Source organism: Bos grunniens, chromosome 3 (assembly GCF_055505025.1).
Source record: "Bos grunniens cultivar Pamir isolate PY7600 chromosome 3, Bosgru_T2T1.0, whole genome shotgun sequence".
Lineage (NCBI taxonomy): Eukaryota > Metazoa > Chordata > Mammalia > Artiodactyla > Bovidae > Bos > Bos grunniens.
Window position 1 is genome coordinate 11,075,214 of NC_141167.1, and position 143,470 is coordinate 11,218,683.

General features: G+C 45.5%; 3 protein-coding genes and 1 pseudogene across 16 annotated transcripts; 3 read left to right on the forward strand and 1 right to left on the reverse strand.

Moving 5' to 3' along the window:
- Positions 1-13,687: 13,687 nt before the first annotated feature.
- KIAA0319L (KIAA0319 like) lies at positions 13,688-110,962 on the reverse strand. Of its 6 annotated transcripts, none has more exons than XM_086378837.1 (21): positions 110,830-110,956; positions 107,692-107,858; positions 73,825-74,336; positions 53,710-53,953; positions 51,124-51,225; positions 47,325-47,422; positions 43,993-44,080; positions 42,255-42,347; positions 40,358-40,490; positions 37,090-37,318; positions 35,269-35,392; positions 34,396-34,528; positions 32,434-32,582; positions 31,215-31,366; positions 30,720-30,858; positions 29,052-29,211; positions 23,649-23,791; positions 22,692-22,814; positions 21,915-22,005; positions 20,757-20,848; positions 13,688-14,937 (listed from the first exon to the last, which is right to left on the reverse strand). In XM_086378837.1, the coding sequence occupies exons 2-21, from the start codon at positions 107,828-107,830 to the stop codon at positions 14,750-14,752; spliced, it is 3,132 nt and encodes a 1,043-aa protein (XP_086234963.1). In that variant the 5' UTR covers positions 107,831-107,858; positions 110,830-110,956; the 3' UTR covers positions 13,688-14,749. The 6 variants fall into 6 exon arrangements, 4 of the variants coding, with proteins under 4 accessions (XP_086234963.1, XP_086234952.1, XP_086234992.1 ...); XM_086378826.1 differs by lacking the exon at positions 110,830-110,956 and adding an exon at positions 110,497-110,705; XR_015155722.1 differs by lacking the exon at positions 29,052-29,211.
- Positions 103,859-104,368, forward strand: LOC147374976 (thioredoxin, mitochondrial pseudogene; annotated as a pseudogene).
- Positions 110,963-111,060: 98 nt separating the features above from the next.
- On the forward strand, positions 111,061-119,879 carry NCDN (neurochondrin). 9 transcript variants are annotated; one of them, XM_086378890.1, is made up of 8 exons: positions 111,061-111,164; positions 111,422-111,489; positions 112,334-112,504; positions 113,604-114,572; positions 115,618-115,859; positions 116,403-116,627; positions 117,006-117,148; positions 118,358-119,879. In XM_086378890.1, exons 2-8 carry the CDS (start codon positions 111,457-111,459, stop codon positions 118,792-118,794), a joined length of 2,220 nt encoding a protein of 739 aa, XP_086235016.1. In that variant the 5' UTR covers positions 111,061-111,164; positions 111,422-111,456; the 3' UTR covers positions 118,795-119,879. The 9 variants fall into 9 exon arrangements, with proteins under 9 accessions (XP_086235016.1, XP_086235037.1, XP_086235059.1 ...); XM_086378911.1 differs by having other exon boundaries at positions 112,364-112,504; XM_086378933.1 differs by having other exon boundaries at positions 111,061-112,239; positions 112,364-112,504.
- A 7,091-nt stretch (positions 119,880-126,970) lies between these two features.
- On the forward strand, positions 126,971-143,014 carry TFAP2E (transcription factor AP-2 epsilon). The gene is made up of 7 exons (XM_086379010.1): positions 126,971-127,012; positions 127,313-127,789; positions 128,347-128,398; positions 137,545-137,767; positions 139,285-139,403; positions 139,935-140,076; positions 141,839-143,014. Exons 1-7 carry the CDS (start codon positions 126,986-126,988, stop codon positions 142,119-142,121), a joined length of 1,323 nt encoding a protein of 440 aa, XP_086235136.1. The 5' UTR covers positions 126,971-126,985; the 3' UTR covers positions 142,122-143,014.
- The last annotated feature ends 456 nt before the right edge of the window (positions 143,015-143,470 follow it).

Here is a 143,470-nt window from a genome sequence, read left to right on the forward strand (position 1 = left end):
TCATAGATGAGGAGCCCCAAAGGGTAAGCAAATACATGAAGAGGTGTTCAAACTCATCAGTAATCAATGGATTTTTTTGTTTAAAGAACTATCACTTTACATCTAAGACTTGCCAAAATTAAAAGGAAAAAAAAGGATAATGTCAACTGGTGCTGGTGATATAGGGATATTAAAACCCTTATATATTGCAAGAATAATTGTAGAACTGTATCCCCATTCTGGAGTCAATCTTGGACGTTAAGTTAAAGAAGTTTGGTAGATTTTACAAAGAAGTTTACCCTTTCCTCTTGTTAAATAAATGATTATTATTAAATGTGTTTGTTTTTCATTATTTATGTCCATGCAATTTTTATCTTTATTCATTTGCCAAAATACCTTGATGGATTTTTCTAATGTTGAACCATCATCCCTGCACTCCTTGGTGAAATCCTAATGTGATTTATATGCAGGATTAGATATATAACCTTAGCAAGGTAAAGATAATACCTTCCATTCCTAGTTTGCCCTGAATTTTTCTTTAAATTTTAAATGTGTTGAGCTTACCAAAGGCCTTTTTTTTTCTTTCTGCATTTAAAAAATAACACTCATCTTACTTTTCTGTCTTCATTAATGTTGTGAAGAACATTGAATGCTTCTTAAATTCCTTGGATAAACTCTTGTTATGTTTACATATTTTGGCTAACTAATATCTTATTCAGTTCTGTTTTTACATCAATAGTCACAAGTGACTATATTTTTTCTCTCTGAATTATCTTTGACTATGTTTCTCTTTGATTTCTCATCTGATTTTGGAATCACTGTTAGAAAAAGAAATAAGCAAGTTTTATTTTTCCAGTGTGCAGAACAACTTATATAGAACTTATATTCTTGAGAGTGTAGTCAAACCATAAAAATTTTTTCTACTTTTTGGCCATGCCATGTGACATGCGGGATTTTAGTTCCTCAACCACAGGTGGAACCTGCACCCTCAGCAGTGGAGGGGCAATGTATTAACCAGTGGACCACCAGGGATGTCCATATAACATTTTAATTGTTTTTTAAATTCCTCTAAAGCGATTTTGATTTAATGCCATTTTGGTTTATTTAATGCTCATTCATCTACTCAGGTTTTTATGTCATCAATTTGGATATTTTGGTAATTTTCTTAGTTTGATCTATATGTTCAGGTTTATTAGCATATGTTTCATAATTCCTTCTTCCATTCTATATTTGTTATTGTTTGCATTTTCTCTTTTTCCTGATATGCCTTCTTTTTAACAATTTTTATTGGAGCTGATTTACAATATTGTTTTAGTTCCTGCTGTACAGGGAGGTGAATCATATAGAGCTACTTGTTTTAGATTCTTTTCCCATGGATGCTCCCACGTACAGAGTATTAAGTAGAATTCCCTGGACTATACCCTAGGTCCGTACTAGTTTTCTATTTTACATAGTATGTGTATGTCACTCCCAATCTCCCAATCTATCCTTCCCCCCCTGTAACCATAGATTGTGTTACACACCAGTGCCTCTGCTTCTGTTTTGTGAATAAGTTCATTTGTACCATTTTTAAGGATTCCATGTATAAGTGATATATTTGTCTTTGTCTGACTTACATCACTCAGTATGACAGTCTCTAGATCTGTTCGTGTAATAGTGATGTTGAGCATCTTATGCTTTTTAAACATCTGTATATCTGCTTCAAAGCAGCGTGTATTTAGATCTTCCACCCATTTTTTGACTGGGTTTTTGTTTTTTGTTACTGAGCCGCATGAGCTGTTTGTATACTTTGGAGACTGATCCCTTGTTGGAGAAAATGCAAGCATTTTCTCCCATTCTATGGGCTATTTTTTGGTTTTATGTATGATTTCCTTTGCTGTGCAAAGCTTTTAAGTTTAGTTATGTCCAATTTGTTTTAGTTTTTATTTTCATTAATGAGATGAATCAAAAAAAATCTTGCTTCAGTTTATGCCAGTGTTCTGCCTGTGTTCCTCTAAGAGGTTTATAGTATTCAGCCTTACACTTAGTCTTTAATCCATTTTGAGTTTGTTTTTGTCTACAGTGTTAGGGAGTGTTCTAATTTCATTCTTTTACAAGTGGCTGTCCAGTTTTCCCAGCGCCATTTGTTGAAGACTGCCTTTTCTCCGTTGTATATTCTTGTTTCCTTTGTCATAGATTAGACCATAGGTGTGGGGGTTTATCTCTGGCCTTTCTACCCTGTTCCATTGATCTGTATTTGTCTTATGTCAGTACCATGCTGTCTGATTACTGTAGCTTTGTAGTGTAGTCTGAAGTCAGGGAGCCTGATTCCTCCAGGCCCACTTTTCTTTCTCAAGATGGCTTTGGCTATTTCAGGTCTTTTGTGTTTCTGTACAAACTGTAAAATTGTTTGTTCTAATTCTGTGGAAAATGTCAATTTGACATTGAATCTGTAGATTGCTTTGGGTAGTACAGTCGTTTTGATGATACTGGTTCTTCCAATCTAAGAACATGGGATATCTCTCCAACCGTTTGTGTCATCTTTGATTTCTTTCATCAGTATCATAGTTTTTTGAATACATGTTTCCCTCCTCAGGAGGGTTTATTCCTAGGTATTTATTCTTTTTGATGCAGTGGTAAATGAGATTGTTTCATTAATTTCTATTTCTCATTTTTTATTGTGTGTAGTAATGCAAGAGATTTCTGTGCATTAATTTTATTTCTGTGTACTAATAAGTTGTAAAGTTTGCAACTTTACCAAAATCATATGTTTAGGATTTTCTATGTATAGTCTCATGTCATCTGCAAATAGTGAAAGTTTTTACTTTTCACTTTGGATTCCTTTTATTTCTGTTTCAGTTGCCTTGCTAGAACTTGCAAAACTATGTTGAATAAAAGTGGTGAGAGGAGACATCTTTGTCTTGTTCCTGATCTTAGAGGAAATGCTTTCAGTTTTTCACTGTTGAAAAACGGTTTGACAAACTACGTGCTCTGGGTTTGTCCTATGTGACCTTAATTATGTTGAGTTATGTTCTCTTTATGCCTTATTTCTGGAGGGTTTTTATCATAAATCGATATTGACTTTTATCAGAAACCTTTTCTGCAACTCGAGATGATCATATGGTTTTTATTCTTCAGTTTGTTACTGTGGTGTATCACATTATTTGTGGATACTGAAACACCTTTGCATCTTTGGGATAAATCCCACTTGGTCATGGTATATAATCCTTTTAATGTATTGTTGGATTTGGTTTGCTAGTATTTTGTTGAAGATTTTTGTATCTGTGTTCATCAGTGATAATGGCCTGTAATTTTCTTATTTTGTGCTATCTTTGTCTGGTTTTGCTACCAGGGTGATGGTAGCCTCACAGAATGAATTTGGGCGTGTTCCCTCCTCTGCAGTTCTTTGGAAGAGTTTCAGAAGGACAGGTGTTAACTCTTCTGTAAATGATAGAGGGCCTTCCTGGTGGTCCAGTGGCTAAGACTCCATTAACTCCCAGTGCGGGGGACTCAGGTTAGATCCCTGGTCTGAGAACTAGATCCCACATGCCACAACTCAGTGTTTTGTAGAATTTGCCCGTGAAGCCATCGGGTCCCGAATTTTTGTTTGTTGGAAGCTATTTTAATCAGTTTAGATTTCAGTACTTATTGGTCTGTTTATATATTTTATTTCTTGTTTAGTCTTGGAAGATAGTACCTTTCTATGAATTTGTCCCCCTAGAAGAAATGGACAGATTCATAGGCATATAATTGCTTGCAGTAGCTCTTATGATCCTTTATACTTGTGTGGTGTCAGTTGTAACTTCTTTTTCATTTCTAATTTTATTGACTTTGAACCCTCTCCCTTTTTTTCTTGATGAGTCTGGCTAAAAGTTTATCAATTTTGTTTACCTTTTTAAAGAACCAACTTTTCATTGATCTTTTCTGTTGCTTTCTTCATCTCTTATTTCTGCTCTGATCTTTATGATTTCTTTCCTTCTACTAATTTGGGTTCGTTTGTTCTACTCTTTCCAGTTGCTTTAGGTGTAAGGTTATGTTCTTTGAGATTTTTCTTGTATCCTGAAGTAAGGTTGTATTGCTATAAACTTCTTTCTTACAACTGCTTTTGCTGTGTCCCATAGGTTTCCGAACATCATGTTTTCGTTGTCACTTTGTCTCCATGTATTTTTTTAAATTTCTTTGGTGACGCTTTAGTTTCTTAATAACATATTGTTTTCTCTATGTATTTGTGTTACAGGTTTCTTCCCAGTAATTTATTTGTAATCTTTTAGCTTTGTGGTTGGAAAAGATGCTTGATATGACTTCAGTTTTCTTAGATTTACCAAGGTTTAATTTGTGGCTAATATATGGTATATCCTGGAGAATGTTCCAACGTGCCCTTGAGAAGAAAGTATATTCTGCTGCCTTCAGATGGAGTGTTCTAAAAATATCAATTAAGTTCATCTGGTCTAATGTGTCATTTTAGGCCTGTGTTTCCTTATTTTCTATATGGATGACCTGTCCATTGGTACAAGTGTTAAAGTTGCTGTTGATTTTAATGTTTTGTCTCATAATGAGTATTGCTTACTCCAGTTTTGTTTTGGTTTCTATTTTCATGGAATACCTTTTTCTATCCCCTCACTTTCAGTTTGTATGTGTCCCTAGCTCTGAAGTGGGTCTCTTGTAGACAGCATATATATGGGTCTTATTTTTGTATATATTCAGCCAGTCTGTATATTTTGGTTGGAACATTTAATCCATTTACATTTAAGGTCATTATTGATATGCATGTTCCTATTGACATTTTCTTAATGGCCTGGGATTTGTTTTTGTAGGTCTTTTTTCTTCTGTCTTCTTTTCTTGTGATTTGAACGACTACCTTTAGCACTGTGTGTGTATGGTAGTTTTTTGGTCTGCCGTTCCCACGAGGTTTTGATATAGCAGTCTGTATATATACAAAGTTGTTTTAAGTTGGTGGTCTCTTTGTTGCCTAGAGAAGTTCCTTCGGTGTTTGTTGTAAAGTGGGTTTGCTGGTGCTGGATTCTCTTAGCTTTTGCTGTTCTTAAAGCTTTTGACTTCTCCATCGAATCTGAATGAGAGCCCTGCTGGGTAGAGTATTCTTGGTTGTAGGTTTTCCCCTTCATCACTTTAAATATATCATGCCATTCTCTCTTGGCCTGTAGAGTTTCTGCTGAAAAATCAGCTGATAACATTATGGAGACTCCCTTGTATGTTATTTGTTGTTTTTGATCAGACTTATCTTAAAAATCTTTCCAAGAACTATCACTTGGTTTTGTCAGTCTTCTCTTTTCCATCTCTGATTTTATAACTATTTTTCCTCTCCCGTTTTTTTCCCTTGCTGTTTTTTCTTTTTTCTGTTGCTTTAGTCCTAAATTTTTGGGTTTTAAAGAGACTTCATATTGAGTCCTTCATATTTTTTACTCATTTATGTGTATCAGTAGTCTCATATATTCCTATTTTATTAAGTTATAATTTGATACTCAAAATTCCTTAGGTTTAATCAGTAGAAACAATACACGCTTATATAGCCATATATAACAATTTATCATCTATCTATCTCTCTTAACTTGTGAGTTCATATCAATTCTTCCAATTTGAGTTCAATACCTCGGGGTTCTTTCCGCCTCCTTTTTCACACTCATAAACCTTTTAAGAGTTACTCAAACTAAAACATGCTTATTTTCTCCTTGGTTTCTTTAACTGTCATCTACATCTTCTAATAAGATGTAGTCTTTGCAACTCTACCATGTTGATATTTTTTAGAATTTTGGCTCTGGATTGTTAATATACTTCATTGTTTTCTTTTCCTTCTCCTTCCTCTCTTTTCCCATCATCTCGATCTTCTTCAACTTGTGTTATGTCCCAATAAACCCAGTAAGTTGAAAATATTTTAAGTCAAGAAAGCATTTATCATGCCTAACCTCAACATCATAGCTTAGCGATTCTACCTTAAAGGTGCCCAGAACACTTAAATTAGCCTGCAGTAACTGGGCAATACCACTTTCTTTTGTTTAGTTGCTAAGTCATGTCTGACTTTTTGCTACCCCGTGGACGGTAGCCTGCCAGGCTCCTCTGTCCATGGGATTTCCCAGGCAAGAATATTGGAGTGAGTTGCCATTTCCTTCCCCAGGGAATCTTTCTGACCCAGGGATTGAACTCTTTTCTCCTGCATTGCTGGTAGATTCTTTGCTGCTTTGCCACTGGGGGTTGTACACAAAGCCTATTCTATAATAAAGTGTTGACTATCTCATTTAATTTACTGAATATTGTACTGAAAGTGAGAAACAGATGGGCTGTATAGATATAGAATAGTTATAATGTATCGGTTGTTTCCCCTTCTGATGTGGCAACTGGGAGCTGTGGCTGCTGCCACTGCCCAGCATCGCAAGCAGGTGTCCTGCATATTGCTCGCCCAGGAGAGATTAAAATCCAAAATTCCAGTGACTTCCTTGGTGGTCCACTGGCTAGGATTTCACCTTCCAAAGTAGGGGGCACAGGATCAATCCCTGGTCAGGGAGGTAAGACCCCACATACTTTGTGGCCAAAAAACCAAAACATAAAACAAGTAATATGGTAACAGAGTCTAAAGACTTCAAAAATTGTCCACATTTTTTTAAATCTTCAAAATAATTTTTTAAAAAAATACAAAATTTGATAGTTTCTACTGAATCTGAATCATTTTTACATCATCATAAAGTTGAAAAATCTCAAACCGTTTTAAGTTGGAACCCATCTGTACAAATTGTGCCAAATAATTTATTTGCTCACTCTTACTTCCTATATCTTTCCATGTCTAAATTTACTTTTCCTATTTTGTAGAATTTTTTAAATCGTTTACTTTTGGGTCTTTGCTGTGCAAGGGCTTTCTCTAGCTGTGGCGACTGGCGGTTCCTCTTCATCGCAGTGTGCGGCTTCTCACTGCAGACCATGGGCTCTGGGCGCACGGGCTTCCGTGGTTATGGTGCATAGGCTTAGTTGCTTTGTGCCATGTGGGCTCTTCCAGGCAGATTCTTGACCACTGGGCCACCAGGGAAGTCTTTTTCATATTTAACCACTTCTTCTAAGTACATTTTAAGTGGCCACCTCATGCAAAGAGTTGACTCATTGGAAAAGACTCTGATGCTGGGAGGGATTGGGGGCAGGAGGGAAAGGGGACGACAGAGGATGAGATGGCTGGATGGCATCACCGACTCGATGGACGTGAGTCTGAATGAACTCCAGGAGTTGGTGATGGACAGGGAGGCGTGGTGTGCTGCGATTCATGGGGTCGCAAAGAGTCGGACACGACTGAGCGACTGAACTGAACTGAACTGAACTGATTGGAAAAAAAAATTTGAAGCCTTGTATCCCTGAGAATATTTTTTTTTCTACTTTCATGTTTAAGTTTGTCTTGCTATAAATTCTGAGTTCAACTACATTCTTTTCCTTCAGCATTTTGGAAACATGATGTCTTTTTTTCACCTGAGGATGCTGATAAGAAACCTGATGTCAATCTGTTTCTTGTTCTTTTGTCATTGATCTGCTATTTCTCTCTGGGAGCTTTCAGGATTTTCCATTTTCTTAGATGCTCTCAATTCTCTTACTACAATGTTTATGCTATGTTTTTCTTATTCATCCATAAGTTCCTTTATCTTTAATTCTCATCAACCTATTATTATTTCTTCAAATACTTCCTCGTCTTCTCGGACTCCCATTCATTCTGATGTCGGCACTTCTTCTGTGCCACTGTGCTGCTGTGTGTCCATCTGCTCTAACCCTCCCTGCTTCCTTCTGGTAGAGGCCCGTGATGACACTCCAGCTAACGGGTCTTAACCTCTATGTGTCTATCACATTCATTATATTTTAATATTTCCACTTGGTTCTTGTTCCTGCTTCATATTGCTAGTATTTCCCTGTATATTGACTTTGCTTTATTTTCAATTCTTGGTTAGGCAGTATATGAAGTTTGCTGTCTATGGGGGCCAGGGTTTGGTTATTTTTGGCCTGTGAGCTCATGTCCCTTCACAGCACTAGCTCTTCTGCCTGGGAGTATTTCCGGGGGAAAGGGCAAGGCCAATTCTGTCCCTTCCAATTTCGAAGGGAAGGTAATGGCCTCTGGGTACCTCACGGTCACTGTCCACCCCTCCACCAGCAACTGTTTTAAGATTCCTTTCGGAGCCTTGGGAAGAAGCAGCAATTCCTAATTGTCATTTCCCAATGCTGGGGCTTTGGAGGGAAAAAAGTTTTAATCCCAAGAGCAGCTGCCTAGCCCACTCTACCTCTGGCAGAGCTTTTGTGCTGACTCAACAGTGTGCCTCTTACACCAGTGACTTGGCTGCGTCTCGGGTTCACCAAGAGTAGACATCTCACTGATGTCCCACATCCTTTTACAGTTTCTGATGACCTTCAGTGTCCTAGGGGTTCTCACAGGATTTGGGGAGATTTCTTGGTTTGGTTTTTGGTGGTGGTCCCTCAGATTTATGCTCCTTTCTAATGTGTACAGTTTTTACCTCATTGTCTTCATTTGAATCAAAGCCCCCGGTATTATTTTTGCTGACATTAATTTTCAATCTTTGTGTGAATCCACCTGCAATGTGGGAGACCTGGGTTTGATACCTGGGTTGGGAAGATCCCCTAGAGAAGAGAAAGGCTACCCACTCCAGTCTTCTGGCCTGGAGAACTCCATGGACTGTATAGTCCATGGGGTCGCAAAGAGCTGGAAACGACTTAAGCGACTTTCACGCTGTATTTTAGGAGTCTTTTGTGAATGTAGTTTCACAGTTTTATCCAATCTGTTAGCTTTTGTTTGGAGGTGGTAGTGGTGGTTCCTTTAACATCCAATCTGACTTCTGTGTATTAAATGATCAGATCTTTAATGCTGCGGTCTTGCCTCTATTCTTGCTTTCTGCTTGGTTGACTGAAGTGTGGCTTTTTTTTTTTCTTTCCTCTTGTTTGTTGCTAAGTCGCTTCAGTCGTGTCCGACTCTGTGTGACCCCAGAGACGGCAGCCCACCAGGCTCCACCGTCCCTGGGATTCTCCAGGCAAGAACACTGGAGTGGGGTGCCATTGCCTTCTTCATTCCTCTTGTTTAGATGTTGCATATTCTAGTTCTGAATTCTTAGTGGCTTTCTCAGTATTTTTAACATGAACAGCTGACAAACTCTAAAGTTAATTGGCATTTTTACTGTCCTTCTATGAAAGGACCTTAGATTACTTTCAATTACCACCCTACCCCTATCTTAAATGTCATTCACTGTTCAGTATTTTAAGTCCATATTTTTATTTTTCCCCCAAGTAACACTACCTGAGAGCTTACTAGGCCAGATTCCCTTGGAGTGCCAGCTCAGCTCAGCAGTGACTAAATCCTCCTCCCCTCTTCAGCTGGCATTTTCTTTGAGAAGCCACCCCTTCCACATCCCTGGCTCGGTCAGCCTGTGCTAATTTCTGTGTTCATCACAGGTACACTTTCGAGGGCATACCAGCCACTGTGCTAGGAGCTAGAGGTGTGGTGCGTAAAATGGCACAGGTGCTTCTGGAGTGCTGAAGTGGACACTGCCTTTCCAAATAAGAATATGGTACTTAATAGTTCCAAAGAGAACCATGTTTAACAGTGATTCCTGCTTTTGATAGACATAGCCTGGGGTTTTGGAGCTGCAGTAGGGATAGAGTGGTGGTGTGATTTCTCCGTGGCTGCCCGTCGTTGGCGTTAGTCACTGATGAGCACGTGCAGATCATGGACTCTCTGCCTGAGGCGCAGGTGATGGAGACTTGTGTTCTGTCTCCGTGTAACAGAATCAGCACGAGAAGAGTGTTATAAAACATAAGACGGCCCCACAGCTCGTGAACTTCTAAGCGAGTAGGAATGCTGTGAAGTGTAAGAGGTACGTGGGTCCCTGTAGGCCCAGATGTAACCCCAGGTTTTAGAGGGAGAGAGATGCTTGGCTGCTTGGACCTACTTGAAGGCTGGAGGGCACTGCCTGGGGAAAAGCTTAAACTGCTCTAATGGGATGGCACTTTAATCTGCTTTCATGCTTTAATTTCTGTAGCCAACGAATAAATGCCAAGAAAATCATGTGACTCAGATATTCCCATGATTTGATTCCCCGTTTTGGGCCCTACAGTTTGAACTGGGAGCCCAGGTCTGATTCCAAGTATATGCTGACGTTGTTTTTCTTACAGGTATTGGACTCCTTCAGAGATTCAGGGTGTGAGTGGTTACCTGCAGATTACAAAGATAACAACTTTCCTCCATGTGGCCATATTTCCAGTCGAATAGTAAAATGCTGTAGTCATTTTCAGCACAAAGTCTGAATTAAATACTTTTTGCACTGGATTTGTCCTGGCTTTTCCTTTTTTTGATCACAGAAATAAGTGTTTGAGAATCTCTTCCATTTTCTGGTCTACAAGATATGGTAACAACTGAGATACCTCTTGTCAACAGTCAAGTTGGAAGTTCCCCCACATACAGATCCAGAAGGTTAGGTTTCAGACTGCTACTGATTATTCCTCTCCATGCCCCTCAATTCCCAGACTACACACTATAGGAAATCGTACCTCTGACTCTGGATTCCGAAGCATGTTGCCGTATCCTAAGGGAGGACCTGAAGTATTAGCGTCTGCTCTTCAGCAAACAAGCTAACAAAACCCAGAGCATGTGACCTGGAACTGTACGGCCAAGACCGCGGCGGGCCTTAGCTCTCTCCAGCCACCCCTCCTGCAGCCCACACGGCTGCCGCGGAGCCTCGGGCTGAGGCTCCTTTGTCAACCCTGGGGGCTTACTCAAGCCCAGGGAGGCCTGTCACAGAGGAGAGCCCAGGCCCACAATCTTAACACCAGCCATCACTTAAAAAAAAATGCTTTGGCTAGCACAATACAGTTCATTTCTCTCAACACCACCCAATGTCCACTCTGGTAGAGCAGCTATCTGCTAGACAATGGTTCAGGAAGCGGCTGCCTCCACCTTGGATGTCTCTACATGGCTATAGAGTCCCCCGAGGGCTCCTGCGTCCGGCCGGTAGGTGGAGGAAGGGCGTGAGGGTCACAAAGAAGTTTCTAACGGGTCAGGGTGGAAGACGGAACCTCTCTTCTGCCCACGTTGTGCAGAAGGCTGGAGGCGTAGTGAGCTTTGTGCCACAGAAACGGACTCTGGTTTGGGAAACTGCTGACCTCTGCCACACGCCACTGCAAGGGCTTCTCCCTGAGGTGATGAAGAGGAACTGGGTGTCTGGGTATTTTCCTTGTCACCAAATCCAACTGGTCTGCAAAGCTTTTAGAGCTGCGCTGCTAAGGGCTGTCTGCCCCCTCGTCAAGGGTATGGTATGGATGCACAAATTATCTGAGGAATTAATAAAAGACCAATTAAATCACAGAAGCTTGTGAGGTGTGGGTTCTAGGCATCGGTGTGTTTGAGAAGTTGCCCAGGTTATTCTAATGTGCAGAGCCAGTGAGAACCACTCGTGTCGATACACAGGAATGTGACTGTTAGACGTGTGGGTTGAGGGGGACCTAGAGTGTAGCTTGGAAGGTTAGACTAGGGCACAGCCGTAACTTGCCAGCCAGAGTTTCGTATCTGTGCTGACAAATGGATAGAAGGCTGGCCTCCCCAGGAAAGGTAACTTTAGTTTTCTTCCTTGTGACCAAAAAGGCCTGATCAATTAACCTCCAGTGTCAAACCTGACAACTCAGAGAGCTCCCCAGGATGGAGGGGGGTGGGGCTTTACCGGTTTGGCAGCACTTGGACACAGAGGCTCACACCCCATCTGGGCCTTTGTGGGAGGCCTGAGCGTGGACAGCCCCAGCTCTGGTACTGAGATACTGGGTATTAAGTAGCCACCATCAGCACCAACCACAGACTGGGGGCTGACGTAGGTGAAAGCGGTTACAGTGGTGGCATGGGTTTGACCAGAGGCTAAACAGGGACCCTTGAACCGCAACACAAATTCCACCGAGGAGTCACGGGCCTGAGCCAGGCTCCCCAAACCCTCCTTCCCAAGGACTCATGGCTCTTGATGGCATACAACTTCTTTCCAGACCTATCTGTCTTCAGAGAGCAACTCTTGGTGTGTGTGACCACCTGTTCTGGCTCCTTTCACTGAGCAGATGGGCTGAAGGGAAGCTGGAAGAACCGGAGTCTCCCCACTTTCCTCCCATAGAAGGCCGGCCAGCGCCACAGCCTTCCAGCCCAGCAGGGTTTTCCTCAGTGTCGCTTCCTAGTGACTAAGGATTCTCTCCACACACAGCACCTGCAGGCTTTGAGAAACGCGAGGATGCCCTCTGCTGGCCTCCCTTCTGGCCATTCTAAATAGAAAATGTAAGATGAAGGTCTTTGAGGGTGGAGGAGTATTTAGTTTGGTCAAGGCAGGGGCTACCAGGCTCCTGAAATTCAGTTATTTCAGAAGGGTTTCTTTGGGGTGACAGGTTATGTGGAAGTAGCCTCGCTCTCCCTAAGCCAGCCCGAGGATTTCTGCCTCTTTCTTGAGTCAGGCAAGAACAGGGGCATGGCAATCTTCTCAATGCAAGACCCCAAGCCAGGGAAGCAGCACGGGTTTCTGAGTTTTGTTCCCTTTTTTGGTAGGAGTAGGGAATGATAAATTGTTATATTCATCTCTGAAACAGAGATAAAAATATATCCTTCAATGAGCCATGGGTGAAATAAATAAGACGTAGCAAGGAGGCCCAAAGAAAACCAGAAAAAGCCAGTAAGTTTTCAAGTCCTGTAGCTCTTTGGTGAATCCCTCAAAGCTCTTTTAATACAACATCCTCAGCAAGTCCTGACCGCCTGCCCACCAGCGGCTCCTGTAGTCGGCTCTGCACATCCCAGCCCCAGCGCCCCCCGCAGATTCAAGCACCCACTCCTCCGGGCTTCCTTCACCCTAGCTCAAGACGGGTCAGCTGCCGCCCCCTCTTCCCGCCAGAGTGTGAGATTCTAGACCAGTGGTTCTCAAAGTGTGGTCCCCAGACGAGCAGTGGAGCACTCTGGGATCACATTAGAAAGGCAGATTCTCATTTCCCCTCAATCCCACTCAGTCAGAAATGCGGTGGTGGGGCCCAGCCGCCCGTGTTGTAAGGGTGATTCTGCTCTAGACCAAGCACAGCCTCCGCTGGGCTTCAGCTCCAATTCATTCACGGACAGTGTGTGGGCTGAGTTATTTCTCAGATGCCTCGTTTCTGCTTCTGTAGAAACAGAATCAGTATCCTCAGCAGGGGTCACCAATACCCTCACCTGTGCACAGGGCCTTGGGGAGATAAAGAGTTCCCTGGTCCTTCTCTCTCCTCCCTTTCCTGGAGTCCGAGACTGGACAGCAGCCTCCGTCCACCTGCCGAGCTCACCAAGCAGTCCCTCCAGCTCGGCACTGTCCTGGGGGCTGGGGCCAAGCCCTACTACTTTGGAAATCCAAGCGGAAGACCAGGGCCCCTGAAGGCCCACCTCGGTGTCGGGACCCTGTGTGTCCCCAGCTGGTCCACGGAGTGGAGACAGGGGCAGGAGCGTGTGGGGGTTGTGTGCGTGTACGTATCAATCCCGTGTTCACAAAAGGCTGAAGAAACAACAGACAACTCCCGTCCTGAAAGACAAAAGGAGCAGCTGGCCCGCAGGGGCCAGGCCGCCACTGAGGGAGAAGCCTGGCACTGCCGGCCACGTGCAGATGCCACGCCCTGACTGGCCCGGTGGGGGCGTCACAGGGACGCACGGGGCTGGGCCCCGAGCGCGGGCCAGCCCCGAGCACAGAGCGGCACACCCAGCAGGCAGGCACGCAACTGAACAGCAGGTTTAATCATCTCACGACAGACGGTAGGGCAGTAGTATAAACCAGAAGTTTCCTTTTAAAAAGCCATGTCCCCAAAGCTCCCACTCCTCAATACCCAGACGTCACAGCGGAGGGACCGGTTCCTCACGGCTGAGGAACAGGGCCAGAGGGATTCAGAGTCTGTTCCACCAAGCTCAAAGTCTTTCCAGGTCAAGGTTGCCTTGTGAGTAGCCAAGAGCCCTAGGAGGTGCTGATGCACACGCACTCTAACACATACACACCCCCACACATGCAGGGACAGAGAGAAGACACTCGGACAGACAGGCACGGAGGAGGCCGTGCTGGGGCAGCCACACACGTGTGCTCTCAGACCACACAGTCCAGTCTGTCTGTGGCTGTCTCCTCGGCACAGGGAGCACGGAGGAAGCAGTCAGGGTGGCCAGGAGGAAGGAGGGTGGCAGCCTGGGCCCCTCTCCTTTCCGGAAGCAGCCACCCCTCCCCTACTTGGCAGACTGTTTCTGCACTACCAGCTCACCGTCGGGGGTGAGGAGGGGCGCCACGTCCTCTGGGCCGAGAGAGAGGGCACGCTCCACCCCAAAGCAGAGAACAAGGAACATGCCCACAGGCAGGCTTCTGCGGCCAGGAGCTGGCGGTGCTTGTTTTTGTTCCCAGGGGTGGGGGACGCAGTCAGGCCTCGCTGTGCAGGTGCCCCGGCGGCAGCAGTCCTGCCAACAAGGAGCTGGAGAGGAAGCCAGGAGCTGGCAGTGTCCACCCTTGGAACAGGAGAGGGGTGCAAAAAAAAGGAGGCCCTGAGGTGAGGACATTTTGAGGGACCTACCAGACGGGTTTAAAGAGGAAACCTCTTCGTTCACAGCTTCATTCAGGGGTTCCTGGAGAATGTCTCTGGATTCAAGTACCAGCGGCTCTGGTTGTGGGTTTGGGGATGGAGTGGCCAGCAGAGGCTGGGAGAACAGCTGCCCTCCGATGCGGGAGGTAGGAGAAGCAGCCTGGCGATGCTCTGGACCCTGGCACTGCCAATCCCCACCCTGAGGAGACAGACCAGGCGGCTACAAGATCTCCTCGCGGGGGCTCCGGGCCTTCAGTGGGGTCTGCCCATTGGGCACAGAGCCGTTCTGACCGTGCAGGAGCTTGCCCTTCTCTCGGTCTGGCCACGTGAAGATGGCATCGTCACTGTCCAGCTCGGACTCCGAGTGCATCAGGCTGCTGCTCAGCGCTGGGCCTTTCTGTTTGACGCCTGCGAGGGAGTCAAGGATATGGGCGTCAGGAGCCGGGAGCTGCACCCTGCACCCCCCATCCCAGCCCGAAGAGGAGCAGAGCGACAGGGACGGTCACAGTCCTCTCCTGTGGGCAGGAGGCTACCCGAGTCCTCCCAGGCCTGGCTAGACGGAGCAGGGAAGCCTCAGGGAGTACTCTGCAGACCCACAGATCGGCGTCCACTGCAGATTCTCTGCCTCCAGCATCTATTAGCTTCGGTTAGTCCACCCAACGACATGCTCTTTTCTCTCTCCTAAATGTGGGGTGTTTCATCACGTCCCTTCACGCACAGGGCAGAGTTCTGTGGGAGGCAGGCAAACAAGGAACAGGCACTGATACTCTAGAGACTGAGCTTCTTCGCGGACCCTGGCTCAGCGTGGATGGACAGCACCTGCAAAGCTGCTGGCGCTGAGGACACCACCGTGCTCTGCGCAGACGTTTACTCTGGCTTCGCTGAGTGGCAACAAGCGGTGGGAGAGCAGGCGTGTGGCTTGGAGAGGCCTCTCCAAGCAGGGACTGGAGGAGGGACTATCCCAAGGCATCAGTTGGTCAGAGCACACAAATAAGGACCCGTAAGAAACACCTGAGGTCAGAAAAGATGCCTGAGCTTCTATAAGTCACTGCAGTTACGTTCTCTACTCGTCCTTAAGGCTGCAGAGGCCAGACCATACCACAAGGTCGGGTAATAACTTCAGGGCGGACCCCCACCCAGCAGCAAGACGGGTGCCCTCTGGCTGGTGCAAATACCACTCCAAGCAAATGCGGGCTGAGATGGCAGAACTAGGAGTACGAGTGGCCAGCATCGAGAATGCAGCTTGGCAGTGCTCTGGGCCTGGCACAGTCCACTCCCAGGACCTAACCTACCTCCTTTCTTAAAAAGGTGACCAGTCAGGTGAGCCATGTTTGAACCCTCACTCCCCAGCAACCACGCTCCCTCCCCCGGTCCCACCCCCAGTAAACACTGAGAGAGGCTCCTGAGACGACCGTCAGCCACTCTGCCCATTCCTGGCCAGACGGGCCGTAAGGCTGTGGATGATGAGGGCCTCGAGACTCTGACCACGCCCGGCACTCAGGAACCTCAAGCCCGCGGATCCTGCCTGTGTGCCGTCTGCCTGTGCAATGTGCTCTGGGGCGCAGGCAAGCTTACGCAGCTTGTCCACCTCAGGGCACAGTTCTGACACATGACTGCAGACAGTCACACCTTCCACTGACTCTCAGGACGGCAGAGAAGCAGGGTCGGAGAACAATGCAGCTTTGCAGGCTTTTCCAGTGTGGTGGGGACAGTGCTGACCTAAGAACCAAGACCAGGGAGGGTGAAGGGTCTCACAACTTCTGCTTTGCCCTATAGATGAAGTATCCCTTTGGGGGCTTTCTGCCCCCCAGCACCCAAGCACTCGAAGCTTCTCTTCTTCCTCAAAGCCCTTCTGGGCCATAGGTATGGAGGACAGGAGCCTGAGGTGGAGATGGGTTTCTGGCTCCGCAGTACACAGCACTCACCGCGGGGCCTCTCACGACCAGTGAGCTCTGCTCTGCTCTGCTTGGGGAACTGAGTGGAATTCATCCACTAAGCAATACTAGGGAGGACACTGCTACTATCAACAGGCGCTGACCACTCCCATCTCTGACTCAGCAATTCCATTCCTAGGTCTACACCTGCAGAAATCCATACATCTGTCCACCAAAGGACACAGACCAGAAGGTTTACAGCAGCAGCCCCCAGGGCAGCCAAAGTGCCCAACAGCATGCCCGACAAATGTGTTCCTACAAAGGGAATTATACAGCAATGGGAATGAGCACGCTGTGGCTCTGCCTAAGGACACGCGTGAGTGTCCTAAACACAACGCTGAGTGAAAGGAGGCGCACACTAAGACTGTTCATATCAGCTACTCCCAGACGCCAGTCAACTGTGGGGGCAGGGGCTGCAGAGAAGCATCGACCAGACGCCAACTGCGGGGGCAGGGGCCGCAGAGAAGCACACAGGGGGCTGGGGCTCCTGGGGGGCTGATCACACGGGCACATTCACTTAAGAAACACATTTTCTGTACACATCAGACTGAATCACTGGAAACTGCTGTCTTCTAGGTCAAAAGTCAAATTATCGGTAATTTTATACGGTTTGACCAAAAGCAATAGAAAGTTGTGAAAAGACTCAACAGGAGAACAAAACCAAATCACACCCCACCCCACAGGTGCTGACTGCAAAGCACGCCCCACAGCTGGGCTCTGAGCCCGGGCCCAGGCACAGGCGGGGGCCCCTCCCGTCCCGTCACTCCTCCTCCGGCCTCACCGCGCCCCCGGCACGGTGTCCACTTCAGCTCACTTCCACACACGTCAGGCTCCACAGACTGACTCTTCCTCAAGCTCAACTTCCATTCCAGACCGCACCCCTTTAGGTCCTGAAGCCACTCTCCGCATCCCACTGGCGGCTCTGTTCTGGCCTGCAACCACTCCCCAGCCGCAGAGCCCAGATCAAGAGCCAGGCCTGCTGGCCTGGTCGCATCCACCAGACCCAAGGGCCTCTCACCTCCCCAGCTAGACACCGCCCCCAGGAGAAGGGCCTGCGACCCTCGTCTGTCCTTGCCTCCGGGTTACCCGGGAGCGGCTGGCCACCTGCGTCCCCCCACCTCTCCCCGCAAGTCTGCCTTTCCAAACTGCCTCTTCCTCCCAGCTGTCCTCCCATCCTGCTTAGGAGAGGGATCTCAAGTCCTCTATGCCCGCCGTCCCCCTCAGAAACCTCACCTCCATCTTCTGCATCTCTGCCCGCAAACCTGCTCCCAAAACCCATCCACACAGTCCTGAATCTCCGCTCACTTTTACCCAGCTTCTGGAAGGACTTTTAACTCTTCAGGGCCTCCGTTTCCTCACCACCTACCTACTTCCTAAACAGACTGCGCTTTCACTTCAACCATCTGTCCGCTCGCCATCTACTCCAGCTCTTCAGGTGCCCAGAAACCTCTCCAGCACTGTCACTGCCATCACCGTCGCCAATTCTCATCTGACCGCGCTCTGGGGACGCCGCTCCTCCTCCTCCTCAGCTCCTCAGCCTGGCGCTTTCCTATGGACCCTTACCCCTCTCCTCACGGCTCCTGATGGCTCTCTGGGGATGCCGCTCCTCCTCCTCCTCAGCTCCTCAGCCTGGCGCTTTCCTATGGACCCTCATCCCTCTCCCCACGGCTCCTGACTGCTCTCTGGGGACGCCTCTCCTTCTCCTCAGCTCCTCGCCTGGTGCTCTTCTATGGACCCTCACCCCTCTCCCCACTGAGGGATGTGGCCCTCCCTAGCAGTGCCGGCCGTCTCCAGTATATAGCAGATTCCTACCCAGTCCTGTGCTGCTGCACTCCATCTCCCTCTTCTCTTACTGAAACTGCACCAAGTGTCCTAATTCTGGCCTCAGTGCTATCAAGTCTGTCTCTCGGGTTGGCAGTCGGCCTGGACCTTTCCTGTCCCTCCGGGACACTGACACCACGCTGTTCAAGCCATCATCATCCCCTCCTCACAAAAACCTCCTTGCTGGCTCCCACCTATAATCTCCTCAGTGAATGAAATGGCACAAAACTAATTTTCCTAAGCCAGCACTTTCGTCACCACCAGAAAAAATGCCTAAATCCTTAAGCTGACATTCAAAAATTCCCATAAACTCATCCCCACCCATCTTCTAGCCTCATTTTCTCAACCCCATTCACAACTGTTCTAAACCAAACAACCTTCCCCTGCATTTCTTCTCCAGTCTTTCTCGTTCACAGATGCTCAAAGAAGATGCTTGGGGACCATCCTTTGTGTCTCCTTTTCTCTCACACCCCTCTGAAAACATATCATGAACCTCAGCAAGTCTTCCCCTTAAGTGTATCTGGCCTTTGCTCTCTGTCTCATAATCTCTCCACCATGAGGGTGTTCTATCCAGTTTCCTCTCCAATTCCTTCACATGGCAGCCAGTTGTCTTTTTATAACGTAGATAAATCTAACTGCGCCATTCACACCTCCGTAACTCTCCCGACTGCTCCTAGAAGGAGCCCACAGCAGCGTCCCTGCTTACCTGTCCAGCCCTGTGCCACTCACCCCACACTCACCGTATCTTCCGCAAATGCCCCCTGCTCCCTCTGGCAGCTGGGCCTTCAATCAACCAGCTTGGCCTGCAATCCTATTTCTCAGAGCCTCTATGTGCCTCACTCTCCTTCTCGTTGACACTGAGGTCTCAACTTTAATGTTATTCTTTATAAATACCTTCCACTATCACATCTGTATATTTGTGAACTTGTTTGTTCAATGCCTGCGTGATATAAGCTACACAAAAGCATCATCTATTGAGTTCACCATAATATAACCAGCGTCTGGCTTAGGCCTGGTACACAGTGGTATTAATCCATACGCACAGATGAATAAGATACAGTCCCTACCTTCTTCAAGCGTATTATGGACTAGTAAAGGGACAAACAATAAGATAACTGATATAATACAGTGAGAGAAATGCCAAAACAAACACGCGGGAGAAGGAAGAGCGTGACTTTTAACTGGCAGGTTAAGGGTTGGATGAGAAAGTACTTTCTGGACAGAAACACGAACCAACGAATTTGGTTTAGAAAAGAGAGACATCAGCAAGGAGGAGGATCTCAGAAGAGCACACTGACGCAGGCGCACCAAGGCCACTAACCAACAGACCACAAGTCCCCGGAGGACCTCACGGGGTAGAGACCTCGCCACAGCAGCAGACACGGCCTTGGCGACCTCGGCGAGGGTGCTGTGCAACCTTTTCCCCTCTGGCCATCATCCTCAGGATCTCTGGGACGCTCTGGCGGTACTTCTGTGGTTCGCCAGCCCCCATCTCCGGACACTGCCCCACCGTGCTCCCGAACCGAGCTGCCTGGGTGCCGACAGCCCGGACTGCCTACGAGCCTTTATTTTCACCTCATGTCTCTCCTCCCTCACTACAGTGAGATTCCGAGGGCAGAGCCTGCGTCGGAGAACGCTACACAGTCCCCTGACAGCCTTTCTAATACCAAGCTTTAAGTATGAGAGATGTTAAACAAACATGTTGCAAAAACAATCAGGTCTACGTTCAGAGTGTTTGGGAACAGCTCTACACAGAGTCCAGCTCCCATAAGGGGACAAGGCCTATCCTGGGGCCTCCATGGTAAAAGGGAACCTCCCCAGTGACCGAGCTCAGACAGGAAGGAGGGCCCTGCACCTGCCCCGGGCCTCCTAACCCCATCACCAAAAGCTGTCTCCGTGCTTGTGCAGCTGGAAATTCTCTGACAGATGAGCCCAGCGCACCTGGAGCCGGCAGGGGAGCAGCCCTCCACGGCCTCTGAGATAGTCACGGAGCCTGCAGATCTACCTGACAAACACGGGAGAGGAGAAGACAGGAGGGGAAGGCTGGCTGGAACAGAGAGCCAGCAGGCGGACACTGGCTTTGACCTCTTCACAGCCTCACCCTGTCTGCTCAGAAAGGACAGACTGAGCAGGAAAAAGAGACCAAGGTCCTTGAGCTCAACCTCAGGGGCAGTTTGAAAAGCTGAACTCCAGGCAGCAACCCTAAGGGGAATGAGCAGGCAAAGGACAGCAAGAGGCTGAGCCCCCTCAGCACAGGGAAAGGGTAGCTGAGAAGTGAGCCCTGGAGCCCGAGCTTGTCCAACAGGCAGGTTCTGCCCCCACAGGGCAAAGCAGACCCTGGTCCTCATCAGGGAGGGGACAAGATGCTTTCCCAGCACAAAGAGCTGTTGGCAGCACACCCGGGAGGGAAGAGTGATGGTGGCGGCTCTTCATCTACTACGGGGTGGCCCCAGCACCCAGTTCCCAACATACCTGCTCGGGACGTTGGCTTCAGTTCTAGGCTTTCCTGATCCGTGGCATCCAGGATCTTGTACTTGCTTTTCCTCTTCGGTTTTCCTTTTTGCCTGAAAAACACAATCCCTGTCTCTGCTCAGGAAAGAGGGTCTGTGTGAGGCTCAGGTCACCACCCACAGGTGACAGCCAGACTCTGCACGTGGAGCCCGGATCCTGGGATGCTGCTTAAGGGAAGAGCTGCTTCTCCTTACTTCTCAGCTGGGAAAGGCAGCAACTGTGATTTGTTATTCAAATATTCCTCACCAACTTGGGAAAGGGTAAAGGAAACATTGTTATCTTGGACAGATTGATTAAAAATGTAAATAAAATGAAACGCCTATCCCTGAAGGATGGAAGGTGGAGGAAAGCTTAAACCAGCAATGTTGTTAATGGTGGTTGTCCTGGACTGGTGGGAATTTTTTAAAATTCTTTTAATTTGCTAAGTTTTATTGTGAGGTTATGTCGCAGCTTGCATTTCAGCTCTGCAACTTACTAACTGTATCCTTGGATGGATGACATCAGTTTCCTGAGAAAATGCTCTTATGCCTATTAAAAAAGATATTACCTATAAAATGTCATCATGATACTTGGCACACAGTAAACACAGAAGTGATACCTATTACTAAAAATGAGAAACATAATAAATATTTCTCTCAAATATTTTAAGACGAGATAGGAAGACTAGATGAAAAAAACTTGAAAGACTTAATCACGGCTAACCTAAGTCTATAATTACAAGAAAACATGCACGCACATGAATCTCAAATCGAAGGGGAGGCAGACAAATTAAGATTCCACGGGGAACAGTGGTGAGGCTGAGGTGTGGAGTACAAAAGCTCACACACCCTAGAGGCAGATGTAAGCCAGGCCTATGCCCCAGGCCCTCCCCATGCCCACTCAGCCACAGCCATGTTTTCCAGGTTGCAAATCACTGCAGTGACAGCCACTCCCTCCCTCAGGAGCGTCAGACGATAAGACCACCTTTTTGGGGCATGCTGTGGGTGGGCCATGTAATGGTGATGGTAAGAGAAAAATCCCAGGACTCAGGGTCCCCACGTAGATGGTGCCAGATACCTCTCTAATGAACAAATACATAATTAGAAGGCTGAACAAATTTACAGGGCAAGTGCATCTTACCTCTTACAACAACAGATTACAGTCCAGGACAGGATCCCCAAGGCAACAACAATGAGAAAGGAAGCAATGATAACATATAACACGCTCCACTCTGCCAAGAAAAACACAGTAGTAAGGGCGCTGGAGAGAGAGGCTGAACGGAGGGCTGCGCTGCCCAGCGGGGGCAGGAAACACTCCCTGAACAAAACGGACCCAGGGCTCCCCAGGGAAGAGGAGACCTTAGAGATAAAAGCAGCTGAAGTCTGAGCTTGGCTCTGAGACCCTGCAGCAGCGGGGCAGGCTGTAATGAGCTTCAAAAGAGGAAAAGAGGGGAATGGAAACCTACGGGCTTCCCTGGGGCAAAGCACACAGGCACTCTGAAAGGACAGGAGGCCGCACGGTGGGTCTGATTCATCTGCATTTTGTGGCCGGTCTCATTTACGCTTGTTTCGTTTTAAACAGCTGCGTCAGGGGAGCTCCCTGGCGGTTAGGACTTGCCACTTTCACTGCTGGGGCCTGGGTTCAGTCCCTGGTCAGGGAACTAAGAAACAAAGATCCAACAAGCCCCGAGGCGTGGCCAACAAACAACAAGAGAAAACCACAAACACTGCCTCAGAGCTTTCCTCTAACCTTGAGCAAGTGCGGAGGAAAGAAGCATTAAGTCCTCGGCAAACATCAAATACACAAAGTTCTTCTCCTCGCTTGCTCATCTGCCTTGGAAACACCAACACCCACCCACTCAACTCAGAGCCACAGTCAACGCCAAACCAGCTGGCACAGTCAAAGCAGGAAACTCACCACAGTTGCTGTCTCCATCCCTCAGCTGCACCTTGATGAAATTCTCCATCCAAAAAGGGTCACAGACACAGCGTTTGGTGAATGAATCACAGTGGCCATGGTCAGAGCAGTTCAACTGGCACGCTGCAAGTAGGAGGAGAGGGAGCAGGTCTACAGGAGTCAGAGCCAGAGAAGGACCACCTTCCGGGGCCCATGAAGACGGGATGGGACCCCCAGACCCACGCCTATGGTGACGTGTCCTTGAGACCTGCCCCCAAAAGCCTTTACAGCTGGCACCATGCCCTTATCACCATCATGGCTGGATACAACTGGAGCAGTCAGCAAGGCTCCAGACTGTTTTCACTTGCTGTTTTCCATATCAGCAGTTCTTAATCTTTCATGTCCCACAGACCTTCTTCTCAGAATAACTTAATTGCCAAGATAAAAGACATAGTATTATAGAGGAAGGCAATTATACTAAACATGTTTCTGAAGCATTTAAGAATACAAAACTTTGAAGATAACAATATATGTCTTTATTAAAATATTAAGTCATAAGATTATAACAGTGATAATTTTGAAGTAATGATGAATAAAAATGTTTTTTCATCAACTGGTATGATACAAAACTATTTGAATTTCTATTGCCTTAAAGTCACATGTTCTGCTAATACTACAGTACTTTGTAAATGAGGAAAAGAGTAAATTTCAGTCAGAGGCTCATGAAAACAAAGATGTAATTAAATTTTTTTCCCATTTGAACTCACAGCTCCTCTGAACGCTGTCTCAGGGGCCCAGGGACCCCAGGTGAAGAAGCTCTGCAATGAGTTGGGACTCTTTCATGATAATGGTAGTGGAAGAAAGCGATTATTTCCTTATTTCCAGAGAACCAGAAATGTAGCCCAAGGACAGCAGGGATGACAGGCGAGCTGTGGGCACTGGGCAGGCTCTCATTCCCAACTCCCCACAATTACTCACTGACAGTACTGATCTCCAGGGCTCTGAATATCAGAAAGTCTGCCTTCTGCTTCTGCAGCTCACTCTTGAGCATTGCTGCCACCTCATGGCCTTTGAAGATCTGGTGAGGAGGCTCATTCTGAACAAAAAATACCATCTTGGTGCTGCGGAGACATGCAACAGTATGAATGAGCTGAAGCTGTCAAATGGATAGCAGTAGCTACCATTTGCTAAGTACCTTCTGTATGTGCCAGACACTGTGCGAAGTACTACACACATTCTCCCAGAGCAAGTCAGTGAGAGAGGGGCTGCCCAGCACCGTCTCCATGTTACAGAGGACAACACTGGGGCTCAGAGGGGTTAAGTAGCTTGCCCAAGGTCACACAGTTAATTATGGCAGAGCCAGATCCCAACCCTGATATGCCTGACTCCAAAGCCTAGGCTTTTAGAAAAGCCCTAAGCTGCCCTAATTAACAAGACCTATTCCAAAAGGTAACCAGAGGTCAGAAACACAGGGATTTAGTTTTGGGTACATTCTGCTGTCCGCCTTTTAACAGCTAAGAGCCTAGTGATGTTGGGTTTGTGCCTATATCATCTATAAGACAAAGCACAGTGTTTTCTAAAATGTAAACTGCTGCACGGCATCAGAGCATCGTCTGCAGGCCAAAACATGGCCAAAATGATAACTACCGTGGCAGCAACAAGAAAAGGCTGGCACAATGGTGTGGCTGGTACAAGATTATGTTATTCTCTGTCCAGATCTGTTTACTTTCTGCCTGTCAACTTCTGTCCAAGGCAGAAAATGTTTGACCTCACTTCTGGGTGGCATGGAATCTGTTCACTAGGCCTTGGCCTCCATTTTTGGCAGCCTGCTTTGTGATTCCATGTTAGTCTCATAACTGAACTCTCCCAACCAGTGGGTCACACTGGGTTCATAGGTGCGCCCCCAGTAAGGATTCCCACTGCACACAGGGGCTGGGTGGGACCCAGGTATCCCAGAGGGCCTGGACCAGCTTCATTTAGTATAACTGTCTGTTTATCCCAAATGTGTGTGTATCTCAAAGTATCATAGAAACAGTATCATCTTCTATGTGTGGACTGACATGAAAGTTTGGGAAGTCCTTTCCTAAAAGACTTTTAAAAGTTCACTGTGTAGTAAGGCTAAAAATGGGGTATTATAAACTCCAGAATCAAGAAACAAATCTTTTCCATAAGATTTGTGGTCATTTCTCGTACTACATGTAAAATAGAGAACTAACGAGAACCTACTGTATAGCAAGGGAACTCCACTCAATGCTCTCTGGTGACCTAAACAGGAAGGAAATCTAAAAAAGAGTGGACTGTGACTGCCTAGAGGGGTGGGATGAGGTTGGAGGTGGGAGGGAGGCGCAAGAGGGAGGGGCATCTGTATGCCTACGGCTGATTCACGTTGATGTATGGCAAAAACCAACACAATATTGTAAAACAATTATCCTCAAATTAAAAATGAATTCATTAAAAAAAAAAAAGAGCGGATATAGGTTTGTGTATAATTGATTCACTTGGCTGCACAGCGGAGACTAACACAACGCTGTACAGGAACTATACCCCAATAAAAATTAATCTAAAAAAGATGTGGTCATTTCTCATATTTTCTCCTAGTTACCTAATAATTCACACTTATAGTTTCCATTTTTGTCTATACACAAATAACCCTCAAAGCTTTATCTCCTCTCCCCATGTCCCTCTTGAGTGACCAAATCTATACCTACAAATGCTTGCTAGAGTATCTACACCAGATCTACCACAGACATCTCAAACCCAACATGGTTCAAAACAGACTGATAATAATCATCAATTAACTCATTATGTATTAGGGACTACACACACATTATCTTATGTAATCTTCACCAAGTCTTCAAAATGGCTGCTAGAATTTTTACAGGTGAAGGATGAGTTTGGAGAGATACAGTCACCTGCCCACTGTCACAAAGCTGCCACTGACAGAGGCCAGGCTGCCTGGTGAGAGGCCCATGCTCTTTCCCGTCGTAATAACACTCTCTCCCTCCAATCATATCCTCCTCCTGAATTCCTCAGCAAAGCCCATCAAGGCCAAACCAGAAACCCAGATGCTTCTCTCTTCCTTGTGCCTCAGATTCAGTGACACAAGTCTGCAAGCAACCCCTTCCACAACGCTCTCACCCGCACTCTCACTGCAGCCTCACCACTGCTGTGTCCCAGCCAATTCCCACCAGCTTGATCGATCCCAGCAGCCAACTTCCTATTCCTATTCCCAGGTGCTAAGCAGAGCTTAAAAAGAAAGTCCTCATCATCATGCTGTCTCCAATCCAGTGAACCCTGACTGCGTATTAGATTCATCTGGGGTTTTTTTAAAATTTAGGTGCCCAGACCTTACTCCAGACCAACTGAACCATCATCTGTGGGGATGAGACTTGGGTAATGGTATGTTCATAAAAGCTCTTAGTGTTACTACTGTGCAGCTGGAATCGCCACTCTCACTTCCTGTCTAACCTTGGGTGAGACCCCAATACTGCTCAAAGCCAGTATTGGGGTCTCAACATCCTTTCCTGGAGTGGGTGTTCTCAACCTTCACCACTTTCCTCAGACTGTCCAGCTCACGCTTACCTCCTCGAAGCAGACGGCCTTACCTCCAGCTTCAGAGAAACAGGATGTTGGTACTAGAGAAATTGGGTGTTTGTACTCACCCTTTCAAATGCCGTCCTTCTCTGCTTCTAAATTCACCTGAAAGAGCACATCTTCCCTCCTCTCCTCCCATCTCCAGAGGAAGTGGTGCTCCTGCTCTGTCCACAGCCAGTCCCCCAGAACTACCTCTGTTTCTAACCACCCCCCCAATCTCCACCATCTACTTCTCTTCTACGTCTTTCCCTCGGTCTATAAAAATGTTCAGGTATTTCCTATCTTTAAAAGGTGTTCTTTTGAGCTTGTTTCCCATATTGTTTTCAACACCAGCCTTTTCAAAGAGGCATTATACCATCTCTGTATTCTCAAACCATGAAAAGCTTTGCTCCCAGCATCTAAGTGAAATGATCTCACTAGAGTTCTGATGAGCCACTAATCACAAACTCAGAAGCCTGTTCTGCGTGCTTGCCACACCTGTCCCTGTAGCACCTGAATCCCTTGGCAGCCCACCCCCTCACTGCCAGCCTGTCTCTTAACTCCCAGCAGGCGGCTTCCATCTGGCTCTCCTCCCACTTCTCTGGCTGCTGTTTCTTAGTTTCCTTTGCTGGCCCTTCTTTCTTTGCCTTCCTCTTGAATACTGATGTTCTCCAGAGCTCTGTCCTCAACCCTCTTGACACTCTCCCAGTGTGACTCATCAATTATGGCTTTAACGCCGCCTGTACAGTGACTCCTGATCTTTGGCCTTTCCTTCCACCTCAGGTTCCAACCTATGCGTTCTACTACCTGATGAAGCATCTCCCTATGTAAGCCACGTGAAAGTGCTTTTAGTCACTCAATCATGTCCAACTCTTTGCAATGCCATGGACTGTACCCCACCAGGCTCCTCTGTCCATGGGATTTCCCAAGCAAGAGTACTAGAGTGGGTAACCATTCCCTTCTCCAGGGGATCTTCCCAACCCAGGGATTGAACCCAGGTCTCCTGCATTGCAGGCAAGATTCTTTACCATCTGAGCTACCAGGGAAGCCCAAGACACCCCAAATTCAACGGTCAAAACTGAACTCATTATCTTTTCTTTGAAACTGGTTCCCTCTGTATCCCTAATCTCAGCGCCCACCATCTATCCAGGCACACAAACGAAAATTCTCATATTTGACAGTTCACTCAGTTTCATTCCAAAAGGGTCACCAAGTCCTATTGATTTACTATGACATTCTTTTAATTTCCTCATATCTTCTGCCATTTCCACAACCACTACCTCATTCGGTGTTAGCACCCTTTTCCTACACTAATCCAAAAGCTTCCTGATTTGTCTACAAGCCTTTGGTCTCTTCCTATTTTAGTTTTAGCCTCCACACTACCAACCTCCCTTAAAAAAAAAAAAAAAAAAAAGAACTAATATCCTTGTTTCAAAAATAAACAAAAACTTTACATACAAAACTAACTTCTGAGTCCTCCCACCCAAACTATTCAAACTGCCCTGCCTGGCCTGCTTATGACTGTCCTGAGTCTATAGAGCCAGCCTACCGTCCACCATATCCTAGGGCCGGGTAAGTGCTCTGAACCCATGGGCTTCTTCCAGAGCAAACTCTACGTTAACATCACGGGAATATTGTTTATGCTGTTCCCCTGTGCTGAATTTCCTCCTTCTCCTTCTATGCTTGATCAGTGTAAGTTTTACTTCTGGAAAATCTTTGAACTACCTCAATCCTAATTCTCCTGAAAAAATAATCACCCCCTTGCCTGTGCCTCCATGATAGCGTTACCCCAAAACTGGGTTCTCCTCTAGGTGGTATTGAGCCAAAAGACGCAACCAAGCCAAAGGTGAGAAGAAGGAGAATCTATCACTTGCGGCAAGTGAGGAGAACACTGGGGATCTTTCCCAAAGCAGTGTCTCCCTAGATGGCAAAATTGGGGAAGTTTTACGCTAAGGGGACATACACATTCATGAAGGGGCTTGAGCAGAGAATTCAGCACAGAACTGGGACATAGGTCAACAGAGTCCAAGCTTTGGCTGACTGAAATCATGAGGCTCAGAAAAGGTCAATATCTTTTCTCAGGTTCCAGTTGATCTGGTGGATGAGGGTTTCAGGCTATCTTTACCACTGGAACAGAACTGGGAGTCTTTACAACTGATTTATTATTTTTGGTATTGTTACTTCTCTTACCTGAGAAGAATCACTGGGTCCTAAATTCTTTTTTTGCTTTGGTCACACTGCAGGACTTGTGGGATCTCAGTTCCCCAACCAGGGGTTGAACCTGGGCCATGGCAGTGAAAGCCTAGAATCCTAACCACTAGGCCACCAGGGAACTCCCCGTTCCTGCATTCTTTCTTCCCTTAAGATCATTAATTAGTGAGACCTCAAGGGCAAGCACTGTAGCCAGGTTTAGATCACAAAATGGCTTAGGCCAAAAATGGCTTAAGGTAAGACAAGCCTGATTCTCTTTTTCTGGGGACCCCCTACCCTATCTGCTTCCAACTGGCCTTCTGTCAAAGCCACTGCGTATTGATGTTACGTATTTACTTGGTCATCTCCCTCCTAGAACACGGTCGTCAAACATCATGGCCGTCTTCTGACCTTGGGATCTGCTGCAGTATCTAGCACAGAGCACATGACCTGTCCTAAAAGAGTACATTTCTTCTTCGTTAAAGAAATGAACACCATGAGTGGTTCCTGGTCAGAGGGCCCACTCTTCTCTATCTACCCACGCTACTTTATCAGCTCAGTCAAGAAGCCCGGGGACCCCTGGTCTTTCCTCGTCTCCCCCCATTCATGCCCAGCTACCTCTGCTCCGTGTACGGCTGAATCTTTTGCACAATGATGTCGGAGTCCAGCACCCCCAGGAGGACCCCAATCTGGCGGATGAACATCCCCTTCAGCCTCTCAGTTAGCTGACTGACGTTGACATCCAAGATGAGCTCCACCAGGCTGTTTTTCCTGGGATCTGGAAAGCACGTGGATCAGTCATGGCTTTAGAAGCAGGAGAGTTAACACAGACCAGCCACTGTGCCTGCGCTCTGGCCCAGGAGAGAATGTGGTGAGAGCATTCAGAAATGCAAGTGACCTCTTTCAAAATGGAAAGGCCCCATGGTGAACTCCCCATTGCTTCGTCCTGAAGCATTCCTGGTCTCTCCACTAACCTGAGAAATACCACACATGTGCTGGGGCCCAGTGCAAATCAATGGGGTTTAGTGAAGGAAGCGGGGAAAAGAAAAGCACTTCAACGTTTGTTCTAAAAGTCTCTGCCCAACTGGCTTTCCTGAACTCTCCAGACCAAGTGGTGGGTGTCCAGCAATCTCTCCTGATCCAGTCTGATTTTCAGTGACTGCTGTACTTTGTATGCAACAATGGGAGGGAAATTTTCCATGCCAACAATCTTACCAATGGGAATGCACCTGCCCTACAGGTTTGAAAACCATAAACACAAAGGAAATCCAGGCAGCCAAGAAACAAGGATTTCCTTAAAACAACATCACAGCCGGACAATGTTTTCACAACTCTAGAACTGTAAAACCATTATGTCTTACTTTTGATTATGTCCTAAAGACTGTTCTATATGTGGAAGTTCAAAGTGACTATTCAGAATACCTTCTTCACATACTTGATGCACCATGTGTCTGTCCTGATGTATCACTGACATAATTAGAGACTATCTGTGATGTGATTTTAAACACAGAGGAGACTTCACAGTGTCCTGGCTGTTGTCCTTCAGAGAGGCAGGGCAAGGACTGAAGACCTGCCAAGATCCCTTCCCTTCTAAGACATCTGTACATAAGCTTGGCCTTAATCCTAATAAAGAGTAGGTTGAAAGTTTATACCTTCTCATCAGATGCTCAGGAATTTATAACACTCTATCCCACCCTGTACTCATTTCCTCCCTAATACCAAATTAGCCTTGAAACAAAACAAAAACATGGTTCTATTTAAGAAAGAAATTTTATTTCTGCAAATCTGAAAAATGTAAAGGACACCAGTTACTTTACCTTCCCTGGGGGTTGTCAGATAAAGCCTGAGGCTCAACTTACAAAAATAAATTGTTTTCTGCAGCTGGGTGCTGATGAGACATCATGACTCAAGTTATTCCTGTGCTCAGATTCCCAAAGCACCCTGAGCCCTCTGTCATCAGTCACACATAGAGGAGAAAGTGCTGGCACAGGGGCCCAAAGGCCTGGCTCTGACACAACGGCTGTGTGAAGCTGAGCAAGCCCTGCCCTCTCTGAGTTTCTGTTTCTCCATCTGAGTTAAGTAGGGGGAGGTCCATATTTCTGTGTGCGTAGGAGAGGTCTTGCTGGAACAGAGAGTCTCTACAGAGTTCTTAGCTTGGGGATTCTAGATTGTTTAAAGCTGGATATGCCATCTGGCTCTGTCCATGCTGGGGGAAGGGTCTCAGGATCCAGGCCCTGCTGGGCTGATCCAGCAATTCCACTCTGGCCCCTCACTAAATGAACTCACCAGGTTTCACCTCCACCGTGGTCCGGTCTACATCACTCTCACCCTTCGCGTCAGTCACCTTCAGGTGAAACGTGTAGGTTCCCTCGACCAGGTTGGAGAGAAAGAGGACAGGGTGGTGATCAGAGCGATTTAACACCTCCTGTGGGGTGGAACGACACGGCAATGTTGCAGAGCAAAGCCACACTCCTTTCACGGGAGTTAGCTGCCTCTGTCATAGCTAAGCCCCCTCTGGGCAGATGGCTTTGAGTTCCTGCTCTGTGATGGCATCACAACCCACAGTGATGAGGATAAGAGAACCGAATCATGTTCTCTTCCACACAAGCTTGAGGGGTGACCCTAGGCAAGCCATTTAATCTTCCTGGATTTCAGAACAATTCAGGTTTGACACAAGAGACCACTTGGTTAAAACAGGTCCTGGAGTGCTTGACTCAGCGTCCTCTCCCCATCTCACCACCTGACCGACCTATGTAGCTCTCCACCTCCTGGCACACTTACCCCTGCGGCTGGGCTCCCCTCATCTCGAGTCCAGAGGTAGCTGACTATTCCCTTGTCATCTGAGGACTTGGAGCCGTCCAGCTCTGCTGTGTCCGTGGGCAAGGTAATTACCACATTCCCAGCTATCTTGGCTACAGGTGCTTTGTTCATTTCTAAACAAAGAGAAACCATTGAAAAAAATGTATGATTCAGAAAAAAAAGAAATGCTTCTTCATGGTGCTTGTGAGGAAATTAAACACCAAAAACATCCTAACTGAAGAACTGTTTCAAGCACTTATCCACGCCAGCAATTAACAGTGTAGAGTTATCACCACCAGTGCCTCAGGGGCTGTGGCTCCAGTCCCGCCCAGAGAAATGTTCCCCGACTGCACAGCAGAGGGCACAAGTGCAGTTTCTTCCTAAATCCTCACAGCAGCCCCCCTGGAAGGGATCCATTTCTCTGCTCTGGTGACATAAGGTGATTGGAAACAAAGGCCTAAAGTGGTTAAAGCCCTGAAGTTCAGGTTTCATCAGGTGATACTACATATTATCTTCAAAATGCAGCTTAAAATGTTATTCTCTGAACATCTTTTTTTGACTCCTTCCTTAGCACTTTAATAGAGGAAAAGGAAAGAGACACTTTCCTCACCCGGGGCCCTACCTGCAGCTTTGTTTACCAGAGTGTGCTCCCTATTCACTGAGCTCAGGGGACTGCACTGGGGGGCCATCTGCATCCCTGGTAGTTTTTCCTACTATCAGCTTACAGGCCTCTCCCAAGACCATCACTGATCACCGTGCCTGCAAACCAGAGCAAGGCTGAGCCACTCCTGTTAAGCTGGCCTCAGAGTGCAGGCTCCTAGGAGGAGCACAGGAAGCAATAGCACAGGACGGTCATTCTAAGGTTGGACAGCAGGTGTCACTGTAGCTAGCAGGAGAGTTACAGAGACCCAGGGACATAGCAGCAGAGAGAAAATAAAAATGCAAAGGGAAAAAACCTTAATTCTCTTCCTATTCAACTGAGGAGGGAAGATGGGAGGGAGGGAAAACAAGGAGCTAAAATTTACCTTAAAAGCCACCCAATCAAAGACTGTTTTAGAAAAGCAAATAACAGCTGCCCTTACCCCTAACTTTCTTCTCTACCCTCTGTCTCTAATCAATTCTTCAAACAAACACGAGATGATGGATTCTTTACTTATCTGACCCAGAGGCAGCTGTACCAACCCAAGGCGGCAAGATATACCTTCTTTGACAATGACATTCACAGAGCTCTGGCTTTGCAGGTTCCTCTCATCTTTGACGGTCAGGGTGAACACGTAGGTTCCCACTTGCAGCCCGGTCACAGTGGCGACACTGCTGTTAGCATTCTCGAGCTGTACCCCGTCAGGTCCCCTAGACAAAGAGAAACCAGAGGGAGGAGTTGCACCTGTCTACTTCTCCTGTCCCCGACTTAGCAGGAGCAGAGAATTACTGCCTCAGCTAAGACATGAACTATTGTTTCCTTCACCTCAAGAGGGCATGTTTAAAAATATTCCATTTGGACAGAGTGTCATCTGGCCCCAAAAATACAAGCTACCTGCTGATCAGAAAATTCCATTCACCTGCTTTCAGACACATTTAGCCTTATCCTTTATGAGAGCTTCGAGAACATCCAAACTTTGTGCTGCTCCAGTTTGCAAAAGGAAGAAAGTGCTCTGAGCAGGTCTCTGATCAAAAGAATGATTTAAGAGTCATGTTTCTGAAAAGCATTTCTGGCCCAGTAGTTGGTTCAGCTCTTGCCAGCAAAGAAGCAAAATGCATTTCTTAATCACATGCCAAATTCCCTCCTGCTGAAAAGTCAGGGAGAGGAAACAGGCCAAGGCTGCAGACAGCACTCAGGGAAAAACCATCCTCTTCTTAGCACAGCAGCTGCATAAGCAAAACTCCCTCCCGCTCCTAGACAGGGGCCACAGAGGACCCAGAACAACCGTATCTTCCTTGTCCCCGGTGGCCTCACAAGGAGCCTGCAGCAGGGGAGTGAGCTCTGCACCAACAAACAGACACAACACTACACACTGCAGAGAGCCCTTCTGTTCAAGGGCCAAAATGCCTTAGAGCGTTCCTTACCACCGAGGGACAGCCAGAGAAATCCGCACTCTCTCAGGGTTTTGCTCTTGTTTTAAATGTATAACCCTGACTCCAGCCGCCCCTCTTAAAACAGATTCTCCTCCAAGAAGACATGCTAAGCATTACTTCTGCTGTGAACACCAATAAAACTCAAATAAATGGTTTATCTGCTGTGTCTTCAACAGACAGTTATAATTAAAACATGCTAGGTTGAGGAAAATTAGGTTCTCTAAAAGAAAGAAATAAAAGCTAAGCAAAATAATTTCTAGACAACAAAAGCTAAGCAAAATAATTTCTAGACAACAAAAGCTAAGCAAAATAATTTCTAGACTCCAACTCACCAATCATAAGTCAAGTGCTTTGCAAGTCAAATTACAGGCCTTACCCACCCATCTCTAACATCCCAGTCAAAACCAAAACCAAAAAACCCAGTCTCTCCTTTGGCTGCTATCTTTGGAAACTGAGAATGCTTTTAACTCTTTCTTGGAATTATTTTGCTTCCTGTGGGATCCTGCATATAATCTGAGTTCCATTTATTATGACTTAAAGGAAATGAAAGAAACTGAGAACCAGGAATGGTTTGATTAGGAAATTCCAATTTAATTAGTAGTATTTTAGTTACTGCTTTTGGCCTCTGGCTAACTTAAGTGGTAACCAGTGTCTTCAAGGAAACAATAACAGACTAATGCTTTCATTTTATAGATGAATTTTCAATTCTCCTTAATAGCTGCTCTGCCCCATCCCCCCTGCCAGCCTTCCCCTGTTAATTTTGAGCAACAGTACTTTTCTGCTCCATTACCCCTTCCATCCTGCCTCTCAAGTGTAATTAAACTATGCATTTCAGCAGACGGATTGTACCTGTAAAAGCACCAGAACCACAAAGTACTACCTGGGGACAGTTGATGTTAAGCGTTCTCTTTCTTTCTTATAAAAATTATATCATTTTCTTAGAGTTGAAGTTTGGGACTGCAAACATTTCTTTCTCAGTAATCCCCCTTGGATAAGCTAATAAGAAAGTAAACTCCTACAGGCAAGTAAAACCGAGCTCTTCAAAGGCCTGGTGCCTTTGCCAACACAAGGGTTTCGTGTTAGTACTCACTGTGTTTTTTCCCAAAGATAAGAGATAATTTTCTGGTCATCAGAGCTTTTGCTGCCATCCAGGGTTGTGCTATCCACGGGAAGAGTCAGCTCTTTATCTGGGCCTGCATCTGCCTGTGGAGGCTTGTTGTTTTCTAGAAGACAGAGACTTGGAGGTCAAAAGCAGGCAGTCCAGCTGGGAGAACAGAGGAACCAACTGGGACATATGTTCTGGAAGCCTCAAGGCCTCTGCCTCTCCACCCACAGAACTTTCAGATACTGTGGGAGGTAAGGGTATGGTCAGGGAGCTCACGATGAAGAATGTAAGACCAAAACGTATAAAACAACTCTGAAAGAACATGGCAGAACATAATGAAGTTACAGGGTCATGCTAAATTTGAAGTATAAGGCTACAGGAGTTTAAATGAAAGGGCCTGAGGGATAAGGCAGGGCTTTCTTGAGGAAGGGGGCTTTAAGCTAGCCCTTAAAGGACACGGTAGGAGGAGTTCCCCAGTGGTCTAGGTCTGTTAGGATTTCACTGCTGTGGCCTGGGTTCAATCCCTGGTCGAGGAACTAAGATCCTCCAAATTGCAAGGTGGGTCAAAGGAAAAAAAAAAAAGGATATGGTAGAATTTGGGATGACAGACACCATCTGCTAACTCCCACTGAAGGCACAGTAACCAGCCAAGATCAAGGGCACAAATGAGGCTGTGAAATGCTCTGTCTCTGTACCTCTGAAGGAGGCACCAGGGGAACGGACAGTCGAAGTTGCCAGGGGGGTGGTAGATTGATAACTCCCATTTGTACCCTCATACAGCTCAGAACCCAAGCCCTCTTCTCACCCAAGGGTCAAAGGACCAGCCAACAGAAGAGCCTGCCGCAAGGTCAGACTTACCAGGCTGCACAATAACAGTCACTTGAGCGGTGGCCTGCTGCCCTACTGTATCAGTCACTGTGAGTTGGTAAGTATAGTCTCCTTCTTGCATGGCGGAGAGCTGCAGGGTCGGTGTTCTAACCCCCTGAATGAACACATACAGAGAAGTGGACTCTCAAAATCATATCATACAGTAAGTCCTTCTCTGGTCTACATCATCTACCCAGTTTTAAACCTAGGTTGGTACTGGGCCACCACCTCCCAATTAGTGAATACTCAACCAGACACTGTGGAACATCTTGTTAAAAAGGCTTGACCCTTCAAGGGAATAAACCTCTGACACAGCAACAGTTTCAAATAAAGTTAGAGTGCTCACGAGGGAAGGGAGTACAGGAAAATATGCAGAGATAACCAAGATCCATTTCTATGACTCAAGCCAAAAAGAAGACCATGAACATATAACAAAACAACACAATTTAAAAAACAATGTTCTAACAAAGTGTGATGCTTAACAAAGCTGCATCAATAAAACATGGCAGCAACAACTCTGTTGTAATGCTGTGCTGTCCCCTTACAGGTCTGAACAGATTCTGTGACAGCAGAGAAACCTCATATAATACTTAAACTAAAGCCGGATGAAATGTGAGCTTTAACTCATGCCTCAAATACGAAAACGTAAGACTCCTGAGTGTCAGAAGGGATATTACAGATAAGTTAGAGCCAACTGCCAACGCAGGAACTTCTAAAACAGTAGGCGAAACCTAGCAGCCTCTGGGCTGAATCCAGCTTGCAAGCATTTTATTTGGTCTTTGGGTCTTAAAAGTTGGAAAATTTCTTATAAAAGTCTAGACTTGTCTTCTCTTGAAAAGCTGGAGGATCTGACAACACTGGGACCATACTCCAAAGTGGCAGCAACCAGTCGAACTTGAGGGGCTGCTGAGCCCTTCAGTTGGGGCTCATGCTGTCCAGTGTGCCACAGCCCCACCCACTTTTCTTCACTTAGTTACCTGCCTGTTGACTGACCTAGTCTCTTCTTCAATATGTTCAGAGAGAAGATGCTCACCATCCAGTCTGGCAATCTACTCCAGTTTTTAATAGAGCTCACTAAGATGTGCTGTGCCGTGCTTAGTTGCTCAGTCGTGTCTGAGTCTTTGCGACCTCACGGGCTGTAGGCCACCAGGCTCCTCTGTCCATGGGAACTGTCCAAGCAAGAATATTGGAGTGGGTTGCCATGCCCTCCTCCAGGGGAACTTAGCAATCCAGAGATGGAACCCAGGTCTCCCACACTGCAGGCGTGCAGTGTGACCTGCACACAAACCTGGGTTCGATCCCTGGGTTGGGAAGATCCCCTGGAGAAGGGGAAGGCTAACCACTCCAGCATTCTGGCCTGGAGAATTCTGTAGACTGTATATAGTCCATGGGGTCGCAAAGAGTTGGACACAACTGAGTGACTTTTACTTTCGCTTTCACTTTAAAGATGTGCACTCTTCAGCAGAAACTAACCCACATTGTTAAGCAACTATATGCCAAAAAAAATTTGATTAAAAAAAAAAGAAGTTTTGTACCCTTGCAGTTTTTAAGGAATCTGACTCCCTGAAATTATCCAAGAAAAGCTATCAGTCTTTTCCTCTAATACTAAATATTTAAGATAAAAGTTTTTGCTAATGGGTTAACTGAAGGCCCTGTAACCTTTTTTAAAGGAAAAAAAAAAAAAAATCAATGTTCTATGTACTAATCTGACTTTCGTTATTAAGATGGAGAAAAATAAGCCTTGGATGGGTGACCCAGTCCAGCAGCTCTAATTTCCCTGGGCAAGAAAAGACAGGTGCTCTTCCTTCCTACCTGCATCTCCATCACCTTCCCCTTGCTGTTTGGGCTGAGTGACCACTCATAGCTGGTGATGCCATGATCATCAGTGCTCTGGTTCCCGAAGAGGGTGATGGAGTTCTGGGGTAGAGTGATCACTTGGTTGGGGCCTGCATTGGCCACAGGGGGGTAGTCCACAGCCTTGTTCACAGTCAGGCGTGCAGTGGTAGAGTTGGTAGCTCCATCAGAGTCTACTACAGTCAAGCTGTCAGGACAGAGAGAGAAGTACCGTCGGGGATGGGCTTAAAGAGAGAGGAATAAACACAGAAGAACTAGAACTCAGGGCTAAAAACCAGCAATGTGGCAGGGTTACCAGGTGGCAGTCAATTCTAACCCACTCTTTTTGGAGAGTTAGGATAACGCTAGAAGCTAACACTGACTGAGGGCTTATTGTGTGGCAGGCACTGTTCTAAGCACTTTGTATCTCACTTAATCCTCACAACAGCTCTATAAAGTACTGTCCTTATTTCACCCCTATACACATGAGGAGACCAAAGCAGAAAGAGGTGAAGCTTGCCCAAGCTTGAAAGCTTGACAGTAGTGGAGTCAGGATCTAAATCTAGACAATATATCTCTACACTGTTTCACTCTGCTGCCTACATGTATCTGTGGCTGGGACCTTTACGAGCATTGTCTGATCTGGCCCTCCCAACAACCATACAGAAAGAGGTATCATCAATTTCACAATTATACAAGTCTTTAAGAGGTTAAGAAACCTGCCCAGAGCTAAATAGTGAGTCAAGGTACAAGCCCAGTGCTCTGACTCCAAAGCCCAGACCAAGTCTTAAGAAGCAGTAATTTCCAGCCCCTATCCCTTTGAGGTTCAAAGATGCTACACTAAATAAAGCAAGCTCTGACTACAGCAGGCTCTCCTCCCATCATCCTGTTTTGGCTGTGTACACAGCGCGAGAATGGACTTCCTGGGCAGACAGCCTCTAGGATGGACCGGGAAGGCTGGCTCCAGTAAGACAGGAGCCTGAGATGGAAATGAATCTCCTACGCAACAGTCCCACAGTTTGTGCCAGTGTGAAAGAGAATTTGCAAGAGAAAAAAAAAATGTTCATTTATAAGAGCAGGCTTTTACCTAAATGATGCCTTCCAGCTGAACAGCCTAAAGCTTCTCTTGCCACCTCAAAATGTGAGCATAAGCAAGCAAGGAGGTTTGGGCTCCTTCCATTTTGCTGACAGAAAGAGGAAAAGCATATAAAAGACATGTCGTTTGTTTAAATCTCACCACCAGCCACAGAAAGAGCCAGACATCTGTGGGTTTTTAATCCCACAATCTCACTTTTTACCTATGGTCTTAAGGGGACTTCTGATATTACAGCCTTGAGAAAAAGAACACAAAAACATCACAACGCAAATCAGCAAATACACGCAAAAGAAAAATCCACATAACTTGTCCTCTTTTTCCAGTTTCCCTGTTTTCAGTTGTTTATTTTTTTAAACATATCTTATTTGTCTTCTCTTCCAGAACAAAAGCAAGTTATAGACAGATGCAAAATGGCAAATGCCCATTACTCTGACTTTCACCTTAGACAGTCCCTGGCTTGTGTGTAAAAATCCTGGAATCAAACAGCAGCTGACCACAGGGCTGGGGAAAGAAGCCACCTCCATGTAAAAGCAGGGGACAAGAAAAGGTAAGTGGAATCAAACAAATTGGACCTTAATGCTAGTCAAACCCAATCCCATCATTTTATGGACTGAGGCTTGGAAAAACAGAATTGCACCCATTCCCCTGAAATGCTCTAGGTTAACAGTGTTAAACACACAGTGTTTTAACACTGTGTTAAAAGCTCAGACTTGAGTCCGCAGCCTATGTGACCTTGGGCAAGTTACTTAACCTCTTTGTGACTGTATTTCCTAATCTGTAAAATAAGAATAATTACAATATCAGTTACAAGGATTAAATGAGCTACTGCGTGCAAAGAGCTCCAAACAGTACTAAAGACACAGTAAATGTTCAAGAAGCAGTAGCTATTTTTGTTACTATTTCAAAAAGGATCACATAGCCCAGGCTAAATTCCATAAATATTAAAGTTCCTATATTAGAAATTCAAGGCAAAAACCAACTCATATTTCCATTTTAAGCCAATGAGAAGGCTCCTATCTTGTTGTAATGGCAGCTACCCTTCATTCACTTGAAGTCTGGAGTCAGTGAGAGTGTTGCTAAGTCAGACCTGTTTGTTTATTTATATGGCAGGTGCTGTGCTAGGACATTCCTTGCTGCATCTCTGGTAGTGTCTCAAATGTGACTAATGTCAGGTCCAGCGGGAACGACAGACACCCGTGAACAAGCTGCTGCACCACGGCAAGCACCACACCGAGACACTGAGTGTAACGGGGAATAAAGAGACTGCTCCTCTCTGAAGCAATCTCCAAGAGCCTCGCTGAAAACGGAGGAGGTCCTTAAAGAGAGGCAGAACCCTGAAAGACTGAGAAGAGCATTCAAGGAAGCAGAGACAAAACATAAATAGGTCAAGTCAAGGAGCAGAGGAGAATGAGCCCTGACCTTGGGGGTTAGGAAATCTGCATTTAGCTCTAGCTGTGTGACCTCAGAAAAGTTAGTAGTTAGCCTCATTTTTCTCAGCTGTACAATAAGGACAGTATAGTGTACATATGGTATTTGTGTGACACTCAAGTACAAGTGCTTTGCAGAATACAAGGAATAATGCAGATACAAGGAAGATTACTCTAGAATCAGCCTCAGACTCACTAATCACAATCTAGTATGTCAGTGCTACTTCCCAAAAGAACTGACTTTGAATCATATTCTCTGTAAAGTCTCCAATAGAGAAAGATCCTACAAATTATATTCAAATAAATAATTAGTCAAAAGTAAGGATTTTGAGATATCAGAAGCTGAGGAAGCATTTCCCAAAGGGAAGAGATGACAGTAGATTCCTTACAGAATTTTCCTGAGAAAAGGCAAAGGAAGATAGACCCTTCTAGTTTTTGACAGAAATTCCATAAAAAGGTTTGGATATATGCCAAGTATGACTCTGAGAAGGATTAGCTGTGTGGATCCTGATCTATTATGCAAGGACCTTTGCCCTAAAAAGTTATCACTGTTTTGACCACAATTACCACATGGCTTAAAGAACCAATGGAACCAAAGACTATATATATTATCAATCAACTCTACAGGGAATTTTGATATCTGTCAGAGTTACTCTTTTAATAATGTAAAACTCACAAGGCGGGGAAAAATGGCCTATGGTAAGCCTGAAGGATCCAAATTTACCTGAAAGTGTAGTTCCCAGGAACGAGCTTACTTAATTTTAATATGGCAGTATCTTCAGAAATCTTCTTTTCTCTCAGAGGTCCCTTAAGTTCTTCCCAGTGGTACTGGACGATTTTATCATCATCAGTGCTTTCTTGGTCATAAAGAAATATCAGTTACAACATGAGAGCACTGGGTCTCAGCACTTATCCAGCTTACACAAACCAGGGCAACTACTAGGAAAACTTGATGACATTACAGACTATCTCTCCAGAGTGTTTCTTTCCCAGGATTATTGGGTCATTCTGCCTCTCTATGAATATTCCACTGTGTAGTTTTCCAACGACTCCAACATAGGCAACCTCTGGTTAAAATGCTACTGTATAAAAAAGTAAAATCAAAAGTGATACTCAACCTACTTAAAATAAAAGGAAATTTACACTTAGCACAGCACTTTTTAACCTAGCTAATTGGTAAACACCAAAATTTCCTAACAGATTATATGGATAAAGGTGTGGGGGAAGAGGATCCCTCATAACGTTATGGTGGAAGCATAAATTGAAACCTCTATAAACAGCAATTTGGGAAAATTTATCTTTGTCCCTGCAATACCTCTTAGAGGAACTTAATCCTGCACTTATGTTATATATCTGTAGAACATTTAATATTTGTGTTAACTATCATGCTTATTATTCATGGTAATATTATTTTAAAAGCAAATCAAAAATAATTTAAATGGTCATCAATAGAGATTGACTGAAAACAAGTATATATTTATACAATGAAATTATACATTCATATAATGGAAGGCTATGTAAACATTAAAAGAAAAAAAGAATGAAGAAGTATTGCATGTATCAATTCAGAAAAATTCTCCAACATATAGAAACAAGCATTGTACATAACTGTGTGTGTAATGTGTGGTCACAGACTGTATATTTTCTTATAAACACATAAAATATCTCTGGAAAGATGCATAAAATAATACCATTGGTTGTCTGAAGGAAAACTGGACAGTTGGGAGACAGGGATGATAATGATTCTTTTCACTGTATACCTTTACATATTATTTAACTTTGACCTATTCAAAAATATAAAATAAACGGTACTACGTGAACTCTTTCTACCACTCACACAAGTGTTTCATTCTGTTCTGTCTCTTCCTCTTGGCCTGCTACTCTTCCATCCTCCTCTGCTTGCCAGAATCATCTACATGAAATGTTTAACCTTGCTAGAGACTCCTCTGCTAAGCAGGGACTGCCTCCACCAGAGACCACTGGTGGTGCCAAGACAGTCAGGGTAACTGGGCCTTGAAGGGTCTCAAAAGAGGCCAGGCGAACATGGGCGAGATGAGGGGCCTGAACCTCTTGTGCACACACACAGCCAAGACCCAGAAATCCTCTCATGTCACCCATCAGGTGACACTACTCTGAAGGGTAAAATGTTAAGAATGAGCCAGGCAGAGCCGGGGGGAACAGTCTGAGTCCCTCCAGGAGAAGGCCGACAAGGATCTTGTTAGGCAGTGATGGCTAAGTGAGAGCTCTTTGTCAAGACTCTCAGGTACTTATCTTGCCATGACAGATAGGAAGGAGCTTTGTTTTCATAACTAAGAATGGCAACTCCAGGCAAGCAAATTTGAAAATCAGCAAGCTTCAATTAATATAACGCTAAGTGCATGAGTAACACTACTTTCTTACCATCTCAGAGAAGAACTATAACTGTAGTCGGGCCACATGGGGATTTTAAAAAGGGCCTGTCTAGTTTTTACTTCCTAATAGATTGCTTCAGGTAGTTGGTCTTCCCTAGCATGGCCAAGAGGACTGGTCTAAACAGTATTCAGACACAGCTGGCTGCAAGTCTTTTACTAGCGTACATAGCGAATGCTCTTCTAAAACATCATGCTGAGACATGTACTCACGGCTGCCGTCAATGACTGTAGAAGTGGTCGGCAGAGAGATCTCCTGGTACTGTGGTGACACAATGGCAACAGGAGGCCGATTCTTACGGGGCTCTGCAAAAACATGACCCACAAGAAACTGGAAGGAGGGCTTCATAAATTACATCAGAGGAGAAGCGAGTCATGTCTGAGTGCAGTATATGTCAGTCTCCATTACATAACTGGATAGCTGAGCATCACCAAACGGGAAAGTCACAAGATCAGGCTGATGTTCTAACCTAAGACACCCGGGACCGTTAAAACCTCTTGGAAACCTGACGATGGCTAAGGCCATGCCCCGTGCATACTTTCAACGCTCACGCGCTATCTAGTATAAGTATCATAGCAGCAACTGACTGCTTTCAGGCAAGCTGAACAGAGGTGGACAACAAACAAGCTTTGTGCAATAAAGGACTTGGCAAGCAAACTATCTCTTGGCACAGACTGTGTGAAAAAAATAATGAGTGATTTCTCCACCATCCCTGAGCTGATTGTGTGTGAGATTATTAGGCCTGAGTGCTGGGAAGGTAACAAAACACTTTGGTCCACTCTCATGAATGTGAGCTACAAACTCAGCAGCCTCCTCTTTGAGAAATCATCAAACGGTCTTTATGCTTAACACATTTTTAAGAAGGTGAAGGGATTACTTTGGCTACAAAGTTCAAGGAAGGAAAAGAAAACCTTTACCAACAAAGATAGAAAACAGTATTAAGAATTTGTGCCAATGTATGTGTCACTTTCCAACTATCCTCAAATTTTTCTGAAAATGCAAAACAAGATACCTTGATAATGCACTGTAATCTACCAATGAAAGTGAAAGTCACTCAGTCGTGTCCGACTCTTTGCAACCCCATGGACTATACAGTCTGTGGAATTTTCTAGTCCAGGATACTGGAGTGGGTAGCCTTTCCCTTCTCCAGGGGATCTTCCCAACGCAGGGATCGAACCCAGGTCTCCCTCGTTGCAGGTGGATTCTTTACCAGCTGAGCCACAAGAGAAGCTCTAGTGGATCACTTGAAAAGAATGATGAGATTTGGCTTCCAAGATAAAAAAGGACTGCTGCTGCTGCTGCTAAGTCGCTTCAGTCGCGTCCGACTCTGGGCGACCCCATAGACGGCAGCCCACCCAGCTCTCCCGTCCCTGGGATTCTCCAGGCAAGTACACTGGAGTGGGTTGCCATTTCCTTCTCCAATGCATGAAAGTGAAAAGTGAAAGTGAAGTCGCTCAGTCGTGTCTGACTCCTAGGGATCCCGTGGACTGCAGCCTACCAGGCTCCTCCATCCATGGGACCTTCCCGGCAAGAGCAGGGTTTAAATGAGGAATTCTGTGTGCAAAGGCCCACATTTCTGGAAAGAGATCAGACAGAGCCTGCCACTTTATGCATGCTTCTCCCAGGCTCCTGCCTTTCCTATGTCTCTTAATTACAACACATGGTCCTCAGCATGACCCACTTGGAGAAGTAATTCTCAAGCAGATAGGCCACACAACACTGTGGGCCATGTGACCAACTTTTCCCTGCCCAGCCAGGTATGCCAATTAGAATCAAACTACATACACTTTGCCAGGCTAACCTTTTACTCCACTGAACTAGGAATTGCCCAATACGTAAATATATTACCAAAAAGGAATGAGAATTTAAGACCCTTAAAGTTAAATCTCCATCTCCTTGGGAATCCTGCAGAGGGAGCAATGGAGACAGGGCTGGGGCTGCGAAACATACCTGGTTTCACTGTCACATTCACGTAGCCTTCCCCGTGAGCATTCTGACCATCTACAATCACTTTGAATTCATACAGGCCTGGAGTGAGCTGCAGAAGTGAGAGAAGATCTTTTAGAAAACCACAAACAGCAGCAATTATATTTAAAATAACACGTATATCTAAATTTTTCAATGCTGATTCTTGCATACTCCTGTTCTTGCACCATTTCCAAAATGGAGAAAGTAAACTAGCTAAAGAGATGAAACAATGAATTAGAAACTGAAAACCCACAGCTTTTAATGTGAATCTTATTACTAGCTGACTCTGAACAACAGAAGGGATTTCAGTATCTCTGTACTCCCATTTTCTTTTCAGAAGAACATTAAGGGCCCAACCATCCTACTTCAGTTATGAAATTAAAACAATCAACTCTGCAAAGAAAAGCATTTTGTAAAAATACCAAATAGCTCTCAAATATCTGAATATTTTCCCCTCCTGATTCCTACTAACTGTATGAACATAACAACAACAAAATATCCCACAATCCCATTGTCCTAATATCCCAATTAATCATATTTTTCTTATATCCTTCTAATCTTTTACCACACACACACGAAAAAAGAGCTACAAACAGTTCATTTGTTCAGCAAACATTTATTGAGAACCAATTATATACGGTCATTGTTCTAGGCTTGGGGTTTGGAGATGAATAAGGCAAGGTCCCTGCCTTCAAGGAGCTCATTATTTCAGCAGTATTCAGGGCCTAGCTAAAATCAGGGTATGTATCAAACTTTTTATTGTTCTTTCTTTGATTCATTTAGCATGAACACTTTTCTCATTAGAACAGTCTCTTTAATAGTCATTTTAATGGCTGAGAATAGTACGTGAACAAGTGTGCCATAATTCACATGAGCATTTCACATTGTTGGATATTTGAGTTGTTTCGCAAATTTAAATATTATAACTAATGCTGTGATGAACATCTTTCAGGTAAAATGATTTTTTTCTTTTGAATTATCTCCTTTGGGTACATGCTAATCAAATGCATGTAGCATTTCTGACCACCTCCTTCTTCCTATAATGCTCCCCTTCCTCGACTTTCACTTCTATGCCTACTCCTCATCTTCTCCCATTTCCTCTTCCTTCCATACCTTTAATGACCTGTTCCCCAGGACCCCAGTTGCAATCCATTTACTTCTTCACTCTCTATAATCTCTGGATGATTTTATCTATTACCATGGCTTTGGTTGTCATCTATTTGATGCTGGTGTACAAATTTATCTCTGTAGCCCAGACCTGCATCCTGATCTCTAGCCCCTTACCCTCAGCTACTTATTGGTCACTTCCACTCAAATGTTTCACAGGTTCCTCAAACTCACTCTGTCCCAAAATGAATTAATCATCTGCAAATCTCCTCCAAATCTGCTCCTCTTTCTATACGTCTCATTTCAGCGAATACTGTCACAAATACACCAACATCCAGCCAGTTCCTAGGCCAAAAGGCTAAAATTATCCTAGATCTCTCTTCCCCAACACCTCCATCCAATTAACTGATCACCAGATTGACCTCCATAATAGTTCTCAGATCCACCCACTTCTCTCTATTCACACTATTCATCACCTTAGTTTTTAACCATTCATCGTAGCATAGTTGTTAAGAGCATGGGCTTCAGAGATGGAAAACTCCAGTTCAAATCTACCATTTAATAGCCTTGTGCACTTAGACCAAGCCACTTTATTTTTCTAATTTTTAGCTTCGTCATTTGTAGAACAGATATTAATGTCTTGGGGTTGTTAGGAAGATTAAATGAAATAATTGCATAAAACAATTAGCACTGTATCTAGCACATGGAAAGCACTCAATGGGTGGTTTTCAAGGCTTATGTTATTTGTATTGTTTTTTTTTTTCACTCAAACTATTATCAATCTCATACCTACATGTCTCAATAGATTCCTCACCGTGTCCCTAGTATGAGTCTTCTCTCCTCCAATCTGTAGTCAGGGTGATTTCTCTAAACTGAAAATCTGAACATGTCATTCTCCTGCTTAAAACCTTTCAGAGGCTCCCTCTGGATAAGAATCAAAGTCCTTCTTCCAGCACACAAGGCTCTGTGCAATCTGGCCCCTACATTTCTCCAACTCATTTGTGCCACTGCTCTTCTCACACCATGGGGTCCAGTCAGGATGAACCACAAGTAATTCCCATTTCCCCATATTTCTCTCTATCATTTGGCCCAGTGGACACATTCCTTCCTCTGTCTGCAGTATTACCACTCCACCCTTTATCTAGTAAGCCAGTCACATGTCATGACCCAACTAGGCCAACTCTTCTAAGAAATCTACTCTAACTCCCTGGGGCTTCAATACCCCCTACACTGACCCAGTGTACCCCTGTTCTATTTACCTGCTTCAGTCAATAGCACCTACTAGACTCTATTTTCCATAAATGTTAATATTATGATTCAGTTCAGTTTAGTTCAGTCGCTCAGTCGTGTCCGACTCTTTGTGACCCCATGAACTGCAGCACACCAGGCCTCCCTGTTCATCACCAACTCCTGGAGTTCACTCAGACTCACGTCCATCGAGTCGGTGATGCCATCCAGCCATCTCATCCTCTGTCGTCCCCTTCTCCTCCTGCCCCCAATCCCTCCCAGCATCAGGGTCTTTTCCAATGAGTCAACTCTTCACAGGAGGTGGCCAAAGTATTGGAGTTTCAGCCTCAGCATCAGTCCTTCCAATGAACACCCAGGACTGGTCTCCTTTAGGAGGGACTGGCTGGATCTCCTTGCAGTCCAAGGGACTCCCAAGAGTCTTCTCCAACACCATAGTTCAAAAGCATCAATTCTTCGGTGCTCAGCTTTCTTCACAGTCCAACTCTCACATTAGTAACTAGTAAATTCCCAATTCTTGCCACATAACTAATATACAATAAACAGTTTTTAAAAGACAGACAAACAGATAGAAAGAGAAATTGCTTGGCCAAAGAATATGAACATTTTTATGGCTCTTAATAACTATACAGAATCCCAAAAAAGACTGAGCCAATTTACACAGTCATACGGCCACAAATAACCTAGCTTATCTCCCAAATTCTAAAATCCTTATGTTACCCTTAAAAGCTGTTTAGTGTATATTTTCAGCTCTCACCACTATGCTTATATTCTCACCATAAATGAAAATTTGAGAATCATACACTAACAAATACTGGATGTCAGCCAGCCAGACTTTTGGAGGATCCACTTCTAAAAGATTGCTCCTAACTGTAGTGTGGACAGAAAGTTCTATATTATACATTTTAGAAAATGGTCAAGCCCTCTAGCCCACCCCTGCAAACGAGAGGAGGCAAATTCACCTTGGACAGCTTCAGGATCTTGGAGTGCTCCCCTTCCATCTCTCCACTATAGTCTCTGGGGTGAGTAATCAACTGCCAGTCATAGGTGTAGGCTTCTCCTACGGAAGGGCAGTTACAAACATCATGAAAACACAAACCTACACATAAAGAGGGCAGCCATACAGGCTGCCAATAACAAACCTTTTCTAGTCTTGACAAGATCTTAGTTTTCAAGATTTCACCCTAAAGCCAAAGGGAAACCAAACATTCTGCTGAAAGGAAGGGTAGGTTCTGCTGATGGCTACACTTAGGGCTTCTTCCATTCTCCCCCCAGCCAAGCTCATTCCTGCCCCATACCCACCCTGCTTTGGACCAATCCTCCCCTAAAATACCAAGTCACTCATGGTGTGGCATCCAATTAAAATACATGCCCTACCAACCACTATGGGTGAACTCATTGGGAACAAAGGCCATTTTCTTGCAAAACTTCTTTTGCAACAAAGAACAGCAATGACTTCTAAATAACATGGTTCAAAAATAGCTTTTTACAGAGTGCTAACAATGCTCATCTCACTGAGGTCAACACACCCTGGTGAGTTAGAAGAGCTACTTCATTCCTGCTGAGCTAAATAACACACTGCAGAAGGTAGTAGAGGATGGCCCATTTAAAACAGGCCCCACTGAAATTAATTAAGATCAAATGAAGCATTAAATGGTCCTCATTTGCAGCTTAGACTATATGACTATCTAGAGTGACCACAGAATCCTGTTATCTAAGTGGAATTCCTCCCCAGTTAAAGTGGTCTTAAATATTTTGGGGAACAAAATGCATTTAATGGCTAGGAAAGGGTGAGATTTGGTAGGAAGGTTTAATTTAAGTTACTACTCAAAAGGGAAAAATAAAAGGAAAAAGAAAAAGCCTCAAATGCTTACAGAGAATGGTCATCTTTTTCTTATTTCATGAGTTCAAAAGTTAAAGTTAACACATAGAACTTAATTCCAGACTTAAGATGAGATTTTACTTTATAAGCCTGAGATACAAGATCATCTACTCTTTCTTCCTCCAGAAAATACTGGCTTTGTTTTGGCCAACTGTCAGCCCCAGGCAGCTCTAATAAATGTAGATGTAAAAGTTAGGTGAGGTGAGGAGCAGGAAAGAAGTGGGAGAAGGAGAACTGGTGCTAAGAGATGACATTTCTTGAACTGTAGTTAGGAAAAATTTTTCCACACAGAATACAGACTCACACTAGGAACTGACGATTTTCTCATATCTAAGGCTAGCAACACAGATTTCAAAATATGACAATATTCCTAGGACAGAAAAGCTCAGGGGGATGAATTATGCCTTACAGACAGGAATTTGCCCAAGGGTAGGAACAACGGAGTGTAGGTCTGTTGGACAGAATGCTGGTTTTAATGATTTAGGGCATGGTTTTCAACCCACGCCTCTGAACCAGAGGATCCTGAGAGGTGCTTCAGGGTTGCCAAAGACGACCAGGGGGATGAAGAACAGGCAGGGCTGGTCCTGCCTCACTGTCCCCAACCTCTGAAAGTTTGAAACCAGCCATCTCATGTATCACCAGATAAAGGTTGAAGAAACTGGGAAAAGGAGAGTTGAAAAAATCTGTTTTTGAACTGATGTGTTTTGGAAGACTGATATACAAGGTGCTGTTAACTCAACCACATACGGGTATATGCAAACAGGGGTAAGAAAAGAAAATACAGTAGAGCCGGGATATCTTTCAGGAAAGAGCAGAAGCAACTGTAGCTCAAAGCAGCTCTTTCCTCACTTGCACCTTCAAAGGCCACCAAATCCATTCACCTTGTCACCAGAATAGGAAAGGAAAATGTTTCTTTATAGGAAGGTAGAACAAATTGATAAGGAAAACTCAATTTGAGGGCAGAAATACAGAACAGAGAGGGAGGGCATTTAGGTTCTGGAAAAGTACTTTTTGCAGAAATAGGCCCTGAAAGTAAGGATACTGTACCAGAAATGTGGTCCTAAAATGGAAGGACCCATCCTGAATAGAGTATGGCATTCTGTTTTTAACTAGCTTTATAACTAGCTACTTGACCTACCTTATGAGAGTAACACAAATCCAATGCAATCATTTTCCATCAAAGAATGCTTCACTTCATGTCACAGACAGTCTTGAGACAATGTGTGTTTGTAAGTCAAACTTTGGTATACTAACATATACTTCAAAGGAGAAAGGATGCTCACATTACCAAAGTTTTCTTAAATAATAAGTTAATAATCCCCTAATTTATATATTTTATAAATCTGAATATTGTATATTACATCGGGCTTGGTTTTTTTCTTTAAGTGACAAATCTATCTTAGCAGTAGTCTTGAATACCTTCTCTACAAGTTCTGTATCTGCTACTTACTAGTTGTTTGGCCAAAATAAACAGGTTAACTGAGTCTCAGTTTATTCCTCTTTTAAATGGATATAATAAAATCTACATTTAAAGAGCATCCACTATGTGCTAGGCACTAAGGTATATAGGTACCTTATATACCCCTTCATTTTACCCTTCGAGTAACCTTATGAAGTAGGGATTACTATCTTCATTCTACTGAGAAAGAAATGGAAACTTAGAGAAGTTAAATAATCGACTTAAAATTATCCAGCTAATGATTTAAAGAGATGGGAATATCAGACCATCTTACCTATCTCCTGAGAAACCTGTAGGCGGGTCAAGAACCAACAGTTAGAACCTTACATGGAACAACTGACTGATTCAAAATTGAGAAGAGTATGACAAGGCTGTTTATTGTCACCCTGTTTATTTAAGTCACATCATGAGAAATGCCAGGCTGGATGAGTTACAAGCTGGAATCAAGATTGCCGGGAGAAACACCAACAACCTGAGATATGCAGATGACACCACTCTAAAGGCAGAAAGTGAAAAGGAACTAAAGAGCCTTTGATGAGCATGAAAAGGGAGAGTGAAAAAGCCAGCTTAAAACTCAATATTAAAAAACTAAGATCATGGCATCCTGTCCCATCACTTTATGGCAAATAGAAAGTGAAAACATGGAAGCAGTGACAGATTTTCTCTTCTTGGCCTCTAAAATCACTGCAAATGGTGACTGCAGCCATGAAATTAGAAGACTGTGTCTTGGCAGGAAAGCTATGACAAACCTAATGTATTAAAAAGCAAAGACATCACTCTGCCAACAAAGGTCCGTGTAGTCAGGGCTATGGTCTTTCCAGTAGTCGTGTACAGATCTGAGAGATGGACTATAAAGAAGGCAGAAAGCCGAAGAATTGATGCTTTCGACCTGTGGTGCTGGAGAAGACTCTTGAGAGTCCCTTGGACAGCAAGATCAAACTAGTCAATCATCAAGGAAATCAACCCTTAATACTCGTTGGAAGGACTGATGCTGAAGCTTCAACACTTAGGCCACCTGATACAAACAGCCGACTCCTTAGAAAGAACCTGATGCTAGGAAAGACTGAAGGCAGAAGAGGACAACAGAGGATGAGATGGCTGGATGGCATCACCGATTCAATGGACATGGACTTGGGCAAACTTCAGGAGATGGTGAGGGACAGGGAGGCCTGGCATGCTGCAGTCCATGGGGTCACAGAGAGTCAGATGCAACTTGGAGACTGAACAACAACTAAGCTATGATTTGAATCCAGCCTTAATATCAAAGCCTATGATTTCAAACATTACACTGCCTCTCATATCATATAAATATTTGTACATGTGCAAGCTATATCCTAATCTCACAGGACTTTTAGAATAAATAAATGTATGTAGATATCATTATAAATGAAAACACTAAACAAATTAAGTGGATTTTTACCTGCATCTGGTTCTGGAAGAACAAATGCATTTAACTGAACTTCATTCTTAGGTAATGTAATCTGAACACTGTTTCCAGCAGACACCACCAGTTCCTTTATAACTGGAAAGGAAGTCAATACACATGAGATAAGAAATTAGGTCCAGACTATCTTATTTCTCTCCTTTCTTTTGTAGTCAAATTTCATCCATAAACAATTTTCAGCTATTGTCTTCATTTCTTCTTTATCAACCCTCTAATCCCTTGAAATGTGACTCTGCCCCACTTTTTCACTGAAAAGCATCTTCAGAGGTCATCAACAAAGTGCTTTTAGCAAATCTAATAGCTGTTTCTCAACCCTCAACCTTCACCTCTGTAACATCTAATACTGCTGACTGCCTCCATCTTAAAGAACTCTTGGTTATTATACCATATTATTCCACTTTCTTCCTTTCTCTCTGAGTTTTTCTCCACTGTATTTTAACTATAGTCTTTCCCTAAGCCCTCCTTATACAGTACTTTTCACAGAATTCAATAAATAGAATTTAGCTCTGTTTCATCATCTTTCTGTTGATAAAATACATAAAGTTCCTCAAAGAAATGTTGACCACAGGGCCAGCCTTAATTTTCTTTCCATTTCAACCGATATAACCACAGACTTAGATAATTCCAAGAATCTTAATTAGTCTTTCCTCTGCTAGCTCTCCCTATTCTAATCCATTCTGTCTTCCTAAAACACCTATTGCCAAAATTTTTCTAAAATACTCACCCACCATTTTACTCTCCTACTTAAGACCCCCACTCACACTTCATGCTTCAGTCCAAACTCCTAACCTGGCATAAGAGATCCAGCATCACTGGATTACATCATCTCATCCTTCCCACCCCTGATTCTGCCTCTAGCTATATTCATTTTCCCTCTTGGGCTCCATGGAAACCATGGTCTATGCTAGGGGACTTTGCTTAAAACTATTTTCTTCAACTGGGGTGTAGTCTTACCTTATTATAAGTACAGTACTTTGTTTCTGGCTTAAAAGCCAGTCTTCTCTCCAAAAAAATCTTTTCAGACCATTTCAGTTCAAACTAATCTACTTCCTGAACTACTTCTGCATTTGGAACATCCACATCAGCTAATAATTAGATACTATCTTTCGCTTTCACCAGCTACTTCATACACGTCAAAGTTTCTCAACTATGACATTTTGGACCGATTATTTGTGTGTGTGCTGAGGTGAGGGGGTATCCTGCACCCTGTAAGATGTTTAGTAGTACTGAACCCGGGTCTCCCGCAGTGTAGGTAGACGCTTTCCCGTCTGAGCCACAGGGGAAGCCCTAGTGGTACACCTACTAGTCACTACCAACTAACTCGATGTCAGTAGCACCCCTCCTCCACAGTTGGAACATTCAAAAACGTTTACAGGCTTTTGAGAACCACTGATTATATAAATCTTATTTCTCTAACAATAATTGTTCATTTGGATGAGACCCAAGAACTAAGAGAGCTTAAAGCAAACAATTGGCTGGTTCATCCATATTCCAAGACTGGGAGGTGAAAAGGGTTTCCTACACAAATATGAAATTTGAGATTTATCTGTCTGCTTGGAAATACTGCACTCAGGGAGAAATGAAACTATCCATTATGGAAACTTCAGCATTTAGACACCCCAGGATGTGGAATAAGAACTGCTGAAGCAATTTTTCAAAAGAGGAAAAAAGAAAAGGAAAAAACCACTATACTCAGAGAAAGTATAATGGACAAAAATACAGCACAGCCCAAATCTTTCACAATTATACCAAAAATCACAACCATCCTGCCTGAACACAAAAATTATTTTAATGCCGCAAGACTGAAACCCTAGATTTCATGTTATATTACCACCAAAGGAAACCTTAAGAAATTAAAAACTGGCACAAAAATTCATTTTCACTGGCTTTGCTAAACCCTGTTGACTTTTTCAGGAGATAAAGATCAACTTAGTTTCCTTGATTAACCATTTCCTCCTAATATCTCGGAATGGAATTTATGAAGCAGACCTGCCGCTAAAGGAACGCTCCATATAAATCTCCTTTCTATGACCTGCTTTAAAAATAAAGATGCAGAAATTTCTGGCAGTCCACTGGTTAGGACTTAGCACTTTCACTGCTGAGGCCCAGGTATGATCCCTGGTCGGGAAACTAAGATCCCAGAAGCCATGTGGTACAGCCTAAATAAGCACTTTTAAAAAGAAAATAAAGGTGCTATCAAAATCAGAGACACAAATGTTCTGACCTATGATCTGCCATTCAGAAGGCAAATAGTTGTACAGATCCGACTTTCTTCCCAGTGGTCACTGCTTGGTTCCCTGATCATTATTTAACTGAGTCTAGGCAGTGGAATTCTACTCTAGAAAGAGCCTCATAAATTCCCATAGGTTGGAGCTTACTGAAAAAAACAATTGCGAGACCATGTACTATAATTATAGGGATACTAACTAATAGGATTATTTCTTTAATCTACAGTATTAATAAAAGTCATGTCTCTGTCCTTTCTTCCCACTAAAAGGGAACACTTTGATCAAAATCTCTGTCTCCCCATCCTATCTCCAAGGAGAGAAGCAAAGGGCTCACCTGGGAGTGGTGTGGAGGTGCTCTGGAAAGAGGCCTGGGGGGTAGGGGTGGCATAACTGTAGGAGGGAGCCACTGGCAGAGGGTGAGCAATCTGGACTTTCTCAGGGCTTTTTACTTGCTGAATGCTAGGAGTAGCACCGGGATCCTCTGATGCTTCACGCTGAACTGATACATCTGACCGACCAGGAATCTTCACACTCAGGTCTGTGGTTAAGGGATTAAAAATTGTGTCTGTGCTGTGGACCTAGAGAAATGCAAAATTTTATTTGAATAGGCAAAAGTTATACAGTCAGTTTTTAAGATAATGTCTCATGAAATAACTGCAAGTTAAATGATTTTTTGAAAAATTCAAAACCGCCAAAGATACTAAAGAAATTAATCTTACCACGCAAATTGGTATTAAAAAATGTTGATATAAATGTTCCTAGTATTTTTCTCTCTATGCAAAAAGTTTTGCTTAAAACAAAGCAGTAATAATCGCTCCATGTGTACTTTTATCTCCTTCTCACTTAACATTTATATTCAATCTTTCAACAAATACATATTAAGCACGTATTATAAAGCAGGCCTGTGGATCCAAAACATAAATAAAATATAATCACTGTGCTCAACAAGTACACAATCTAGTGGGGGAGAAAGGACTAGAAACACAAGCCAAAATGGTCACTATACCTTTAACAGCTATGACTGAACCAAAGAATCACCATTAGAGTACTTCTCTTTCTTGGAGAGGAAGCATGTGAAGAAGGATAGTTTAATAAATAAATGAAGACTTTCTGGAGGCAGAGAGTCCTGAGATGAGTTCCAAAGGGTAAACTAGACAAGAGGCTGAAGGGTGAGATGTGAATAGCCAAAAGAAATGAGATTAACATGGCTAGTGTTGGGAAACAAGGGTCATAAGCAAAGTGAGAGGCAGGGTGTTGAAACAGAAGGTAAGCTGGAAAGACAGTCAAGGGCCACACTATAGGAGACTGAGGGTGTGCTTAATCACTCAGTCGCTGCCACCCCATGGACCACAGCCCCCCAGACTCCTCTGTCCAGGGGGATTCTCCAGATAAGAATACTAGAGTGGGTTGCCATGCCTTCCTCCAAGGAATCTTCCAAAACCAGGGATTAAACCCAGGTCTCCCTGAAACTAACATAACATTGTATGTCAATCAAATTTTTTTTAAAAAGCTGGTTCATGCCCTTTGCAGTGAAGTCCTGCCTCCATCTCTAGGCTCAGACAACCACAGATTTGTTTCTGTCACCATTAACTAGTTTAGGCTTTTTTGGAATTTCATATAAAAGGAATCACATACAAACTATTTTTGTTTCTGGCTGCTTCCCTTCAACATAACATTTTTAAGATTCATATCATGTTATATTCACTCTTTTTATTACCAAGTAACATACTTCCCAGGTGGCACAGTGGTAAAGAATTCCCCTGCTAACGCAGGAGATGCAAGAGACAAGGGTTCAATCCCTAGGTCAGGAAGATCCCTTAGAATAGGAAATGGCAACCATTCCAGTATTCTCACCTGGAAAATGTCATGGACGGAGGATCCTGGCAGACTACAGTCCATAGGGTCGCAGAGTCAGATTCGACTGAGCACATGCACGCATGCACATGCACACGTGCACACACGCACGCACACACACACACACACACACACACACACACAGAGTCTACCATTACAGAGATAATACCAAATTTGTTACCCATTCATTACTGATGGAGATTTACGTTGATTTCAGTTCTCAGCTCTTATAAATAAAGCTGCTATAAATGTTAGACTAGAGATGTCTTCAAGAAAATTAGAGATACCAAGGGAACATTTCATGCAAAGATGGGCTCGATAAAGGACAGAAATGGTATGGACCTAACAGAAGCAGAAGATATTAAGAAGAGGTGGCAAGAATACACAGAAAAACTGTACAAAAAAGATCTTCATGACCAAGATAATCACGATGGTGTGATCACTCACCTAGAGCCAGACATCCTGGAATGTGAAGTCAAGTGGGCCTTAGAGAGCATCACTACGAACAAAGCTAGTGGAGGTGATGGAATTTCAGTTGAGCTATTTCAAATCCTGAAAGATGATGCTGTGAAAGTGCTGCACTTCTCCAGTGGACCACATTCTGTCATCAGTGGACCATCAATAGGCAGACAGACTGAAAACCACAATCACAGGAAACTAACCAATCTGATCACATGGACCACAGCCTGTCTAACTCAATGAAACTATGAGCCATGCCATGTAGGGCCACCCAAGACGGACGGGTCATGGTGGAGAAATCTGACAGAATGTGGTCCACTGGAGAAGGGAATGGCAAACCACTTCAGTATTCTTGCCTTGAGAACCCCATGAACAGTATGAAAAGGCAAAAAGATAGGATAATGAAAGAGGAACTCCCCAGGTCAGTAGGTGTCCAATATGCTACTGGAGATCAGTGGAGAAATAACTCCAGAAAGAATGAAGGGATGGAGCCAAAGCAAAAACAACACCCAGTTGTGGATGTGACTGGTGATAGAAGCAAGGTCCAATGCTGTAAAGAGCAATATTGCATAGGAACCTGGAATATTAGGTCCATGAATCAAGGCAAATTGGAAGTGGTCAAACAGGAGATGGCAAGAGTGAACATTGACGTTTTAGGAATCAGTGAACTCAAATGGACTGGAATGGGTGAATTTTACTCAGATGATCACTGTATCTACTATTGTAGGCAAGAATTCCTTAGAAGAAATGGAGTAGCCATCATAGTCAACAAAAGAGTCCAAAACGCAGTACCTGGATGCAATCTCAAAAACGACAGAATGCTCTCTGTGCATTTCCAAGGCAAACCATTCAACACCACAGTAATCCAAGTCTGTGCCCCGACCAGTAATGCTGAAGAAGCTGAAGTTGAACGGTTCTATGAAGACCTACAAGACCTTCTAGAACTAACACCCAAAAAAGATGTCCTTTTCATTATAGGGAACTGGAATGCAAAAGTAGGAAGTCGAGAAATACCTGGAGTAACAGGCAAATTTGGCCTTGGAATACAGAATGAAGCAGGGCAAAGGCTAATAGAGAGTTTTGCCAAGAGAACGCACTGGTCATAGCAAACATCCTCTTCCAACAACACAAGAGAAAACTCTACACATGGACATCACTAGATGACCAACACCAAAATCAGACTGATTATATCCTTTGCACCCAAAGATGGAGAAGTTCTACACAGTCAGCAAAAACAAGACCGGGAGCTGACTGTGGCTCAGATCATGAACTCCTTATTGCCAAATTCAGACTTAAATTGAAGAAAGTAGGGGAAACCAATAGACCATTCAGGTATGACCTAAATGAAATCCCTTACGATTATACAGTGGAAGTGACAAATAGATTCACAGGATTAGATATGATACACAGAGTGCCTGAAGAACTATGGATGGAGGTGACATTGTACAGGAGGCAGGGATCAAGACCACCCCCAAAGAAAAGAAATGCAAAAAGGCAAAATGGTTGTCTGGGGAGGCCTTACAAACAGCTGTGAATAGAAGAGAAGTGAAAGGCAAAGGAGAAAAGGAAAGATATACCCATTTGAATGCAGAATTCCAAAGAACAGCAAGAAGAGATAAGAAAGCCTTCCTCAGAGATCAATGCAAAGAAATAGAGGAAAACAACAGAATGGGAAAGACTAGAGATCTCTTCAAGAAAATTAATGATACCAAAGGAATATTTCATGCAAAGATGGGCACAATAAAGGACAGAAATGGTATGGACCTAAAGGGGCTTCCCTGGTGGCTCAGAGGTTAAAGCGTCTGCCTCCAATGCGGGAGACCCGGGTTCAATCCCTGGGTCGGGAAGATCCCCTGGAGAAGGAAATGGTAACCCACTCCAGTATTCTTGCCTGGAGAATCCCATGGACGGAGAAGCCTGGTAGGCTACAGTCCATGGGGTTGCAAAGAGTCGGACACGACTGAGCGACTTCACAGAACAGAACAGAACAGAAGCAGAAGATACTAAGAAGAGGTGGCAAGAATACACAGAAGAACTATCCAAAAAAAAAAAAGAGGAAAGACTACTAACAGAGATAAAGAGGATAAATGTTACCATGATAGGGGTCAGTTCATCAAGACGACACAATAATCCCAAACATTTATTTATCTATAACAGAACTTCAAAGTACAAGAAGCTAATCTAACACTAGGAGAGACAAATATATCTACAAAATAGAGTGTGATATTTCATTCTCTCTCTAAATAATTGATAGAAATTAATAGAAAATAAGGATACAGGAAATCTGAACCACACTAACCAATTTGATCTGACATTTATATAACACTTGCCCAACAATAACAGCAGTATACATATTCATTTCAAGTGCACTTGGAACATTTACCAAGATAGATTGTATTCTCAGCATTGAAACAGAGTCTTAATAAATTTAAAAGGATTTAAGTTATACAGCGTTCACTGGCTACAACAGCACTAAATTACAACCAACAATACAACAATATCTGGAAAATCCCCCAAACATTTGGGAACTACATAATACACTTCTGGATAATCCAAAAGTCAAAGGAATAAGCAAAATGGAAAATTGAAAGTATTCTGAACTGAATGAAACTGTAAATACAAATACCAAAATCTGTAGGATGTGGCTAAAACTGTACTTAGATGGAAATTTATAGCACGAAAATGCCCATATTAAAAAGAAGCAAGTCTCAAATAAACAACTTCAGATTACACCTTAAAAAACTAGAAAAAAAGAGCAAATGAAACCCAAATTAAACAGCCATGAAATAATAAAAAATTAGAACAAAATGAAATGAAATAATAAAAATTAGAACAAAAATCAGTAAGAGAGACAAGAGAAAGCAATAGAGAAAAAGAAATGAAACCAAGGACTGTCTTCAAGAAAATCCAGCCAGACTGATCAAAAGGAGGGAAGAAAACCATTTCTTATCCTTTTCCAGACCTAAATTTAAAATCTAAAACTATAAAACTTTTGAAAGAAAACTTAGGAGAAACCTTTCTTAGATAGAAGATCAAAAGCATGATCCACTGAAAAAATCGCTAGGCTCCTCAGTCCACGGATACCTCAATTTAAAAATTTTTTTAAAAACACTGCTTACAGAACAAAAAGCGAGCCAGAGACTGAGAAAATATTTGTAAAACACATATCTGATAAATTACTTATATGCAAAATATATAGGTGTGTATATATATACACACACATAGGTATATGTATATACCTATATATATACATATACATATATATATACACATATACATACATATATATACCTATGTATATACATATACTTATGAAAACAATCCAATTTTTTAAATGGGGGAAAACATGAACACTTTACCAAAAACATATGGATAGCAAATAAGAAAAGATGAACATGAAAAGATGTTCAACACCATTAGTAATTAGGGAAATGCAAACAAAACCATAATGAGATACTATTACATATCTATTACCATATCTAAAATGAAAAAGACTCATACCAAGTGATGGTGAGAATGCAGAGGAATGAGAACTTTCATACATTACTATGGGAATGTAAAACGGTACAACTATTTGGGAAATAATTTGGTAATTTCTTAATTAAATACAGAACCTATGATATGACCCAGCTATTCCACTCCCTGGTATTTACCCAAGAAAAATTGAAATGTATGTTCATACAAAGACCACACAAATGTTCCTAGCAGCTCTATCTATAGCCAAAATCTGGAAAAACCCAAATGTCCATCAACAAACGGATAAACAAAGTATGACATGTCCATAGAGTGGGACACTAAACAGTAATAGGAAGAAACCAACTACCGATACATACGACAAGAATGAACATCGAGACACTACGCCAAGGGAAACAGTGAGACACAGAAGACTGCACGTTGCATGGCCCCGTTCACATGGAAAGTCCAGGAAAGGCAGATTTACACAAACAGTGGAGAGCCGGGGCTGGGCGAGGGCGTGAGGATGGCAAAAGGGAAGTGTGGCTCGTCTGGGGCAAAGAAGCACCAGGAAGTTCTGGGGGCTATGGAATGTTAACTGGCTGTGGTTATGATATACAACTCTATGTTCTTGTTTAGTTGTTAAGTTACGTCCGACTCTTTGCGACCTCATGACTGTGGCCTCCAGGTTCCTCTGTCCGTGGGATTTCCCAGACAAGAATACTGGACTGAGTTGCCATCTCCTTCTCCAGGCAATCTTTCCAACCCAGGAATCTAACCTGTGTCTCTTGCATTAGCAGGCAGATTCTTTACTACTGAATCACTTAGCCACAGAGGAAGCCATACAACTCTCTACATTTACTAAAATCACTGAATTGTACACCTAAAAGGAACGAGCTGCTGCTGCTGCTACTAAGTCACTTCAGTCGTGTCCGACTCTGTGCAACCCCATAGACGGCAGCCCACGATGCTCCTGTCCCTGGGATTCTCCAGGCAAGAACACTGGAGTGGGTTGCCATTTCCTTCTCCAAGGAATGAGCTTTACGGTATGTAAATTATATCTCAATAAAATTGTAAATTACACCTCAATAAAGAAGAGAATATAATGTATGATTCTATTTAAAAACTCTAGAAAATCTATAATAACCTAAAGCAGATCAGTGGTTGCCTGGAATAAGGGAGGAAATGGAAAAGAAAGGAGTAAACTCTGGGGGTAACAGATATGTTCATGACCCATTTTTGTAGTGATGATTTTATGGATATATACATATGTTAAAAATAATCAAATTATACACTTTAACATGCAGTTTAGGGAATTCCCTGGTGGTCCAGTGGTTAGGACTCCATGCTTCCACTGCAGAGGGGCAGTGGTCAGGGATCCCTGATCAGGGAAATAAGACCCCACAAGTTGTGCACCACAGCCAATAAATAAATAAATAAACCATTACAAGAATGTACAGTTTCTCATGTGTCAATTATATGACAATAAATCTGTTTTTAAAAAGTACGGTGTCGTGCTCGCTTCGATGGCATGGTGTCCACAGAAGACCAAAGACTCTATTCAGTGTGGCTGGAGTGGAAAGTAGAAGGCAGTACCAAAATGTATTCATCCAGCCCAAAATGTATTACTATTGGATGCACAACATCACGTTCCCCTCATTAGACTGCTTCCGCTTTTTTATTAAATAAATACTATCTCACCGTTGAGTGTGAAGCTCTTTCTTTATCTAGGAATTACTGCTTTAGAATGGATTCCCAGAATTAGAAGCATAGAAATATTTCTAAGTAAGAAAGGCAGATTTTTATTTTTAAAGAAGCAGTTTATTATCATTATTATTATTTATTTTTAAAGAAACAGAAAAAGGAGATGTGAAACAAATTATTTTACTTCAGAAACTATGAAGTAATACTAAAAGATTTTTAGGGATGATATAGGGTCAGGGAGACCTGGGTAGAATTTCCTTGGGACAGTTTTTTCTGGTACTCAACAGAAATCATAAAAACTAACCCACCTGCATAAATCACGCCCCTGATGCCAACACCTGTTTCTTCAAGGAAGCTTTATTCAGAATGATGGAAGGTTTCTATTCATACTCCTTTTCTCCATCCCTTCATTTCTGCCCCCTTCTCCCTCTTCCTTCTTCCCTACCTCTACTCTGGGCCTACCTTCTACACATAGGGCAAGCCAGACCCACTGATTAATATCATAATTCAAAATGACAAAAAATATCCTCCATCATAAGCAAAACAGAACTGTTTTGACCAGGAGCCTGCAGGGTATACATGGCCTGTTGATACTTATCCAGGTAGTGTCACCACAGTCCAGGTAGGAGCTCTCCTTCATAAGACACATGTTACACTAACGTCTGCTAAATATTAAAGACTGATTCACAAAAATTCAGCCCACAACACATTTTTAGTTCAGACACAACTATATTTAAACAAAAACTACCACTGTCCCTAAAAAAAATCCTACCAGGGGAAAGATATCTCTCAGTAGCAAAGCCAGGGGGGCTGAACGACACATCCCAACCCAATTCTCAGCAAAATCTGAGATTAGAACATGGCAGGGTTTATCTTTGTAACAATCAGTTACACAGTTATATCTCTCAAAATCTCCTTGAGAAACCAAGACCATCCATGAAAGGAGAAATGGGGAGGGATGATGGGAGTGTTAACTAAGATATGGCTGGTTTTGAGACTGTTTTCCCCATGGCTCAAGTTCTGCCAATTAGCAAAAGGCTGATCCTGGAGCCACAACAAAACTCTCTTTATTTCTTGCTTCATAAGTTAGCTTACAAAGTAGTCAACAAACACATTTTCAAATTTATTTCACACAGTAAAAAGCAGATAATCACATCAACCAAAGACAAAAACCACATGATCATCTCAATAGATGCAGAAAAAGCATTTGATAAAATTCAATATCCATTCATGATAAAAGAAACTCTTACCAAAGTGGATATAAAGAAAATATATCTTAACATAATAAAAGCCACTTATGACAAACCCACAGCCAACCCAATACTTAACAGTAAAAAGCTGAAAGCCTTTCCAATAAATTATGGAACAAGACAAGAACTTCTAATAGTATGGGAAGTTCTAGCCACAGCAATCAGACAAGAAAAAGAAAGAAAACGTATCAAATTAGTAGGGAAGAAGTAAAATTATCACTGTATGCAGAGTACATGATACTCTCTCTATACACTGAGAAAACTATACAGACTCCACACAAAAACTGTTAGAACTGATGAATGAATTCAGAAAGGTAGCAGGATATAAGATATGTAGAATATGTAGAAATCTGTTGCACTTCCTTATACTAATAATGAAATATCAGAAAGTATAAAAAATTCCATTTAAATATCACATCATGTAAGCCCAGATAGTATGAAACTCTCAAAGGAAAGCATAGGCAGAACACTCTAACATAAATCGCAGCAAGATCTTTTTGGATCCACCTCCTAGAGTAATAAAAATACTACTAATTAAACTTAAAAGCTTTTGCATAGCAAAGGAAACCATAAACAAAACGAAAAGACAACCCACAGGATGGGAGAAAATACTTGCAAATGAAGCCACTGACAAGAGATTAATCTCCAAAATACATGAACAGTTTATATAGCTAAATATCGAAAAAACAAACAACCCAATCAAAAAATGGACAGAAGACCTAAATAGACATTTTTCTAAAGATACAGATGGCCAACAGGCACATGAAAATATGCTCCACATAGTCAGTTGTTAGAGAAATGCAAATCAAAACTACAATAAGGTACCACTTCACAACAATCAAAATAGACATCATCAAAAAGTCTAAAATAATAAATCCTGGGAGGGTATGGAGAAAAGGAAGCCTTCCGACATTGTTGGTGAGAATGTAAACTGGTGCAGCAACCATGGAAAACAGATTCCTCAAAAAAACTAAAAAGAGAGTTACCATATGATCCAGGATCATGTATCTAGAAATATATGTATCTATATATACACCATATATCTAGAAAAGACAAAAGCGCTAAGTGAAAAGATACATGCACCCCAACTGCTCACGGCAGCACTGTTCACAGCAGCCAAGACATGGAAGCAATAGATGAATGGATGAAGATGTGGTGTGTAAATATATATATACACACAGACACGCACACAATGGAATATTGCACGCATACGTGTGTGCTCAGTGATGGCCAACTCTTTGCGATCCCATAGACTGTCGTCCACCAGGCTCCTCTGTCCATGGGATTATCCTGGCAAGAACATTGACGTGGGTTGCCATTTCCTACTCCAGGGGATCTTCCCAACCCAGGGATTGAACCCATGTGTCTCCTGCAGCTCCTGCATTGGCAGGTGGATTCTTTACCACTGGGAAAGCAATGGAATATTACTCAGCCATAAAAAAGAATGAAACAATGCCATATGCAGCAACATGGATGAAACCTAGAGATTATACTATGTAAAGTAAGTCAGACAGAAAAACAAATATTATATCATTCATATGTGGAATCAAAAAAAAAGTAAAAATGAACTTATTTACAAAACAGAAACAGACCCACAGACACAGAAAACAAATTTATGGTTACCAAAGGGGAAGTGGCAAGGGGGTGGGGAGGATAAATCGGGAGTACGGGATTAACAGAAGCACACTTCCATGTGTAAAAGAGACAGACAACAAGGATTCACTGTATAACACAGGGAACTATATTCAGTATCTTATAATAAACTATAATGGAAAAGAATTCTTTAAAGTATGTATCTATACATATGCATAACCAATTCACTTTGCTGTACACCTGAAGCTAACACAATAAATCAACCGTACTTCAATTAAAAAAAAACACCAACAGATCATCAGATAAAAGAACCAGAACTTAGATTAGAGGAGACAGGGTACAGTTATAGTGGAAAAAAGAATAAGGAAAAGGTATTATGGTTCAGGCACTAATACCTTTAGAAAGGGAAAATACAGTAACGGGGATTTTTAGAAAATAACTGCATGTACTGTCTTTGGCGTGGGGGCCTTTGTCACTGGGGAGCTTTTCTCTAGGTGCAGCGCACGGGGGCTCCTGTTGTGCAGCACAGGATGCACAGGCTTCAGCAGTTGCAGCACGTGGGCTCAGTGCTTGCTGCTCCTGGACTCTAGAGCACAGGTTCAACAATTGTGGTGCGTGGGCTTAGCTGCTCCTCAACATGTGGGATCCTCCTGGACCAGGGATTGAATTGTGTCTCCTGCACTGGCAGGCAGATTCTTTACCACTGAGCCACCAGGGAGGCCCTAAGAGGGATTCTTGGATACTCACAACAAAGAAACAGGCTGCCCAGTTTTTCTCTCAATGCAACAAGCCACTCCGGTAAGGTTAAAAAGGTGGAGGGTGGGGGGTGTTGAGGGTGTGTTTAGTGAACATATACACACAGACAACACGGGAAGGGCCTAGGTCACTAAGATATGAGAAACCCCCAACCCTGGTCCAGGCCAAAGGGCTGGAAGGGAACCTGGGGCTAATAAAAATTTTGGTGTCTGCTGCTCAGATAACTGAGAATGAGGAACTGGAGAAAACTAGGTCCTCAGAGAGTCCAAATAAATGTGTCAGGAAATAATAACCAGAAGAATAAAAGAACCCTTGGCAAAAATTTCACAAGTCTAAAGGATTAAAGGAAAGATTTAAAAACAAAAACTAAGAGAAGGCAACCAAGTGGAAAACCCAGAAAAACAAACCAAACCAAAACAAAAGTACAGATGAGGGGAAACAAAACTGCTTGGGTTTCTCTCCTTGGTTATGCAAGGCTCTCTGCGCTGCTGCTGCTCACACCCCACGCCTCGATCTTCTGGTAAGAAGTAAGTTCCAACTTTCTGTAGAGTCAGCACGAGTTTTCCTTGGTGATAAAAGACAGCAGAGAAGTGTCCAAGGGCTTGGCTCATTTATCCTTCTCAGACATGTGTTCTATAGAAAGCCACTTGCTTGTAGGGGTTGAAAAGGTGTAATATTGACTACAAATGGGGAGATGGTGCCGGTAGAGAAAGGAGCACCTCAGATCTTCTTAAGTCAAAGCTTACATGTGGGGATACCTAACTGGGCCTTTATTTCCGGGGCTCAAAGAAAACACTCTCCTTTCAGAAAGCAGGATTGGCAGCAATTAATTGCCAATGACTGAACTCCTTGTACTGCAAATGTTCCTGTACCCAATCAACAAGCTTTCATGCTCCTCCCACCAACAATTCAGAGGTTCATGACATAGAAAGGATAAAGTACTTAAACCAACAGTACAAGCTTCTCCTTCTCTAAGCTGAGAAAGGGGAATAAATTCATGGCATTCCTTTGCACTTCTAGAACTGCTAAAAGATCACAATACCTGCTTCTGCTGCTGCTAAGTCGCTTCAGTCGTGTCCGACTCTGTGTGACCCCATAGATCACAGCCCACCAGGCTCCCCAGTCCCTGGGATTCTCCAGGCAAGAACACTGGAGTGGGTTGCCATTTCCTTCTCCAATGCATGAAAGTGAAAAGTGAAAGTGAAGTCACTCAGTCGTGTCCGACTCTTAGTGACCCCATGGACTGCAGCCCACCAGGCTCCTCTGTCCATGGGATTTTCCAGGCAAGAGTACTGGAGTGGGGTGCCATTGCCTTCTCCAAAACCTACTCTTGGATAAAATATATACATATTTTCAAAAGAATGAAAAAATGCTATTAACAACCCCAGGCCTTTGCAATTCTGTACGCATTTCAGGCAAAGACAAGAGCAATTTACCATACAATTTCTTCCTCCTTTGGATGCAGACTTGCTTGTGAAAACAGTACAAACTAAAAACTAATGCTGCTGGTCAGTCTTCCCTAATTAGAAGATCTGCAGTGCATGCATTTCTCTTACTCTTCCTAGTATGTTAAACAGAAGTGTGAATTCCAAGTCCTCTTCTGAAAGAAAGGCCTAGCAGTTAACTATTCTGAATGCAGAAGGTGATCGGACCACCCCACCAGTAGTCAATATTACACCAGCGCTATCCATGGCCTTCGGGATGAGAATGAAACTCCTAAGCATGGTATAAGGTCAAACCTCACTTGTCTGGATCTGAAGACCTCACTTTCCCCATTTTTTAGCAATGCTTACCGTTTCCAACATGTAATGCCAAACTATGTAACGTCTCTGTGTGACACTGCACAAAGCCCACTTCCACTTCCAGGGTTTCAAAAGTTCAAGCTCAATATTCTTCCCTCCAGGTCCACCCACTCTCCATGTTAGACCACAAAGCTTGAGATCCTGTCCGTGCTTGCATGCATGCTAAGTCGCTTCAGTTGTGTCCGACTCTTTGCCACCCTATAGACCACAGCTCGCCAGGCTCCTCTGTCTGTGGCATTCTCCAGGCAAGAATACTGAAGTGGGTTGCCGTGCCCTCCTCCAAGGGATCTTCCCAACCCAGGGACTGAACCTGCATCTCTTATGTCTACCTGCATTGGCAGGTGGCTAGCAGCAGTTTATTGCCACTGTCTGTGACTGGTGAACAATAAGAAAACGAACTCCCAGCCAACACAACTTCAGGATCCTCCCCCCACCATATACCTGAATCCTGTAAGGCCTAAGTTTGAGCTTTCACCATCTTCCAGTAGACTGTCAGGCCTGTATCTACCATAGGTCTAATTTTGCTTGTCTAATTTTATGGATCATAGTTATCCTGTAGCATGCTAACTGTGTTCTTCTCTGCCAGTGCTGTGTTCCGTGACTTCATGCTGTAGTTTCAAACTGGTCATGGTGGTAGTATTTACACCACATAAATTAGTAAAGTCTAAAACTCAGGACTTGACTTTGTTTTATAGGGGAAGACCCAGTTGTTAAACACTAACCACACCACAACTGTTACCACTACAACGATCTATACTTCCTCATCTTTAAAAACCAACCTCTTTTTCTCTTCCAAAAATTCCACTGAATTGTCTGGAACTTCTATTCCATGATCAGAAAGTCACCAGTATACTCAGTACCTTCATATTTTGTTCCCTAACCTCTCGCTACATTTAAATTTTCAGGATCTGGTACAAAATGAAAATGTGGCTTACTTGTTCAAAAATTAAGAATTTCAAGATAATGAGAGCAGAACACTAAATCAAGAACAAGGCCTTTCTCAGTGTGAGGACCGCAGAGGCCGCATGCTCATAAAGTGATCCCCGACCTCCTTTTTAAAAAAATATTTATTTTTAATATATATTTTTGTTTTTCTCTAGTTGCAGCGAGTGGGGGTTATTCTTCCTTGCAGGGCACAGGCTTCTCATTGCAGTGGTTTCTCTTCTTGTGGAGCACTGGCTCAGCAGTGTGGCACACAGGCTTAGAGGCTCCGCAGCAAGTGGGATCTTCCCAGACCAGGGATCGAACTGGTGTCCCCTGAATTGCAAGACAGATTCCTATCCACTGGACCCCCAGGGGAGCCCCCTCTGACCTATTCTTAAGGGTAAGTCTGCACGCCTCTAAGGATGCAGTTTCCCATGTATCTCTGCAATGCAGTGGCTACTTATTCTCCCATACTTCAAGATTAAAAGTGAGATGCGATTTTATTTGCTCCCCTTCTCAACACCTTTTGCAAATTATTACTCTTTCATCTTCTCTGTAAAAGCCTCTTCTCCTCTGCTATCTTGCTGCACTACACTTCAACTCTCATCATAGCTGTCATCTCTCAACTTACTCATTACTCCTACCTTACTGACGGCTTTGACATCCGGCTCTTGGAATTTCTCTTCACTGCAAGTCCTGCCTCAGAGCAAGAATGCAAGGACTACCCTGGAGAGAATGGGACGCCTGTGCTCAGGTTTCGGCGCTACCATACAGCAGCCATGCTGCCTGGGCCATGCTCCTTAACCTTTCTGCTCCTGAGTCTCCTCATTTATAAAATAAAAAACAGTAACAGGAAGTCATAGGATAGGTTGTATAGATAAAATGGTTAATTCGTGTGAAAGGCTCAGAATAGTACCTGACACACAGGAAGTACTCAGTAAACATTAACTGCTGCTGTTATCATCCTCGTCACCATCCTTACTAAAGGTCTCAAGGTCTACATGGATAACGCATTCAACATGTTCTTTGAGCTCCTTATCACCAATAAATTTCTTCTCTGCTCTATCCCAACAACTCTTTTCCATAGCTTCACCCTAGACCTTGTAATCACCGTAACTTCTACACCTCTGAAATCTGAAATTCAAATACCCCCATTCTCAGGACTACCTCCTGTCCTTCCAGCACATGTACTTGTCCCCCGTATCTGTTTCCCATCACCAAAATCTCTGAATGCCGGGCTCCTGTACTGAATCTCTGTCAACCCCTCTCAACTCTGCCTCTCTTCCTTTCTTCTTATATCTCTCTTCTATCCACTCTCTTGACAACGACCTCCATTTCCATGCCTCAATTTCCTTCCATACAAATTGGTCAAGTTCTAATCTTGGATGAATCAAACCATCAACCTTTCTTTGACAGGGTTGCTGAGAGGTCCTGAGGAGAATCATACAACTATAATTGTAAATGCACGTTCTCCATCTTCAAGGCTACCCAGCCATCTTTCTATTTCCTTACCTTGTTTACCATCTCCTATCCCGATCAATGGTCGTTTCAGACCTTTACCACTCTCTCCAGATCTCTCATTCTCCTGCCTACTATCCCCCCATCCCCACTCCACTTACCTCTGCTTCTCCTTTCAATAAATGATTTATTCCACTTCAGGAAAAAACAAGAATGAGATCAGAACTACCACAATTTCCTTCTCTCAAACCAACAGTCCACCTTAGTCACATCTATATCCACTCATTCCTTCCTTCCTATCACAATGAAGGAGATGTCTCTCCTCCTGCTTAAGACTTATTTAGCGTTCTGTGCTCTGTATTCTAACCCCCCTGCCCTATGAGGTTGTGCTGTGCTCAGTCGCTTCAGTCATGTCCAACTCTTTGTGACCCCTTGGACTGCAGCCCACCAGGCTCCTCTGTCCATGAGATTCTCCAGGCAAGAATACTGGAATGGGTTGCCATGCCCTCCTCCAGGGGATCTTCCTGACCCAGGGATGGAACCCACGTCTCTTAGATCTCCTGCACTGGCAGGTGGGTTCTTTACCACTGGCACCACCTGGGAAGCCCTACAGGCAGTGGTTCTCAAAGTGTGGTTCCCAGCCTAGTAGCACTGGCACAGGAGGAACTTGTGCTTTGTCACTCAGTGGTGTCCGATTCTTTGCAACCCCATGGACTGTAGTCCCCCAGACTCCTCTGTCCATGGGGACTCTCCAGGCAAGAATACTGGAGTGGGCTGCCATGCCCTCCTAAAGGGATCTTCCCAAACTAGGGATTGAACCAAGGTCTCCCATATTGCAGGCAGATTCTTTACTATCTGAGCCACCAGGGAAGCTGTAAAAATGCAAATTCTCAGGCCCCACTTTAAACAAAGTGAATCAGAAGCTTTGGAGCTAGGACCCAGCAATCTGTTTTCAACAAGGCCTCCAAGTGATTCTGTTGAAGTTTGAGATCCTCAGCCCTGAGGGAGAATTGTCTTTGTCCTCTTTCCCGTATCTTCAACTTCCTTTAGGACAATGGTTCCCTTGCCCAAAGATCCTCCTTCTTGACTGCTCCATGGACCTTCTTGCACTTCTCCATTCTATTCATCACACAGTAACATATCTGACCATTTCCATCCCTGTTAAGATAAAGACTAATATTTTAAGAAGGCCTGAAGGCTGGCTCTTTCAATCCCAAAGAAGGGCAATGCCAAAGAATGATCAAAGTACCATACAACTGCGTTCATTTCACATGCTAGTAAGGTTATGCTCAAAATCCTTCAAGTGAGACTTCAGAAGTATGTGAACCAAGAACTTCCAGCTGTACAAACTGGATTTAGAAAGGGCAGAGGAACCAGAGTTCAAATTGCCAGCATTCACTGGATCATAGAGAAAGCAAGGAAATTCTAGGAAAACATCACTTCTGCTTCACTGACTAAGCTAAAGACTTTGACTGTGTGGATCACAACAAACTGTGGAAAATTCTTCAAGAGATGGGAATACCAGACCACCTTACCTGTCTCCTGAAAAATGAGTATGCAGGTCAAGAAGCAACTGTTAGAACTGGCCATAGAACAAAGGACTGGTACAAAATTGGTAAAGGAACACGTCAGGCTGTATATTGTCACTCTGCTTATTTAACTTATATGCAGAGTACATCAAGCGAAATGCTGGGCTAAATCACAAGCTAGAATCAAGACTGCTGGGAGAAATACCAACAACCTCAGATACCCAGATGATGCTACGCTAATGGCAGGAAGTGAAGAAGAACTAAAGAGCCTCTTGATGAGGGTGAAAGAGGAGAGTGAAAAAGCTGGCTTAAAACTCAACATTCAAAAAACTCAGATCATGGCATCCAGTCCCATCACTTCATGTCAAAAAGAAGGGGAAAAGTGGAAACAGTGACAGATTTTATTTTCTTGCTTCCCTTGTGGTTCAGTTGGTAAAGAATGAACCAACTGGGTTCGATCTCTGGGTTGGGAAGATCCTCTGGAGAAGGGAAAGGCTACCCACTCCACTATTCTGGCCCAGAGAAGTCCACGGACTGTATAGTTCACGGGGTCACAAAGAGTCAGACACAACTGAGCAACTTTCACTTTCACTTTATTTTCCTGGGCTCCAAAAATCACTGCTGACAATGACTGCAGCCATGAAATTGAAAGACGTTTATTCCTTGGAAGGGAAGCTATGACAAACCTAGACAGCATATTAAAAAGCAGAGACATCGCTTTGCCAACAAAGTTTCATACAGTCAAAGCTAAGGTTTTCACAGTAGTCATGTACAGATGTGAGAGCTGGACCATAAAGAAGGCTGAGCACCAAAGAATTGATGCTTCTGAATTGTGGTGGTAGAGAAGACTCTTGAGAGTCTCTTGGACAGCAAGGAGATCAAACCAGTCAATCCTAAAAGAAATCAACCCTGAATATTCATTGGAAGGACTGATTGTGAAGCTCCAATACTTAGACTACCTGATGCGAAGAGCCAACTCATTGAAAAAGCTTTGGTGCTCGGTAAGACTGAAGGCAGAAGGGGCAGCAGAGGATGAGATGGTTGGATGGCATCACTGACTCAACGGACGTGAATTTGAGCAAACTCTGGGAGACAGTCCAGGACAGGGAAGCCTGGTGTGCTGCAGTCCATGGGGTCGCAAGAGCTGGCCATGACTTAGCAACTGAACAACAACAAGGCTCTGAACACCTCTGAAGCCTCTTCTTTCTCTAAAGGTCTCTTGTTCTGTTTGCCAAACAAGACCAGTCTCTCTCAACTTTTTGATCTTGCCATGTTCTAAGGCATCTAACACACTTTGAAATTGCTATTCTTTCTGCCTGAATTACTCTTCCTGTTTTTTTTTCCCCCTAACTCCTACTTCTACTTCAATCTCAGCTTCAACTTACCTTACTTAGGGTGGCCTAACTTTAGCCCTTAATCTTAATTAGGTCCCTGTTAGATGTTCTTATAGTCCTCTACTTATCTTCTTATAATGTACATTGAGGTTTTAAGTATTTAATAATCATAAATGTCATGCCTATTTTCCTTGCCAGAGTATAAGCTCTATTAGGGCAGAAATCAGGATCTTATTTGATATAATATTTGCACTGCCTTGCTTTTAGTACACCACCTTACAGACAGTAAATGTGCAGTAAGTATGTGCTGACTAAACCTCTGCACACACTGGACCTCTCTCCAGAATTTTTTTTTTTAACCTTTAAACCCCAGATGTAATTCCACACATACATTAAGAAATAAGTTAAACATCTCTGTAAACTCTTCCCTGCACATACACATCACTTGCCTGCTCAAGAGGATCACTTCTTCTTTTGTGTTCCTATTGTGTAGTATTGGGTTAGCCAAAAGTTCATTCAGGTTTTTCCATAAGATGTTATAGAAAAACCCAAACAAACTTTTTGGTCAACTCAATACATAAATCTACTATGTAATAATTATACACTACTGGGGGACTTCCCGAGTGGTCCAGTGGTTAGGAATCCACCGCCAATGCCAGGGACACAGGTTTGATCCCTGGTCTGGGACAATCCCACCTGCCGCAGGGCAACGAGGCCTGTGGGCCACAGCTACTGAGCCAACATGCCCTAGAACCCACGCTTCTGCAACAAGAGAAGCCATTGCAATGAGAAGCCTGCACACCACAAAAACAGAGTAGCCCCTACTCACTGCAGCTAGAAAAAGTCCACGCACAGCAATGAAGACCCAGCACAGTCAAAAAAAAATTTTTTTTAATAAAATTTTAAAAGTTGGTTCTTTAAAAAAAAAAAAAATTATACACTATTGTAAACACCATCTTCATGCCTGAGTTTCCACTAGACTATAAACTCCTGAGAGCACAGATCATGTCTTGTTTACCTCTAGTGCTTAGGAAAATACCTGACATTGATAATAAGTTAAAGTCGCTCAGTCGTGTCTGACTCTCTGTGATACCATGGACTATACAGTCTGTGGCATTCTCCAGGCCAGAATACTGGAGTAGGTAGCCTTTCCCTTCTCCAGGGGATCTTCCCAAATCAGGGATCAAACCCAGGTCTCCCTCATTGCAGGCAGATTCTTTACCAGCTGAACCACCTGAGAAGCCCAAGAATACTGGAGTGGGTAGCCTATCCCTTCTCCAGCAGATCTTCCAGACCCAGGAATCGAACCGGGGTCTCCTGCATTGCAGGAAAATTCTTTACCACCTGAGCTATGAGGGAAGCCTGACAATGATAATAAAAGTCCATAAATGTTTATGAGCAAATTGAACCTAATACTGTAGGCTCTAAAACCTCACTGAAAGGCCCTGCTATTCATTAGCTGCATGATCAAATTGTTTAACCTATTTGGACCTCAGTTTCCTCACTAGGAAAACGGGGTTAATAACACTTACTTGGAAATATTGCTATGAAAATTAAACAAAATGACATAACACAACGATTAGCACACACAGTATCTGGCATGTAGTAGCCTCCCCACTCTGGCTTTAACTTGATAGAGACAACCAGGACAAAACATAGACAAAAATAAGTCACAGCAACTGAGGGAGAATGAGCACAGGCTGAGTCATTCCTCTTAATCATTTGCCCAGGAAGACCAACAATGAAGAAACATAATAAACAGAATAAACTCTACTGGTAGTATCTCCCTTGGCATACAAAGCTTGGTAAGAACTCACCCGAAGCCTCTTGGCTAATAGCCACATCCGGCTCCCCAGACCAGCAGGTCCAGGTCTTATGCAGCACCGGGTTGGTTACTTTAGAATGGAACAGAAACTACCTCATAAGGAAAGTGTTTACCAGCAGGAGATGGGGGAGGAGGAGGAGAACTTGACTGCAACTGCATCAATCAAGTGTTTTGCAATCTGGCAGAAAACACTGCAGAATCTCTAGTGGAGACTAACACCCACACAAACGCACTTACCTGTAGCCAAGAACCAGCTTAGACAAGATAATGAGCAGCTTTCTGCTTTAACCAAAACAATGGTCAGACCTGCATGGAGTGCACATCTCTAAGACCAAATTATCCTTGAACATGTGAGCAGCCCCTACTAAGATGACACTAAGCAGCTGTGTACATACACTCCTCAGCCTATGAGCGCTGCCCACAAGCACAGCTTCAAAGCTCATGTGTGCCAAATGCAAAAGCAGATTAAACTAGTTCTCTAGTCACTCCTTATTCATGATATGCTTACCTCTGCAGAGCCAGTGCTGTTTAGATCACCTAGTTCATTCGTTTTAGAAGGCTGTGTCACTGCAGCTACTTCTTCACTGGGATTCTCTCTCTTCCGAAGCTTCCTGATTAAGCTCCACTGGTCACTCGATAAAGTGGGTCTGAGTGGAATTTGGGGTGGGCTCTCCCTCCTCCAAGATGCCCTGCTCCAATCTAACCCCAAAATATGTGGTACATCATCTTCAGGCAGAAAGTCCAAATCATCTTCAATTTGGAATTTTTTGAAAAACACCAGCATTGAGCTGGAAGAGTCTGTCCTAAAAGCCTGGCAGCTCTGGGGCCTGCTGCAGTCTGCCTGGAGGCACATCCCCTCTAACCACCAAAAGGCATGACAGGCAGAGTCCTGGCAGCAGGCAGCCCAGCACGACTGGAGAGAGGGGGTTCCTTCTAGAAGCCGGAGGTGATTTTCTCCCCTGGATCTCAGGCCAACACCAAACTGTGTCTTTACCCGCTGGCACCTGCTCTCCTTGGCATCTAAAAACAAAAATGGAAACATTTTAAAATGAAATAAAAACAGAGACTCCAGCTCTGTAAAGAGTCCTGAATACCAACACTGGAGGCTATTTTGAAGACTGGTTTTTAAGAGGGTGGGAAAGCTGTCTGATAACTGGAAAAGAAGACACAAAAGAGAAAGGTTTTTTGGCTCAGGATATTTTCGCTGGTAGAAGTACTGCTCCACGCTCACCGCTGGCTCCCCTCCTCAGTAAGTCCTTGCATGTAGACCTTTTACACAGAACTCCAGTTCATGAGACAAAAAAACAACAGAGCTCTTCTGGTGACAGTGTGCTGAAGGACGGGGGCAGGGTCCCACTCACCCCCAAGGCCTTTCTCTGGGACAGTATGAAGATTATGGGTCCAGAAGAGAAGGAAGTGGAAGAAGATGGAGTACTCTGCCTCCACTGAACTGGCAGCAACACAGACTGAGTCCTCTTGACCTCTTGCAGGCTGCAGGTTCATCTGTTTTCTAATCAGCAGGTGGTCACAGTCAGGTGGCTTTGCACCTCACAGCATTAATCAGAGCAGTAGTAAAGTTTACCAAAAATTTTATTCTGCTAGATGAACTTACTAATGAGAAGCTATGTCGTAATAAGAAATAAAGGAATAAAAGTACTACAGTGACCTACTATGGTTAACCTAGATAACATGGTCCAAAATTCTGGCTAATGTTGCTAATGGATAAACTTTTGAGCCACTGAATTTTTTCAGGCATGGTACCAGTTTTCCTGAAATATTACCTCATTTCTATTTTCTTAGATAAAGTTAAAGCATGTTCTAAATTAAAGTTTTTACACAGAGTTCATTTTAAGGTCTTATATAGGTGTCTATAACCAACTATGGTCAGGGTAATGTGTGTGTTAGTCACTCAGTCGTGTTCAACTCTTTGCAATCCCATCGACTATAGCCCACCAAGCTTCTTTGTCCATGGAATTTTCCAGGCAAGAATACTACAGTGGGTAGCCATGCACTTCTCCAGGGGACTTCCCAACACAGGGATCGAACCTCGGTCTCCTGTACTGGAGTACTCCTCGAGTACTCCTGCAGTACTCAAATCTGGTAAAGGCAGGTTCTTTACCACCTGAGCCACCTCTAAGAAGTCAGGATTATACAGGGCCAGAACCGGGTGAGGCAAGGGAGATGCCTTGGGCACAAGTGTTAAGGAAGTGCTTAGTCTTAAGAGTCATGTAAGTGCTGCTGCTGCTGCTACTGCTGCTAAGTCACTTCAGTCGTGTCTGACTCTGTGCAACCCCATAGACAGCAGCCCACTAGGCTCCTCTGTCCCTGGGATTCTCCAGGCAAGAACACTGGAGTGGGTTGCCATTTCCTTCTCCAATGCATGAAAGTGAAAAGTGAAAGTGAAGTCGCTGAGTCATGCCCGACTCTTAGCGACCCCATGGACTGCAGCCTACCAGGCTCCTCCGTTCATGGGATTTTCCAGGCAAGAGTACTGGAGTGGGGTGCCATTGCCTTCTCCGTCATGTAAGTGCAGGGTTGGCTTATCCCACCTTGAGACCGAGTGTCTCCTTAAATTTCATACCCTAGGTACCTCTTTCTTCACCCTAGTCCCAGGCTGGGGTTATAACATAAAATGTAGAACTACATATAGAAAATGTGTAGTAGAATCAAACCACTGAAGCGATATACAGTCATGTCTGCAGGCACACATAACTGAAAAAGGGCTATGACAGGCTAAAGCAACAACTGGATAATCCACCAAAGCCAAAGGAAACACTTACTAAATGTGGATACTAGTCAACTGAAAGACAAGAGAAAAACAGGAAGGCTGTAGATTAGATTATGGAGTCAATCACTATGGAAGCCAATCTACCACGGTGCTTTAAAAAAAAAAAAACACAGGCACCAACCTAACATCAGACAAAGCAACTTAGAGGCCAGAAAAAATAGAACTTCCTGAAGAAAAGATGAATAAATAGAAACTATTTTAAAAATGAAGCTACCAAGAGCTATAGAAACGCCCCTCATTTCTTCATCCACCTTCTCACACAATAACCAATGGTATGACTCAGTAACAGCTGAGTGCACAGTTTATTGAAATCAGTAAATTGTTACATCAATAACTACTGTCAGTTACTTTTAGATCAACTTTCCATCATTCCTCTCACAAAAAGTCTCTCTTATTTAATACAGTGAAAAGATCCACAAAAATGAACATAACTTGCACTTTTCTATAAGCCAGTATTTTTTTTAACATACCGTGACCTCCACTTCTGTCCTTGAAGGAGAAACTGCCATTGAATTTGCTTTCCCATTGTTGAGAAACTAGAAAACTAGACAAAAAAATATACATAAAACAATTGGTTTTGGGCACTAAACAACAATGTGGTCCGGGACTGTGACCCCAGAGAGAAAGGAGATAAACAAGGGTGAGCCCTATGGTCACTTTGGCTTTCTGTTTACAGACCAGGCACGCGGCTGACTGTGAGACAGGGGAGAACCTAAGCAGAGCACGGTGGTCTTGCTCAGTTGAGGAAACAAGAGTTCAAGGTGACTGTGGTAGCTAGAAACTACCAGAAAGAAGAAGCTACACGGAGAAAGAGCTCCAGACATCTGGATAGTGGTTCCCCTTGGTGTAATACTAATTTATACCAAGTGTAGGTTGAAACCATGGAAGTTTAGAAAGCATTTTGAACTGAATGAAACTGAAAACACAACATACTAAAATGTGTGGGATACAGTTAAAGCAATGTTTAGAGGGACATTTATAGCTTTACATGCTTATTTTAGAAAAGAAGGAAAGTCTAAAATCAATGATCTAGAAAGACACATATGGAGAATGCATTGTGATGATAGAAGCAGAGACTGAAATGATATAGCTGCATGCCAAGACAAGTCAAGGACTGATAGTGACCACCAAAAGCTAGGAGGAGTTAAAGGAGGATTCTACCCAAAGATTCAGAAGGAACCAACCCAGCCAACACCTTGATTTAGGACTTCTAACCTCCAGAACTATTAGCCTAAGCACAACTTTCTCCCCTTGCTTGGAAGAGTGCTTCAGAAGCCAGATGGCTCCAAGACCAACAAGGGCCTAGATCCAGGGGCCACTGACATTTGGAGATGTGGTTGTGGCCTTTACTTAGATTGAATGAAGATACCCAGATGCTATTCGATGAACATGGACAGGGATATATGATGCTGGAAAACTACAAGAATCTGTTGTTATGGGGCTTCTCTGTTTCAAGTCAAAATTAATAGCCCAACTGGAGCAAGGGGTAAAGCCCTGGATGGAAGTATGAGAAGCTCCACCAGGTCCCTGTGCAGTACAAGAATACTGGTTTGACACAAAGATGTCAGACCTAAAGCAAAATAAATACTTCTGAAGGGTCCACTCTGAAAGGGCAAACAAAAGCGTCACAATCGATATAGGTTTGAAGTAGAAGCACAGAAGTTCCACAGAGAAAGAGTACTATTAATGTAGGAAAGTCTTCAAATATAAATTCTCCTTTATTAAACACCAGAGATATTATACTGACAGAAAAATCTCATAAAGAATGTGTGATAGACATTATGAGCAGTTCATTTCTTTTAATCATCATAAAATTCACATAAGAAAACAACCTTATAGATGTACTAAATGTGGGAAATTCTTAAAGATGTACTCAACATTATTAATCATTAGGGAATTCATTATAGAGAGAAACCCTATAAACGCAATGAATGTGGAAAAGCTTCAGAAAGAACTCTATTCTTTTAAGTCATCAGAGAATTCAGACCAGTCATAAACCCTTACTAATGTAGACTGTGAGAAAGTCTATGCTCAGAAGGACTGAGCATCATGACAGAATACACTGTGGAGAAAGACCTTTTATATGTAATGAAGGTGGTAAAGTTTTCAGGGATAACTTAACTGTATTGGAACATAAGAAAATCCATACTGAAGAGAAACCATACTGGTATAATCAATGTGGAAAAGTCTTTATGAAGAACTCAACTCTTATTAATCATCAAAGAATGCATAAAAGAGAGAAACCCCATCACTGTAGTAAATGTGGAAAATCTTTCAGATATACAACCTTTGCTGGACATCAGAAGACTCACAGTGAAAATAAACCTTATTGATGTAATGACTGTGGAAAATTCCATAGGATGAGCTCAATTCTTATTGGACATCAGAGAAACAATCCCAGAGAAACAAAATTAATGTGGAAAGACTTTTCCCCCAAAGTTCAGCCCTTAAACAACATAAGAATATTTATAACAAAGAAAGAGTCATGAAATGTAGTTAATGTGGTAAATCACATGGAAGTCGTTTATTCCTTCTGAGCATTAAGAGAAGACATTCAATAAATTATACATTTAACAAAAATATTCTGTGTACTTCTATCCTGGAGAATTTCCCACTTGTATTTCAGTGTAGTTTGTACTGGTGAAATATTTGAAGAACCTAAACATCTATCAATATAGAAATAGTTACTGCAGAATACTAAACAGCAAGTGAAAAGAATTAGGTCGAGTTCCATATGTAGCTGAAGAAATATCCCCATGATACCTTGTTAAGTTAAAATAGCAAGTTGCAGAAAACTTATATGTTATGGTCTTATATTCTTCAGAATGAAGCTTTTTTGTTTGTAGATAAACGCATTCAAAAAGATCTGGAAAAGTAAAGGCCAAACTTTAACAGGGAGAAAAATAATGATCTTATGCTTTCATCATAAAAGACAGAAGAAAAAAAAAAAAAAAGAGTAAATTATATCCAAAATAAGCAGAGAAAGAAAAAGATAAAGAGTAACCAATGAAACAGAAAACAAACAAAAAAAACAATAGATATAAATCAATGAAACACAAATCTAGTTGTCTGAAAGGACAATAAAACTGGTAAAGCTCTAGTGTGACTGATGACAGAAAAAAAAAAAGAGAGAAGTCACAAATTGACAACATCAGGAATGAAAGAAGGGTTATCATTACTGATTCATTAAACGAGTGGCGCCAACTATGGTCCAAGGGCCAACTCTAGCTGCTGCCTATTATTTTAAATAAACCTTCACTGGAACATAGTCACTCACACTCATTTATTTATGTATTATCTATGGCTGCTTTTGTTCTAATGGCAGAGTTAAGCAGCTGCAACAGAGTTATCTCAATATTAGTAAAGCCTAAAATATTTACTATTTGGCCCTTTAAGAAAGTTTGCCAACCCCAGGTGTATGAGAATACACTTTTTTTGAACTACTATTTATTACTGAAAGTGAAGTAAAAGTGAAGTTGCTCAGTCGTGTCCGACTCTTTGCGACCCCGTGGACTATTATAGCCCACCAGGCTCCTCCATCCATGGGATTCTCCAGGCAAGAGTACTGGAGTGGGTTGCTATTTCCTTCTCCAATTTATTACTGAGTAGAGCCTAAATCTGGATGTTAACTAATAGGAGACTGATAAATTTCAAATGACTCTGATTTTTAGAGATACAAATTATTTCTGTCTGGTATAAAAGGTTTAACTAAAAAAGCACACTTACTTCCCATCTAGCTATTATCCTTACCTCCTTATTCCTTCATCTCTTCAACAATCTTTTTTTTTAGTTTTTTTTTTTTCTTTTGCCACATTGCACAGCATACGGGATCTTAGTTCCCTGACCAGGGATTGAACCCACACCCACTGTGGTGGAAGCTCAGAGTCTTAACCACTGGACCACGAGGGAAGTCCTCAACAAATATTATTGAGCATCCATTTCATGCTAGGCATTTCTTTGATGGAGCTTACAATTTAGATGGGGGAGACAGTGATTAAATAGACATAATAAAAAATGCAGAACTGCAAACTAATATAAGTGCTATGAAGGAAAGAAAGTCAGTTTTTACAGAATAAAGGTAGCTAACTTTAGAGCTTACTGATCAGAAATATTATCAAATATGTGATATGATATCAAAATAGTCACTGTATGATGTCTGGAATGAAAAACACTGGAAATAACTTACACATCCCTCAACAGAGAACTGGTTAAGTAAACTGAGGGAGATTTATGCAGTTGCTGGGAAAAGGCCACTCTCTATAGTCATAATATGAAATGATATTCAGGAAACATTAAAACATTATGTAGAGAAAGAAAGGTGTAGAGCAGTGTGTTTAGTATGCCACAATCTGTGTGTGGGGGAAAAAAAAGTCTATATGTGTGTGTATATTATATATACACACATATATATGCATAGACTATTTTTGGAAGAATATTCAAGAAACTGGCATGGTGGCTTTTAGGAGGGGAAATTAGGTACCTGAGAAACTTGTTTGTTCACTAAATATGGTTATATACCTTTAGAATTTATGCAATGTATATGTATTATATTTGGAAAAATAAAATTTAAAAATCGTAAATAAAATTTTCAATGGCTGCACTCCCTCTGAATGAACCAAAATCCTTAACATAACCTAAAAAGATCTCATATGATCTGAACCCTGCCTATCTTTTAGCCCACCTTGCATCATGCTCTCCCTCTCCTTCATCATGTTCCACAACCAGCCTTCATTCACTCCTCAAATGGACCACACTCCCTCTCCTAACGTGGCTTTGTACATGCTGCCACCTCTCTTCAGAATTTTCTTGCCTCCTTTCTTTAACCAGTTAACTCCTCATATGAGGACGCAGTTCAACCATCATTTCCTCAGAGACACGCCCACGCAAGACAAGTCTCTCTAGTACATCCTTTGGACCCCGTAGCCTCTTTGCCTCAAAGTAATTATAAAACTTATAAAGTTATATTTATTTGTATCTTCATCTGTTCAATGTCTTTCCCCCACAACTTCTCTGTAAGCTCCAGAATAAGAGGACCATGTCTGGCTTCTTCCCACCACCACTCCACCCGCCACCACTGTATCTCCAATTCTAGCATAGGACTCAGAAAATTACTTTGTAGGTGGAAAAACTGTGAAAAATTCTTAAAGAGATGGGAATACCAGACCACCTTACCTGCCTCCTGAGAAACCTGTATGCAGGTCAGGAAGCAACAGTTAGAACCGGACATGGAACAACAGACTGGCTCCAAATTGGGAAAGGAGTGTTTCAAGGCTGTATATTGTCACCCTGTTTATTTAACTTACAGGCAGAGTACATCATGCAAAATACTGGGCTGGATGAATCACAAACTAGAATTAAGATTGCCGGGAGAAACAGCAATAACCTCAGATACGCAGATGACATCACCCTTATGGCAGAAAGCAAAGAGGAATTAAAGAGCCTCTTGATGAAGGTGAAAGAGTGAAAAAGCTGGCTTAAAGCTCAGCATTCAAAAAACTAAGATCATGGCATCTGGTCTCATCATTTTATGGCATACAGATGGGGAAACAATGGAAACAGTGAAAGATTTTATGTTGCTGGGCTCCAAAATCACTGGGGACAGTGACTGCAGCCATGAAATTAAAAGACGCTTGTTCCTTGAAGAAAAGCTATGACAACTTTGCTGCTGCTGCTAAGTTGCTTCAGTCGTATCCGACTCTGCATGATCCCATAGACGGCAGCCCACCAGTCTCCCCCGTCCCTGGGATTCTCCAGGCAAGAACACTGGAGCGGGTTGCCATTTCCTTCTCCAATGCATGAAAGTGAAAAGTGAAAGTGAAGGCGCTCAGTCATGTCCGACTCTTCGCAACCCCATGGACTGCAGCCTACCAGCCTCCTCCGTCCATGGGATTTTCCAGGCAAGAGTACTGGAGTGGGGTTCCATCACCTTCTCCGACGACAACCCTAGATAGCACATTAAAAAGCAGACATTACTTTGCCTCCAAAGGTCCATATAGTCAAAGCTATGGTTTTTCCAGTAGTCTTGTACAGATGTGAGAGCTGGACAATAAAAAAGGCTGAGTGCCAAAGAATTGATGCTTTCAAACTGTGGTGTTGGAGAAGACTCTTAAGACTTCCTTGGACTGCAAGGAGATCAAACCAGTCAATCCTAAAGGAAATCAACCCTGAATATTCACTGGAAGGACTGATGCTGAAGCTGAAAGAAGCTGCAATACTTTGGCCACCTGATGCAAAGAGCCCCTCAATGGAAAAGACCATGAAGCTAGGAAAGATTGAGGGCAGGAGGAGAAGGGAACCAGAGAGGACAAGATGGTTGGAAGGCATCACCAACTCAATGGACATGAGTTTGAGCAAGCTCTGGGAGATGGTGAAGGACAGCGAAGCCTGGCGCAGTGCAGTCCATGGGGTCGCAAAGAGTCGGACACAACTCAGCAACTGAACAGCAACAACAACAGGTGATCAAAAAACCCTTTTTGAATGAATGCACGAACAAATGCATGTATGCATGAAGGAAATACTGAAATAATGAACAAACAAATGAACTGTCAAGTGGCCCAGTTAAGAAACCAGGTAGTCAGGTACTAAGAGGGTCATACTGAATACATCCAGGCCAATGGCAAGACTCTGAAAAGAGATGAGGCCCATATGCCACAGTAAATGAAAGAGGGTGAATGACAGGTGGTTCAGATGAGTAATGATTCGGGGTAAGAAGTGTTATAAATCTCAAAGAGAAGAAGTTTTTACACCAAAGTGGAGGAGTAATGTTCAAGAAGTGACAGTGAGGAGTCAGCTCCACCTCCAAACTCCGAGGTACATGGGATATGGGAGAATAAGCAACCACTGCCTGCAGGGTAGAGGGAGAAATATGTATTTCTCCAAGAGAAAGCCAGATCTCAGAACATGCTCTCTATCTGATGTCCTGACTAACAAGCTAGAGTATAGAGAGGGTTTGGTAACTCAGTGGTTTCTTGTCACAGTTAAAAAGTTAGGAAGGGAGGGGTGGTTAAGCACCAGTGAGTTGAAAAGCATGAATTTATGTGGGAATGTCAAGTCAGATTCACACAAATCATAATAGTTAAGGCACTTAATAGTGAGAAAAAAAGAAGATGGAAAAATACGATAAGAAACTGATGATGCTGACAGGACGGCTGCCTATCCGTCCTTAGGACACAATAGTGCAAGCCTGGACGCGAGTAACAGAGGGCATCTTACCAATGGAAGGGGGGAGACAGAAACGCATTGAGACTCCAGGGACATGGTCGAGAGGATTTATGGAGGTTACAAGGTCGAAGAGAAGGTAGCAAAAATTCTAATTCCCTGATTGTCACTCATAGCTCTGGTTAAATTGAGATCTTAAAAGAGGAGGAGATAAAAGCAGGGGGTAAGGGGGATACAAAACTGGTTTGTCCTACAAAGGCCTTCTTTTGCTTCCATGGCTTCCCAAAGAATGTCACAGAAGCTATATAACGCTATCTGGTAGTATAAAAGTGAAATGTTTCATAATCCAAACACTCCCCCTGCTTTGTGAGGTGACTGGAAACCTCAGTTAGAGACCTCATCCACTATCCTGGGCTGGAGAGGACATGTCCAATGAGGGATGAGCAACCTGGTACAGGTTCACAGAGGATGTTCCAGACTCTCCCTACTTCACTTACACCCCTTGATTTCTGTACTCTTAAAAGTATTACTAAAACTTGGTAATGGGTAAGGTCTCTGATTCTTGTGAGTCTTACCTGACAAACTGATCCCCTGTATTAGCTCAAAGGAATAGAACCTGGGAGGGACCAGATGGTCAGAAGCACTTACATCTTCAATGGTGACCAAGAGGAACTGCCAAGAGGTGAGGTCTGAGGGAAGTGAGCTGGCTGCAGTGTTGCTCAAACAATTAATCCCAATAGCTCCCAGAAAGAAGAGGAGGTACTCTGATCTGTTAGTTCATATGTTCATTTAGTGGGAATTTGAGGGTCTTTTTTTTTTATTAAATGTTATTCAACCTTGCTCTATTATGGGCTCAGTAACAAACATGAAGGATGGAGAATAATTCTTTTCCACTCATTCAGTGGATCATAATTCTTCCTCTTAGATGGTTAAAAGATGGTTAATCATCTTACACGGTTAAAAGGCAAGGGTTCTAGTTTCAGCTCTAGATTCATCATTTATTAATTTTCATTAACCTCTGAAAAGTAACTTAACCTCTCCGAGATTTAATTTTCATTGTTACTCTTGAGATAAAGGATTCATCAGGGGAGGAAGCGGGAAAGCATTGGTAGCGTCAATATTGGATTCTAGAAGTAACTTGGATAAAAGGTAAGATGAAAATAAACTCCAAATTTAGATCAGTTCCTCTCCTGCCCACGCCGCCATAGCCTGGCTCTGCTCCCAGGGCCTAAACAAAAGTAATATTAAATCCTCACAGAAAGGGGCTTACAGTTGGTAGAACCTTAGACTGAAAACCCTTTGGGAAAGTCTAGAACTCACTGTTGGTAGGAGTACAAAGAAAGCCTACCCAAGGTGAAAACAGAGCCATGACTTTATTCTTTCTAAGGTTATGACAAAGTAGAGACTGCAGAATTACCCGGAGGGTCCCCAAAAGAGGCAGCTCTGGAACTAACAATGCTTACTTAACATTACCACCTCTCAAAAGACAGAATTCTAATAAATCTGGCAGAAAATCTAGACCAGGTTTCATAACTCCAAGCCAGCAGAGGAGAAAAGTCTACAGAATATAAGAATTATTGCCAGAAGGAAATTCATCAAATACTTTTAGAAAGCTGTGAACAACTCTGGAAATATTTAGAGACAGTGTTGTTGCCTCTGGCATTCTTAAGTCTCAGGTAACGAGCTTGACTTCTCCAGCTAACATGGAAACTGCTGGCTGGCAACCAAAAAGGGAAGTAGAGACAGAACACTGACATCTTAGGAACCATACTGTTAAGGTCATTTGGAAGTTCATACTTTAACCAAATTCACTAAATAGTATCCCAATGGAAGGGCTGAGATGGTAGGAATGGGAGTAAAGAGAATGCCCCACTGGTTTTATTTGAGGAAAAAAAAAAAGAGCATCTGATAAATTCTCCTGGGAACTAAGGGGGCTACCTTTGTGGCTCAGCTGGTAAAGAATTTGCCTGCAATGCAGGAGATGTGGGTTTGATTCCTGGGTTGGGAAGATCCTCTGGAGAAGGGAAAGACTATCCACTCCAGTACTCTAGCCTGGAGAATTCCATGGACTGTATAGTTGTCCACGGGGTTGCAAAGAGATGGAATTAAGGGGTGGGGGGGAATTAAGGGGGAATCAAGTTTCTGTGGAAAACTATACATAATTAGCATATTTTATAGATAAAATTTGCACTTACTTTTAACATCCATTGAAACTAAAATTCTTTTCTTGAAATCGCACAATTTTATAATACGGTCAAGAATCCATGCAATGCTTTCCTTTCGTAACTATACCTACAATGAACTATTACCAAGAAGCAAGGTAAAAGCTTTCAATCTGGGCTTCAGGCAGTGACTGAGCTATGGCTTCACACCATCTGTCCTCCTGAAGCTATCACCAGAAGTACATATTCTCTCAGAAGCAGCAGGTCTCAGCCAATATGGCTGCCATGTGAAAATGAGACAAGCAGGCATATTATCAATCCCCAAAACAACTCACAGGAACTGTTCAAAACAAACCACCTCAGGGGGCAGCCCCCACTTTCCTTTTGACTGTCAGCATGCCTGTCACCTGCACACCCACTAATAAACAAACACAAAAACGGTTCCGTGTCACTCTCCACACCAGCTCTCTCCTGCAGGGGGTTAACTTATTCAGAAAGCACGGCAGAGAAGGTAACTGAATCCTTTGAAGGGCGCAATCAGGTATTGTGAAAAAGCCAGGGTAATAACCATTGCCCTCTCTCTTCCTTTTCAAAAGGGCCGATACTTTTTTCCAATTCATACAAGTTAGATTGAAAGGTAGCAGTAGCTTCACAAAGCAGTCCTTAGAAAAGAAAAATAATTACTATTCATTGCCTTTGCTATGTGCCTAGCTTTGTTAAGAGCACAGTTTGTTAAATGTCATGGTTTAGGTGATTTGCTGGAACTAAACTACTGCTAAAGAAGAATCAATAGGCTTTGTGTCTATATTCTGACTCCTTTCCCTTAACTGGAACGTTTCCATTTTTCCCAAAGACCATTCTAATCAAAAACAAACTCTCCTTGGAGTTAGCTGCCCACCAGTTACCTTTCAGCCACTGTTCACATTAACTCTAGACAGTCTGCTAGAAGGAAAAACAAGCTTCCAAGGACTCAATCACAAAACCCGAGCCTTTCAGCACTTCTCTAGTTAAGAATACTTAGAAGAGTAAATTCTCTTTTATAAGGTTGTCAACAAAGAAGCCTCAAAGGTACCAGATCGCGGCAAACTGCTAAGGAGAAAAACAGTACCATAACATCTCCTTAGAAGAGGGAAAATTTACAGGCAAAAGAGAGGAAAGATGTTCTTTTAACCCACCTATTATTGTACTTTACAGGCTAAAGGAATTATGAAAATCTCCCTCATTTAATCTTGGCTTAATAAAATACATCCAGTCTCCAAGGTGAGGCTGGATGTTCACACAGAAACCTCAGAAAATTATGTTAAAAAATCTATAACCAGAAGAAAATCCCATATCAAGATCAATACCCTTGTACCATCTAATCCATAGTCTTACCCCTACCCCACAATTCTTCTTAAGGTTTTGGTCTCTGAAATAAGACTGCTTGAGTTTTAATACCAAACCAGTCAACTTACTAGCTGTGTCAACTTGGGTCAAGTTTCTTGGTTTCATGTGTAAAAAACAAAAATGCTAACATGGCTATAATAGATATAAAAGCAGATAAGCAATGAAAAATACTTAACTCAATGCCTGGCATGTAATTAAAGCTCAGTAATGATCAGTTGCCATTACTTTTTTTGTTATTACACTTCATTTCATCTCAGGCACCAGTTCTTCCAGAAAATCTTCCTAGAAATCTTCACCGAAGATTTCTGTCTTCTGCATAGCCTACATACTACCATTGCATTTCTCTCACTGGATCATATTCGTTTGTCCGCCTCAACATTCTGCCGTCTTGAAGAGCTAGGATTTTCACCTTTACCTCTGTATTTCTTATCCAGTCTCTCAGTCATGTCTGACTCTGCGATCCCATGGACAGCAGCACACCAGGTTCCCCTATCCTTCACCACTTCCTGGAGTCCACTCTAACTGATGTCCATTGAGTCAATGATGCCATCCCACCATCTCATCCTCTGTCGTCCCCTTCTCCTCCTGCCCTCAATCTTTTCTAGCATCACGGTCTTGTCCAATCAGCTGGCTCTTCCCATCAGGTGGCCAAAGTATTGAAGTTTCAGCTTCAGCATCAGTCCTTCCAATGAACATTCAGGGCTCATTTCCTTTAGGATTGACTGGTATGATCTCCTTGCAGTCCAAGGGACTCTCAAGAGACTTCCCCAGAACCACAGTTCAAAGGCATCAATTCTTTGGCACTCAGCCTTTTTTATTGTCCAGCTCTCACACTGTACATGACTACTGGAAAAACCATAGCTTTGACTATATGGACCTTTGGAGGCAAATAATGTCTGCTTTTTAATATGCTGTCTAGGTTTGTCATAGCTTTTCTTCCAAGGAACAAGCGTCTTTTAATTTCATGGCTGCAGTCACTGTCCCCAGTGATTTTGGGGCCCAGGAAAATAAAGTCTGTCACTGTTTCCATTGTTTCCCCATCTATTTGCCATAAAGTGATGGGACTGAATGCCATGATCTTAGTTTCTTAAGCCAGCTTTTTCGCTCTCATTTTTCACCTTCATAAAGAGATTCTTTAATTCCTCTTCGCTTTCTTCCATAAGGGTGATGTCATCTGCATATCTGAAGTTATTGATATTCCTCCTGCAATCTTGATTCCAGCTTGTGCTTCATCCAGTCGGGCATTTCACATGACGTACCCTGCATTTAAGTTAAACAAGCAGGGTGACAATACATGTACTCCTTTCCCAATTTTGAACCAAGCTCTTGCTCCATGTCCAGTTCTAATTGTTGCTTCTTGACCTGCATACAGGTTTCTCAGGAGGCCGGTAAGGTGGTCTGGTAATTCCCATCTCTTGAAGAATTTTCCACAGTGTGTTGTGATCCACAGTCAAAGGCTTTACTGTAATCAATGAAGCAGAAATAGATGTTCCTCTGTAATTCTCTAGCTTTATCTATGATCCAAAGGATGTTGGCATTTTGATCTCTGGTTATTCCGCCTTTTCTAAATCCAGCTTGTACATCTGGAAGCTCTCTGTTCACATACTGTTGAAGCCTAGTTTGAAGGATTTTGAGCACTACTTTACTAGCGTGTGAGATGAGTGCAACTGTGCGGTAGTTTGAGCATTCTTTATTTAGCATTGCCTTTCTTTGGGATTGCAATGAAAACTGACCTTTCCAGTCCTGTGATCACTGCTGAGTTTTTCAAATTTGCTGGCATGTTGAATGCAGAACTTTAACGGCATCTTTTAGGATTTGAAACAGCTCAGCTGGAATTCCATCACCTCCACTAGCTTGTTCGTGATGCTTCCTGAGGCCCATTTGACTTCATACTCCATGATGCCTGGCTCTAGGTGAGTGATCACACCATCATGGTTATCTGGGTCATCAATATCTTTTTTGTATAGTTCTTCTGTGTATTCTTACCGCCTCTTCTTAACATCTTCTGCTTCTGTTAGGTCCATACCGTTTCTGTCCTTTATTGTACCCATCTTTGCATAAAATGTTCCCTTTGTATCTCTAATTTTCCTGAAGAGATCTCTAGCCTTTCCCATTCTATTGTTTTCCTACATTTCTTTGTATTGTTCACTTAAAAAGGCTTTCTTCTCTCTCCTTGCTATTCTCTGGAACTCTGCATTCAGACGCATAGATCTTTCCTTTTCTCCTTTAACTTCTCTTTTTTCTGAGCTATTTTTAAGGCCTACTCAGACAACCATTTGCCTTTTTGCATTTCTTTTTCTTGGGGATGGTTTTGATCACCACCTCCTGTACGTTAGGAACCTCTGTCCACAGTTCTTCAGGCATTCTATCAGATCTAATCCCTTGAATCTATTTGTCACTTCCACTGTATAATTGTAAGGGATTTAATTTAGATCATACCTGAATGGCCTAGTGGTTTTCCCAATATTCTTCAATTTAAGTCTGAATTTTGCAGTAAGGAATTCATGATCTGAGCCACAGTCAGCTCCTGGTCTTGTTCTGCTGACTGTGTAGAGCCTCTCTATCTTTGGCTACAAAGAATACAATCTGATTTCAGTATTGACCATCTGGTGATGTCTAGGTGTACAGTCATCTCTTGTGTTGTTGTAAGAGGGTGTTTGCTATGACCAGCGTATTCTCTTGCAGAACATTCTCTGTATTTGTAGCGCGTTTTCTGTATTTGTTGACAGAGCAAAATGCTTGGCATATAGTAGGCATTCAAAAATCTTTAAATGTATTTAAAAATTGGGTAAACTTTTAAAATTATGTTATTTTCTTAACTAACAATATCTGTCAAAAGATGTCAGTTCTAATATGGAATTACTTAAGTTTTAGTCAGACTCTTAATGTTATTTCATTTCCTTAGCTAAAAGAAGGGAGGGATAGGAGAGAAAACCAAAGTTCTCAGTTCACTAAGAAATGAGAAAGAGCTTTTTGAATTAAATTGGGGAGAGCACTGAATGGCAGGTATGACGAGAGACGTGCAAAATTAGAAACTAAAGAAAAGCCAAATGGATTAAAAAAGAGATAATGGAATCTAACATAACCAGCTAGGATACAGCCTTTCCTGCCTAACACCGAACTGAAAAATCTTTTCAAATCACAAAGCAATCTTTCCTCATGAAAGGACCAACCGATTTCCAGTTGCCTGAGTTATCTATTTCAGACCACTCCACTTCACTCAAAGGCAAGATAGGCTTTCACCATGGAACTTTCAGAACAAAGCATCGGTGGAGAATAGTTTCCCAGTTCAACTAGGCAAATAGTCATCCATCACCGATGACATTTAGATCCATTCAATTTCCCTTCACCTGAGTAATGATGAAAAGAAAAAGAAAAGGACACATCTAAGTTCTGCTCACCTAGATGAATGGAAACCAGTCCACCACAATCCTATCACTTTTAGTTTCTACCTGATACTTATTAATAAATCAAAAGTTTGCATTAATTGGACAGGTTGCTATAAAGTTTCAAAAGATGTATCTGTTAAGATTTAGTTGAAAGCCATTTTCACAACCAAGTCATAAGTGAGAGTAAGAATCAAAATGCTGGTATAGCTGAAAATAGCTCTCCTACCATAAAGTCACCTGCTTAGAAAAGAGCCAGTCATCAGGAGCTTTATAATATTTAAAGGCAGATTGAAGGCAAATGATTAAACCATGTATTTAAGAGAAACTGTGACTGGGGGTTACACTGCTGCGTATCACACACTCAGAATCTCCTGCTTTGCTTTTTCTCCCACCACCTTATGACTAAAAGACTCTGGAGAACGCTGTCAGCAAGGAGAACACGCCTCCAAGCCACAGCGGGAAGGAGCCCACATCTCTCTGTGTAACACTGTCTTCATATTCAAAAAGCACAGGTATCAAATGATAATAGACAACTTCGGCCTGTGAATAAAAGTGGTCTTAAGAAGAAAGACTTTTTTTCCCAAAGAGAAAAGCTGCAGGATATGATGCCAAGAATCAAGCAATTCTCTATACAGCCCACTTGTAAATGTTATCGTTAAGAACCTGCAGCCGATTGCTGTCTCTGACTGCAGGGCTGATAAATTATTTGCATTCACAATCATACCAACCTTCTTTGGAAACCCACACAATGAACCTTGAATCAGAGCACTGTTTTGTTTCAGGGGAAGGTTTTTTTTGGTTTTGGTGGGTTTGGGATTTTTTTTTTTTTTGCTTTGCTTTGCTTTTTTTTCCCTTTTTCTCTTTTTTTGCTGGCTGGTTTTGTTGTTTCTAAAGAGAAGGTCATTTAGAGGGCTGCAGCAGAGATATGTAAATTAAATAAAACAGCAGTAAGCGTGAGAAGAAATAAGAAAATAATATAGCAAACCATGTAGTGTTACTTCAGCAGATATGGCCAATAGAGGAAAATTTCATGTCAATTTATCTATTAAAAAAATCTCTCCTTTTGGAGTATTATGTAAGTCTCATTAAAAAAAAAAAAAAAAACTGCAGTGGGCTGAACTGGGACATGCGAGGACTCAATACTACCAAGTTTCAGATTCTTAAATATCTCAAACCACTTTTTGCTTATAGCAAATAAAATGCAAAGCTACAGATGCTTTCTCATCGGTGTGTAAATGAAAGCAAAACTGTATGAGTAGTTAGTATTCTTAGAATTTTTAAGAGCCAGTTTATTTAAATTAAACCAAAGCTTATCTGTATCTGTACAGAAATAAAAATAATCTTCCTAGGGCTCTTCTTCTCTAGACTTTACAGAGCTGTACATATTCTTCCCTTTACCTTTCCCTCTGCAACAGAGAAGTGAAGGAGCTCTGTAGGGTAAAAGCCACGTCAAATGAATCTGAGAGAAGTTAAAAGGGGTTAGAGTATCACTTCTCTCACCAGCCCGCTATAGAGCAGGGTTCAGCTCTTCCCTGCGCCACTCATTGTGCTCCCACAACACAGCCTGGAATTTACCATGCTTTTTTATGTCTCTACATCTATCTTTGCCTCCATAGTGTGAACACTCCAATGGCAGGCAAGTGGCTTTTATTTAGCCAGGGACAGTGCTTGTTGACATGAATTATATGTATCTATAGTATATACTTACCATCTAGATATTAATGATCATTAATTATTTGAATTAAGCATCCTAGAGAAGTATTCGGAGAAGGCAATGGCACCCCACTCCAGTACTCTTGCCTGGAAAATCCCATGGATGGAAGAGCCTGGTAGGCTGCAGTTCATGAGGTCGCTAAGAGTCAGACGCGACTGAGCTACTTCACTTTCACTTTTCACTTTCATGCATTGGAGAAGGAAATGGCAACCCACTTCAGTGTTCTTGCCTGGAGAATCCCAGGGACAGAGGAGCCTGGTAGGAGGCAGTCTATGAGGTCACACAGAGTCAGACACAACTGAAGCGACTTAGCAGCAGCAGCAGCAGAGAAGTATTAAAAATGCAGTAAGCGTATAACAATATACATAAAGCACCAAACATCACAAATATTAGAAAAGTATATTAGAACAGTGTAATCTAGTTAGTCAGTAACATTATGTAGTACTGACATTCAGATACTGTTTGGTATTGTTTAGTTTTTATTTACTGCAGATGTGTGGCTCTCAATAACTTCATTTTTATGATACCTTCATACATACACACATAAATACATATATATAAAAACGTGTGTGTGTGTGTGTGTGTGTGTAGGTATTTTTCTCCTATACTTCCATTTTCAAGTTGATTGTAATTCTCACATTCAACAGAGAGAAATAAAAATTTGGGCAAAATGGTCAACGTTCCTCCCTACCCAAGTATCTAGTACAGACTCTACCTAGCCACAGAGAAATAGCCTTTCCTTATGCTCATCTGTAAAATGGCAATATTTCTCTGTGGCTTCAAAGTGACACTAATTCTAGGCAGGCAATAAAGATATCCAAATGCCCCTTGGCCTCTTGCTCTCTCTCTCACATACACACACTCCCCACAGACACACAGAAAACCCTTGAAAACACACTGTTTGTGGAGGGCCTTCACCCTTCTACCTCTTCCTCCCTAATGACAGAGGCAGCCATGCTGCCAAGGCAGCAACCCCCACATGAAATATGAAAGAGTGGGGGCGAAACAGCTCAATCAAACAGCTTGGGGAAGGAAAGGAGGGTATGCTTGTCAGCGACACTCTCCATGAAAAGGCCAGAAAACTTTTCCTTCTGCCATGACTATCCTGGGCAAATCTGCCTGCTCTAGATCTACCTACCTGCACTTAAGAGATCAAGCCCTCCCTTTAACCTTTCACAGAAGAGGTAATATGAAAACTCACCCCATTATCTGAAAAGTGCATCATGAGAAACGTCAGGGTGCAGCTTATGAGCATACTCTGGAGAGCACAGCTAAGAGCAATTCTGAAAACCAAGGAGGAAAGGAAGAGCCGGAAGCTTCTGTCAGGCTGGGGCGGGGCCTCCACAAGGGCAGAAAATCTCCCTCCGTCAGGTCCAGAGGTGGCTGGGGCCACGGGGGCCTCCAGTAAGTGGGGACTGGGCAGGGCAAACAAGGCCCTCACAGACAGAACTTCCTCTGCGGTATCCCTGATACTACATCTGGAGGTTCACGATGGGGTTCACAGGTAGTAGTTATTTCTATCTGGAATAATAATTTCCTAAACTTTCTACATTAAGCATGCATGACTTTTATAATAAAAAAAGAAACAGCTAAAGAAATCAAACAAAAACCAAGCAGCTACAGAGACTGATGAAGGGGAATGCACGGCTAGAAGAGCAGCTTGGTGGTGCTTCAGCACAGGGGGCTATTTTGCTTCAGGCCAAAAGCCACAGACTGACCCAGCAGGATGCAACTTTCTGAAGTGGAACCTGGCTCTTCAGCATCTCTCTACAAGGTTGCTTCATTTATTCTGATTAACACTCACTCATTCTACCAGGCCAACTTCCATAAGCTTCCAGCTGACTCAGGTTGCCCTCAGTTAAGGACAATAAGCACTGAATTGTATCAAAAAAAAAGAAGAAGAAGAAACAGAGTTCTTTCTTTATAGGCAGAATGGCTGTCCCTTCAAAGTTTTAAGCCTAAATCTGAAATTAGAGTACAGAAGTAAAACCCAATCAGTATAAGCTCCTCATCTTCCAGGACTGGTAATTCCCCTTATTACCTAAAAGTGAGAGAATCCATAAGCATTTATTTTAAATTGCTGCTGGATCTGAATCAAAGTATAACGTTAAGCCAGTTGGAAGAAAGAAAGCATTCCTAAACTCCTGTCATTTGCCAGGAGAGTGTTAAAATAGGAAATGGGATGAGCCACATTAGGCATCCATCTTTAGGGGCAGAGTCTGCAGCTGGTGGAGTTGGATAGGCCTTGGCCAGCATTCCTCTCTGCTTCTGTTTCTGCTAGAACAAGGCCTGTTAATTCATTATTCAGGGACATTCATAATTTCTTATCATCCCTGGGTATTTTATAGTTTTCTTTTGTGACTGACCAGACAAGTTTAGGATTAATAAAATGTGGTGCTTTCCTTGCACAGGGACTGTTCACCTGATAGCCTAGTAACAGACCTGATGCAAAAAGGATTTTCAAGAGCTGACTGGCTGGGTATATCTAATACCCATGACATCACCAGAAGACACACATACACTTCCAAATCGGAGCAAGGGCTGCAGCTGTCACACTTTTTCCTAATCTCCAGATAACTACCCTCACTGCTTATTCAGGGATGTGGGTTATTAATGGTGGAGAGAGTGGGCTGGGTTGAAAGGAAAGCTGGATATACTGTATTAATAGACAGGGGCTTCACCTACATAATTCTCAGCAGAAGGTTCCTCTACTAAGACCAGCCTGAGACATCACATTCTCTAGTCTCTTAGGATTCTGCAAGTAAAACTGGGTCTCTCTTGTCATTGAATTACCTTGAGACCCTAGGGAGACCTCTGCCTCTTTGAAGGGAACCTTGATAGCAGTAACATCACCCCTGTCGAAGAGAATTTCTTTTCCCTAGTAATGGCCAAAGAATCACTAGGCTGCAAACTCCAAGAGGGTAGAGACCATGTCTGCCTTCCTCACCACTGCATTTCTAATGTCTAGGATGGCAGGCACCCAATAAATACATTTTGAAGGAAGGAACTAACTCTGCAAGCTACTTCTGACATAAAATCCAAAAATGCTATTGGAGTAGCCCCAGGCAAAACACTGCCCTGACTATAAGAACCAACCTGGCCTAGGACAAGAGTCTGCCAAACATGGGCAGATCATCAGTGTTGGGGGAAGTGAACCAGGGCTGAGGGCCAGCAGAGCAGAGCCCTCTTCCAGAGGAGAAGGATCCCTGACTGAAGGACCAAACAAGTAGCCAGTCTTGCTCCTCAGGGGTATGTTACAGGAAATACAAACGGAGTTCACTTTGTCATGGGCTTCAACCAACCTCAGACCTGAATGGAGGCCTACTTTTCCTGACAATGCAGAAAGGCCAGCTGCCTACAGTATACTTCAAAAAATGTGGGGACTGATGTCCCACTAGAGGTTTAAGAAGCCAACAGAGACCTCAAATCCACTGCCGACTGGGTCGTCTCGGGATGAGACAAGAATCCAACTAGTCAGGGTTTTTTATGTCATTATATCATAATGACTAATATTTGCTAAATTGTTATTTATGTACCTCGGAGAAGGCTAAGCACTTTGCATAAACATTTCAGTTAATCTTCATAACAACCGTATCAGAGGTACTGTCATTCTTGTTTTGTAGATGAAGAACCTGATGAAAGATGAATTTCAGTAATACCACCCAGTATATAATAGAAGCAGGGCTCAGATTCAGGCTTGTCTGACTCCCAAGTCCATGCTCCAGGGTCTTGACCACTCTGCCTCCTGTTTCTTGCTCAGCTGATGAACTAGGTAGGTGGTCAAGACCAATTCTTATAACTTCTCTCTAAAACATATCCAGCACTATCTGGAATCAAAAGTGGCTAAAAGATCTTAACAATATGGGCTGACTTTTCTCAAGGCAGTTCCTGGATGGAGGATCAGAAAGAAAGTTCAAAAGGTAGGCCCTCAAACCAAGAGCTGGGCATTTCAACCCAAACCCTTCAGTACTACTGTCAACCACAACTGGCACTTGCCAAGAGCATGTGCCAGAGACTGAACAGCGGCATGTGCCATCTACCTCTGTGGAGAATGAATCCTGTTGCTGTTGTAGCAGTTGACTTTCAGCAACCCCTGAGAGGAATTCAGGGTAGAGACTGAAGCACTCTGCTCCAGGGAAAAACTGGTGGAACAGGTCTTTAGATAATTAGATATTTTCAGGAACTGATTTATGATCCCAATCCTTCCATCTCTTCATATCTAGAAAAGCACCCTTCATGGTGACATAAGCTCCTCCTGAGCAGCAGAAAACCTTTTGTAAATTAAGTGCATGATTGCATTGAACTCCCACTTCACCAAAATCTTATATATTATTGATTCTCCCCTCAATGCCTCTTTGGAGCAATCTCTCAGACCTATCTGAGGTGCTTCCTCCCAGGCTGCAGTCTTCATTTTGCCCCAAATAAAACAATTCACAACTCTCAAACTGTGCATCTTTTTTAGTTAACACTACTCACCGAAGCATAGATGTCCAAAGAGTAACCACACACACAGTCTTGATCACATTTCTGCTCATTCCACACAATGCCTTGAATTGCAAGCTGTTCCAATTAGTAGGACTTTTATACAACCTCCAAAATAAGCCAAAAGACCATATTTTGGTCCTGTATTTGTTATCCTGTTTTTATAAATTCCTCCACTATTTTACTATTTTCTCCCTGAGGAATTTCTAGGAGAGTCAATTTAAAACAGTTTTTAAATTGAATTGGATTTACTGCCTAATTACACTACTTTCTTAACCCTCTTTGTCACACAAGTTAGGAAATAAGTTTGTGTCTGCATAAAACGCAAATAGAACCCACCAGAATTATAGTTTTCCCAGTGAGAGAGAAGGACTTAAGATGATTATCTTTCGTTCACCTGAAACTCTCACAGCATTGTTAAATGGCTATACCCCAATACAAAATAAAAGGGTAAAAAGACAAAAAAGATGATTATCTTTTACTGGAGAGTATTTAAGCAAGAGACAATTACTTCATTTCATGGGGAGAGAGGCTAACTTAAGATATTTCTGACTGGTCTTACTTAGGTCAATTAAATTGTGATGTAAGAAGATGCCACAGCCTTGTTCAATGCTAGATGAATTTTAGAATCAAAGAGCTTGTATGGTTTATGTTAACAGCCAGAAAACCCTACCTTCCCCCAGCTGTCGTGTACTCAAGTCATTATCACAATCTGAGGAGACAGATTTAGGATTAATAATTTATTACCTTCCTGTACTGCAATGTAGTTAAGAATATAGGACAGTTTGGCAGGAAAAAGTTGCTGCTGAAGGCTCACTGCTATGAGGTATATAGTCCCTTAGTCATTCACCTTGAATTAGATGCCCAGTAGATACAAGAAGAGCAGCAATATGCCACCTAAAAAGTTTCCTGAAAATGCTTTTCTCTAATATAAAAAAGAGAAATATATCATTCTCTTAAAGGAAAAAGACACCACTTGGTCTGACTGGCACACCAGGGGCTACAGCTCTCAAAGCACAGTGCAACGAACACGTGGGGGCAGAGGAGGAAGTGAGCTCAGGTGCCTTCTGTCCGCCAAGGGCAAATGCAAGCAGGTATGAGGGCAAAATGGGGACGCAGCCAGCCGGCGGGGGAAGGCCTCTCGCTAAGCCAGACACTGCCTGAGTCCCATCTGCAGCCTCTGTGGGGGTGAGGGTCAGAATTAATCTCTCCCACCCAGAGTTTAGGACTAATTGAAAAAATAAAACATGGCAGTTAGAGGTACATGGAGACCAAAATATCTTTATAAGGGATAAGGTGCCTGGAAAACATAGCTTAGATGTACAATCACAAATGCATTTCCTAATAATTTCCTATACTGAATTAAAACTTATCAACTGGACAAACATAGGCTGCCCTGCCATGGGCAGACCAGTTAGAGCATGGCAGGGAGAGAACACATGGAAATTCTCAAGACTAGCCATTCCCTACCACAGAATTCTTTTCCAGTATCACTAATCAGAAAAATCACTTTTCCATTCCTGGAGAGAATCAGAAGGGGTTGGGGGAAAAAGAACAAAAATAATCTTCCTGGGAAGTGAAGTGTCCACTTAATGGACCAAGACTGAAAAAACAGCATAGGAAAGACTGATTCTCCTTAACATATATATTCCAAAGTGGTCCTATCTCATACATTATCTTTAGGTTAACCCAACAAACCTTTATTGCTACCTACTACATGCTATTGGAGAAGGAAATGGCAACCCACTCCAGTACTCTTGCCTGGAAAATCCCATGGACGGAGGAGCCTGGTAGGCTATAGTCTATGGGGTCGCAAAGAGTCGGACACGACTGAGCGACTTCACTCACTCACTCACTACATGCTATATGTCAAGTAAGTAATTATAAGTAAGACAACTTCATGAAGTAGACACATAAGTAAGTATAGTAGACTTCCGCTCCCAGCTATGATGGAGTATGCTGGTACAAGACTCATCATCTATACAAATAACTATAAAACTGGACAGAATACTTAAGACAACTGCTTTCCATCAGGAGATAAGAGTGTAAGGTTACAATCCCTGGGAGAAGGGAAACTTGAAGTGAGCCCCAAAGTTGCCCAGTTCTCTTTTAAGGAACAGTTTCTCATCCACAGCACAGAAACCTGGGACCCAAACAGTACAGAGTAACATCAAGGCCAAGTGGCAGAGCTCTGAGTGTGGCTAGAACCTGAGTGGCGGGACACTGGACAAGGAGCTGTGAAAACAGGGAAATCCCAAAAGGCTGAGGGCTGGGACATAAAGGCTCACAAAGGTTTGGATATACTAAATGCTACAGCGATGAGAAGGAAACAGAAACACTAGAAGTCAAGCAGTGCTGGGGTAGGAATAAGGAGCATTCTAGAACTCCGGCTCTGCCAAAGTGAAGAAATCACACTAACAACACACATCAGCAGGCACTAGAAAGGCCTTTAGGAGTAAGAACCACATTCAAGGGCAAGACCTACTCTGAACCTCTCCTCTCAAAGCCTAAAACCACACAGTGCAATATGGCATAATAACAAAGCAATGTATAGATAATATGAGAAGATTAAAGGAAAAGTTCAAATCAGAGGCTTCAGGAAAAGCACCAGAGAGGAGTTTATGTTTACCTGAATCAGAACACATCAGGCAGAATGGTAACGGCACAGGCAGAGGAATAGAGCACTCTACGTGGAAACATGAGACGGCACTCTGCAAATAGCGAGATGAAAGTGGAGGAGAAAAGGGAGTATAGAATGACTCAGGGACTTATATACCTCAGAGAATGAGTTGAGATGGTCTTTGCACTGGAGGCTTCCCTGGTGGCTCAGTGGTAAAGAATCCACCTGCAAGGCAGGAGATGCAAGAGACATGGATGTGATCCCTGGGTGGGGAAGATACCCTGGAGGAGGAAATGGCAATCAACTCCAGCATTCTTGCCAGGAAAATCTCAGACAGAGGAGCCTCATGGCATACACGGTCTTTGTACTGCTACAGGGAATAAAGGAGGAAGTGGGGTAAAAGATGATGAGTTCAGTCTTGATACATTAAGTTGGAGATATGTGACGTACAGGTGGCTACATGGTCTGTGATCCAGCAGAGAAGGGAATGAACACATATAGATTTGGGAGCAGTGAGCATACAGGTTACAACTAAGGGAAAAAATGAGATTGCCCAGGGTGGGCACACAAGAAAGAGTAGAAACAGAACTCTGAAGAGCAAAACATTTAAGGGACAAGCTGAGAAGAGACTGAGGGAAGAATAATTAGAAAGTGCGATCCATCAGCTGAAAGGAGAACAAAGAAAAGCATGGTTGTAACTAAAGGCAACTGAGGAGAGGGCATCCAGAAAGCAGCCAAAGGTGCCAAACGCAGCAGGGGCGTTGAGTAAAAAGTAACGGTGTCAAACTAGGGAGGCCATGGTTAGCTCGGTAAAGGCCAGGCTTTAGGCAGAAGCCAGACCTCACTGGTTCAGAAGAGGACAGAGGCGGGAAAACAGAGACAATAAATGTGGTGTGCTCGCTCAGAAAGCTTCCCTGGCTGGGAAAGACGAAGCCAGGAACCCGGCCAGAGATCCCTCACAAAGAACAATGCTTGGCTCAATAAATATTTGTGAAATGAATAAGCAGTCATAAAAAAATAAAACAAATAAATGATCTGCACCCATCTGGTTGTTTGACTAGCCCTTGTTTGCTACTGCGTCGGTCTGTCTATTGGCAAACCGGATACGTATTAGGCCCAAGCCAAGTTCCATTTCCTTCACAAAGCCTTCCCTGATTTTTCTCACCTTCTACAACCTCCCCTACGACAAACAAAAAAACAGAGAATAACAAGTGTTGGTGAGGACATGGAGGAACGTTCTGGAACCCTCATACGCTGCTGGTGGAAATGTAAAACGATGCAGCTGCCGTAGTAAACAAAAAAAGTTAAACGGTTACCATATGATTCAGCAACTCTACTATATAAAACAAAATCTATACCTGAAATATTATTCAGCCATGAAAAGGAAAGTGGTACCGAAACATGTTACAACATGAATCTTGAAAACATGGCCCTAAGTGAAAGAAGCTAGACATAAAAGGCCACTTACTGTATGAATCCAATTATATTAAATGTCCAGAAAAGGCAGACTCCTAAAGTCAGAACGTAGATTAGTGGCTTCCAGAAGCTAGAGAAGGGAGAAACAGGGAATGACTGCTAACAGGTATGAGGCTTCTTTTAGGAGATAAAATGTTCTGGAATTAAATAATGGTATTATACCTCAGTTAAAAAATACCTCTAATCTCTCATTACAGAACTCCTAAATTTTACCTATTTAGCCCAGTATCTACTGATTTATATTGAGTAAAACTGCTCTTTTCAGTGAGAGAGAGGTTCCTTGAAGACAGACAGTTTTCTCCTGGACTATTTTACTAGCTTCCTAACAGATATCCTTACCTCTGGCCCTCATCTCCCTCCCCTTGCCATCTTTCTCCCATCCGCACCATTACCATTTTCTATATTTTAGCAAAAATGTTCCAGGAATGTACCAGTATCACTCTTCTGCTCAAAGTTTTAATAGCTCCCAATTTTCTAAGGCAATGTTCTCCAAAGTAGGGTTTTTGCTTACCAGAGGTACACAAGACAAATTATGGAGTTATGAAAAGAAAATATTAAAACTATTAATACTTGTTTTTAGTTGATCTTATTAAGGTTTTGCTTTTGGAATCTCTTATAAACATAAGACTTTAGCACAATGGTGCTTGTTTATAATGTATAAACAAAAATTGGAGCACATCCTCAACTTTTTTATGGATATGAGTGCATAATCAAGAAAATTTGTAGACCACCTACCTTAAACAATTAAAACCAAAGCTGCTTTCTATGGTATATAAGATCCTTCATTACCTGGCCACCATCTACCTCTTCAGAAGTCACCATTCCAGCTTTGCTCTTTTTATTTCAGCAGCACTAATCTGCATAGAGAGTTTCCTTTATTTACCAAGCTGTTTCATAATTTTGTGCTTTTGCTCTTTCAATCCCATTGCCTGGGAATCGCCTTCAAATTCAACCTTCAGCATTCTGTCAGGCATCAGCTTCCCTGGAGAGAACGCTTTAGTCCTCCCCATTCTTCTCTAAGCTGAACGCGTCTCTGGTTGGAGCAGAACTCTGGGCACTGCACCCCTCCATCTTTTCACTCACCACATCATAGTATTTACACATCTATCTCCCTTGTTAAATGAGGAGTTCTTCCAGGGCAAGAACCACATCATACTCATCTTTATTAACCTCGTGCTTCATCCAGGACCATAATCCTTGTAAGTTCTAAAAAACTGGTTCTGAATTGAATCTTTTTTCTCTGTACTCTAAATACTTACTAACTCTGTAGTCTATTTCCCAGAAGCAAGGGAACCATAGTAAACATTTTCACAGCCAATTGTTAGCTTCAGGTATACATTAGCTTCAATGACTCATCTTGGTTTAGCTTTCCAAGGCTGGTTCTGGCCCTTTAAATGTTAACATATTTTTGAATTGTTATTATATATGTTAAAAGGTTAACATGTTTGTGAATTGAAATGCCAAACATTAGGTATGCTTGGAAAGAACTTAAAGAGCAACTGGGTGAGGATACTGATTTCAAAGTGAAGGGAACCGTCCTTCTCAAAGGAAAGCAGGGTGTTTGCTTTGATATCCCTACTGCACCGGTAACAGAAGTACAGAAGAGTGGCAAGACTCATGACACTGGCCGTTTCCGGTGGCCATGGAGCAACCAGAGCTAGAAGCACCAAGAGAAGGATACTGCAACTTCCAAGGACAATGAGAAGGCAACAGAGGCTTCAGGGAACATTGCGAGGGCAACCGAGGTGTCAGGGGACAAGGGGAAAATAGAAGCTTCAGAGGACAGCAATCAGGAGGTGGCAACAAAAGTAACAGATTCCAAAACAAAGGCCAGAAGCAGAGTTTTAATAAAGCATTCGGGCAGTAATTTGAAGTAGAAGATTTATTTGGCAAAAACAGCAACATGAAACTGAACATTATTTTTCACACAAAGTTAAAAGCACATTGTATTTCTATTCTGACCACTTGGCCAGTTCCCATCTCTTTGAAAGAGAGAAGCTTCAGTTAAATTATTTCATCTGATTGATGACTGTCATTTATACTGTACCGCTACTTCTGTCTCAGGTATTCCTTTGGAAAAGGTGTATGGATTCATTACAAACTCTAATGTATTGCCTATAGATTATAAGATAAAGTCAAGTATGCATCTGCTGATAGTTTTTAAGTTGACCTGTCTTTATATTTAGAAATGTCTCTTAATAGTAGGCTTAGCTCAGATGGTAAAGAATGGTGACTCAGATGGTAAAGACTCTGCCTGCAATGCAGGAGACCCATGTTCGATCCCTGTGTGGGAAAGATCCCCTGGAGAAGGAAATGGCAACCAACTCCAGTGTTCTTGCTTGGACAATTCCACACAAAAGAGCCTGGCAGGCTATAGTCCATGGGGTTGCAAAGAGTCAGACACAACTAAGCAACTATCACTCACTCACACTATTTATCAATATCTTAATCAGATCATGCTGTTCTCAAAGGCATTACGTCTCCTTAAAATGTCTTCCCATATCTCTGCTCTGATTGTGTTCATTCTAAACTTTCACTCTCCAATGATAGACTTTGATTTTAATGTTTAATGATTTTAATGTTTAATTTTCAAGGGACAATTCCCTTATTGCTAATTTATTATTCAGTCAACAAATATTTTTATGGTGCATCTACTATATGCCAAGCCCTTGGTACTTGCTAGGAATAGCTGGCATAAGCAATAAAGGCAAAATCTCAGCTCTCAAGAAGCTGACAACCGATCGCAGGACTTTCCAAATTCTTGGGGTCACTTCACATTTGTCTCCAGATATTGATAATCCCCTCGTCCAAAATGCTATTTTAAGCCATTTAACAATAACATTAGAAAAATAGTGATTCAATGGCTCATGAGGAAAACACAGAGCATCTTTTATCGAAGTGTTATCACTGCTTCCTAGCAGTGGGTTCTGGCACTGAACCCAAAAATGAAACAAAAAAGAAGCCCATTATACATAAGTCAATGTACACCTGGGGTTCTCCCAGAGACGAAAAACTGCTAAGTGATAAACAGGAACAGGGATGAGTAACTGCAGAGCTGCTTTCTTTTGGTTAGTTTTTCAAGAATAATTTCTATAATCCATGAACTAAAGACAACAACAAACCATCAGGCATGTATTTTATCAAGTAAAAACCAAACAAATTCATAAGCAGATAAATACTGATTCAGGCTACCAACAACAGGACTTTGCTCCTATTGTTTTATTGTTGCTTTTTCAAATAGGGTCTACCCCCGCCTTATAAAAAGAGTTAACATGTACCCTGGAAAACACAGAAAAGAATCAATATAAAGAGTAATAACCAGTGGGGAGGGCTATGCTGTGCATCCCTTCACTCTCGCTGCAAGGAGATGGCTCAGCAGCTTCTCCTATGGAGGTCCCTGACCTCTGTCATCTCCGGGAAGCCCACTGAGGGTGGGTGGGCAGCCCTCGCCTCCAGGGCACTGTAGACCCCAAGAGTACAGTCCTAGTAACCTGACAGTAACACCCGGCTACTCCTGGTCGATAGACACCACCAGTGTCTGTGCAAACTCTAACATCCAGGATGAACCTGACTTTCAAGACCAAGTTGTCAACACGGAGACACCAGTGGTTGTGGATTTCCATGCACCGTGTTGTGGTCCCTGCAAGATCCGGGGGCCAAGATTAGAGAAAATGGTGACCAAGCAGCAGGGGAAGGAGGTGATGGCCTAGGTGGATACTGATGACCACACAGACCTCACTGTAGGGTAGGCTAACACGGTGGGCTGACACCGTGCCCACTGTGCTGGCCAGGAAGAACGGGGATGTGGTGGACAAGTTCGTGGACATCAAATGATGAGGACGAGCTGGAGACCTTCCTGAAGAAGCTGACCGGCTGACAAGCAGGAAGCATCCTGACTGCCCCTGCCCACCTGGGCCCCATGGTCCCAGGGGAACCCTGATAAAACTCACAGCCTTTCTTTGCTGGCCCTTCCCACCTCCTCCCTCTGTCCAGCCCCAAGCTTTGGAGACTAAGCCTCCAAACAAGGAGGCCAGGGTGGCCACCTGAGGGACAGGGCTGCTGCCCAGCTGAAAGAGTCGTCTCCCCCCTGCCTCCCAACCCTACCTCTGTCTGCTCCCTCCAGGGCTTTTGGCCCTGCGCTAAGGATGCTGGGACAGAGCCCTGGGGCCAGCCTGCAATAACGGTTTAGTCCTGTCTCCCTGTTCCCTTCTGATCTGAACACTGGTGTCTGGCTCATTTGCCTCCTGCATTTTCCTTTCCTGCTGCTGTTTTGTGAAAAGACAAAGAAGGAAAAAGAAACCCAAACAAGTGAAAATAAAATATATAATTCTCTCATTTTTCATAGGTCTGTAATAAAGAACTTTATGTGATCCTTCTATCGCCCACTGTGGAGAACAGACCCTGGGCCTTGTACTACATGACCCTGTATCCACACCCCCACCTCTCCTGCAGAGAGCCACATCCCTCTTTTCTCCCAGGTGCCAGGGCAGCGAACATGTGTTGGGCTGAGGGTATCCTGCAAACCCTTGACTCTGCAAGGCTCAGGACACTACTCTCCCTCACCATTAGCTGGACCTTTGGTTCTTTGAGGCTTCACTGTGAAAAATTGGACCAATAAAGCTAGGGTTTACACTGTCAAAAAAAAAAAGAGAGAGATAATAATTCCACTACTCAAATATATATATATATATCTCACTTCAGACTTTCTGTTATACAAAAATATCTTTCTTTTCACAAAACTGACACTAATTTTGAACATGAATATGCAATTATGTATCATGTTTTTTCATGCTTAACATCAGGATCATTTTCCATGTACTCGTTCTTTTAAAATGTGAATTTTTAAGTCAGATAATTATTTCACCATGTGGACAGGCCATAATTTCACCATACTCCCATTGTGGGGCAGGTAGCAGTAATGTTTTCCAACACAGAATAAATGAGTGTGGATGAATGCTCTCATTCACAACCATTTAAATATGTCCTTGAGGTAAATTCCTAAAAGGGGAATTACTAAGTCAAAGAACATGAACTTTTTTAGGATCCTAATTTATGCCAAAAAGGTCTCTATTCAAACTCTCCAGCACAACAGGAGAGCAACCACATCACCCCTTGGCAGCACTAGATATTTCTACTTTGATCTTCATCAACATGATAGGTTAAAAAGGATTTCTCATTTTACTTCGCAGCTCTTTGGTCAGTAATGAGAATGAACATTTTTTAATGTGATAAATCATTTTAATTTCTTATTTATGATACTCTGTTTATGTCTATTATTCACTTTTGCTATTAGGACATTGTGCTTTTTAAAAAACTGATCTAGAAGAGCTCTGATAAATTAAAACACACAACAAATCTGACTGTCATGTATTGCCTGCATGTTCATTCAGTTTGAACACACATGGATCTTGGTTCTTTCATGGTAAAAGCTCCAAACTTTTCTAAAATGGAACTGGTACAATCTAATTCCCATCACAGCCACTCCTACCAAGTACCACCTCTTTACCTTTATACTCAATGTGTTCCTTAGGGTGTTGTTTTTAAGCACCAGGCTCACCAGGGATACGAAAGACTAGCCCAATGAACCCACAGCACTCTGTTTAACTAACTAGCTTGGAAAATACAAAAAACACTCAGAAAAGCTTCTTCCTCCCCTATAATCAGAATCCCTCAAATAACAAGCTGTTCATTCTGGTTCAGGGCAAAAAAAGCTGGCTTTGGTCCTCTAAAAGATCACCTGTGGTTGGAAGGCAGCAAAGTAGAAGAAAAAGAGCATAAGCTCTAGAGTGGAAAAACCTGCATTTAGATTCCTGGCTCTGCTGTGCTCTTGCTGTGTGACCTTGGTCAAGTCATTTTGCTTCCCTGGGCCTCAATTTCCTAATTACAAAAAGAAATCTGTTTTAGGGTTATCATAGAGATTAAATTAAATACATAGTGTCTATAACCTGGGGTCTGGTATGCAGTAGGTACACTTCAAAAAATGTGATTTTCCTACTCTGATGATGCTAAATCAGGTACTTATTTAATTCGAATAATCTTACATAAAATGTTGACCTGAAATAGCTAGCTGTCCCAGCAAAGCATCATCTGGGTAAAAAGTATTTAGGTCAGCTTTCTGTCAAATGCAATTTCCACTGCTATAATTATGCAATCATCAACCATCACTGCAAGACAACAAAAACCCCAAAGTTGATGTCACTGAAATTGCTAAATACAGTAATTATTTGATTCTCAAGATCATGGCCACCAACTCCTTTTGGAAAGCAATAGTAATCTTGGTAATTATAGGATCAAAAGACTGATTATAGAACCAGACAGTGGTTTCTATAACAGAAGTCTTTCGGTCATTGCCCAGAACAGCAGCATACGCAGAAGTCATTCTCACTTCCATACTCTAAAAGGAACAATATCAACAAAGAACCAAAGGAAAAAAGACAGAAACAAAAGGGCTACTTTTTGAAATTTAGCCTTTTTGGCATTTTATCCTGGCAAAAGGTAAAAGACTGGTGAAATAATCTCTAGAAGGAAACCATACTTTAAAAATCTATCAGTATAAACCCTTTCTATGGAAAAAGGTACATTCTCCTTCTAAAGTATACAGGGTAGATTCCGTCAGGAAAGGAAAGAAAGCAAAGTATCACTTATGTTCATAGCACTGTACTACATGCTTTAATTACTTTATCTTTTAAATCAAGTTGTGAGGTAGGTCTTATTCTTCCTTACGGACAACAGGTAACTTGCTCAAGGTTTTGTAGTTATTAAGTGGAAAGAAACATCCAGCTTTTGGACCCAGGTCTAACTTTGAAACCTTTATCTTTTCATTACATCTTCATGAAATCTCAAAATGATCATGCCAGTTCTCTTTTCTGAGAAGGAGCCCAGGGGTTAAGACTGTGCACTTCCACTGCAGGTGGCGCAGGTCCCATCCCTGGTGGGGGACGAAGAATCCCGAATGCCATGTGGCAGCAAGCCAAAAAAAATTTTTTTTTCAAAAAATGGAAAAAAGAGAAAGAACCCAATTTAAATTTTGGTCTAAAACAAAACAGACAAACAAATAAACACAACAAACTAAGTGTTCACCAAAAGGGTGACCATTTCTATCAATTACCTCTTCTGGCTCTTACTAGTCTTTAAAATGAACTGACAGACTCACACAAAATACCCTTTTTAAAAAATCTTAAATATTAAAGAAAATGGTACCTGTTGGCAACCACAGAGCACTGAAGCAGAAGCAAAAATAAAACAGGTACAAGCTTTTCAACTGCTTCACAGACGTCTGCCAACAAAATCTTGATAAAAGCCAAGAAGCACGGCTTGGCTTGATTCCCAGCTTCTCCATGGCCTTCCAGACAGGCAGAACCAGTCCACTAGAAAGACAGAAAAAGAAGAAATTATATGCCAAGTAATTAATAATTGATTCCTCGAAATGCAGAGTGCTAGACAGTGTGACAGATCAGGGAGAAGAGAAATTTCAAGTTTGTCTTTCACTGTTCATACCTGTCTATAAATCTCAAACTTGAGCTTTGACATAGCCTATAATTATCAGGATAAAAACATAGCAAGGGATACGAAATGAATCCACTGTAAAGCTGAAACACTTTATATTCCATTATTTTCGAATCTAACAGTTAATCATCTATGTGGAAGAGTGGAAAGTGCACCCGACTGAAAAAAAAGATCTGAGTTTCAGTTCTAGCTCTGCTAACAGCTCTGTGACTTTATCCAAATACTGTTTTTTTTAATCTATGAAAAGAAGAGTTTGGAGCACCACAGGTAAACTGATCTGAAGGTTTTTCTAGCTATGTTTTTAGAAAGCTTTAATATGATTGTCATTAGGTAGGGCATGCATTCTCCAGTTTGCTATTGTCCCCACCACTCTTATCTTTAAAATCTATCCAGTTTATACTTTGATGTCACCTCCAGGATCCTTAGAATCATTAGCAATTCCTGACTTATATTCATATATCCACTCAACAAGTATTTACACAACCCCTATTTTGTACTAGGCATCCAGAATCTAAGGGTTGAATGACAGGTCCCTTTTAGAAGAAAAAAATGACTTTCTATCAGTTTCTTCTTACACAACTTCCCTATATTGTATAAATTATTATATAAATGTTGGCAGCATTATGAGGGTTGACTGAGTTCTGAAGAAGCAATTCAAAAATCTTCTGTACTAAATATGCACCTGTCATCCACATCTAGAAAATGGCACAGACTGACAACCCCCAACCCTAGCCCAGCACTGTCTGGGTTGGATATCAATATCAGGAAACAAACACACACAGAGAACTGCAAAACTAAGGTACAGCCCACCCAAGAAAAAGTTTTCACTGAGCCTTAAGCATCTGAAGGTCTTCCTCTTTCTCATTCACTTCCATCCATTCCTATTTCTAGTGGTTGTCATTGTATGTTAGGGAGCAGGGGACAGAAAGGTGTGCAGGCCAGACACATGCTCAAGGGATTATGAAGTGGAGCCTAAGTTAGAAAGTATATCCAGCAACTTAGCCTCCCAAGACGGAAAGAGTGAATGTGCATGTGAGTGCGTGCGTATCAATCTTACCCAACACATAACTGCCTACCACAAAAGGATTTTAAATTCAAGGTGACTCAACACCTGTCATCAATAGCGTGGCAGGTGGGCGATAGAAGCATAAAAGAAATGAATAGGTTTTGAAAATGGGAATAATAAACACCACCAGATTGGCAAGCTGATTAGAAGGGCAAGGTCTCCCAAACAGTGCAGGAGACAGAGGCGGTTATTTTCTTGTGAACTCCCAGTCTTCCCTCTGAAACCTACAATTGCTTAAGGGCACAAATCACTGCTAGGGTCCAGTCAAAGCCTGCTGACCAGAGGCAGGAACAACAACACAACACCAAGATCTAAATGGCTTGTTACAGAATCAAAGGGAAACAGCCCAGGGAGAGAACACACACCCCCACAATACTTGACAAATGAAAATCTAGAAAAGCAAGCAAGAGTTCTGGCATTTAGGGCGTTACAAGTACACCCGAAATAAAAGCACTCTCTGTTGCAGCAGCTGTTCAGACAGAGCAGGGGGTAATGTTTACTTAATACTTCAGGTTGATGGGGGATGTATCATAGTTCAGTCTGTCAGCTACATACGTGGAACTCCATTTATGTACCCAGCGATAAGATGTTTGAACAACGACAGAGCACGTCTGAAACAGCCTATTCAGCTAGTATGAGTAATCAAGAATAAAGCTCTTAAAAAAAAAAGTCTCGGATATTTGGGAAAGTTACAGAACAGACTGCCATGAATAGCTTTGCTTATATTTGCAGACATTGTTTCCCAAATAGCTGGAAAAATGAACAGATTGTTCTGGGAGGTCGTCCTTCCAACTCGTTCCCTAGCTTCCAGTCTGTTAATCAGACCAGAAAGCACAAGAAGAGTCAGTTAATACTCTTCACTAATTGCATCTGTCGTCAATTGGGCACAAGCACTGTGAGGTGAACGGAAGCAAAGCTTTCCTGGAATCTCGCCCGCGGTCTTTTCTCTCAACTTCCTTCATTTCACCTTTGTACTCACTGCAACCACTACAGGACCCCTCTGGGGGGCATAATTATCAGTGTCCTGAATAAGGCAGGTTTCGCAACATAAGGTGCAAGTAGTGCTCAGCCCCGCCCCCGCCATTCAGCATCAACGTGCTGTCTTGGTGGGGAGAACACACACCAGAGACAGTAACTAGGGGCGAGGAAGGAAGGAGACCAGCAGCGTCTCGGGGCCGGTCGGTGTGTCTGTCTGTCAGGGGATGGAGGGAACAGCAGGACCAGGCTCGGGCCCCCCCAAAAATGGGCTCAGCCTGGGACTCCAGCTCGGCACCTGCAAAGCCAGAAGCAGCTGGATGACCTAGCCGGGCCAGGAGCGCCACCTCCGGGTCCCAACACCCGGCCAGCGCACCCCCAGAAATAGCCCGTCCCGCTCGCCCCTCCCATGGGCTCGTGGTCCTCGGCCCGGCAGCCAGCCGCCCCCGGCCACCTACCGGGGCTCAGGGCCACACAGCGGGGCCCCGGCTCTCGGCGGCCTCCGCCTCCTCCCGGTCCATGGGGTCGAGGCCCCAACCTCCGCTCCCCTCACCCGGAGGAGGAGGAAAAGGAAGAAGCGAATGCGGGCTCCCCACTCGGACAGCTCGCTCTCGCCTCAGCTGCCCTGGACCGCGACGACGGCCGGAAACGCCGCCCCCTCCCACCTGCCGGTCTCAACCCGGAAACACACTCTCCATGCTAAACAAGCCCTCCTGGCCCCCCCGGAAGCTCAATTCTAGCCGCGAGCCCGCGTGGGAGGAGGGGCAGTGCTGGAGGGCAGAACTACGCACGAGCGAAGGAACCTGGGTCCCCAGGCTGTCGCCTCCCGCTCTCCAGAAGCGGTCTGCACCTTCGCCCGCCCTGCGCGAGCCCCAGGCCGCAGACTCGGGCAATACCCACAAGCAAGATGGCGGCAGCGGCAGCACCCCCTACGGCTTAGCGCCCAGCCGTGCCATTGGCTGGAGCCTGGAGTGAGGCCGCCGCAGATTGGTCGAGAGCGCTGCGGGGGTGGGGGTGGAGCTGCAGCAGCCCGGAGCCTGGAGTGGGCTACGCGGCGTGAGCAGCGGCCCCAGGCTCCCGGAGCATCGCGCTCGGAGAAGACTTCGCCGCTCGGGGCCGCAGCCTGGTGAGCTCAGCCCCCTTCAGGCCCTCCCCTCCATCCCAGCCGGGGCCGCTCCGAACCGGCGCGGATCGATGCCGACACACCCCGGGGACCCTATCGCGACATCACCGTGCCCTGTCGAGACTCCATTTTGTCACAGCCCTTCTCAACATATAGCTATATCTTTTTAAAAAAAAAAATTTGCCCTGTCATCTTTGGGGGCTGTCCCATGTCGTGGTATTGCCGTGATCTCTCCGTGACATCACCGCGCCATCGTGAAGTGTGATCTCATCGCCGCCCTGTCGTGACTTCATCAATGTCGTGTTGTGACCTGGCTGCGGCGGGACAGGTGGTGACCGCCAGAAACCCTCCTCCCCTTCTCATCTCCCCATCTCAGCGGCCCCGCTTCGATTATCCGGCTTTTGGATTATCCGTTGTCCTGGGAGCTACCCGGGACCCCTTCTTGCTTCTCCAGCCCCTGCAGGCATCCACAGGCTGGTAGCCGGATGGGGAGGGTGAGGAGAGGGAGCGCAAGGGGTTAATTCTGCTGCTGCTGCTGCTGCTGCTGCTGCTGCTGCTTCTGCTGCTGCAGCTTCTGCCCGAGGGAGGGAAAGGAGAGGAGGCACAGAGCCTGCGGGGGCGACTGAGAGCCCTGGCTGTAGGGGTGGCGTCCCCAGAGGGGCCTCTGAGCCTTCCCTGGGTCAGCGCCCTGCGCCCTCACTTCTACTGAAGCTTGTGTCCTGTGTCTTCTAAAGAAGGGAGGGGAAAGGAAACCTAGCATGCCCTTTTCCCTCATGTCAGCCTGAGTCCGGATAATCGAACTTCACCATGTACGTTTCCATTCCTCCCTGTCCGTCCTCACCACTCCTTGTACGCCTGGTGGAGGGAAGCAAAACCTGGCCTTTGGTGCCAGGGGCAGCGGAGCAGTGGGGCCAGCCCTTTCCCGCCCCCAGGAGACTGTTGAGGAGAGCTGTCCAACTGAGCAGCAGGATGCGTGGTCCTTCTCTCCCACTTTTTGGAGGTGACCTTGGACCCGGGTCCCTTCCTCATCCCTAAGGACTTGAGGGTCCAGCCCCTTAAAGGGGCTCCCCCACGGGAGGTCAGTCCTGAGGAGTCCATCCCTCCTGATCCTCCTCCCTCTGTGCTAATCCCTCCCTCCCTCCTCCACTCCCACCCCCACCCCTCCTCTGCAGAGGGATGCTCAGTCCCTCTTGTGTTCACAGTTGGGCAAGGCGGGCATCATGGCCTCGGATTGCGAGCCAGCTCTGAACCAGGCAGAAAGCCGAAACCCCACCCTGGAGCGCTACCTGGGAGCCCTCCGTGAGGCCAAGAATGACAGCGAGCAGTTTGCAGCCCTGCTGCTAGTAAGGAACTGACTGACAGCTGGGAGGTGGGAAGGGCTGGGTGGTTGGGCCCTCTAGGAATGGGGTCAACAAGTCCCCAGGGATATATAGGTGCCGCTGGTAAACCTGGAGGCACCAAAGAAGGTCCAAGGCACCTACCTGTGGACTCATTTTTGCTCCCGCTGCATATGGGAGCAAAGAGGGAAATAAGGGTGAATAAAGCTTGTGGCTCTTAGAAGCCTTGGAGGAGGCTGCCTGGGTCTGCTCTTTGGGGCGTCCCAGAGCATATGGGAGCTGACTCATAGGGTAATAGCAGCAGGTAGTAACTAGTGCAGAATACTTGATGGCTGGGGATGCATGTTCTGGAGGTGGAGAGTCGCAGGACTGAAAGTGACTGGGAAAGGGTCCCTGGGGATGGCCAGAATGGGTATGTAGGTTGAGGATGAAGGAGCTGGTTTGGGGCTCAGCCCTATTGGAAGAACCCAGGCTGGGGACAGCAGAACAGGAGCTGCAGTGCTGGGAAGGGGGGGCTGGTGTGTGGGGGGGTGAAGGGAGGAGGGAGTACAGCCTGCTTGTTTGCCATGGCAACAGGGAGACGGCTCCGGAGTCAAGGGCTCACACTGCAGCAGAGGAGGTGTTTAGGTGAAATGTAAGGGGAAATGTTTTGACAGGCAGAGCGGCGAGACACAGGAGCCATTTCCTCTGAGAAGGTGGCGGGAATGGATGAGAGACTTCTCGAGGGAGTGATTAGAGAGGGACCCCAAGTCCTTGGAGAATTTTAAACACTTGAGTTCCAACCTCTTGCAACTCAGATGTTGGGCCTCTAGCTCAGACATCAAGAACTTTCCAGCTAACGGGGTCACGACATGACAGAAAGAACAGTTGAGGAGGACTGGACCTTCCTTCTGCAGGGTTCCTAGAGGAGGGATCCCAGAGGCCACACTTGTCTGCCTCAGGGGAGAAGCAAGGAGCTGGATAAGGTGATCTCTGGGAGGCTTCCTGACCCCAGAGTGAGTCCTGTTACATAACCTAGTCCTGCTGATGGTCCACCCCCAGAGTGCAGGGCAGAGTCTTTGCCAGCCCTTCCTTCCATCCTGCTGATCACACATACTTCCCTCAGGTGACCAAGGCAGTCAAAGCAGGTGACATCGATGCCAAAACTCGGCGGCGGATCTTTGATGCCGTCGGTTTCACCTTCCCCAATCGACTCCTGACCACCAAGGAGGCGCCGGATGGCTGCCCCGACCACGTTCTCCGGGCCCTGGGCGTGGCCCTGCTGGCCTGCTTCTGCAGTGACCCTGAACTAGCCGCTCATCCCCAGGTCCTGAACAAGATCCCCATCCTTAGCACCTTCCTCACAGCCCGGGGGGACCCTGACGATGCTGCCCGCCGTTCCATGGTCGATGACACCTACCAGTGCCTGACAGCCGTGGCAGGCACCCCCCGTGGGCCCCGACACCTCATTGCTGGAGGCACCGTGTCTGCCCTGTGTCAGGCGTACCTAGGGCACGGCTACGGCTTTGACCAGGCCCTGGCACTCCTGGTGGGGCTGCTGGCTGCTGCTGAGACACAGTGCTGGAAGGAGGCGGAGCCCGACCTGCTGGCTGTTTTGCGGGGCCTCAGCGAAGATTTCCAGAAAGCCGAGGATGCCAGCAAGTTTGAGCTCTGCCAGCTGCTGCCCCTCTTTCTGCCCCCAACAACCGTGCCCTCTGAGTGCCTCCGGGATCTGCAGGCTGGGCTGGCACGCATCCTGGGCAGCAAGCTGAGCTCCTGGCAGCGCAACCCTGCACTGAAGCTGGCCGCCCGCCTGGCACACGCCTGCGGCTCCGACTGGATCCCAGCGGGCAACTCCGGGAGCAAGTTCCTGGCCCTGCTGGTGAACCTGGCATGCGTGGAGGTGCGGCTGGCACTGGAAGAGACGGGCACAGAGGTGAAAGAGGATGTGGTGACCGCCTGCTACGCCCTCATGGAGCTGGGCATCCAGGAATGCACCCGCTGTGAGCAGTCGCTGCTTAAGGAGCCTCAGAAGGTGCAGCTTGTGAGCATCATGAAGGAGGCCATCGGGGCTGTCATCCACTACCTGCAGCAGGTCAGGGCGGGGGCGGGGGGAGGGGCATGGAGGGGGAGGGGGGCTTGTGCAGCGGGGAGCCAGAGCAAGGGAGAGAGCGAAGTGAAACCTCGGCCCTGGGTGTACAGCTGATCCTGCAGCACTCCAGGGAGTAGTGTGTGGCGAGCCTCCCTCTCCCTCCTCCCTCCTTCCCTCCCTGAGCCTCCACACAAGCACCACACCACACACCATATGTGCACTCACATCACAGTACACACACGCACACACAACACAGAAGCCTCCCACTCACAACCCTCCCCCCGATCCACACACACTCTAGTGAAGCAGCCTGTCCTGCTCAGGCTGCAGCGTTGTCTTACACACGTACACATACAAACAGGAGCCAGGCTGCCGGTTCCTGACCTCCCTGCCCAACTCCCATTTGATCACCTCCCCCAACACCCCTCCCCGCTCCTGTCCGAGAGTCCAGCTCTCCTGTCCCATGGGGCTTCACTCAGAACTCTGGTCTCTAGTAGCCTGTTCCAGCCACTGAACTCAGCCCCCTGACCTCCCACCTACCACGCCAAGCTCTCTCATGGTCTCATTCTTTCTGACTTAGCCCAAAGCGGGGCTTCTCTCCCACCACTCGCGCCACTGCCACCAGTAGGGATGTTTCCTCAGTAGCCGGGGCCTGGCCTCCCCCCCCATACCTCCCACCTCCACGAGGTATGTGCGATCACCCCTGGTCAGAGCTGGGTGTTGACCGAGAGGGAATGTTTATCTAGCCGTGGACCTGTGGGTGTCCTCGCCTTGAGGTGCTTTAGAGGTTGAGTGCCAGCGAGTGCAGGGCCGTGTCCTCTGGAGTCCAGTTGGCTCAGCAGGCCTGCGCGGGGGGCCTGCTCTGCGCCAGGCCCCTGTTGAGTGAGCGTGTCCCAGCCATGTGCTGGGTTCTGGGCCCGAAGGGCTGGCCTTTGCAGAGCTTGCAGGCCAGAATTTCCTAGTTGTGTTATTCCAGGCCGGCCAGCGTGCTGGCCGGGCAGGGGAGGGTCTCTGGTTCTGCTCCATCTCAGGGCTCCTCTGGTAACAGGTAGGGCCAGAGAAGCAGAAGGAGCCCTTTGTGTTTGCCTCCGTGCGGATCCTGGGTGCCTGGCTGGCCGAGGAGACCTCGTCCCTGCGCAAGGAGGTCTGCCAGCTGCTGCCCTTCCTCGTCCGCTATGCCAAGACCCTCTACGAGGAGGCCGAGGAAGCCAACGACCTTTCCCAGCAGGTGGCCACCCTGGCCATCTCCCCTACCACCCCTGGGCCCACCTGGCCCGGGGACGCGCTCCGGTGAGTTTGTGCTTACGGTCTGTTGAGCCAGAATGTTCTAAAGGAAGGGTTGTGACAGGGACACCTCCTCTCTCCCCAAACTCGGCTGTGCTGGGCTTCCTAACTGGGGCATGGGTTTGGTATTCTTTCTTTTGGGGGAGTAGAGGGGGATTGTTCCCACAGAACACCTGGGCTTCCTAAGTCTTACTTGCCAAGCCCAGATTGTTCTGTAGAGAGAGAACTCCAGCTTATTAAGCACCCGCTGCCTGCAAGGCATTTTATTTCACCCTTTACCAAAACTCGGTCCTCCCAGCACCCCAGGACAGGAGTCTCATCCACGTCTTCAGGGTGAGGAAGCAGACTCCTAGAGGTTAAGGTCACGTGCCCACACTCACAGCCCAGGTTTGAGCCCAGGCCTGTGCAACTCCGAAGTCTGTGTTCTTTCTACAGTGCCTACAAGGACATGTTCTCCTTCTCCCCAACTTCTGTTCCTCTTTGATGGGGTGCCCCCCCGAAGGGAATCCTGGTGCCTTCATCTCACCCCTCACATTTCTGTCCCTCCAGGCTCCTCTTGCCCGGCTGGTGCCACCTGACCGTCGAGGATGGGCCCCGGGAGATCCTGATCAAGGAGGGGGCCCCCTCCCTTCTGTGCAAGTACTTCCTGCAACAGTGGGAACTCACCTCCCCCGGCCACGACACCTCAGTGCTGCCTGACAGCGTGGAGATCGGCCTGCAGACCTGCTGTCACATTTTCCTCAACCTCGTGGTCACTGCACCAGGGCTGATCAAGTGAGGCTGGGGAGGAGGTTGGAGGAAGCAGGGACCCTGCTCAGACTTGCTGCAGTCTTGGTCTCTTCCTCTGCTTCCCTGGGCCCGTGGGTTCCTGTTAACGTTAGAACCAAAGGGCCTTGGAATAGAGAGAGCCACCCCGCACTGGGATCTGGCATGCGTGGAACTCCCCCTGGGCCTGTATGTCCACCTGCTCCGGCCATAACCCAGTCTGTGCTCCCCAGATGCTGCAGAAGGGGGCCCACAGTTAACTGTCCACCATGCTGCCTAATTCCTTGCCAAACCCTGGCCTGGTGAAACTGGGAGCCCAGGTTGCCCCAGGGCTTGGTCTGGGTCCACTCATCCCCTGCCTCCCGTCTTTGCTCCCTTTCTCCCCAGGCGGGATGCCTGCTTCACTTCTCTGATGAACACCCTGATGGCGTCGCTGCCTTCACTGGTTCAGCAGCAGGGGAGGCTGCTTCTGGCTGCCAACGTGGCTACCCTGGGCCTCCTCATGGCCCGGCTCCTGAGCACGTCTCCAGGTAAGCCCCTGGGGACCCAGTCCGAACAGATGGAAGGCCTGGGTGGACGCAGAAGACCAGGCTGTGTTCTGGGCACAAGTCATCATTTTTCTGAAAATGGTTTTACAGAATTTTCCAATCAATCTCTGAAGTGCACCTCCATCCCCCGCCCCGCCCCACCCTTCTTCCCCGAATGATAATAACATCTTCTTCCTTCTATAGACTTTGAAGGCAAGGCCTGGTGGGTGTAAGTACAGGCCAGCTCTCAGGCACAGGCATAAGCACCTGGAACCCCCAGCAGCCCGAGGAATCTGAATTCTGTGTTTTCAAGGTGGAGCCGCCCCCACCCAGGCCCTGAGTCAGAAACACGACTTCTCTCCATTGAGGTTTTTCTCTGCTCAGCGCTTCACCTCCCTCATGACAGGCTTCAGTGCTCTCTCAGCACGTCCCTCCCTCCCCGCCCGCGCCTCACTCTGGCTGTGTGCAGGTTGGGGGGGCATCCGCTCCAGCCCCCTACCAGCCCTCTGTGTCTCCCACTTTGGCCGTGGGTGTCTGCTTGGGTCCCTCTGTCCCCGCCTGTTCCCTGTACCCCATCTGTCAGGTTGGAGGAGCTGCACAGATGCCTGGGAACAGAGTGTAATGAGCCCGTATCCTCAGCAGCCTCTGTTCCCTGTGCGGGGGGATCCCAGTAGGGTGCCTGGCAGCTGGAAGAGGGGCATGTCCCAGTGGATCAGGAGCCCCACCCCACCCTACCTGACCCTCTCGCCCTGAGCTCCCTCAGATCCAGGCTGCGTCTCCACAGCCCCTGAGTAGAGCCCCCAGTGCTGGTTAGCCCGACAGCCTCGGGAGAGCGTCTGCAGTGCAAGGGGCATAGTAGCCCTGCAGGCCAGTGAGCCAAGCCCATGGTCCCCTCTGGCACCTTCTTCTGGCCTAAGAATCAAATTGCCACACCCCCCTCATTGCTGAAGGGCTGGGCCCAGCAGAAGCTCCCATCACCACTCAGACTGTAGCAGGGTCCGACCACGAGGTAGAGTGCCAAGATTATTACATTTCATTCTCATGACAAGGGTTCTAAGATTAGCACCACTGGCCCCATTTTACTCGTGGGAAGAAACCAGACCCAGAAAGTGAATTACCTGAGGTCCCACCAGGACGGGGGGAAGGGCAGGGGGGATCCGGTGAGGCCGCCAGCCCCTCTGGTTCATGCCCCTCTCCCTGCTTGCCTTCCAGCTCTGCAGGGGACGCCCGCATCCCGAGGTTTCTTCGCAGCTGCCATCCTCTTCCTGTCGCAATCCCACGTGGCCCGGGCCACGCCCGGCTCAGAGCAGGCAGTGCTGGCCCTGTCCCCCGACTACGAGGGCGTCTGGGCGGATCTGCAGGAGCTCTGGTTCCTGGGCATGCAGGCCTTCACGGGCTGCGTGCCCCTGCTTCCCTGGCTGGCCCCTGCCGCCCTGCGCTCCCGCTGGCCCCAGGAGCTGCTGCAGCTGCTGGGCAGCGTCAGCCCCAACTCTGTCAAGCCTGAGATGGTGGCTGCCTATCAGGGCGTCCTGGTTGAGCTGGCAAGGGCCAACCGGCTGTGCCGGGAGGCCATGAGGCTGCAGGCCGGGGAGGAGACTGCCAGCCACTACCGCATGGCTGCCCTGGAGCAGTGCCTGGCCGAGCCCTGAGGGGGCATCCACTGGGGACAGACCTGGGGGTGGGCAGCGAGGGAGGAGGGAGGAGGCATCTCCCCTGAAGCCCCCCAGTTAGACCCCCCTCCCCAAACTTCCCCCCCAAACACCCAGCTTTCTGGCTTTTCTGAGGGGTGAGGGCATGGCGCCCACTCTTCAAGTGTAAGGAACTGCGTCACGCCCCCTGGGCCCACTCTGGGGCAGGGATTGACTTGGAAATCAGTGTGGCTGTCCCCGCCAGGTCGGGGGAGGTGGGAGCAGCCCCAAGAGAGGGGGGGCACTAGGTGTCATTTTGCCGGAATGTCTCGCTCCCTCGTAGGAGAGAGGCCCCCAAATGGGACAGGGCTGGCAGGAGCCGGCTGCCTCGGCCCATGCGCCCTGCCGGCCAGGGCGTGGGCTCCCCAAGACCATGGTGCCCCTCTGGCCTCCCAGGTCCACGTCCTTTAAATTGGCCTTTTGGTTCTTGCCCTTGGCCCCCTTGGGCAGAGAGCAGGCTCAGGCCGTTGACATTGCAGTTCTTCCTGTCAACTTCAGTGATCCAGGGTCTGAACTGCCCCAACCTTCCGGGGGAACCTGGGGCAGACAGGCCTGGTGGGGGGGTCAGGAAACCTCCTTCCACGTGAGCTTCCTTGAGGGGACCCAGGAGCCCTTGAGCCCTGGTCTCTAAGCTTTTGTGTTGTGTTGCAGCAGAGTGACAGTGGGGGCTGGGGAGTTATTTATTTTGCCTGTCCTTATCCCTGCTTGGACTCCCGAGCACCTGATCCCTGTCCCCTTGGTGCCATCTGGCCTGGCTGGAGCCAGGAGCCGGAAGGATGCTTTCCCAGAATCCGCATGTTCCCCTAGTGACTGCACCCCATCGCCATCGTGGTGCCTGGCTTCCACTCCCACCCCCGCTGATGATTGCTCTCTGCCGAGAGACGCGACTGGCGGCTCCAGCAGGGACTACCTTTCTTACAAACCCAGGGGACCCCCACCCCAGCCTGACCCCTTGCTTCCCTCTTCCCTCCCCCAGTGCGTTCTGTGATCACCAAGTTCAAAGCTGTGCAATGTGGACACTCAATAAATGTTCATTGGTGACAAAACGGCTCCTGTGTGGTCTGTCCTGCACCTTCTTCCCTCCGGGCCCCAGCAGCTCACGACACACATGCCCTGCTAATCACAGTTCACAAGTGCCCTCTCATTCAGTCCCCCCAAGAATCCAATGAAGCAAGTGTCATCCCGATACTGAAGAAACTGAGGTGCCGGGAGATTTGCTCAAAGTGTTGCAGCCTGTAAGTCCCAGAGCCAAGGCTCCATCCAGGCCATCCAACTTCTCAGCCCGCACCCTTCAATGGCAGAGCAGGTGGCAAACTCATGTTGATGTGGTGAGGCCTGGATGGGTGAGGGGAAACTTGTGTTCTTTTGTCCAAATGAAGTGCTGCCCCTCCAGGCCAGCAGGTTGCTGCCAAGTTAGCTGTCACCTCCTCCAGTGTTTAAAGAGAAGTCAAAAATCTGTTTTTAATGTGAAATCTGATTTTGAATGTTGATATTTTAATTAAATCATCACTACCCCAACAAAACATCTGCAGGCCAAATGTGACTTTCAGGCAGCCAGCTGTTCATTTCCGTTGTATGCCAAGTGAGAAGGGGAAATATCTGAGCGCGTCACTGGGGCCTGGACTGGAGCACCCACTGCCTCCCCAGGCCTGAACCAAAGCTGTAAGGCTGGAGCCAGACCAGTCCCAGGTCCACACTCTACAGACCCTTCTCCCCCTAGGCCCTCAAGCCTACAAGCATTCGTTGAGCATTTTCTAAGTACCTACCTGTGGTTGGCTATGCATAGATAGCAAAATTGATTTATCTATTGGATGTACTCAAAGTTGTGTCCTTGGCATGGAGTCCCTGAAGTCCCTGAAAAGTATGAAGTCAGACCCTGTCCGCCAAGCAGCTTAAAGTCTAGAGGGGAAACAGAGAAGGCAAAGGGCAACTCCTAAAGACTTAGGCAGTTGCTTCTATGAGGGGGTCTGTATAGCGTGGCTGGAATATGAGATCCCCTCAGCCTGGCTGAATCACTCCAGGAAAATTCAGAGGAGCTATCTGTGGCGAGACCTGAGGGGAGAAGGAGCTTGCCAGATGCACAAACAGAAGAATAGGAACTTGGGAACTGCAAGTAGGGGAGTGTGAGGTGCAGAGAGGTGGAAGATGAGGTTGGACCCATGAGCAAGGGCCAGATCTTACAAATTCTGGTGTGCCATGTCTAGGAGCTTAGATGGGAATCATGCTGAGGCTTTAGATTTTTTAGCAGATTGAGTGTGACTCTGTTTGCGTTGTAGAAAGATGACTTTGGCTGCAAGAGGGACGACTGAGGCAGAGAACTTGGAGAGGAGTTAGTAAGTCTGAATTAAGCCAGTGGCCATGAGGGTGGAGAAAGTAAGGGTGGTTGGCGTTAGTTAGTTGGCTTGGTGATTAACTGGAAGTGAAGAGGGATGAAGAGAAAGGATGACTCCCAGGTTCCTGTTCTGGGCCAATGAGTGACTAACGGGGCCATTCACTGTCATGGGGAGAAAAACAGGTTTGTGCAAAATGTAAGCTCATCTTGGTAAATGGTGAATTTGCACTGCTGATATCCAGGGGGAATTGTCTCTCTGCAGTCTGGAGCTTGGCGAGAGGCCTGGGCAAGTGACAGATTCAGGAGTTGTCGGGATCAGCAGTCCTTAAAGTGATGGAAGTGACTGAGATCATCTGGGGAGGTGAAAAGAGAAGGGAAGGGCGCCCCAAAGCCAAGGACAACTGCCCCTGGTCCCTGCTCTCAGAATACTCTCCCTCATCTGGTGGAGAAGACAAACACTGCAGAAATCCTCAAAATGCAAGGCAGACTGGAGTCTGTACTTTGGTGAGGGTTGGTCAGAGAGTTCTTGACTCTGGAATGCGAGGAGGGCTAGGCTGCCAAGTAACACCAAGTTTGCTCCTGGTAATTCAGCACCAAAGGAGAAGGGGGCACGTGAGCTGCAGTTGTGAGATCTGACCACCAGGTGGAGCCTGAGTATCTCCTTGTGCCTGATTTCCCCTACCCTGCATGCCACCAGGCCAAGAGTAGAAAGCTGTCAAAGGCAGGCAGGAGGGTGGCTGTGTTAACAATAAAGGAGGCAGGCCTGAGTCCTTTCTTAACATAAACTCCTACTGCAAACTCACTTTTTGAAAAGAGAGGGAAAGATTTGAGCCTGGGAGAAGAGCAATAGGGCTATTTGAACATGCATACCTACGTGTAAATATATGTCCTGTGTCCCCACGTGTATGTGTTTCTCATAAGTGCCTCTGTGCATGTTGTGTGCCCTGTGTGTCCAGGAGTGTCTGCATATGGACCCTGTGCACATTCCAGGCCCCCATATGTGTGCTTGTTGCAGAGAGTGGGCAACTGGCAATGCCCACCTCCATGCCTCAGAAAGTGAGGAGGTCCTGGACAAGAAAGGGAATAGAGTCTGCAACCAGGAAATTTTGAGGATCCTCCAAAGAGCAAACCATGAAGAACATCCCTCTCCTCAGAAGCCATAAGCAAAATCACTCACTGATCATAATGTGACTTGTCCACACTTTACCTGGGCTCTATGTCTAGTAACCCAGAGTCATGTTCACATGTGTGCATGCTCAGTCGTATCTGACTCTTTTGTGACCCCACAGACTACAGCCCGCCAGGCTCCTCGGTCCATGGAATTTTCCACGTAAGAATACTGAGTGTGTCGCCACTTCCTACTCCAGGGGATCTTCCCGACCCAGGGATCGAACCCGTGTCTCTTGTGTGTCCTGCATTGACAGGAGGATTCTTTACCACTGAGCCACCTGGGAAGACATATTCATTTAGAAGTCTTCCTAAAGGAGCTTAGGAATAGGCTGAGGAATTCATAAACTCACCCATTCATTCATTCATCATTTATTTAATAAGCCTTTACTCACCACCTGCTGTGTACCAAACCCAGCGCTAGACTAGACATATTTTCTGTTTCATCTTTCTTCTTCTTGTAAACTGGTTCATGAGGCAGGAAAGGAAAATTAGTTGCAGCTGCAAAGAGCCTAAAATGCCAAATACGGTGTTTCAATTTTTTTGTTCCCTGAAGATGGGCCATGAGGAGCCCCAGGAGAGTTTTCAGCCAGGAAGTAACATGGTCCAGTCACTTTTGTTGAAGAAGAGAAATGAAAGAAGACAGGAGACCAGTTTGAGGTAGGGGGTTGTTGCAATGGTCCAGGCAGTGGTTCCCAGGCTTTACTGTACTGCTGAGTCACCTCACAGGCTTATGGCTGGGCCCCTTGCCCAGAGTTCCTGATTCAGTAGGTCTGGGTGGGGTCTAAGAACTGACACTTTTAACAAGTTCCAGAAGTTGTAGGTGATGCTGGGTCAGAGACCACACTTTGAGAACAACTTGTCTAAAAGGAAGAGTATGGCAGCTTAAGATGCTGACAGAGGATGAAGAGAGATGTTTAAGAATTAGAAATGATGATCCTCTATGAGGATTAGGGGCTTCCCTTGTGGCTCAGCTGGTAAAGAATCCGCCTGCAATGCGGGAGACCTGGATTTGATCCCTGGGTTGGGAAAATCCCCTGGAGAAGGGAAAGGCTACCGACTCTAGTAGCTTATGGAGGTGAGGCAAAGGACAGAGCCTGGAATGGCTCTTTTTAATTTGAAGAATGGCGGTACCATTTACAGAACTCTAGAACATGGGAGGAGAAGCAGGTTGGAGTTGGTGGTGGTGGTAGAGATGTTTGACTTCAGTTTGGGGTTCCGAAGGTCTCAGCTGCAACAAGTTGTCTGGAGGGAATAGCCAGTAGGCAATGGCCCCTGTGGGTCTGGATTTCTAGTGAGAGATACAGACTGGAGATAACAAGGTTGGTAGATAACGATGGGCAGGGAGTCATTAAAGTCTTGAAAGGGGATGAACTCACTAGTGAAGAGTGTAGCTAGGAAGAAAAGGTAGAAGCTACAACTCAGGATGAATAAGTGACCTTAAGGGTGTGGTTGAAAAGAGGGGAGATAGAAGAGAAGATTGAGAAAGGGTCAGAAAAGAGGAGAAATAAGCAAGAAGGAGTTGTCTTAAACTGCAAGGAAGTAGGGTGAGGAAAGGCACTGGGCAGGCAGCTTTTCTGGTCATTCTGGCCTTCCTAAGCCTACTGGGGAGAGCAGGAGATGCCCAGAGCTGGCACAGGCATCATAAGTCTCACTGGTCCTGGACGTTTCCCAAAGGCATCCACCGACCTGCATGCACGTGCTGTCACACGTACACCTGTCCTGGAGCCTGATGTCTAGTGTCCTGTGGGGAAGAGGGGTCTCCCCACAGACCCCCACATCCATGTAGATATACACACACATACTCCTGACTTCTTATCTGCCCTGGGCACGAGGTTGCAAAATTGCTGCCCAATTTTGCTTTCTCTATCACCTTAGCTGGTGGTTTCAGCTTCTGGAAAGTTCCTAGTGATGAAACTTTGGCTGTTTCTAGCCTCCTCCTTCCCCTAAAGCCTCCCAGACTGAGATGACCCAGACCTGAGCTCTGCACCCGAGGCGTGCCTTTTGCAAAACACCCCTCAGGTCTCCTCCACACACCTCCCAATCTCTATCTCCCTTTCTCCTCTAATCTAGCTCACTATCTTAATCTTTACTTTCTCATCCTCCACTTCATTAGAAAGGGGTCTAAGAAAACATCTAGTCCACTCTTCCCTCCCATATTGTTGTTGTTGAAGTTGCAGAAACTGAGATCAGAGAGGAAAGGGGGCTTGCTCGGAATCACACAGTTCATCAGAGTCAGGACTAGATTCTAGCACCTGAATCTAAGGCAATACAGAACAGTGATTCTGAACACAGAAAGAGGCTAGAGGCAGACTGCTCCAGCTCTGCCACTCAGCTAGCTCCTTGACCTCGGGCAAGTCATGTCACTTCTCTGTACCTCACTTATCTCACCTGAGAATAGGGGTGATAAGGGTTTCTATCTCATAGGGTTGTTGTGAGCATTAAATAACTCAATATTCATCAAGTATTTAGCATACAGTCTGACACAGTATGTCATAAGTTGTGATTATTTCTATTCAAACCTAGACAGCATATTAAAAAGCAGAGACATCACTTTGCCTACAAAGGTCCCTTATAGACAAAGCTATGGTTTTTCCAGTAGTCATGTACAGATATGAGAGTTGGATCATAAAGAAGGCTGAGCACTGAAGATGGATGCTTTCAAACAGCGGTGCTGGAGAATACTCTTGAGAGTCCCTTGGACAGCAAGGAGATCCAGCCAATCCTAAAGGAAATCAACTCTGAATACTCATTGGAAGGACTGAGGCTGAAGCTCCAATACTTTGGCCACCTGATGTGAAGAGCCGACTAATTGAAAAAGACCCTGATGCTGGGAAAGATTGAGGGCAGGAGGGAGAAGTGGGTGACAGAGGATGAGATGGTTGGATGGAATCATCCACACAAAGGACATGAGTTTGAGCAAATTCCAGGAGATAGTGAAGGATGGGGAAACCTGGTGAGCTGTAGTTCATGCGGTTGGGGAGTCGGACGTGAGTTAGCAACTGAACAACATTCCTACTCTGCCCTAGTCGGAGTATCTTCTTGCCATTTTTTTTTTTTTTAATTTTTGGCAGTGCCACGTGGCATGTGGGATTTAAGTTCCCCAGCCAGGGATCTAACCCACACCCCCTGCCATGGAAGCACAAAGTCTTAACCACTGGACTGCCAGGGAAGATCCCAACTTATTTTTTTTTTAAAACATTCCATCTGCTTTCTTAATTCTCATTCCCCTTACCATTTCTCTCATTTTGTTGTTCAGTCACTAAGTCGCGTCTGACTCTGTGACCCCATGGACTGTAGCACACCAAGATTCCCTGCCCTTCGTTATCTCCTGGAGTTTGCTCACACTCACGTTCATGGAGTCGGTGATGCTACCTAACCATCTCATCCTTTGCTGCCCCCTCTCATTTCCCTTTCTTTAATTCTTGTCCCTCTTCCTCAGGAAGGAAAGGCTGGGATTTGAAGTAAAGCAAAAGTGACTGCAGAGACTGGAACACACTTGACAGCCAGCCGGTGCCTGTCCTGGTAATACACAAACACACAGCCTGTGCATGTTATGCATGGAAATGGAATGACAGCACACGGTCCATATGGTGTCAGTTACAGCTTCGGGCAACATCCTTTGGAGATGACCCACCCAGGCTCAATCAGCCCAGGACCTCAAGGCTGCAGAAATACCTTGAACCCTACTCAGGTTAAACTCATGCCCAATCCCAGTGCCAGGCAACTCTTTGTGCAGTCAGTTTGTGTCTCCAGCTTCCTCAGACCTGGGCTAGGTATTGGGAGTTACCAGCTGGAGGAAGCCTGAGTGAAGTAAGCACCCTCAGAGGGGTTTTTTCCCAGAAACATACAGAGAGGCTGGGATGGCCCCCAACTCACACACACACACACACACACACACACGCACACAGACTCATACGCTGATATATGTTTGCACAGGAGCCAGTGGGCTTGAGTCTGCAACTCACAAACCTCTTCCACTTTCAGGACTGCCCACCTCAACCATAATGGGGTGAGGTGGTTAGAGAAAGGACTGATACCCATCTTACAGACTGGCAAGCTAAGGCCGAGGAAGGGTAGTGCTTTGCTCCAAAGGCAAAGATGGGGCAGAGCCAAAGCAAACCAAGACCCTTGTGTCCCAAGCTCGAATTCTCCTCTGTTTCAAGGTAGCTGGGAGCTTTAAGCCTAGAAGGCGCTCAGACCAGCGCAGACTGGAACCACGACTCTATCCTCTCCAGGGGGTCGCGCCAAAGCCACGCCTCCTCTTGAGCAAGTCACTGGGGAGTGGGGAGAAAGCGGCCCTAGCATGTCTCTTTAATGCGCGCCCCCGGAGGCCCCGCGCGCCCCCGCCACTATAACTGGAGTGCATGGAGCAAGCTGCCTTCAGAGAAAGAAGGCGGGAGCTGGGCACCCGTTGACCGACTTTTCCAAGTGCGATCAGCTCCCGTCCGACCCACATCCCGCCCCCATGGACCCGCCCAGGGGCACCCACTGCTGAGGACCAGATGCCGGTCGGGCTCCGGGCTGGGTTGAACCCCGCCACCGCACAGTGACCGCGGGTCACTGCAGGCTCCGCGCACCTCTTCCCGCAGCGCTCGCCGTCGGGCGAGGGCTCCGCCGCCGCCACGCCTCGCGCCCCGGGCTGCCCGCCCCATGCTGGTGCACACTTACTCCGCCATGGTGAGTAGTCTCGGGCACGGGGGCGTGCCCGGCCGGGGATCGGGCAGCCTGGGTGCTGGACCTTCCGTTCCAAACCTCCCACTCCAACGAAATCTCGGATGGAGGGGGCCACAGCGACTGCGCCCGCGGAGAACCGTGCTCACGGGACTGTCCCCAGCCCAAGGTTCCCGCGCCCACGGGTTGTTCAGAGATAGACCTCGGGCCTCGGGAGCGGGCAGGACGGCAGCCGGCCCCTTGGGAGATGAGGAGGGTCCTTTCAGTTGCCGCTGGATCGCCTGACACGCCCCATTCCTTCCCCAGGAGCGCCCCGACGGGCTGGGCGCAGCGGCCGGCGGGGCCCGCCTGTCGTCACTGCCCCAGGCGGCCTACGGGCCGGCGCCGCAGCTGTGCCACACGCCCACCGCCGCCGACTTCCAGCCGCCCTACTTCCCGCCGCCCTACCCGCAGCCGCCGCTGCCCTACGGCCAGGCGCCCGACGCCGCCGCCGCCTTTCCCCACCTGACAGGGGACCCGTACGGCGGCCTGGCACCCCTGGCGCAGCCGCAGCCTCCGCAGGCCGCCTGGGCCGCGCCCCGCGCCGCCGCCCGCGCCCACGACGAGCCGCCCGGCCTGCTGGCGCCGCCAGCCCGCGCCCTGGGCCTCGACCCGCGCCGTGACTACGCCGCTGCTGCTGTGCCGCGGCTCCTGCAAGGCCTGACCGAGGGCGCGCACGGCCTGGCCGACGCGCCCCTCGGCCTCCCGGGGCTGGCGGCCCCGCCGGGCCTGGAGGACCTGCAGGTGAGGCCCGAACGGTCCGGGATGGGCCAGCATCCGCTGCGGTGGCTTAGGACCCGGCGGGCGGCAAAGAGTGGCCAGTGCAGGAGCCCGCCCGACTTTTCTCCCAGCCTGCCGAGGATGCGCCCCATGTCCTGAGTTGGACGCTGCCTGGCCTTTCAGGCGGCCTGGCTCTGAGTCCGTGAGCCTGGGGTCTGGGTGGCGGCGACCTTTCGCCGAGGAAATGTACAGGGGCTGAACCACTTTGTCCCTCTCCGCTGGGCAATGTAGGGCATCTACATATGGCCAGTTCTGGTCTACTGGGGCAGCCTGTGCCTGGAGCGAAGAGAAGCGGAGGAATTGCCTGAAGTTCAAAATTGCCTCTGTGAATTGCACAGCAAGGTTCCCAGGGCTCCAACTCGGCCGCAAATGCTGGAGCGCGCGGGTGAATCCCGGTCCCGCCCGAGGCCGCCGCAGGCGACCGGTGGTGCGCGTTGGGCGGAGCAGACGGCAGGGGCTTGGGAAGCGACAAGAGATTATAGTCTACGAGCGCCCTTACCACTACCCTGTCCTATTTGCAGGCCATGGACGAACCGGGAATGAGCCTCCTGGACCAGTCGGTGATCAAGAAAGGTAAGGAAGAATGGCGTGCCTCTGCCAGGGCAGAACTGGGCGAGATGGTGCAAGCCCTGGCACACAGACCCAACGTCTTCCCTACGGCGCGTCCCTCATGTGCATCGCCGAGCTCAGTGGCCACCGGTCACTCTTTTCGGCCCAGTAGAGGGGCTGCGGAGGCTGCAAGCCTGGGCAGCTGGGGTGGTTGGTGAATTGGCCCCAGAGCCTACCAGCCCGGGTGCCCTGCGAGCCCGACCACGCTCACTTAGCTACCCTGGCGGCCAAGCCTGTGCAGGGGCCTGGCCTCTCCCTACCAAGGGGGAGGGCACTCTCTTAGATCTGGAGTTAATTTGCAGAACAAGTTAAACCACTTCCCTGTTTCCTAAGAGGTGGTAATAGGGGTGCTATTCCCATGGATGTCGTTAAATGATTTCCACTTTATGGAGCCTTACCATTTCCTAGCCTGCCAGGTTCTTTCTGCCTCTCCCTTCCCAGCAGGGCCTCCGGAGCCTTGTGGTTCCCTAGGGAATTTTTTCTCCACTGGGGAGCCTCTTTCAGTGTTCAGGATGAGGGGGCGGGTCTGTGAATATTGTGGCAGGCCCTGTGCAGGAGGGTCAGGGCCTGGTGTTGGTGTCTATGTGAGTCTGCAATCCTGTACATGTCTGAAATATTCCTTTCCTAGGTGTCTTTCTAGTATTTCTTGGTGTCTCTTGCTGTTGAGTGTATAATGTGTGTCCATCATGTTGGTGTAGTTTCCATGCTTTGGGGGGTCAGGGTCCCTGTTGTGTCCAGGAACTTGTTTTTTGGCACTGAGGATCTCTAAGGATGGAGAGTTGCTCCCTGTTTATTTTCGGGGTGTTTGTGTCTCTCTAGTAAAATCCAGGGGTTTGAGATCTGCCCTCCACTGGCTCTTGGGACCTGTGAGTTCTGACGGTGACAGAGAAAGGTGAGAAAGACAGAGACAGGAAGCTCAGGCATCCAACAGGCTCCTTGAATCTGGGGAGGGGGCAGTGAAGAGAGGAATATGGGGGCACAGGCAAGCCCGCAGTGCCCAGGGCAGGCACAAGCTGTTTTTCAAACCAGTGAATTCAAGCCTGGGCTCAGTCTGCCCTCCCAGAGAGCATGTGGGGTGGGGAGGGACAGGGCTCCAGGCAGGACTTGGATTTCCAAGACTTGTGGCTGGGAGTTAGCTGGACCACCTGGAGTATGTGTGGGGAAAGATGAGGGGATAGCCCACCCAGAACCTGGGGGAAGGGGGCACCAGGTACCGGGGCTGTGTTACCTGGAGGTAGGGGTTTGGGGAGGCTGCCTGGAGCCCCAGCAGAGGTGTGCGGTCAGAGCCAGCTCTTTGCTAGCAGCCAATGCCTTGCTTTAGTGAATTTTTCCAAAACCGACGGAAGGAAGAACTTGTCTCCAGTGGCAAGAGCCTGCTGCGGGGCTGCGTCCACCAGGAGATGGTCTCCACGGTCTCAGTTCCCAGTTCCTGACTCCTGCCCGGACTCAGTGGATCAGGGGGGCCGAGACTCACTGACTCCCTGGGGGAGGTACGCACGTGCTAAATCAATTCAGTCGTGTCCAACTCTTTACAACCCTATGGACTGTAGCCCACCATGCTCTTCCGTCCATGGGATTCTCCAGGCAAGAAAACTGGAGTGGGTTTCTGTGCCCTTCTCCAGGGGATCTTCCTGACCAGGGATCAAACCCATGTCTCTTATATCTTCTGCATTGGCAGGCGGGTTCTTTACCACTAGCACCACCTGGGAAGCCCAAGGAACCTGGGGATTTCTGCTTTGGGGAAGGGTAGAAAAACCAGCTGGGCCTCTTGAGTACCTTAAACCCAGTCCCCTGCTCAGAGCCAGGACAAGAGACTGGCTACAAAGAGGAACTAAAACTGCCTAAAACTCCCAGCCCCAAACTTCCATAAATTCTGGGTCCTGTGGGTGAGCGAGGATCCCCCAAAGCAGCCCCAAGAACACAGGGAATGGGGCCAGGATTCGCGAGTGTTGCGCGCTGATGTTGCGCGCGAGTGTGCGGGATGGATGTGGGCGCCCGTGCTGTTCGGGATGTCGCCGTCGCGGGCGCGCACACGGCCCGACTGCAGTGTCAGCCCGTGGGTGGCCCGGCGACCTGAGTTAGGGACTGCACGCTGGGAGCCCCAACCTGGACGGAGAGTCACAGCCCAGGGCAGTGCCGCCAAGAGGGAGGGGCGAGAGCTGGATCTCCCAAATGAAGGAAGAGGCTGGTTCCCAAGCGGCGAACTTGGCCTTTGGCTGGCGGCCGGCGCGGCTAGCCTTTGGGGAGGAGACGGAGTTCGTGCGGCGCTTTGCGGCTTTGCAACCAGACAGGCGGAGCCCATCTGCGAAGGTCAGGCCTCGGAAAGCGCTTGCACGGGCGACCTAGCCGTGGCCACGCAGGTGGCCCAGTTGAAGCCCTGCGTCCTGGAGCCTCCACGCCCCACACAGCGGGTGATTTTCTTTTGCGCCCTCCGCAGTCACTGCGGGACTCCCGCCACGCCGCCAGCCAAGTGGGCGCGGTTGGTTAGCTTCCTTCTTCGCCCTCGGGTCTTTCCGAAGGCTTGGGGAGCCCCGGTCCCGTCCTGAAGTCCTCTGGCACCTGCCAGGAGCGATGGAGGACCGTCCCACTCCTGGATTTATAGAAAGCCCTGGAGTTACAGAATTATGGAAAACTCTGAAATTACAGAAATTCGTTCTTGGCTAGCTGCAGCAAGGACTTCATTCCTCCAGCTCCTCCTGGCCCTGGCGGGAGGGGCAGCTGTGTCAGGGGCGGCTGAGGTCCTGGGTGTGAAAGGGCCAACAGGTTTAAAAAGGTTAAACATTTCTGTGGGTTTCTGACCACACAGTTACAGCTGGAGGGGAGTGGTTTGGGGATGAGAACTGAGGTGTTCCTCCTTCCCTCCAAGGAGAGTGAGTAGTTGCCGAATTACAGGCAGGGAAATCCCTTGCTGGGCTCTGTTGTCCACTCTCAGGGCGGGGGCTGATGTGAACAGTCACCCTTTCCTCTGGTTTCCCTGGCTCTGGGGAAGGAAAAGGGGAATGGGGAGTTTCTGGGCTTCAAAGGAGGGCCAGGATTGGGGTGAAATAAGTGAGGAACTCACTTGAAGCAAGATTGGGAGCTCTGTAATCAAGATAAATAATGTATCTTAGCGCAAAATTTTCTAAATTTTTGAATGCAAAGTATATCCACAATACACAGGATACCAGAATTTTACACAAAGATGGAATCTGACTCTCACTTCTACAACCCTACCTCACTTGCCTCCCAGGCTACCGTCGGCCACAGCATGAGACTAAAAAACCAGTGCAAATGAACTGTGGACTCTGCCTGAGGGCAGCATAGCACCCACAGGGCGGTGAAGGGTAGGAGTTATAGTTAAAAGAAAGGGAGGAGAGAATGGTAGGGGTGGGGATTAGGAGGTACAAACTTACTCAGTACAAAATAAGCTACAAGGACAACACAACACAGAGGACATAGCCATTATTTTATTATGACTATAAATAGAATATATCTTTAAAAATTGTGAATTGTTATGTTGTACCCGTGCATATTATGTAATAGTGTACATCAACTATATCTCAATTAAAAGAAATTAAAATTTGAAATAAAAGAAACCCTCCAGGAACTTCCTGGTGGTCCAGTGGTTAAGACTTTGAGCTCCCAATGCAGAAGGCATGAGTTTGATCCCTGGTTGGGGAGCTAAGATCAAACCAGCCACATGATTCAGCCAAGAAATTAAAATATTTAAAAAAGAAACCCTCTAGCAGTTGGTGAGATGGAAACTTAACCAGCAGGTCCCACTGGGGAAGGTGAGGGAACTCAAGTGGGCTGGGAGGAGGGTCAGGACCCCTCCTGTCTGCTTTCCTCCTGCTTGTCCCTCTCCCCACAGGCCTTGGATTGGTGGTACCCTAAGTGTAGTCTAAGGAACCACATTCATCAAATCCACAGTGGGTGCTTGTTTAAGAAAATGAAGATTTCCTGGGCACCATCTCACATCTACTGAATGAGAATCCCCGGAAATATGGCCCTGGGACTTCATTTTTTTTAAACTGATTGATTGAAGTAAAATTTACATATCTGAAATTCACCCATTGGAAGAGTACAATTCGAAGATTTTTAGTACACTTATAGAGTTGTGTAACCACTACCACAGTCTGTTTTAAGACATTTCCAACACCCCCCCCAAATTCCTCTATTCTCGTTTGTAACTAATTCCCACTCCAAGCTTTAGGCAACCACTGATCTGCTTTCTGTCTATATGTTCGCATATACTGGACATACTATATAAATGAAACACATATATAAATATGCCAATTTTTGCATCTAGCTTCTTGTACTTATAATATTTTTGAGGTTCATCTGTGTTGTAGATTTTATTAGTAGGTCGTCCCTTTTTCATTGCTTAGTAGTACTCCATTGTATGGATGTAACGGATTTTGTTTATTCATTCCTTAGTTGATGGACTCTGGGTTTGTTTCCACTTTTTGGCTAGCATGAATAATGCTGCTGTGATCATTCACAATGCATCTTTGTGTGGACATGTTTTCACTGCTTTTGAGTTCCTAGGAGTGGAATTGCGGGATTTTTATGAGTTTGTCTTTAATTTTTTCAAGAAACTCCCAAGCTGTTTTCTAAAGCAGCTGTACTATTTTACATTCCTACCAAATAGATGTGAGGATTCCAGTTTCTTCACATCGTCATCTGCGCTTGATATGTCTGTCTGTTTGATTATAGCCTTCCTGGTGAGTATCTCAGTATATTTTTAATTTGCATTTCCTTAATCACTAGTGATGTTGAGCTCTTTCTCATATGCTTACTAGCCACTCATATCTCATTTTTAGTGAAACATCTATTCACGTGTTTTGAATATTCTCTAATTGGGTTATTTATCTTACTATTGAATTATAAGAATTCATATATTCTGGATCCACATCCTTGATAAGATATAGGATTTGCAGATATCTTATTCAAGAGTATTTCATTCATTTTTTAAAAGAGACTCTTGCTTTTATTTATTTATTTGGCTGTGTGGGGATCTCAGTTGCATCACATGGTGTCTTCATTAGGTCATGAGGGGTCTTCTGTTATGGCTCATGGGCTCTAGCTGTGGCACGTAGGTTCACTTGTTGTGGTGCGTGGGCCCAGTTGCTCTGCCGCATGGGGGATCCTAATTCCCCAACCAGGGATTAAACCCACATCCCCTGCATTGCAAGGCAGATTCCCAACCTCAGGACCACCAGGGAAGCCCCTCATTTTCTTAATAGTATCTTTTCATGTGCAGAAGTCTTTTATTTTGATGAAATCCAATTTCATGATTTTCTTTTATGGATCATGTTTTGGTGTTGTATGAGGAACTCTTTACCCAATCCAAGGTCAGGAAAGCTTTTCTCCTGTATTTTATTCTAGAAAGAATTGCAGTTTTAACCAGCTTTCTGAGCATCTGTGGCACACTCCCCAGAATCAGTGGTCAGAACGTATCTCCCACCTGTGGACAGAGTGTGTAGACTTGCTGTGTGTGTGTGAGTCTTGTCTGCAGGCGTGTGTACATGTGAATGGCTTCTGCACACATGACCAGGGGGACACCATGAGTAGACCACTTCAGCTTCAGGACTCACTGTGGTATGGGAGACAGACGCCAGTGTCCCTGCCTTGTAATCTGTGCTAGTTAATTCCCACCTTTATGACTGCTCTTTCCCCAGGCCACCTGCTTCCCTGCCTAACCCTGGCTTCACACCCATCATTTTTGAAGGAAGAAGCTCTGAGGGGAAAGACACAGACAAGTGGGGGGAAGAGGGGGAAAGTAGCAAAGTCTCTAATTCATATACACAAACACTTGTCCACCTGTCCTGCACTACGCTAGCTGTAGACTACCTATGTCTGCATAAATCTGGCATATGCTCTATGTTTAAATATATCAACAGTAGCAAAAGCACCTGCAGATATCCTTATGTACACTGCTGCATTCCTGCAACACTGGAGAAGGGCAGAGCCTGTGTGTATAGAGCTGGGCTCACTGTTGTTAAGTGTATGCACGCACAGGTTCACCCTCGTTGCTGTATAGGAGGGCATGTAGTTTTTATGTAGAGACATTTGTATGACACGTGTGCTCACATATGTCCCTGTTTGCACATGCACAAACGGCTTCACCCAGCTTTGGTCTCCCTCCTGGTACAGAGCCTGGCCTCAGGGGTCTCCAGACTTTAATAAAAGCTGGAGGGAGGAGGCTGCTGGGGGAGAGAAGAATTTTCTATTCTTCTGACCATTCCCTCTGCCTAGGAGTCATGGGCAACCGGACAGTCTCTTTGGCCTTCTTGTTAATTTATTAATTCATAATTTTATTTTTTAAGTCAAGCTTGAGGTATAATTTACATATAGTACAGTTCACCCTTTTAAAATGTGCATTTCTATGCATTTTTTTAAACTAAGTTTTTATTTGACTGTGGTGAGTCTTAGTTGCGGGATACGAAATCTTAGATCTCTGTTGCAGCATACGAGATTACACATGGGATCTAGTTCTTAGCCACTGGACCGCCAAGGATGTCCCTAAACTTTTGAATCAGTCGCCAGTGTTTAAAAATCCAGGGAATTCCCTGATGGTCCAGAGGCTAGGATTCCATGCTTCCATTGCATGGGGTGTGGGTTCAATCCCTGGTCAGGGCACTAAATTCCCATAAGCTGCACAGTGCAGTGAAAAAAAATAATCCAGAGATATCACCTAGAAGCCTCAAATTCTGGTCTTACCAGCAAAAACAAAACAAACCAAAAACCTGAACAAGCTAAGAGTTCTGGCAATGTTGGTGTGTCCTACATGGTGACACTCTCCCATATCTCACTTACTTCTATTAACTGCTGCGCTCCCCACTTTGAAGTCTCCAACTGTGCTGTCCACTGTAGGATCTACCGGCCATGTGTGGCTATAGAGCACTTGAAATGTGGCTAGTCCAAATTAAGATGTGTTGTAAGTATAAAATATGTATTGAGTTTTGAAGACCAAGTACAAGAAAATAATGTAAAATAGCTCATTCATAATTTTCAAAATATTGATTGTATGACTCAGTGATAATATTTTTATTTATTGGGGTAAGTAAAATGTATTAAAACTAGTCTTAATGTGTTTCTCACTTTTTAAAAATGGGGCTTCTGGAAAATATAAATTTATATATGTGGCTCAGAGTGTATTGCTCTTGGACAGTGTGGTCGAGAGCCTAAAGGGCAGATGGAGGACCAGGCAGATAGGTAGGGAGGGCTGGACCACAAGCTAGGTCCCACTTTAAAGAACATTTGGCCACTCTGTGCAACATGTGGGATCTTAGTTTCCTGACCAGGGATGGACCCGTGTCCCCTGCGTTGGCAGGCAGTGTCTTAACCACTGGAGCACCAACGAAGTCCCAAGAAGGGCACTATGACAGTTATGGTCATCATCAGAGGCCAGGCCCATCTCTGTTCCTTATTGCTGAGCCAGCTTAACTATTAATACTGTGAACTTTAAGTTTCTTTATCTTGAAATGGGGATAGAACATACCATCTACTCCATAGACCTGTTAATGTGAAGCCCTTGGTATACGGTTGGCACTCACTGGAGGGTAGGCAGCATCATTCTGCTCAGCTATGGAGCTAGAATTTGATTCTCAGGCACTGATGAGTTCTAGGCTGGGGAGTGATGGATGTTTCAGAAAGATCCCTCTGGAGCAGGGGCTGTGCAGAAATTCAGGTGGGAAGTGACAGTGTCCCTCCATACCTGTGGCTGCATCCAGGCACGTGGAGAAAAGAAAGCCCTAGGCCACGGTGATGGGTGGGATGGTGGAGGAGAGGGCAGTGTGGAGGGCCTCACTGAGGTTTCTGGCTGGGCGAAGGCAGGGATGGTTTCAGTGCACATTCAGAGAAGGGAAAGCTGGAGGGGCTCTGCCAGGCCAGGGACTGGGCCAGGCTTGCTTGCCTCTGCCTTCCGGAGGCTTAGCACAGTTCCCTGCACACTGGTGCTCAGCGAACATTTTGCCAGATGACTGGAGGGCCAAGTGCCGCCTTTGAGACCACAGTCCAGGGCTTACTACTGGTACTAAGTCTATCGCCTACATGATTTCAGGCCCATTATTTCACCTCTCTGGGCTTCAGTCTCTCATCTGTAAAATGGGGATAATAAACGTAGCCTCTGTTCTGAGGATTCAGTGAGGTTATTGGTAGAAGCACAGTATATACTATAGTGAGTGCTCATTGACTCTTGGCCTCAGGATCTCCACTTGATCCCCCTCCCCAAACACAGAAAGCCTGCCTTTTCTACTAAGGCTCTCACTTCCTTGAAAGAAGAAAAGCCCAAGGGGAAACAAGTACCTCAGTCGTTCTCCCTTCCCCCTGAGGCTTAGCAGGAGAGTGGAGGTTAGACTGCGGGAAGGACTTTCTTTTAGAGCCAAGAGTGTCCAAATGCGAGTTAAAAAATAAACTTCTCAGATTCCCTTCCCTGCCCTTCATAGATATTAGTACAAAATTAGAGAGTATTGGAGGAGGGAACAATAGGGGATGTCTCTTTATTCCTGGACTCCTTGACATCCCAGAGTGACTTAGCTGGAAGAGGGCCAGGGTTGGGGGCCTAATGGGGTCATAACCTCCCTGTCTCTGGAATGCGGGAGTCCAAAGCCCCCAGGCCTTTCACTGACCTGAGATGGTGGGGGAGACATGGGGATCACAGGTGAGTGGGAGCAGGGAATCGGGGACTCCTTGTGATCTGGCAGTGACCCAGGAATCCAGTCGCCAGCTCACATTCCGTTTCCCTATTTCCAACACCCTCTGTGATCATGCATGCCCAAACTCCCAAGACTGCTGAGGCTGTTTGATTTTTAACAGGGAACCAGCCTGACTCAATGAAGGGAATCGGGGTTCCAGAGCCAGAGAAGTTTTGAGTTTCATTTCCACCACCCATTGGCTGAGTGAACATGAGTGAGTCACGTTAACCTCATCATGCTTCAGTCTCTTCTCTTTTAAAGCAGGGTTAGTAGAACCTCCTTCTGGAAGGTGCTGGGACGTGCAGAAGCAGCTGTGTGTGCACAGCGTGTGAGCGCGGTGCTGACTCGCAGCTGGCACCTCAGCAGCGCGCTAGCATCCCAGCTGGCCAGTGCTCAGTGTTTCTCTCCCTTGCTCTCACTTCTGCTCCACAGTCCCCATCCCCTCCAAAGCCAGCAGCCTTTCGGCCCTCTCACTGGCCAAAGACAGCTTGGTTGGCGGCATCACGAACCCCAGTGAGGTCTTCTGCTCCGTGCCCGGCCGGCTCTCTCTGCTCAGCTCGACGTCCAAGTACAAGGTGACAGTGGGGGAGGTCCAGCGGCGACTCTCACCTCCCGAGTGCCTCAATGCCTCTCTCCTGGGTGGTGTCCTTCGCAGGTAGGAAGGCCAGCCCACAGCTCCCTGCCCAGGGTCAAGGCTAAAACCTGTGGTCCTTTCAGACTTCCTCAGGGGTTTGGAGAGGGGACGGCCCCACCCCAGGACACACAGGGTCATCTCTACCTCAGTCTCCCAGGAGGATTATGTATGCTCTCTGGACAGGCCTATGTCCTTGGCAGCTCCCATGGGTCTGCAGGCTGGAGGGTCGGGAGTAGAGAAGAGCCTGGGTACCAAGAAGGGATGCAGGACTCAGCCACATTGGGCATGATGGAAAGGCTGGGTTAGGGGAAGGGACAGCCCCCACCCCACCCAGAAAAAGGATCCCCAGGACTTAAGGCCCATTCCCTGTGTCAGGTACAGGCCTCTCTGGTGTGTGTGTTCTGAGCAGGGAGCATGGGGTCCATAGTTTGTCTTCATAATTGGGCCTGTCTCTGCGTATGTCCTTGTGCCTGGGTAGGTATTTCTGCTTCAGGACTATGACTTTTGATGTATTTGACGATAGTGTTTGTGTGCATGCTTGCATGTGTGCTTGTATGTGTATGTGGTGTAGGGAGTGGACAGGAGTATATGTTTCCATGAGTGTGAGTTTCCTGTTACTTTCAGTGGGATGTGTTGGTCAGAGTATGTTCTACTCTGTGGGTGGTGTGAGTATATGCTTACCCTTGGGTGGGGCTTCCCAGGTGGTACAGTGGTAAAGAGTCCCCCTGCAAAGCAGGAGGGTTCAGTCCCTGGGTCAGGAAGACTCCCTGGAGTAGGAAATGGCAGCCCACTCCAGTATTCTTGCCTGGAAAATTCCATGGACAGAGGAGCCTGGTGGGCTACAGTGCATGGGGGTCGCAAAGTCGGACACGACTGAGTGACTGAGCACGCACCCTTGGGTAGGAGCTGCATTTGTGCAGGTGTGGGAATATCCCCTTATTCCTGGTGTCTGAGCATCCCAGAGTGGCTTGTATGAGTCCATGGGTGTCTGCACAAGTGTCCCTGGGCTCCTGGCTTGGTGTGGACATGTGTTTCTGTGTCCTGGACATCTGAGACTGTGTGTCTGTCTCTATTGGTGTGCACGTCTGTTCTTGGTCCTCAGTGCGTTTCATCTGTGTGTGTGTCTATGTGCCCTGGGCAGCTGTGTGTATGACAATGTCTCCCATGTATCTCTCTGTGTTTCCCATTTGTCTCTGGACCTGCTTGTCCCTGGGTAGCTGTGCTGATGTACACAGGTGGGAGAAAGAACCCTGAGATGCTGGTCCATCCTGCCCCACCCTGGGCTGTCTCTGCTATTGGGAGGATTAGGGAGAAATGAAGCGGTTCCTGGAGCTGGGTGTAGGGCCCCCTTTCCCATCATGGCTGCAAACCCAGTGAGATTAGGAAGAGATTGCGATCGGGCAGGTGGAGACCCCAGCGTGTCCCCAGGGCCAGGCCCAAGCCTCACAGGGTTGGTGGAGGCAGCAGGCCCTGTTGGCTTACTGAGCATCCATGATTCTCTCTTTATAGTGTGTGTCTCTCTCTGTGTGCACGCCCAGGGCCAAATCCAAGAATGGAGGCCGGTGCCTGCGCGAGCGGCTGGAGAAGATTGGGCTCAACCTGCCAGCTGGCCGTCGCAAGGCCGCCAACGTGACCCTGCTGACTTCGCTAGTGGAGGGTGAGGCCCGAGGGGCCACGAGCCACCACCCAATGTGACTGTGTGTGACCGTCTCGGATGCAGGAGGGCGTGTTTAGTCATATGTGTGTTCTCTGTGCCCCATATGTAAGGGGTGTGTGTGAAATATGCATGCAGTCTTTACGTGTATATGCAGCACACAGGTGCATGTGCTGGTACAGCAGAGTGTGTGTGTGTGTGTGTGTGTGTGTGTGTGTAAGGAAGAGTGGCCAGTGTGTGAATGTGGTAGAGATGAGGGGGTTAGAGTCCCCTTCCTGGAGGCTGGTGACTCTGAGCTCAATCATCTTGAGTTCTCAAGCTCAGCTCCCACCCCTGAGCTCAGAGGCCTTCCGAGAAGGGAGGGCAGTGGGGTTGCAACTGGAGCTGAGAGGGGAATCGGAAGAAGAGAGAAACATATATAGAAGCAGAATGGAGGCTAGCCCTGGCCAGACGTTGGAGGGTCCAGGCTGTGCTCCGGGCTCAGAGGTACACCTGGCTGTAGTGATGTCTCATCTCTGCCTTCCCTCCCCCTAGGAGAGGCCGTACACCTCGCCCGAGACTTTGGCTACGTCTGTGAGACCGAGTTCCCAGCCAAGGCAGCTGCCGAGTACCTGTGCCGACAACACGCTGACCCCGGGGAGCTGCATGGCCGCAAGAGCATGCTGCTGGCTGCCAAGTGAGTGAGGGTGCCGTGCACAGGCTGCCATGGGTACCCTACACGGGCACATATGGGTACAGGGCACAAACACAGGCTCCGAGCACGGGCACAGTGGGCACCACGTGTACCTGTGATGGACACACGGTGCGTGATCTACTGCACACACCTAGGCTCCATGCTGCATGTGACAGGGCACACGTGGACATGGGAGCATATCTGAGTTCTGTATGTCACACACACAGTGTCAGGACAGGCTTACACAGAAGCCCAGGTGTGGGTTCCATGCCCCCATGGCACCACCAGCTCGTCCCATCGAGGGTCTGAGGGTCTCTAGCCCTGCGCCCCATGCCTGAGCCTTGTCAATCAGCCCCTCTGCTCCTGTGACCTCCATCAGGGCACCCAGCCAGGCCCCTATGTTGACCCTACTTTGTCCTTACTTCACACCTGACCCCTCTACAAGTCTCACGGATGCCTCCCTCACCCCACCCACACGCCACTGCAACGCTGGTCTCTTAGTCTCACTCCTGGACATTTACCCCAGCGCCCCTCTGTTCCCCCAGCCTTCCTGCCCCGCACATGCACTACTCTCTACCCAAGAGCCTTCAAGGGCTCCCACTGTTACTGCATTGATTTTCAAACTAGGTGCTATTGGGATGTTGCAGGGCCTGTGTAATGAACTGATGTTTGATGAAGATTTAGTTTTAAGGAAGGGTTCCCTCGCGAGAAGAGACAGACAGGGCAGTTTGAAAACCACCATTCTGTAAAATCCAGACTCCTTTGAGGACCCCCATAATGTGGTCTGCACAAACTCCACCCACTCCGCCTGACCCTCTTGCTCTGTCCTGCCCTCCCATTCTTGGGCTTGCTCTTCCGCTTAGAATGACATTCAGGCCTTCCACCTAAGGCAGTTCTTCATATCACAACTCCATCCTCCCTTCTTCACAGTTCCCTCAAATGCGCTAGGCAGAAATGGACTCACAGACTCATGGGACTGCCATGACTCATGGGGCCTTTGAGACTGTTCATATTGGAGCTGGAGAAATGTGTCTAGGGCAGGACCCACCTCACTCATTAATCAGCTAACTCACCAAGCCCTTCCTGGGTCCCAGTCACGTCTAAGATGCTGACTGGGTTCCTTGGTGATGCAAAGGGAAGACACAAGTGGTTCTCCTGCCTGAGGCGGACGCAGGATGCATAGAGAAATGAATGATGGCTGCAGAATGGAGTTGGATTCAACTTCCAGCCTAGTCACTTGGACAGGTCATCTAATCGTCAGAAACTTAACGAGTTTCCTCTTCCATGTGACAGGGATAACAATACAGATTTGTTGTGAGATTAAGTGAGCTGATATAGACAGTGTGCTTGGCATAGAATCCAGGCCTCAATTCATATTCACTGCTATTATTTCAGTTATTTAAGGCAGATTCTGGATTGTTCCCCCAATAATTTCATAAACAAAGCTCTTGAAGCATTGGCTGTTTTGGGTGCAGGTGTGGATAGGAGAGAGAATCAAGGAAAGTGTCCTACACAAGGCAGGAGTTGAGCTGGACTTGGAATGTGGGCAGAATATCCACAGGAAAAGAAATTGTAGGGTATTGGCATGTGCTGTTTATTAGCTGTGATATTGGGCAAGTCAGTTACCATCTCTGAACCTTCATTTAATTTTCTGTAACATGGGTATGATCATCATTTGTAGACTGTTGGGTCAGCAATCATATATATGATATCCAGCTGAACTCAGACCTCTGTCTCTAACCTCTGACCCTCCTTCCCCCACCAGGCAGATCTGTAAGGAGTTTGCAGACTTGATGGCGCAGGACCGTTCACCGCTGGGCAACACTCGCCCAGCGCTCATCCTGGAGCCGGGAGTGCAGAGCTGTCTGACACACTTCAGCCTCATCACGCATGGTTTCGGCGGGCCCGCCATCTGTGCTGCCCTCACTGCCTTCCAGAACTACTTACTGGAGTCACTCAAGGGGCTGGACAAGATGTTTCTAAGCAGTGCGGGCAGTGGGCACAGTGACACCAAGGTGTCAGAGAAGGATGCCAAACATCGGAAGTAACCGCTTGCCCCGCCCCATCCCTAAGGGGCTCCCAAGATCTGAAATGAGGTCTTTCCTCCTGGGGGTGGGCCTGAAAGCATTCAAAGGTGGGGCTGGAGTCAGACCAGAGAAAGAACATTCCTCCAGAAGCCCATGAGTTAGGGGTCTGGGCTGGAGAAGGGGAAGTGGCCTCTTGTGCTGTTGGTAAGTTAAGCGCCCAGGTGCTTGCCTCCTGTGTGCAATCTTCTGCCCCTTGACTGCTGAGAAGGGCTTGAAGAGGAGGTTGGCACAGAAAAGCCTGGTTCTTGGGGCCAGTGCTGCCCATGAGGGTGCCTGGGCAGTGATGGGTGCCCCCAGGGGCCAAGGCCTTGCTGTTTTTACTGAGACCAGGAGAGAAATGAACAAACCAGAGGTGCTGCTGAGGAGCTGGTGTGCTTCACCTCAGTCTCCTACCCCCAGAAAAGGGGTGCTGGCAGAAGGCCCCAGTGGATTCTTTGCATTGCTGCCACTCTTCTAAAGAAGTGGGCAGGAGGGCCCCTCAAGGAACAGGGAAGATAAAGCACAAATTGGATAACTTGAATCCAGGCTGCACTTCAGTCCTGTTGCTGTCTGTCCTATTTATTTATCATTACAGTTTAAAAACGTCCAGTGCAGCTTATTCATACCAGTGAGCCGAGTACTCTTGTTTCATTGTCTTCTGCTCACACACCAAGATGTGCAGCTACGCTAGGATGGAGAGGCTGTTTTTGCTCGCAAAGGGCTATGGGTGGGCCGGGAGGGAAGAAGGATGTCAGGGACTCTGAGGTTGTGGCTGAGATTTTGTATTTACGGTTGTTTCTCTTGACCCTGCAGTCAGTGTACCTCCCCAACTCTCAGACTGCTTTCTCATTCTCTTAATAAAACCTTTCACTGGATATGAAACCCTCCCTGTCTTTCTTCAGTCCAGGCCTGGATTTGCCTCCCCAGATGGCAAGGTCACAGGGGAGAGACAGGGCCTGGGAACTGGGGGAAGGGGGTGAAGTGTATAAGGGGGAAATCTTGGAGGGGGCTGCGGGCACCACTGGGTGAGGGGATGCAGATGGTGTGTCTGTCTGGCTTGTCAATGTGGCTATTAGTTCTGTGTGTGTGTGAGATAGAAGTGAATCCTGTGTGTGTGTGTGTGGGGTGGGGCGGGCGGCGGTATGTTGTGACTTACTGAGCCTGTGGGTGAAGGTGTCAGTCTGGCTGTTAGGTCTATGTGATGTGTTCCTATGATCGTTGGTGGTGGGTCTAAACATGTGTCAGTGTGAATGCTGATGACTGTCTATCTGGCCCGTTCAAGTCTAGCTTCTTTTTCTTCTTGAGGATTTCCATTTTTCTTGCCTGCACCT

Bases quoted from the DNA above. Each gene is read 5' to 3' on its own strand.
- KIAA0319L (XM_086378837.1), bottom strand. From the start codon at position 107,830: ATGGAGAAGCTGGGAATCAAGCCAAGCCGTGCTTCTTGGCTTTTATCA. The intron at 42,348-43,992 runs GTATGTTTCGCA...ATGTTTTTGCAG, and splicing joins GAATGTGACAGTGAAACCAG to AGCCCCGTAAGAATCGGCCT. The intron at 20,849-21,914 runs GTAAGATGCACT...TGTGTTTTTCAG, and splicing joins GTAATCTGTTGTTGTAAGAG to GCAAAAAGGAAAACCGAAGA.
- NCDN (XM_086378881.1), top strand. From the start codon at position 111,457: ATGTCGTGTTGTGACCTGGCTGCGGCGGGACAG. The intron at 114,573-115,617 runs GTCAGGGCGGGG...CTCTGGTAACAG, and splicing joins TCATCCACTACCTGCAGCAG to GTAGGGCCAGAGAAGCAGAA. The intron at 117,149-118,357 runs GTAAGCCCCTGG...CTTGCCTTCCAG, and splicing joins GCTCCTGAGCACGTCTCCAG to CTCTGCAGGGGACGCCCGCA.
- TFAP2E (XM_086379010.1), top strand. From the start codon at position 126,986: ATGCTGGTGCACACTTACTCCGCCATG. The intron at 127,013-127,312 runs GTGAGTAGTCTC...TTCCTTCCCCAG, and splicing joins TGCACACTTACTCCGCCATG to GAGCGCCCCGACGGGCTGGG. The intron at 127,790-128,346 runs GTGAGGCCCGAA...TCCTATTTGCAG, and splicing joins CGGGCCTGGAGGACCTGCAG to GCCATGGACGAACCGGGAAT.